General features: G+C 43.7%; 16 protein-coding genes and 1 pseudogene across 17 annotated transcripts; all 17 read right to left on the bottom strand.

The window, feature by feature from the left end:
• Positions 1–23,391: 23,391 nt before the first annotated feature.
• Positions 23,392–25,288, bottom strand: LOC311012471 (uncharacterized protein; the record flags this gene model as incomplete). The annotated part of the gene is made up of 3 exons (XM_084007932.1): positions 23,392–23,550; positions 23,854–24,014; positions 25,285–25,288. The coding sequence occupies 3 exons, from the start codon at positions 25,286–25,288 to the stop codon at positions 23,392–23,394; spliced, it is 324 nt and encodes a 107-aa protein (XP_083864058.1).
• Positions 25,289–28,179: 2,891 nt separating this feature from the next.
• Positions 28,180–29,820, bottom strand: LOC311012470 (tripartite motif-containing protein 16-like; the record flags this gene model as incomplete). The annotated part of the gene is made up of 1 exon (XM_084007931.1): positions 28,180–29,820. Exon 1 carries the CDS (start codon positions 29,740–29,742, stop codon positions 28,180–28,182), a length of 1,563 nt encoding a protein of 520 aa, XP_083864057.1. The 5' UTR covers positions 29,743–29,820.
• A 6,657-nt stretch (positions 29,821–36,477) lies between these two features.
• Positions 36,478–38,118, bottom strand: LOC311012469 (tripartite motif-containing protein 16-like; the record flags this gene model as incomplete). The annotated part of the gene is made up of 1 exon (XM_084007930.1): positions 36,478–38,118. Exon 1 carries the CDS (start codon positions 38,038–38,040, stop codon positions 36,478–36,480), a length of 1,563 nt encoding a protein of 520 aa, XP_083864056.1. The 5' UTR covers positions 38,041–38,118.
• A 1,870-nt stretch (positions 38,119–39,988) lies between these two features.
• LOC311012468 (tripartite motif-containing protein 16-like) lies at positions 39,989–41,629 on the bottom strand (the record flags this gene model as incomplete). The annotated part of the gene is made up of 1 exon (XM_084007929.1): positions 39,989–41,629. The coding sequence occupies exon 1, from the start codon at positions 41,549–41,551 to the stop codon at positions 39,989–39,991; it is 1,563 nt and encodes a 520-aa protein (XP_083864055.1). The 5' UTR covers positions 41,552–41,629.
• Positions 41,630–43,499: 1,870 nt separating this feature from the next.
• On the bottom strand, positions 43,500–45,140 carry LOC311012467 (tripartite motif-containing protein 16-like; the record flags this gene model as incomplete). The annotated part of the gene is made up of 1 exon (XM_084007928.1): positions 43,500–45,140. The coding sequence occupies exon 1, from the start codon at positions 45,060–45,062 to the stop codon at positions 43,500–43,502; it is 1,563 nt and encodes a 520-aa protein (XP_083864054.1). The 5' UTR covers positions 45,063–45,140.
• A 1,870-nt stretch (positions 45,141–47,010) lies between these two features.
• On the bottom strand, positions 47,011–52,177 carry LOC311012466 (tripartite motif-containing protein 16-like; the record flags this gene model as incomplete). Its single annotated transcript, XM_084007927.1, has 2 exons — positions 47,011–48,651; positions 51,287–52,177. The coding sequence occupies 2 exons, from the start codon at positions 52,175–52,177 to the stop codon at positions 47,011–47,013; spliced, it is 2,532 nt and encodes an 843-aa protein (XP_083864053.1).
• A 1,840-nt stretch (positions 52,178–54,017) lies between these two features.
• LOC311012465 (tripartite motif-containing protein 16-like) lies at positions 54,018–55,685 on the bottom strand (the record flags this gene model as incomplete). Its single annotated transcript, XM_084007926.1, has 1 exon — positions 54,018–55,685. One exon carries the CDS (start codon positions 55,683–55,685, stop codon positions 54,018–54,020), a length of 1,668 nt encoding a protein of 555 aa, XP_083864052.1.
• Positions 55,686–57,540: 1,855 nt separating this feature from the next.
• Positions 57,541–59,193, bottom strand: LOC311012463 (tripartite motif-containing protein 16-like; the record flags this gene model as incomplete). The annotated part of the gene is made up of 1 exon (XM_084007924.1): positions 57,541–59,193. One exon carries the CDS (start codon positions 59,191–59,193, stop codon positions 57,541–57,543), a length of 1,653 nt encoding a protein of 550 aa, XP_083864050.1.
• A 1,843-nt stretch (positions 59,194–61,036) lies between these two features.
• On the bottom strand, positions 61,037–66,185 carry LOC311012462 (E3 ubiquitin/ISG15 ligase TRIM25-like; the record flags this gene model as incomplete). Its single annotated transcript, XM_084007923.1, has 2 exons — positions 64,617–66,185; positions 61,037–62,677 (listed from the first exon to the last, which is right to left on the bottom strand). Exons 1-2 carry the CDS (start codon positions 66,105–66,107, stop codon positions 61,037–61,039), a joined length of 3,132 nt encoding a protein of 1,043 aa, XP_083864049.1. The 5' UTR covers positions 66,108–66,185.
• Positions 66,186–68,064: 1,879 nt separating this feature from the next.
• Positions 68,065–69,703, bottom strand: LOC311012461 (tripartite motif-containing protein 16-like; annotated as a pseudogene). The gene has a single exon. The product of its transcript is annotated as a tripartite motif-containing protein 16-like (transcript).
• Positions 69,704–87,030: 17,327 nt separating this feature from the next.
• Positions 87,031–88,674, bottom strand: LOC311012460 (tripartite motif-containing protein 16-like; the record flags this gene model as incomplete). The annotated part of the gene is made up of 1 exon (XM_084007922.1): positions 87,031–88,674. The coding sequence occupies exon 1, from the start codon at positions 88,591–88,593 to the stop codon at positions 87,031–87,033; it is 1,563 nt and encodes a 520-aa protein (XP_083864048.1). The 5' UTR covers positions 88,594–88,674.
• A 1,885-nt stretch (positions 88,675–90,559) lies between these two features.
• Positions 90,560–97,791, bottom strand: LOC311012459 (uncharacterized protein; the record flags this gene model as incomplete). The annotated part of the gene is made up of 3 exons (XM_084007921.1): positions 96,265–97,791; positions 92,779–94,362; positions 90,560–91,951 (listed from the first exon to the last, which is right to left on the bottom strand). Exons 1-3 carry the CDS (start codon positions 97,774–97,776, stop codon positions 90,560–90,562), a joined length of 4,488 nt encoding a protein of 1,495 aa, XP_083864047.1. The 5' UTR covers positions 97,777–97,791.
• Positions 97,792–99,708: 1,917 nt separating this feature from the next.
• Positions 99,709–101,286, bottom strand: LOC311012458 (tripartite motif-containing protein 16-like; the record flags this gene model as incomplete). The annotated part of the gene is made up of 1 exon (XM_084007920.1): positions 99,709–101,286. Exon 1 carries the CDS (start codon positions 101,269–101,271, stop codon positions 99,709–99,711), a length of 1,563 nt encoding a protein of 520 aa, XP_083864046.1. The 5' UTR covers positions 101,272–101,286.
• A 1,929-nt stretch (positions 101,287–103,215) lies between these two features.
• On the bottom strand, positions 103,216–104,856 carry LOC311012457 (tripartite motif-containing protein 16-like; the record flags this gene model as incomplete). Its single annotated transcript, XM_084007919.1, has 1 exon — positions 103,216–104,856. The coding sequence occupies exon 1, from the start codon at positions 104,776–104,778 to the stop codon at positions 103,216–103,218; it is 1,563 nt and encodes a 520-aa protein (XP_083864045.1). The 5' UTR covers positions 104,779–104,856.
• A 5,156-nt stretch (positions 104,857–110,012) lies between these two features.
• On the bottom strand, positions 110,013–111,680 carry LOC311012456 (tripartite motif-containing protein 16-like; the record flags this gene model as incomplete). Its single annotated transcript, XM_084007918.1, has 1 exon — positions 110,013–111,680. One exon carries the CDS (start codon positions 111,678–111,680, stop codon positions 110,013–110,015), a length of 1,668 nt encoding a protein of 555 aa, XP_083864044.1.
• A 13,212-nt stretch (positions 111,681–124,892) lies between these two features.
• On the bottom strand, positions 124,893–132,628 carry LOC311012455 (E3 ubiquitin/ISG15 ligase TRIM25-like; the record flags this gene model as incomplete). Its single annotated transcript, XM_084007917.1, has 3 exons — positions 124,893–126,218; positions 128,962–129,075; positions 130,985–132,628. 3 exons carry the CDS (start codon positions 132,626–132,628, stop codon positions 124,893–124,895), a joined length of 3,084 nt encoding a protein of 1,027 aa, XP_083864043.1.
• A 1,854-nt stretch (positions 132,629–134,482) lies between these two features.
• LOC311012454 (tripartite motif-containing protein 16-like) lies at positions 134,483–139,368 on the bottom strand (the record flags this gene model as incomplete). The annotated part of the gene is made up of 2 exons (XM_084007916.1): positions 134,483–135,019; positions 137,752–139,368. The coding sequence occupies 2 exons, from the start codon at positions 139,366–139,368 to the stop codon at positions 134,483–134,485; spliced, it is 2,154 nt and encodes a 717-aa protein (XP_083864042.1).
• Between the last annotated feature and the right edge of the window lie 4,177 nt (positions 139,369–143,545).

The raw sequence follows: 143,545 nt of genomic DNA, 5'->3' as shown, positions 1-143,545 counted from the left end.
GACCGTTGGTTGCCATTTCTGCTCTTCGCCTACCGGGAGGTTCCACAGGCCTCCACCGGTTTCTCTCCCTTCGAGCTACTCTATGGGTGGGATGTCCAGGGCCCACTGGATTTGCTGAGGAAAACCTGGGAGGAAAACCGGCTGGCAGGGTACCAGGAAGAAGCAGAAGTCAACCTGCGGGAGGCACAGAGGAAACAGAAGACCTGGTATGACCACCAGGCACGGCACCGTGAGTTTCTGCCCGGACAGAAAGTGCTGCTGTTACTTCCTTCCTCCAGCAGCAAACTCCTAGCGAAATGGCAAGGACCCTACCTTGTTCTTCGCAAAATGGGGCCCGTCACCTATGAGATCCATCACCCTGAAAAGAAGAAACCAAAACAGACTTACCATGTGAACTTGCTGAAGGCATGGAAGGAGCGTCCACCTGAAGTTCCTGGAAGCAGTGCACCAAAGGTCCTGTTGGTGAGACAGGTGGACCTGGAAGAGGAAATGGAGGCCGGGCCAGAGATGCTAACCGAAGCTGCTACTCCTGTGCTGACACATCTAGCACCAGAACAAGCCAGGCAGCTCCTTAAAGTCTTCCAGGGGGTTCCTTCTTTATTCGGTGCATCTCCAGGGAGAACCGACTTCATTGAGCATGTCATCCGTCTCAAAGATAGACAACCCATCCGTCAACGGCCCTATCGTATCCCACACCAGTTGGTGGGGAGGTTGCAGCAGGAGGTGGAGGAGATGTTGAGACTTGGGGTGATTGAGCCTTCCAACTCAGAATGGTGCAGTCCAGTGGTTATCGTCTTTAAGAAGGATGGCTCGTTGCGGATATGTATTGATTTCAGGAAGCTCAATTCTGTCTCAGAGTTTGACGCTTATCCCATGCCGAGGATTGACGATCTGCTGGAGAAGATTGGAGCTGCCAAGTACATCAGTACTCTGGATCTGTGTAAGGGGTACTGGCAGGTACCACTGGAGAAGTCTTCTCGCCCCTACACAGCGTTCCGGACACCGGCGGGACTTTTCCAGTTTACTGTGATGCCCTTTGGCTTGCATGGTGCCCCCGCTACCTTCCAGAGGCTAATGGACAAAGTCCTCCGGGGTTGTGAAAGCTACAGTGCAGCCTACCTGGACGACGTGGTGATATACAGCAAAACCTGGGAGGAGCACGTTCACCAGCTGTCCATGGTTCTCGGAAGGATCCAGGAGGCGGGGTTGACCCTAAACCCTGGCAAGTGTGAGTGGGCACGACAGGAGACACGGTACCTGGGATACCAGCTGGGAAGAGGAATGGTCCAGCCACAAGTGGATAAAGTGGAAGCCATCAGGAACTGCGCTCGACCCAGTACCAAGAAGGAGGTACGGTCTTTCCTGGGATTAGTTGGCTGGTATCGACGGTTTGTCCCCCAGTTTGCCACCATTGCCGCCCCTCTCACAGCTTTGACCTGCAAGGACCAGAGGAACCCGGTCACCTGGACAGATGAATGTGAGGAGGCTTTTAACACCCTGAAAGCTCGCCTGTGCTCTTCGCCTGTCCTTAGGAGCCCAGACTTCACCCAAAGGTTTCTGGTCCAGGTGGATGCCTCTGGAGTGGGCCTTGGAGCAGTGCTGGCACAAGGAAATCCTGGAGAAGAACAACCAATTCTGTACCTGAGCCGAAAACTGCAGCCCCGTGAAACCAGGTATTCGACGGTGGAGAAAGAGGGGTTAGCCATTAAGTGGGCTCTGGAGAGCCTGCGGTATTACTTGCTGGGGCGGGAGTTCGACCTCGAGACTGATCATCGAGCTCTCACATGGATTAACTCCATGAGGGATCACAACAGTCGCCTGACCAGGTGGTACCTCTTGCTCCAACCATTTAGGTTCATGATCCGACACCGGTCGGGCAAGACCAACGTGGTTGCCGATTACCTTTCCAGGCTGACACATTCTCAGCCTCTGGGAGGAGAGGGATGATGTGACGGAGCGCCGTCACGGTCCGTGCCCAGCGCATGGCGCACGGGGAGCAGCGCATGGCGCTGAGAGACGCTGATGCTCGCACACACGCACACACACACACACACGCCACACTCGTTTCTTCCCTCTGTTCATCTCAGTTCAGTAAATGATCATGTTAACGATCCTTTTTCCTTCCAGCTCTGTAAGGAGACCATGGGTGCACACTTGGTCTCTGTTGTAACTATTATGCATACACTTACCGGCATCGTAACTCACCGGGGTGATTTCCCGGTGTTATATACGTCACTGGGCGGGCTTTGTGGTCATGTGACCGGTGGTGATTGTGCCGTTATTGTTTGTTTCATTTTTCATGTTTATATAAGGCATGTGGAGTTGACATTGCATCTGGTAAATCATGGAAATATATTTGGTAAAATAATGAATAACCCTGAATGGTGAAATGGTTTCTCTGATATGAGTATGTGTGATTGATAATTGTTTTCATAAGAATACCCGGCTCAGTGGGAGGAGCCTTACCTTTAAAAGAGGGCTGCTTTGGCCCGGCCCGTTCAGTTAGTGTTGGGCTGCTGCTTTGAGCTGTTGCAGAGCTCCTTGTATGTCCTGTATGGTTTATGTTTTGCACTGGGTGAAGCAAACAAATCCACCAAAGGAAATACGTGTCGACTACGCCATCATTTATGTGTCATTTGAACCTGGTTTAAGGACCCCGTGACACTGCTACAAAGACAAACAAATCTTGTGCAGTCTCAGTAGTCTAGTTGTGTTGACAGCACGAGTGGGAGTCGCGTGTCGCGTGTGCAGACTGCAGTCTCTCATCAACAGAGTGAGATCAAAGTGACCCTCGCGCGACTGACCAAGATTTTTCACTGTACTGGCTTGAAAGCAGCTCCAGAGTGAGGACGGCAGACGGGAACTTGCGCGAGACTTGCATTGTTTTGGCTCCCGGCTACTGTTTAGCTGTAAGCAGTCGTTGCTATGTTGTAACATAGTCATACATATGGACATAAAAAGCTTCATGGATTTATTACGGACATGACGACTGCACAGCTCGGTCGTTTCTTTATGGATACAAAATCAAAACTACGTGGAAAACGTTTTCGTTTCTGCGGTGACTGGGAGGGATGACAGGCGCTCGGCTATCTACTGCTAATGTCTACGGGGGATTTGAGGTGAGTAACTCCATGCAAAAACACACATATTTATGTCGTTTTGTCACACTATTTGAGCTAAACGAGCGCCGTGGTGTCTCGTACGGACCCAACCTGTGTTGCATAGGTCTTGGAATTGTTTTCTGGGGCCCAGGAAAGCAGATAAAACGTGCCCCAATGGGTTAGCATTGGAGCGAGTCTGGAAGGCTGCCAGGCAGGTACAGATCTCGGGCTAGGCAACGTCAATTTTTGTCGGGTTTTTTGCTTCTAATAAGTCAAGGACAACGGAAATGGGGTCAAAAATGACCGGATTTCTCCTTTTTGATTTTGAGTGAAATCAAGTGACAAATGAGTCACAACTCACATGACTACGGACTCCGATGACAAAATGTCAACATTTACTTTTAGTTTTGCACAGGACACAAGCACCAGTCTCGTCAACAATAGTTCTGTTTGTTTGACCCGTCCACCTCCAGCAGACTCACCTGCCCTCAGTCTCTCACCAACTTCATCACATCTTACATTGAAGCGAGTTGAAAGCCAACTACGTCTTATACAGCCATGAAGGTAGACCTCCGTGCATTGATTTCCGATGCCAAATTTAAGGGTATAATATGGAACAGTTTTCCTAAAAAAAATGTACACACTGATTGCTGAAATTTCTCTTTTCTTCTTATTCTGCTGCGTTCAGGACACTTCTGGGCGTTCACCGCCTTGTCGGCTCCTCGGTGAACTGAGGGTAACGGACCTCACAGGCATGACACTGTTTCAACAGTAACTACCATGCTGTGAATGACTATTCATTCATCACATTACCTCTGTTTTTCCTCCTGTTGCTGCTCATTGTTCTGCTGCACGCCTGCTACTAAACCGTTTACCTGAAAGCTGATGCTGTTGGCCTCCGCCAAAGCCGTCAGCATTTCAAAAGCCCCCCAGCATCCAACTATAGCCTCCGAGTCTTGCTTCCTTCTGGGGTGGAAGTTAGAATTCTGGCTCCCGCTAAGCTGAGTTGGATGTTTCCCCATGGGGAGCCAAAACACCAAACATTAGTGCTGTACACATGATACATTTACATAATAATCTATTTCATGTGAGCTGTCTGGCTGAACGTTAAATGGAAACTTTCTCTGTGAGGGCTCAAATCATTTAAAGTAACCGGTAAAAGTTTTGACAGTGTGTGAATTTTTAATCATAACTTGCTGTGAGCTCCATAAACTAGATCCCATTCACCACTTTTTGTTTATTGTGGTTGGAGGCAAAAACCCTGGAGACAGAAACCAAGACGTTCTGCTTTGCTGGACAACATCATTGTAAGAGAGAAGATACTCTATGTATAGTTGTAATGTTGAGGAAGAATGTTAAATTGACACTTTAAAATGCTGAGCTTTCCCAACTGATTTCTAACCACAGCATTTTATATCAAAATGACATCTCTTTCCTGGATTTTAGTTTTTTCTATCCTGGATTTAAGTATCAATTTAAATAGAATGTGTTTGGGATTTATTTTGAGCCTTATGTCTGAATCATACTTTAAAGCTTGGCTTTATTTGACTCCTCTTTGCTCTCAGGCAGTGCTTTATATTAAATCAATCTAATTTGAGTTATTTATAGTGTCTGAGGGTTGTAGCAGGATGGGGGTGAACAGCAGCTCTTATGTTGAACTTATTTTTAGCTCTGTTGGATTAAATAAATCTCCCATAATTAAAGTTTCCTGATTATTCCTTGTCAGGGGTCAGTCGCAGAGTTTACTAGGACACTTCCCGGCATTCAGTTGTTTTATCCTGGATCAGTAAAGTTCAGTCAAACAAAGAAACCCACCATCTATATTTAGATCAAATGGATCCTGGATTGAACAAAGTGGACAGCATGCTGTGCTGTTTTTATTTTATGAATTGAGTTACTTGGATTTGAGTATGCAATCTCTCCAACTCTCTCCAAAAATACCCAAAAAAGATTACACCTCCATATACCAGTAAGCATATTTGTCTTGCTTCTCATGAATTAAACAAAAGAGTTTTGGGAGGGACTTGTAAAACACATATGGCCTCTGGTTCAATTGGGACTGTCAATTATCCCTTTTGTCAAGAGGCCGGTCAAGAGGTGGGAGGAGCACCCCAGGCCTGAAGTCGCTCGATGCATCAAAACAACTACAAAAGGTGACCTTTTGCTGAGGGGATGCCGTGGATCCTGAAAACGTACAGAATCATAAGCTCTGCAGTCTCTAAAGCGGAGGGAAGCTTTGGCAGGGGGACAAAGTGAACTGATTTGGAGAACCGGTCGACGATGGTGAGGATGACCGTATTTCCACTAGATGGGGGCAGTCCAGTAACAAAATCTATAGCTATATGAGACCATGGGCGACTGGGGACAGGCAGGGGAGGAAGTAGACCAGCAGGAGGGTGGTGAGATGCCTTACTGCGGACACACAGGCTGGGCCACCAGAATCACTGCCAGATAAACTGTAGGGTGCATTGTACCCTGGGATGGCAAGCCAGTTTCGAGGAGTGCCCCTACAGTACGTCTTGCGAACGGACCTCCTCAGGGATGAACAAGCAGTTTTCAGGACCCGTGCCTGGGTCGGGGTGGTTCCGTTGGGCCTCCCTTACCGCTGTCTCAACCTCTCAGGTGGCTGCACCAACTATGGAGGCAGGAGGCACGATTGACTCTGGATCACTAGAAGCTGAATCAGGGGAGTAGAGGCGGGAGATAGCGTCTGGTTTGCCAGGCTGACTGAGACCCCTGGCATGAGGCAAAAAGCCTGTTAATGGCCTCAGATCCCTGAACGGGATGATCAAAAACTCTCCGCATCTCTCTTAGGAAGGCTGAATATGTAACTAAGTGAACTGATCCCCCCTCCCACAAGGCTGTCCCCCACTGAGCTGCCTTTCCTCTTCGGAGGTTCATAACATAGGCTATCGGTAGTGTAGCTGGATGGGTGCAAGTCAAAAACATGGGAACACCGGATAATAAACCTGCCACAAGTACCTAGGTCCCCAGAGTAAAAATCCGGAGGGGGAAGAAAAGGCTCCTTGGCAGGGGGGGAGGAGGGCGGCACATGGAGAGTGGAGGGAGGGTGAGGGATAATGAGCTCCAGCTCAGGTCGGTGACTTTGTGAACACAGGGAGGAGAGGACACAAGGGTGCAGGGGGGGAAAGGTGCTGGAAGACAAGCCGGCTGAGCACAGGTCCAGGCAGTCGCTCACGCTGAAGAGAGGGGGAAACACAGGGTTAGAATTGCTGTTCCTATTCACAAAAGGACTATCAGACTTGTGTGGACCAAGTACCACGTCAGGATGACGAAATTATCTGGCAGCGCGCAGAGAGGAGATCCGGGTTTATGATCCGGTGCTGATTGCAAAACACACACACACCATAGCAAAATCCCATTGTGACACATTTCACTTAAGTGTTTACATTGTAGAAGATATATAGTTTATCATCAAGTTTCCTGCTGATATCTGGTTTGATTGTGGTTAACTTTTGTTATTCTGATAAGTATTTCACTTTGATCCTGAGAGAGAGATTTTGCCCGCCCCCCTCCCGGCCGACTCCGAGAAAATTCACACCTCAGCTATCTCACATTGATTAATCAAAGTCGTACCTTCGACTTCTCAGGAAGTCTCTCTCTTTAGGAAACAGAGGCCTTTTGAGTCAATGCAAAGCCACTCATCACACCTTTCTCTGCTGTGTTCTGTAAACTCTGTATATAATTCAGAAAGGATTCTACAGCTTTGTTGTCAACTTCTTTCTCCACTGACAGTGAATAAAAGCTCATCTGAACCAGCCACAGAATTGGACGGGAAGAGTTTTTCTTCCACAGCACTCTTTACAATCGTTTGTAGTTATTTCTCTGCTAGCTTGCTATATGTCTGTGATGCTGTAATCCTATCCCCTCTGCAGTGCCACCACCTCCATTCTGCTGGACTCAGTTAGCTATTAGGTTTTGTAAAGAAATACTGCAAGTTCAGTTTGAGATCATGCTATTTTGATTGGGTTACATAAAAATAACTTCGTTGACGCAGTTTTCTGTTGTAGTCCCTTGTGTCGGTCAGGTCGCCTCTGCTTACCACGGCTAACCATTTCCTCCTTCTGTCAGTTTCCTTTGGGAAGCCATATATCCATATCCCTTTCTCACCATGGTATGACAGTAGATTTATAAAATGTTACATGTAGCCATTTCTGTCAGACCTCAGACCATGGCTCGAATTACGGAGGGTATTGAAGGGGTCCCCCTTAATTAAGACTTGGACCCCTCCAAAGGAGGAAAAAACAACAGGTCAGGGGGGTCAAAATATATATTCCTACCTGTAATCATATAGTATTTCCCAACCTATCACATCAGAGACCGGCTGAAATAGCCAGCCAGAAAGAGAAGGAAACACTGCCCATCAAACTGATGGAAATGAATGCAAATTGAATCCAGGAAACAACTTCCTCATTCAGAACTGCATGTGTAATTTCAAAAGAAAGATTGTCATTTAGAAAGCTGCCTGATGAAGCTGCAAGAACTGAATGGAACTGTAGATGTGGGAAATGTGCACCGTTTAGACCATTCCTGTGTTGAAATTGTGGACCATATAGCAAATGACATGAAGAAAAATAGTGGTGTCAAATATAAAAGAAAATAACTTCCACATTAGCTTAACAATTAATGAGAGCATAGTGTTTGGTCTAGCTTACATGGTCATATTCATCAGATGTGATGTAACTGGATATGGTGATGTCAAACACTTTTCTAGATCGGGTTGAATTGAAAGCGGTCACTGATGCCAATTCCATTGATAATGTGCTAAGAAGAAGTTAACAGGAAGCTGCTTCGATGATTTCTTCCCTGTCACTCACAGAGTTGAAAGAAGATGGCCAGCTTTTTCTCAGGACATCACAAATGTAGTATGGTCTTCTCCAAAGGTGGTCCATTTATGTCCACAATAAGAACAGAGGACAGACTGTTTGCATGGAGCCTGGAAATCCTCTCTCACATTTGGCTCCATGCAAAGAGTCTGTCCTCTCTTCTTTTTGTGGTGGTAAGACTGATATGAATCTGAAACATTAGCCTAGCTGTCACTTATAGGAATAGACCACCAAAAAAAATAACTCTGTTAGCTGTTTTCATACCTTGAAAATAGCCTTTTTATGTAATGCAGACACAGACTCTGTATGTCTGTGTGGGTCTGACTTGCTGGCAGTTTTATTTTAAGAATATTTGTTGGTCAGCCCATGATCAATTCTTTATGTCACCATTTCCCTGTCCTGTTTCTGTCTCTTAGGTTAAAGTGCTGAAGCAGGCATACAGGATCTTTCTATCATTACATTTACATTTACATTTAGGTCATTAAATCATGTGTCCTGGGGTCCGTTTCACAAAGCAGGTTTAGTGATAACCTTGAGTTAGTTAACCCTGAGATGAGGGAAACTCTGGTTTTTCGGTTTCACAAAGCCAGTTCAGCATAAATCTGAGTCAGTTACCCGGGTAACATACTCCGTGAACCTAACCTGCTCGCTAGCAGGTTTGCTTCAACAAACCCTGAGTTTCTCCCTACATGTCTCCGCCTTTTTCCGGAATCTGAACCAACTCTGAAAAAATGTGCCGTCCTTTCATCGTCAACCTAATCGATATTGAAATAAAAGTGATTCTAGCAGCTTTGCGTTGGGAGACAATTTTGATTACCTTTCCTTCCAATCACATTAGATATTATCTAAACAATATTCTCCGACATTTTCAACATTTCATATCGCGGACATAATCGGCAACCAGATTCTTTGCGGAGGTAGTGTTTTTGCGAACGGGAGATTTATGAAATGTTTAAGTACATTTGTGTGTTGAAATACCTGCTTATATTTACTGTTTAATATTTGAAATATGATTAAAATCATATGCCTTAGTCAACGTATTTGCACAATATTCTTATGCTTAATTTTCAATTGACGCCACTTTCTTTCTGTGCCGGTGGGGATTACACCCAATGAAAATGGTAATTCATTCAGTGCGCTACTTTGTGAACTACGGGAGTTGAACCACTGTCGCCTGCGCCGTGGGCGGCGTTGCTAACCATTACACCACAGTGTCGCTGTGCCTGTCGGAAAATAAAGAGTTATTACCTTTAGATCAATAGACTGTTTCATTCAGTTATACACATTAGATCGGGCAGTAATTGTCTGCCACGCCAACTATCGCTACTTTGCTGCAGTTACGTTGCTCGGCTTTCTCAGGATGAGCTCGTTTTCTACATAAACACTCAGTAATATCTAATGACGCTCTCCCGGTTGCCATGGTGAATCGTAGTATCGGAGCTCCATTGATGATGGCTTTGTAGAGTCGACAGGCACGCGCGTAACTCAGAGTTTACATACTCAGAGTTGACTGAACTAATTCAAAACCACTGTTCTGAAACCGAAAACTCAGAGTTGCCCATCTCAGAGTTGGTCAACTCAGAGTTCAGGGTTAGGTTCAGAGTTTGTTGAACCTGCTTTGTGAAACGGGCCCCAGATGTTCCTGTTGTGATGCGATTCTACTCTCTTGGCCGAGGCACCAATGGTACGGAAAATTGTACGATGTGTCCGTATTTTTTAGGTCCCTGTGTGAGGGATGCGTTAGTGTCCATCTCTATCAAAGCTGTCGAGACTTGTTGAGAGTAAAGCGTACCTTTGTTAAGTATGGAACGGAGCGCTCACACCGGCTAAACAATCGGACATTAGGCCCAATCGTGCCGAGGCTTGATACGGTTGGTGTAGTGTGTGTGTGCCCTTATAGAGCTATACAGATGGGAAAACGTCTCACTATGGTTTGTGGTAATAACATTGGTTTTTCGGTAAGGATTTTATGTGGAACATGAATGTATTGTCCCAGTGTCGATATTGGTTGTTAATTGCCTTTTGTGTTCTCTCCCTCCATTCTGTGTTCTCTCTACTCTGCTTACCTAGGGCCCAGGATGCAATGGACCAGAAGGACGTGGAGTATGACTGGAGAGGTCACAGAAGGTCTTTTTGTGTTTTGTTTTTAGTTGACATGAAGGTACCCCCATGAGTTCTGCAATGGCATTGCAGTGTGTGGTGGTAGCGTCAGGGAGGAATTATTATTTCATTAATTTAGAAAAGGGAACTTCCCATGCCTACCTCACTGGCTCCCTATCTCATTTATTTGCCCAGACCATATCCACTGCTCCGTTCTCACCTTTCACAATAAAAGCCCTAGACAGATGAGCCAGTCCAGGTTAATATTTAGCATTTTTGTGTTGTTTATTCATCACACACCTTCTGTGCGGCCTGACAAGTTTCAATATGAGAGAAAATCTGGAGGAGTGACAGAGTGTGAGCTTACCAGACCTCTGAAGCCTGCTTCTCATATGCCTGAGGTTACATTAGCCACTGCTCCAATCTCAAACATCTAAATCTCCAGCTGAAATGTCAATGGTCAAGTTGCATTTTTTTAATGTACCAGGTTTTTACCGGGAAAAATGATGACTGATGACAGTTGTATGAAACTAAAGGTTTCTGGCATTGTGAGTGATCACGGGCCATTATAGGTATACCTGTGCAATTAAATGCAATTCAGTGCAACTTTGCCATAAATTATACCAATTATATGAGGTTTAAGATGTTCACCTTTTATTTCTTGCGAATTAGCTTGATCACAGTCTACTGCAACCATCAAGTTTGTTATTGGCTGAATAAATGTGAGTGGCAGGGCAGAGAATATAACAACACGTTTTAACCTGACCTGAATCAAATGTGGCAGTTCAGTTGACTCCTCATGCGATTTAATTGGGCAGCTCCTCAGCTTTAATGTGTGCAACCGCATGAATGTGAATCTGGTGAAGGCTAAAAAGTATCGAGTGGGCTGCGATATATACTGATAATTAAGATTAATTTTGAATGCTTGAATATGAAATCAGCTGTGGATCTCATTGCTCATGTACTCCGTGGGGTCTTTCATGCCACATTCAGGTTCATCAGCAGCCTAATGTGGGGTGAAAACAACACCTCGTCATCTTGGAGTAAAATTGGTGCACAGATTGTTTTAATCCTTCCACAATTGAAAAAAGAAAAGAAAAGCCATACACTACCTTCATGTTATTATCATAATCTTATTAATAAAATAATAATAATAATAATAATAATAATAATAATAATAATAATAATAATAATAATAGAAGATTGTATTTGTAGTGCACTTTTCATTCAGTGAGTGCTTAACTCATATAAAATAAAAAAACCTCCAATTTACATCATTGGCAGCTGGGATCTGAAACCCTGCCAGGCTCCTGTGGAACATTTTTAATTACCCTATAAAATAGTGAGCTGTTTTTCAAAGTCTTATTGGTATATTTAAAGCTGCATTAATCAAAATTTTAAAGAATGTTGGCATGTATGGCACATCTCAAAGGGACGCCGGTGTGTCATGAATAAAAATGAAATATATATATTCATGGTACCCAAAGGGTGAGTTGGTGATATGTTTTAAGCACACAGAAGGATCTCATTTATCAGCATTTACTTTTGTAATTGCTGCTGAAAGTCCTATTTTTTGGTTGTATATCCTAGTCACTTTAAAGGTACTGCAAAATATGACATGATATGATATGTATGAATGTAGCCTTTTTGCCTATAATTAGTTAGTTTTAGCCTATAATTAGAATAATAATACATAAAAAAGCATATTTCAACCATCTTTCATGTGCGTCTGTAGAAAAACAGACTTGAATGCTCTTTACGGTTTAATAGGATTCTACATGTACAGTTTGTATCTGCATTGAGATATAATTGAGATAAGACACATTTTATGTAATGGTGCATTAGATAAAAGGTGTCCAAGCTGTTCCGTTTTCCCCCACATTAATCTTTTTTCCTCCGTTATCTGGTTTGTCTGAAGGAAATGGAAGTGGTAAAACGAATGGGGAGAAAATTGAGAAAGTTGATAACTGCTTTCCAGATGAAACATGGTTTACTCTTTAATGTAGCTACATGCTAATGTCAAATGGCCTATATCAAAGTAAAATAAAGTAGGGGCGAAATGGTGAAAAGAAAGCAACTTTCTTAAGACAGTCTTCATCCCATCGAGTATTTCTGCCAGTGGTTGAATCTGTTTGACTTTTGTGGAGTTGTGGAAAACTTTCGTGGTTCACTAAACTATGAAGAAAACATTTGATGCGATCTGGATTAAACGTCACCCTGGCTCTGCAGACAGCTACTTTATTAATAGCAACAGCAAACGGCTGCTTCACTGCCACATTTGGTTTAGCCCGTCTGATACAACAAAGAGTTGACGCCTGTGGCGACAATTAACGGGAGATCTAATCCATCATCAGTAGGATTTTGGAGCGCCGCTCCGAGTGGCTGAGAGATGCGCAGTAAGTGAAGAAGAGTCGACGCCAGCTTCGTTTTAATGCAACAAAGTCCGCCAGCTTTCAGTTCAGGCAGAAGACTCCAGAGGTTCATACACCATCACTATCTATCCATCTGGAACAGAATAAGCAGAGGCCTGAGAGAGCAGGTGTCACTTTCTCCACCAGTCTTATCGACACTCCTTCAGATTGAAAGCTGAGCAGAGACGTGCTGTAGCTGCTCGGTGTTTACTAATGACAGACAGAGGATGGAGCCTATTTTTGTCTAATTATTCATACATAAACCTGCATTAACTAAAACAGCGTAAAATCAGCTGTGAACCACAGACTGTATGTGGATGTAGTATATGAACATCATGCTGTATTGAAGAAGACTTAAAAGAAGACCATAAAGTCATGTTTGCAATGTTTACTGAGATAATAAATCAAGTGAGAATTAGTAAAGTAGTTGTAAAGTCATTTTCATCTGCAAAGTAAACAACTGTTTTTGTGGTACACACTTCATAGTTTCAATTATTTCCACATATACTTTGAATGTGGATATGGTTTTGGAGTCCTTAAAAAAGCAACACAACAAAGTCCCCAGTGTCCCAAAGTCCTAGAAATGCCCCTGATCCAAGCTGAAGACCTACTTGTTCACCATTTCTTCTAATTCACTTTCTTTAAAATGGAAAGTACTTGATATTTATGCACTTTTTATTTGTCTTTTTTTCCATCTTTTATTTTATGTGTAACCTGTAAAGCTCTCTGAGTGGCCTTTGGGTATGAACTGTGTTATATAAATAAATGTGCCTTGCTTAAGGACCCGTTGCTTCTGTAGGCAAACTGTCGGAGTCCAGAAGTGGGTTGGCGATGTGAAGGTGAGACATTTCAAAGCGCTCAAATGACTTCATGAGCGTAGAGGTGAGGGTCACGGGTCTGTAGTGGGTAAGTCACGTTGGGACAAGGTTGCGATGGAGGTCATGAACCAGGCTGGTACTTCGTATGTCTCAGTGACGTGTTGAGGATGTCTGTCAACATCAGAAACAAATGAACAGCACAGTCCTTCATGCTGGATGGAGAGATGGAGTCTGGTCTCTTGAACAGCTTGTTAACGCCCCCTCCAGGATGGAGAAAGTGGTTGCTGGTGGCAGGACAGTCCCATTGTCTTTCAAAACGATGCAGAGCTCATTGAGGTCGTTGGCCACATGAAGGAAGAGTTGTTTACTGAGAGCTGCTGTTGTTTCTCAGAGTACAGTTGTCTGGTTTCTCTCACAGCCTTCCTAAAACTGGACTTTGGTCTAAGCTTAGCTGTGAACATAGGTTTGTAGGGTTAGTTCAATATGTTTATATTTAAATACCAATAAATATACATTATTGGATATGTCGGCCACAAACAAATTCTCGGATTATTGTATTTTTTTGCAGATTCTATTGTTTAATTTCACTTCTGTATTATCATCTGTGATAAATGATCTTGATTTTAAAATGATTTTTTATCATTTTAAAATCTTGCCTTGAATAAACTTATACTTATATATTCATTAATAATTCATTTTTTAATATATTAAAATATATGAATCCAAATTAAATACACTGAAACAAAACTAGAATAAAAAAATATATAACAATATTATATTTGTTATAAGTAACAGATAATGCAGTCTTTCTCAAAGTGTACATGTTTTCATGGTTTACTTATTAAAAATCACTTCAGGTGATGCCAAAATTATAGGAAAAATTAGTCACTAGTGCTCATTTCTGCACAAATCCACTCTCCTCGTGATTTATAAGGCCTATTGTGAATTGGTTTGACACATTTAAAAAGTGGTTCCCAATAAAAATAAAAAAAAGTCTGGGAAACACAACTGCGAGGTTAATGAGCTTCACTTTTAACACAATACAGAATCTCCTGCAGACTCAAGTCCTGTTCCTGTTATGACATTCTTGACGGAAAATAGGAACCTGGTGCATTTGTTTGGCTCTGCAGGGACACGAAGGGCAACCAGAAACGCTGAGCAGGCCGCTCGCTGCCCAGAAGCTCCGGAAACTCCACTCCACTGAGTAATTTGGCACAGGAGCCAAACTGCTCTCGGTGCAGGGGCACCTGAGGAATCAGAGGTTGACAACACAGGCGATGTGATCACCATGCTGCTCTAAAATAGCAAGACAAACTTTCAAGCTCCTCCAAGGAGTTCATGCGAAGAGAGGTTTCACACTTAATTTTTTATATGGATTTGAAAGGTCACCTAAAAGGTCATGTAAAACAGAAGAGTTTAACATTCAAATGAATTTAAAATGTAGCACAAGTTTATGATTGGGGCAGTCATTAACCTTGAGATTTACTAGAAATGAATAGACAGAAGAGACTGCTGACCAACCTGCTTTGGTTCAACTGAGAGGGAAAAGCAATCAAGGCATCTATATAAGAACCAGGATTACAATTGAAGGCCTCGACCTTTCAGCTTCAGTCATCACTGTGCACATCAAACCGATAGTTACACAGAAAGAAAAGTGTGTCAGATATATGAATGCCACATCAACACATTTTGCCACATTGCTGAAGTTTCAGTAGAACTCTTTCGCCTCCCAGTGGCAGTTTACAAAAGTGCTCTGGTTTCTTTTGGACTCATTTTATGCGATCAACAGAAATACCGGTAAGGTTCTTGTTACCATGTTTGGGTTTTTTAATTCCTATTTTTTTATTATTTTATTTGAAGGGGATACTTTAATATGAACAATTTTCTTCAAAACTTTCAGTCAATAATAACAATAACTGTAAGGGTATGATGAAAAATAACGTTTGAGTGTAATGTGTGTTGATTATTTGTCATAAAGACAAAATGTTGATTCAGAGGTTAACCCTGGGCTTTACGTCCTCCCTGGTTCACTTCTTACTGGGGTACCTGCTCCGGAGCAGGTTATGTGCACGCGCTTATAACTCAAAAGGGCAACCCTGATTTGACGTAATGAGTTCATAAGCAGCGTCGTGTGACCGCTTATCTCTGATTGCCTTTGTTAGGGTTACTTAAGCTGGACAACTGAAAGATACCCTGGGCATGTTGAACTCGCTTCATAGTACAGGCCTCTGGAGACAATCACACAGAAAACACAAGCAAAACACGAGCAAACACTTAACAGGTGCCTTGAGTCCTTCTGGATTGGGGTCTGCTGTTTGCTGCTGAGCAGGTAAAGTCCAGTGGTTTCTCATGACCAGCCAGTTACCTCCCTCTCCAGGATGGACAAAGTCCTCCTTGGTGTCAACACTGTCCCATTTTCTTTCAAAATGCACAATTCCTTCAGGTCGTTGTCCAGGTGCAAGTGGTGAGTGGAGTTTAGGTTTGCAGTCGCTGATCAATGTGAGCCTCTTTGAGACAAAAGCAGAGTCGTCTACTGACAACAACTCACTTTCTGGTCACCTCCTTTGAAATGTAACGATGTTTGTTCGGACAATCAAGTGATAATTATGTATGAAAAATACATGCATACAATGAGTCACAACAACAATCAATGGAAGTGAGTGTGAAAAACCCAGTAGTCCTAATCCACTGGGGAAATTCTCCCACGACCACCGAGGCAACTCCAGCCAATCAAGAGGGATCAATTGCTCAGTTTGCATTCATGTCATCAACATGCAGGCAGCAGTCTCTACTATCCATATCAGAACAAATTTGCCATTTTCAAAGACTTTTGCTTGTCACATTCACCTGTTATTCTGAAGTTTGACAGAAGTTTTGAAAATTCCTATTTTTTTCTGGTTTGTGTCAGGAGGCATGTTTGATCCTCAGTGGGAAATTATATGTAATCCATAAATCAAATAAAATGTGATGCTTTACATTCAAAGTGAATGTGAAACATGATGCAAATCCAGATTGTGTCCCATCATGGCCAAGGATTAAAATACTTGTTTTATGGCTTATCTTTGAGTTTACAAAATTGCCTTTTTTGACATAAGGATTTCAGTGTCTGTGGTTTGATTGTAGTCTTGGGAAATATTGTTTTACTTCAACCAGACTGACTAAATGAGGTTATCGCTAACTACACATTGTGTACTTAATGTGATTCATTATATCTAAATTAAACAAAAACCCCTTCATGAACAAAAATGGAAAAAAATGTGTGCGGAAATATTGAGCTTTCTGAAATGTATTGCAGTTTCAATTTCAAAATACCAATATTGTAGTTTCCAGTATCAATATAACTTTTTTATCATGAACATGATCAACTGTCATGTTTGACAGCTGATCTCAGAGCAGTGAAGAACCAACAATCTGCAGCAAACATGGAGACACAATGGGTTGAAGAGTTAAAAGACTGAATTCAACTGTTAACTGACTTCTGTCTATTTGAGTTTACAGAGCACAACAGATTCCCCGTAACAGAAATCTAAAGAAAATCCAGCATGGAGAGGCTCAGTGAACCTGGTCTGGACTCTGTGGAGGAGAGTCATGGTCTTGGAGACCCTATAGAAGGACAGTATACCTGCTCCGTGATCCAGGTACACTCCTACTTTGGAGGACGGAGGACCTGAGACGCAAGTTAGGACTTTGTTGTGAATGAGTTCATATCTCTTATTGTCACTTGCTAATGCCCAAGATTTATCACTGTATCCAAACCCAACTTCTTGCAGGTTACCTTTTCTGATGTTACTCTTGTATGCGACTGCTATAGAAATTAACCCCCCAGTGTTCTCCACCTCCCAGTAACAGCGTCCAGTCAGACTCTCTCTACTCAGGACCTGATTCCAATCTTGGAATCTGTCTCTGTGATTACAAACGGTCTGTCCTGGTACCGTCATTGTTACTTTCCTGTTCCCCTCAGATAATATCAAGTCTCTGTGTGCCGTGTTTGGATCCAGTGTGAGTGCACATGAATATTTTAAGAATTCAGCTCTGGTCCTGGGCTCTGGTTGCGGCAGTGAAACAACCACATCAGTCCCTTTAGCTAAGACCTTCATCCATTTCTCTGTCAGAACATCATGCAGGTCATCTCTGACCGCTGACACAGCCGCTGTCACGTCCTCAAAGTTGCGCAGTGGACGGGTGTTGATGCTGGATGAGTGTGTGGACTCACTGAGTGGTGACAGCAACGGGTAGTCGTGTAGAAACTGGTTGTGATCCTCTGTGTGTGAGAGCTTCTCCAGCTCAGCGTCTTTCCTCTTCAGCTCACCGATCTCCTGCTCCAGCTTCTCCTGAAGCTCTGTGACTCCACTCAATTCAGTTTCCTGCCGGGATCTGACCTGCTGCTTCACGTCAGAGCGTCTTTTCTCCATGAGACGGATCAGCTCAGTGAACATCACCTCACTGTCCTCCACTGCTTTATCAGCAGAGTGGTTGATAGCCTCCACCTCCTGTTGGAGCAGCTTCACATCTTTGTCTCTGTCCTGGATTCTCTGCTGGATGTTTAGTCGACTCACATCCAACTCTCTCTGCCTCTCACTGCATGAAAAGTTGGATTTTCGTCCCTGTAAACGCCCGGAAATCTCCCTAATTTTCGGGAGTTAACGACAATTTACAGGCTGCGAACGTCGCGTTCGTCTGTGCCGAAAATTGTCGAAAACGGACCACAGCGAAGGCTCTAATTAGCATATGAATAGCAGCAAAACCGCGCCTGGCCAGAGATGGCTTGAATATCTTCACTCAGGATTGGATGAAACCACTAATTTTAAACAAGTATAATCGCTCGTGATTGGTTGGCAGATCTGGTCATTATAAATGTAAAGCCAACCCACGTTGGCAGATCTGTCACTATTGGTCAACCTGATGAGTCATTATAAATGTAAACCCCACCCCCGTTGGCAGATGTGTTACTATTGGTCACACTGGGTCTTTTAAACAAGAATAATCACTAGTGATTGGTTAGGAGATCTATCACTATATATAGTGATATATATATATATATATATATATATATATATATATATATATATATATATATATATATATATATATATATAGTGATATATATATAGTGATATATATATATATATTAGGGCTGTCAAAAGATTGATTTTTTTAATCGCGATTAATCACATTTTGTCCATAGTTAACTCGCGATTAATCGCAAATTAATCGCATTTTTTTTAGCACATTTTTTTCTTCTTCTAAATGTACCTTAATGTATTTTTTTCATATTCTTAATACTTTTAACAACATAAGGGCAAATATACTTGATTTATGAAAATGTTTATTTAACACTTCAAATATCCCCTTACCAAAACATGGGATCAAAACAGGGTTATAAGAATATATCACAAACAATTAAAGTGAACATGTCACAGGAGATAGTGTAACAGGAGATAAGTACAGTTAGGATATAAGTGCATTGGCTTGCAACTGATATCTCAGACTGGACGTATTTCTATGGTAGCTCATTTCAGTACGCGCAGATGACTTTGGTCTTATCGACTGAACCATCCGGCAGTCTTTTGAAGGTGAATTTGCCGTTCACAAATCGCACCTTAAGGTGCGTGTGTTTCCCCGCGGTGTTTCCCCGCGTCCCATTCATTGTCTATGTGAAAAGCCATGCATTGCATTCTGGTAGCGTCGCGGCGAATGTCGAGAGACGGCGCGCGAGTTGGCCGCTCCTCATTTGCCTACAGTTGAAGTCGAATCTACTTTATGCTAATCAGAGGCGCCGGGCTCGACTCGCCGCCTCGCGAACGCTCGCAAAAATGTGTTGTTTAAAGCAGAGCGCCTGTCAATCATCCTCTAGTGGCAGCCCACCAAGCGTGCAATACTGGGAAGCGGCGCGTCCACTCGCGTTTAAAATCGCCCCTGTGGACACGTACCTATAGACAATGAATGGGACGCGGGGAAACACCGCTGCCCGTGGACACGCACCTTCCCTCTGGATCAAGACTACAGGTGCCACCGACGACCATAAATCATACATTGCGCGTTTTTTTTTTAAATACCGAGCGTTTAATCGCGCGTTAAAAAAATTAACGGCGTTAAGAGGATGTTGCGTTAATGCGTTATTAACGCGTTAACTTTGACAGCCCTAATATATATATATATATATATATATAGTGATATATATATATATATATAGTGATATATATATATATATACACACACACACACATACATATACATATATGTTTATATATAAATATATATATATGTGTATTTATACATATATATATATATATACACACACACACTTATTTTTATTTATTTATATATTTAAAAATATAAATATGAATGAATTCATTGAGGAAAGGAAAAATTGCCAGGAGGAAGTATTCAAAGAAAGAGCTTTATTGACAACACAACACACAACTGTACAAATTTGCCCACACAACAAACAAATGAACTGGCGACATTCTGTCCGAATTTGGTAAATTTTACAGCCGCCTGCGGTGCGTGGCCCTGTACTTGGGATTCTTCTCTAATCGCGACTGTAGAGTCGCACAGAGCTCGGTGAGCTCCTGGCTACGAGAGGATGGAGGTCGCACAATCCATCCAGACACCCCGCCAATGACGCCGTCCTCCTCATCAGACATCATGTCTGTGGTGGCGCGCTTCCAACGGTCCACCTCATCGCCAGCAAGCACACTCCGTCTCGCTTCCAGCAGCTGTAAAACAATCAATAAAGACAATCAGTACTGCGCGATGCACTGCGCATGGACACAACACATCTATTAATGCACCTGAAAAATAGGTATGGGTAGGTCTGGTCACATTGACCAAAAACGGATCTAATAAATCTATTAAGTCTTACCCTCTTTCTCGTGGAACGACTCCGAGCTGACCTCTTCACAGCTTCCGCCTGCGATGCAAGATCAGGCTGTGTGTGTCTGAAGCTCCTGCGTACCGTTTCATAGTATGTCTTACAGGCAGCTGGAAAACAATTAAATGAGTGGTGTGAATAAGAAAACTTAAGTCACAGTAAAATTAAAACAAGGAAGAAGAAAACAGTAAAAGTTACTCACACACAATGGCGTCACTATCAGCGTCATAGAAATCCGGACTTGCGGACAAAGCTCCGAGCAAGTAAGAGGTCACAGCTTCGTTATGAGGCGAGGTTCGTCTGTGAAAAAAAAATGAACAGTTAAGATCGGTATCTACTGTTAACGCATCTATTTCCTTATACAGCAGAATGAAAGCATATTCTTTAAATCTTACCCTTGCTCCGGTTCGTAGCGCCTACAATTCGTCTCCGAGTTGTGAAGACGGCGTACTGCTTCCTGTAAAAGACCAACAACATACACTTAACAAAGCAACTTAACGTTACACTGGTTCCTCTCTCTTGTTCTTTTACAAGGCTACTGTGCTACTTTTAGCTTGGACTATTAGCTTTTAAGCTACTTTTAGCTTGGGCTTGCTTTGCTAATTTTAGCTTAGCTAGCAGTCACCGAACATATTCTTACCGCAATCTTGGGATTGTTCACCCGTCTTCTCTTCTTCGAGTTAACGTTAGTCTCTTCCACACACTGTTTCGTTTCCAAAGCAGCCAACCTGGAGTTTAGTGCGGCGAACTGCTCATTCACATCGGCAGCAAGCACAGCGAGCTGACGAGACAGGCCACTGATAGCATTCTGCAGTTTCTGCCTCTCAGTCCTTTCTGCTGCAGCCGAGACTGTGTCGTGGCCTTTGTGTTCCTCCACAGCGCAGAGATAACAGATAGACTGCTGATCAGCACGGCAGAACATCTTCATCACCTCATCATGACGAGAGCACACGTTCTCCTGGAGCTTGTTGGAGGGCTCCACCAGCTGATGTTTCTTGAATGCTGGTGATTCATAATGAGGCTGGAGGTGTTTCTCACAGTAAGAGGCCAGACACACCAGACAGGACTTGAGGGCTTTCAGTTTCCTCCCAGTGCAGAAATCACAGGCCACATCTTCAGGTCCAGCATAGCAGAGACCAGCAGGAGCAGCTTGGAGTCCAGTCTTCTTCAGCTCCTCCACCAAAACTGCCAACATGGTGTTTTTCAGCAGGACAGGCCTCGGTGTAAAGGTCTGCCTACACTGAGGGCAGCTGTGGATCTCCTTCTTATCCCAGTAGGTTTCAATACACTTCATGCAGTAGCTGTTTCCACAGGGAATAGTCACCGGGTCCTTCAGTAGATCCAAACAGATGCAACAAGAGAAGGTTTCCTGGTCCAGTTTGAGTCTTTTGTGTTCCATTTCTCCTCTCAGTGAACAAAGAGTTTCTCTGAACAAAGTCAGCAGCAGCTCTGACCAACAGGCAGAGACGAGCTGTTTTTATAGCAGGAGATGGAGGGAGGGGTTACCAAGGTTTCTGGTATTCAGAACTTGATTGGACCGCAGCAGAGTGGGGGCGGGCCCTTTGAGGTCATTGGTCGGTCGGTTGGAGCGTCCCCATTGGCTCGTTCAAAGAGAGAAAGAGCTCCAAATCCAAATGGACATAAGTGCCTATTGTGGTGTAATTAAGTTTATGGGGAAAATGTGACAAAATTACTCCTGCTATGTATTGAAATGGCTGAATGGATTTCTTTATTAGCTGTTCTCCTTTTGATTCTCACTGATTAGAGGTTTTATTTTAGTGTGCAACATAATATCAGTCATGTTTCATAGAAGTGTTGAGGTTGGTTTTGGACTTTTTCTCATGTTTCCATCTCCTGAAGTTCAGGTTGACCACATTTGAAGATTTTATGTCAGGTGATGTTTACACATTTACATTTCAGATCAAATAATGAAGTGTGCTTTCTGTTGATTAGTTGTGAAACGAGAGGATGCTATGAATGAAATGACATCACAAGTAAAGTGTATCAATACTACAGATCGATGGATTCAGTCACCAAAAGAAGCAGATCTGGTTCCTTGAGTCCTTCTGGATTGGGGTCTGCTGTTTGCTGCTGAGCAGGTAAAGTCCAGTGGTTTCTCATGACCGGCCAGTTAACCTCCCTCTCCGGGATGGACAAAGTCCTCCTTGGTGTCAACACTGTCCCATTTTCTTTCAAAATGCACAATTCCTTCAGGTCGTTGTCCAGGTGCAAGTGGTGAGTGGAGTTTAGGTTTGCCGTCGCTGATCAATGTGAGCCTCTTTGAGACAAAAGCAGAGTCGTCTACTGACAACAACTCACTTTCTGGTCACCTCCTTTGAAATGTAACGATGTTTGTTCGGACAATCAAGTGATAATTATGTATGGAAAATACATGCATACAATGAGTCACAACAACAATCAATGGAAGTGAGTGTGTAAAGCCCAGTAGGCCTAATCCACTGGGAAAATTCTCCCACGACCACCGAGGCAACTCCAGCCAATCAAGAGGGATCAATTGCTCAGTTTGCATTCATGTCATCAACATGCAGGCAGCAGTCTCTACTATCCATATCAGAACAAATTTGCCATTTTCAAAGACAATATTCTGTATTCTGAAGTTTGACAGAAGTTTTGAAAATTCCTATTTTTTTCTGGTGTGTGTCAGGAGGCATGTTTGATCCTCAGTGGGAAATTATATGTAATCCATAAATCAAATAAAATGTGATGCCTTACATTCAAAGTGAATGTGAAACATGATGCAAATCCAGATTGTGTCCCATCATGGCCAAGGATTAAAATACATGTTTTATGGCTTTCTTTGAGTTTACAAATTGCCTTTTTTGACATAAGGATTTCAGTGTCTGTGGTTTGATTGTAGTCTTGGGAAATATTGTTTCACTTCAACCAGTCTGACTAAATGAGGTTATCGCTAACTACACATTGTGTACTTAATGTGATTCATTATATCTAAATTAAACAAAAACCCCTTCATGAACAAAAATGGGAAAAAATGTGTGCGGAAATATTGAGCTTTCAGAAATTTATTGCAGTTTCAATTTCAAAATACCAATATTGTAGTTTACAGTACCAATATAACTTTTTTTTTATCATGAACATGATCAACTGTCATGTTTGACAGCTGATCTCAGAGCAGTGAAGAACCAACAATCTGCAGCAAACATGGAGACACAATGGCTTGAAGTGTTAAAAGACTGAATTCAACTGTTAACTGACTTCTGTCTATTTGAGTTTACAGAGCACAACAGATTCCCCGTAACAGAAATCTAAAGAAAATCCAGCATGGAGAGGCTCAGTGAACCTGGTCTGGACTCTGTGGAGGAGAGTCATGGTCTTGGAGACCCTATAGAAGGACAGTATACCTGCTCCGTGATCCAGGTACACTCCTACTTTGGAGGACGGAGGACCTGAGACGCGAGTTAGGACTTTGTTGTGAATGAGTTCATATCTCTTATTGTCACTTGCTAATGCCCAAGATTTATCACTGTATCCAAACCCAACTTCTTGCAGGTTACCTTTTCTGATGTTACTCTTGTATGCGACTGCTATAGAAATTAACCCCCCAGTGTTCTCCACCTCCCAGTAACAGCGTCCAGTCAGACTCTCTCTACTCAGGACCTGATTCCAATCTTGGAATCTGTCTCTGTGATTACGAACGGTCTGTCCTGGTACCGTCATTGTTACTTTCCTGTTCCCCTCAGATAATATCAAGTCTCTGTGTGCCGTGTTTGGATCCAGTGTGAGTGCACATGAATATTTTAAGAATTCAGCTCTGGTCCTGGGCTCTGGTTGCGGCAGTGAAACAACCACATCAGTCCCTTTAGCTAAAACCTTCCTCCATTTCTCTGTCAGAACATCATGCAGGTCATCTCTGACCGCTGACACAGCTGGTATTCAGAACTTGATTGGACCGCAGCAGAGTGGGGGCGGGCCCTTTGAGGTCATTGGTCGGTCGGTTGGAGCGTCCCCATTGGCTCGTTCAAAGAGAGAAAGAGCTCCAAATCCAAATGGACATAAGTGCCTATTGTGGTGTAATTAAGTTTATGGGGAAAATGTGACAAAAATGACTCCTGCTATGTATTGAAATGGCTGAATGGATTTCTTTGTTAGCTGTTCTCCTTTTGATTCTCACTGATTAGAGGTTTTATTTTAGTGTGCAACATAATATCAGTCATGTTTCATAGAAGTGTTGAGGTTGGTTTTGGACTTTTTCTCATGTTTCCATCTCCTGAAGTTCAGGTTGACCACATTTGAAGATTTTATGTCAGGTGATGTTTACACATTTACATTTCAGATAAAATAATGAAGTGTGCTTTCTGTTGATTAGTTTATTGTTTATTGTTTATTATGGATCCCCATTAGTTGTCGCAGAAGCGGCAGACTAGTCTTCCTGGGGTCCACTTAAAATCTGAACATACAAACAATTAGTCATCACTCAAATACAGTAAAAGTAGTGACCAAATTACAAATACATAGCAACAGTCAAACAAACAAAAAAATGGGCATCTGGGCGCCTCAGAGCGCAAACACCTTCATCAAAACATAATTCATTGAGCGCCAAGTCAGAGTCCTGAGTTCATATTTAACATAAATAAAAGTAGGATTTAATTTGCCTCTTGAATTCCCTCTTCACAGGTATAACACGAATGTGCGAAGGGAGTATATTCCACAAAGAAATGGACCTATAGAAGGATGTCCTCCTCATTGCATTACTCCTACAGTGTGGGAGCACAACTAGCCCTGCTGTTGCAGATCTAGTACCGTATGAATGAGCATCAGAGCAAAAACCAATTTCATTAAAAAGAGCTCTAGGAACATGAGTGGAAATTACATTCTTAATAAATATCAAGGACCTAATGGATAACCTATCAAGAGCTTTAGGCCACTTGAGATCAGAATGCATCAGATCTACATTTGATCTGTAAGATCTATCAAGAGCAAGTCTAGCAGCCCGGTTTTGTACAGTTTGTAGTTTGCTTAAGTCAGTCTTAGAGGCAGAGGCCCAAATAACAGAACAATAGTCGAGATGGCATAATACTAATGTTTGAACAACCTGTCTCCGTAAAGTAGCTGGTAAGTAGGTGGCACATTTCCGGACCGTAGCAATGCTCCTACTCATCTTGGCAACTATCTGCCTAACATGATCAGTCCAGGATAGAGTGTTACAAATAGAAAGTCCCAGAAGCTTTAACTTGCTCACCTGCTTGACTGGCTGACTAGAAATCTGCAGATCAAGCATAGGCTGACTGGCTACATTATGCCGAGATCCAAAGACAATGCTGACAGTTTTTGATAGATTTAAAACAAGTCTATTTGCAGTAACCCAATTGACCACTTCTTTCAGATCTTGTGACAGAACGGACTTAAGTTTACAGCATGTAGATGCAGAATAGTACAGTGTAGAATCGTCAGCGTATAAAACCATAGTGGATTCTTGAATAACAAGCGGGAGATCATTCGTAAAAATTGAAAATAAGAGCGGACCCAAACAACTTCCTTGCGGCACACCACAGTCTATGTTAATGCTGTTGGACAGAGTACCATTCAAGAAAACCTGTTGAGTTCTGAAAGATGAATAATTTTCAAACCAAGAGATTGCCATAGGTCCAAAACCATAATGCGTGAGTTTTTCAATCAACAACTTATGGTCAATTAGGTCAAATGCAGCGCTGAAGTCCAACATGACAGCACCAGATAACAATGAATTGTCAATCCCCCTCAACCAATCGTCAGTCATTTCTACCAAGGCTGTGCAGGTGGAATGACCCTCTGTAGGCATGTTGTGCATTACTTATCAAATCATTCTTAGACATATAATCATGGATTTGGTTATATACAATCCTTTCTAAAATTTTACTCAAAACAGGTAGGATTGTTATAGGTCTACAGTTAGGACCACTGAATGTGGATTTGGTATCTTTTGGTATGGGAATAATTTTTCCTTCTTTCCAGATTTTAGGACAGGTTCCATTCGATAGACAGGAATTAAATATGTGACACACAGGAAGAGCTATATAATCAACAGCTATTCTGAGTAATTTACCATCAATACAATCTGTACCAGCAGAGTTGTCTTTAGAAATGGATCGTAACAATTTTTCAACCTCCTTGATTTCAACCGAATTGAACTCAAAAGTACACTGTTTGCCTCTCATTATGAGATCATCAATGAGCAGACACGATTTGTTCTTTTCATTTGTACAAAAGCCCCCCCTCAAATTTTCAACTTTTTCCACAAAATACTTATTTAGGTAATTTGACATATCCTTAGGCTTAGAAATAAATACACCATTATCAGTTTCAATGAAGGATGCAGAAGCATTAGTACTCCGACCCATAATATCATTCATCACTTTCCATAATTTCTTACTGTCATGTTGGGCTCTATCAATCCTTTGCCGATACAGTTCTCTCTTTTTTTCCTCTGTTTACCTTCATAAATAGATTCCGTATTTTACAATATGCACTTTTATCATTGACTGAACCAGAGGCAATAAAGCATCTTTTTAGCTCATTTCTTTGTTTCATTAAGTTCTTTAACTCCTCATCAATCCAGGGAGCTCCATAAGGCTTAACAGTGAATTTCCTAAGTGGCGCATGTTTGTTTACAATGGGTACGAACAAATCCATAAAATTATTTAACGATTTTTCAGCATCAGGTTCAACACAGACTTTAGACCATTGAGCATACTTGACATCTTCTAAAAAAGCATTTTCACAGTTGTGAAACGAGAGGATGCTATGAATGAAATGACATCACAAGTAAAGTGTATCAATACTACAGATCGATGGATTCAGTCACCAAAAGAAGCAGATCTGGTTCCTTGAGTCCTTCTGGATTGGGGTCTGCTGTTTGCTGCTGAGCAGGTAAAGTCCAGTGGTTTCTCATGACCGGCCAGTTACCTCCCTCTCCAGGATGGACAAAGTCCTCCTTGGTGTCAACACTGTCCCATTTTCTTTCAAAATGCACAATTCCTTCAGGTCGTTGTCCAGGTGCAAGTGGTGAGTGGAGTTTAGGTTTGCAGTCGCTGATCAATGTGAGCCTCTTTGAGACAAAAGCAGAGTCGTCTACTGACAACAACTCACTTTCTGGTCACCTCCTTTGAAATGTAACGATGTTTGTTCGGACAATCAAGTGATAATTATGTATGAAAAATACATGCATACAATGAGTCACAACAACAATCAATGGAAGTGAGTGTGAAAAACCCAGTAGGCCTAATCCACTGGGAAAATTCTCCCACGACCACCGAGGCGACTCCAGCCAATCAAGAGGGATCAATTGCTCAGTTTGCATTCATGTCATCAACATGCAGGCAGCAGTCTCTACTGTCCATATCAGAACAAATTTGCCATTTTCAAAGACAATATTCTGTATTCTGATGTTTGACAGAAGTTTTGAAAATTCCTATTTGTTTCTGGTTTGTGTCAGGAGGCATGTTTGATCCTCAGTGGGAAATTATATGTAATCCATAAATCAAATAAAATGTGATGCTTTACATTCAAAGTGAATGTGAAACATGATGCAAATCCAGATTGTGTCCCATCATGGCCAAGGATTAAAATACTTGTTTTATGGCTTTCTTTGAGTTTACAAAATTGCCTTTTTTGACATAAGGATTTCAGTGTCTGTGGTTTGATTGTAGTCTTGGGAAATATTGTTTTACTTCAACCAGTCTGACTAAATGAGGTTATCGCTAACTACACATTGTGTACTTAATGTGATTCATATTATCTAAATTAAACAAAAACCCCTTCATGAACAAAAATGGGAAAAAATGTGTGCGAAAATACTGAGCTTTCAGAAATTTATTGCAGTTTCAATTTCAAAATACCAATATTGTAGTTTACAGTACCAATATAACTTTTTTTTTTAATCATGAACATGATCAACTGTCATGTTTGACTACTGATCTCAGAGCAGTGAAGAACCAACAATCCGCAGCAAACATGGAGACACAATGGGTTGAAGAGTTAAAAGACTGAATTCAACTGTTAACTGACTTCTGTCTATTTGAGTTTACAGAGCACAACAGATTCCCCGTAACAGAAATCTAAAGAAAATCCAGCATGGAGAGGCTCAGTGAACCTGGTCTGGACTCTGTGGAGGAGAGTCATGGTCTTGGAGACCCTATAGAAGGACAGTATACCTGCTCCGTGATCCAGGTACACTCCTACTTTGGAGGACGGAGGACCTGAGACGCGAGTTAGGACTTTGTTGTGAATGAGTTCATATCTCTTATTGTCACTTGCTAATGCCCAAGATTTATCACTGTATCCAAACCCAACTTCTTGCAGGTTACCTTTTCTGATGTTACTCTTGTATGCGACTGCTATAGAAATTAACCCCCCAGTGTTCTCCACCTCCCAGTAACAGCGTCCAGTCAGACTCTCTCTACTCAGGACCTGATTCCAATCTTGGAATCTGTCTCTGTGATTACGAACGGTCTGTCCTGGTACCGTCATTGTTACTTTCCTGTTCCCCTCAGATAATATCAAGTCTCTGTGTGCCGTGTTTGGATCCAGTGTGAGTGCACATGAATATTTTAAGAATTCAGCTCTGGTCCTGGGCTCTGGTTGCGGCAGTGAAACAACCACATCAGTCCCTTTAGCCAAGACCTTCATCCATTTCTCTGTCAGAACATCATGCAGGTCATCTCTGACCGCTGACACAGCCGCTGTCACGTCCTCAAAGTTGCGCAGAGGACGGGTGTTGATGCTGGATGAGTGTGTGGACTCACCGAGTGGTGACAGCGACGGGTAGTCGTGTAGAAACTGGTTGTGATCCTCTGTGTGTGAGAGCTTCTCCAGCTCAGCGTCTTTCCTCTTCAGCTCACTGATCTCCTGCTCCAGCTTCTCCTGAAGCTCTGTGACTCGACTCAATTCAGTTTCCTGCCGGGATCTGACCTGCTGCTTCACGTCAGAGCGTCTTTTCTCCATGAGGCGGATCAGCTCAGTGAACATCACCTCACTGTCCTCCACTGATTTATCAGCAGAGTGGTTGATAGCCTCCACCTCCTGTTGGAGCAGCTTCACATCTTTGTCTCTGTCCTGGATTCTCTGCTGGATGTTTAGTCGACTCACATCCAACTCTCTCTGCCTCTCAGTCCTTTCTGCTGCAGCTGAGACTGTGTCGTGGCCTTTGTGTTCCTCCACAGCGCAGAGATAACAGATAGACTGCTGATCAGTACGGCAGAACATCTTCATCACCTCATCATGACGAGAGCACACGTTCTCCTGGAGCTTGTTGGAGGGCTCCACCAGCTGATGTTTCTTGAATGCTGGTGATTCATAATGAGGCTGGAGGTGTTTCTCACAGTAAGAGGCCAGACACACCAGACAGGACTTGAGGGCTTTCAGTTTCCTCCCAGTGCAGAAATCACAGGCCACATCTTCAGGTCCAGCATAGCAGAGACCAGCAGGAGCAGCTTGGAGTCGAGTCTTCTTCAGCTCCTCCACCAAAACTGCCAACATGGTGTTTTTCAGCAGGACAGGCCTCGGTGTAAAGGTCTGACTACACTGAGGGCAGCTGTGGATCTCCTTCTTATCCCAGTAGGTTTCAATACACTTCATGCAGTAGCTGTGTCCACAGGGAATAGTCACCGGGTCCTTCAGTAGATCCAAACAGATGCAACAAGAGAAGGTTTCCTGGTCCAGGTTGAGTCTTTTGTGTTCCATTTCTCCTCTCAGTGAACAAAGAGTTTCTCTGAACAAAGTCAGCAGCAGCTCTGACCAACAGGCAGAGACGAGCTGTTTTTATAGCAGGAGATGGAGGGAGGGGTTACCAAGGTTTCTGGTATTCAGAACTTGATTGGACCGCAGCAGAGTGGGGGCGGGCCCTTTGAGGTCATTGGTCGGTCGGTTGGAGCGTCCCCATTGGCTCGTTCAAAGAGAGAAAGAGCTCCAAATCCAAATGGACATAAGTGCCTATTGTGGTGTAATTAAGTTTATGGGGAAAATGTGACAAAATTACTCCTGCTATGTATTGAAATGGCTGAATGGATTTCTTTATTAGCTGTTCTCCTTTTGATTCTCACTGATTAGAGGTTTTATTTTAGTGTGCAACATAATATCAGTCATGTTTCATAGAAGTGTTGAGGTTGGTTTTGGACTGTTTCCCATGTTTCCATCTCCTGAAGTTCAGGTTGACCACATTTGAAGATTTTATGTCAGGTGATGTTTACACATTTACATTTCAGATCAAATAATGAAGTGTGCTTTCTGTTGATTAGTTGTGAAACGAGAGGATGCTATGAATGAAATGACATCACAAGTAAAGTGTATCAATACTACAGATCGATGGATTCAGTCACCAAAAGAAGCAGATCTGGTTCCTTGAGTCCTTCTGGATTGGGGTCTGCTGTTTGCTGCTGAGCAGGTAAAGTCCAGTGGTTTCTCATGACCGGCCAGTTAACCTCCCTCTCCGGGATGGACAAAGTCCTCCTTGGTGTCAACACTGTCCCATTTTCTTTCAAAATGCACAATTCCTTCAGGTCGTTGTCCAGGTGCAAGTGGTGAGTGGAGTTTAGGTTTGCCGTCGCTGATCAATGTGAGCCTCTTTGAGACAAAAGCAGAGTCGTCTACTGACAACAACTCACTTTCTGGTCACCTCCTTTGAAATGTAACGATGTTTGTTCGGACAATCAAGTGATAATTATGTATGGAAAATACATGCATACAATGAGTCACAACAACAATCAATGGAAGTGAGTGTGTAAAGCCCAGTAGGCCTAATCCACTGGGAAAATTCTCCCACGACCACCGAGGCAACTCCAGCCAATCAAGAGGGATCAATTGCTCAGTTTGCATTCATGTCATCAACATGCAGGCAGCAGTCTCTACTATCCATATCAGAACAAATTTGCCATTTTCAAAGACAATATTCTGTATTCTGAAGTTTGACAGAAGTTTTGAAAATTCCTATTTTTTTCTGGTGTGTGTCAGGAGGCATGTTTGATCCTCAGTGGGAAATTATATGTAATCCATAAATCAAATAAAATGTGATGCCTTACATTCAAAGTGAATGTGAAACATGATGCAAATCCAGATTGTGTCCCATCATGGCCAAGGATTAAAATACATGTTTTATGGCTTTCTTTGAGTTTACAAATTGCCTTTTTTGACATAAGGATTTCAGTGTCTGTGGTTTGATTGTAGTCTTGGGAAATATTGTTTCACTTCAACCAGTCTGACTAAATGAGGTTATCGCTAACTACACATTGTGTACTTAATGTGATTCATTATATCTAAATTAAACAAAAACCCCTTCATGAACAAAAATGGGAAAAAATGTGTGCGGAAATATTGAGCTTTCAGAAATTTATTGCAGTTTCAATTTCAAAATACCAATATTGTAGTTTACAGTACCAATATAACTTTTTTTTTATCATGAACATGATCAACTGTCATGTTTGACAGCTGATCTCAGAGCAGTGAAGAACCAACAATCTGCAGCAAACATGGAGACACAATGGCTTGAAGTGTTAAAAGACTGAATTCAACTGTTAACTGACTTCTGTCTATTTGAGTTTACAGAGCACAACAGATTCCCCGTAACAGAAATCTAAAGAAAATCCAGCATGGAGAGGCTCAGTGAACCTGGTCTGGACTCTGTGGAGGAGAGTCATGGTCTTGGAGACCCTATAGAAGGACAGTATACCTGCTCCGTGATCCAGGTACACTCCTACTTTGGAGGACGGAGGACCTGAGACGCGAGTTAGGACTTTGTTGTGAATGAGTTCATATCTCTTATTGTCACTTGCTAATGCCCAAGATTTATCACTGTATCCAAACCCAACTTCTTGCAGGTTACCTTTTCTGATGTTACTCTTGTATGCGACTGCTATAGAAATTAACCCCCCAGTGTTCTCCACCTCCCAGTAACAGCGTCCAGTCAGACTCTCTCTACTCAGGACCTGATTCCAATCTTGGAATCTGTCTCTGTGATTACGAACGGTCTGTCCTGGTACCGTCATTGTTACTTTCCTGTTCCCCTCAGATAATATCAAGTCTCTGTGTGCCGTGTTTGGATCCAGTGTGAGTGCACATGAATATTTTAAGAATTCAGCTCTGGTCCTGGGCTCTGGTTGCGGCAGTGAAACAACCACATCAGTCCCTTTAGCTAAAACCTTCCTCCATTTCTCTGTCAGAACATCATGCAGGTCATCTCTGACCGCTGACACAGCTGGTATTCAGAACTTGATTGGACCGCAGCAGAGTGGGGGCGGGCCCTTTGAGGTCATTGGTCGGTCGGTTGGAGCGTCCCCATTGGCTCGTTCAAAGAGAGAAAGATCTCCAAATCCAAATGGACATAAGTGCCTATTGTGGTGTAATTAAGTTTATGGGGAAAATGTGACAAAAATGACTCCTGCTATGTATTGAAATGGCTGAATGGATTTCTTTGTTAGCTGTTCTCCTTTTGATTCTCACTGATTAGAGGTTTTATTTTAGTGTGCAACATAATATCAGTCATGTTTCATAGAAGTGTTGAGGTTGGTTTTGGACTTTTTCTCATGTTTCCATCTCCTGAAGTTCAGGTTGACCACATTTGAAGATTTTATGTCAGGTGATGTTTACACATTTACATTTCAGATAAAATAATGAAGTGTGCTTTCTGTTGATTAGTTTATTGTTTATTGTTTATTATGGATCCCCATTAGTTGTCGCAGAAGCGGCAGACTAGTCTTCCTGGGGTCCACTTAAAATCTGAACATACAAACAATTAGTCATCACTCAAATACAGTAAAAGTAGTGACCAAATTACAAATACATAGCAACAGTCAAACAAACAAAAAAATGGGCATCTGGGCGCCTCAGAGCGCAAACACCTTCATCAAAACATAATTCATTGAGCGCCAAGTCAGAGTCCTGAGTTCATATTTAACATAAATAAAAGTAGGATTTAATTTGCCTCTTGAATTCCCTCTTCACAGGTATAACACGAATGTGCGAAGGGAGTATATTCCACAAAGAAATGGACCTATAGAAGGATGTCCTCCTCATTGCATTACTCCTACAGTGTGGGAGCACAACTAGCCCTGCTGTTGCAGATCTAGTACCGTATGAATGAGCATCAGAGCAAAAACCAATTTCATTAAAAAGAGCTCTAGGAACATGAGTGGAAATTACATTCTTAATAAATATCAAGGACCTAATGGATAACCTATCAAGAGCTTTAGGCCACTTGAGATCAGAATGCATCAGATCTACATTTGATCTGTAAGATCTATCAAGAGCAAGTCTAGCAGCCCGGTTTTGTACAGTTTGTAGTTTGCTTAAGTCAGTCTTAGAGGCAGAGGCCCAAATAACAGAACAATAGTCGAGATGGCATAATACTAATGTTTGAACAACCTGTCTCCGTAAAGTAGCTGGTAAGTAGGTGGCACATTTCCGGACCGTAGCAATGCTCCTACTCATCTTGGCAACTATCTGCCTAACATGATCAGTCCAGGATAGAGTGTTACAAATAGAAAGTCCCAGAAGCTTTAACTTGCTCACCTGCTTGACTGGCTGACTAGAAATCTGCAGATCAAGCATAGGCTGACTGGCTACATTATGCCGAGATCCAAAGACAATGCTGACAGTTTTTGATAGATTTAAAACAAGTCTATTTGCAGTAACCCAATTGACCACTTCTTTCAGATCTTGTGACAGAACGGACTTAAGTTTACAGCATGTAGATGCAGAATAGTACAGTGTAGAATCGTCAGCGTATAAAACCATAGTGGATTCTTGAATAACAAGCGGGAGATCATTCGTAAAAATTGAAAATAAGAGCGGACCCAAACAACTTCCTTGCGGCACACCACAGTCTATGTTAATGCTGTTGGACAGAGTACCATTCAAGAAAACCTGTTGAGTTCTGAAAGATGAATAATTTTCAAACCAAGAGATTGCCATAGGTCCAAAACCATAATGCGTGAGTTTTTCAATCAACAACTTATGGTCAATTAGGTCAAATGCAGCGCTGAAGTCCAACATGACAGCACCAGATAACAATGAATTGTCAATCCCCCTCAACCAATCGTCAGTCATTTCTACCAAGGCTGTGCAGGTGGAATGACCCTCTGTAGGCATGTTGTGCATTACTTATCAAATCATTCTTAGACATATAATCATGGATTTGGTTATATACAATCCTTTCTAAAATTTTACTCAAAACAGGTAGGATTGTTATAGGTCTACAGTTAGGACCACTGAATGTGGATTTGGTATCTTTTGGTATGGGAATAATTTTTCCTTCTTTCCAGATTTTAGGACAGGTTCCATTCGATAGACAGGAATTAAATATGTGACACACAGGAAGAGCTATATAATCAACAGCTATTCTGAGTAATTTACCATCAATACAATCTGTACCAGCAGAGTTGTCTTTAGAAATGGATCGTAACAATTTTTCAACCTCCTTGATTTCAACCGAATTGAACTCAAAAGTACACTGTTTGCCTCTCATTATGAGATCATCAATGAGCAGACACGATTTGTTCTTTTCATTTGTACAAAAGCCCCCCCTCAAATTTTCAACTTTTTCCACAAAATACTTATTTAGGTAATTTGACATATCCTTAGGCTTAGAAATAAATACACCATTATCAGTTTCAATGAAGGATGCAGAAGCATTAGTACTCCGACCCATAATATCATTCATCACTTTCCATAATTTCTTACTGTCATGTTGGGCTCTATCAATCCTTTGCCGATACAGTTCTCTCTTTTTTTCCTCTGTTTACCTTCGTAACTAGATTCCGTATTTTACAATATGCACTTTTATCATTGACTGAACCAGAGGCAATAAAGCATCTTTTTAGCTCATTTCTTTGTTTCATTAAGTTCTTTAACTCCTCATCAATCCAGGGAGCTCCATAAGGCTTAACAGTGAATTTCCTAAGTGGCGCATGTTTGTTTACAATGGGTACGAACAAATCCATAAAATTATTTAACGATTTTTCAGCATCAGGTTCAACACAGACTTTAGACCATTGAGCATACTTGACATCTTCTAAAAAAGCATTTTCACAGTTGTGAAACGAGAGGATGCTATGAATGAAATGACATCACAAGTAAAGTGTATCAATACTACAGATCGATGGATTCAGTCACCAAAAGAAGCAGATCTGGTTCCTTGAGTCCTTCTGGATTGGGGTCTGCTGTTTGCTGCTGAGCAGGTAAAGTCCAGTGGTTTCTCATGACCGGCCAGTTACCTCCCTCTCCAGGATGGACAAAGTCCTCCTTGGTGTCAACACTGTCCCATTTTCTTTCAAAATGCACAATTCCTTCAGGTCGTTGTCCAGGTGCAAGTGGTGAGTGGAGTTTAGGTTTGCAGTCGCTGATCAATGTGAGCCTCTTTGAGACAAAAGCAGAGTCGTCTACTGACAACAACTCACTTTCTGGTCACCTCCTTTGAAATGTAACGATGTTTGTTCGGACAATCAAGTGATAATTATGTATGAAAAATACATGCATACAATGAGTCACAACAACAATCAATGGAAGTGAGTGTGAAAAACCCAGTAGGCCTAATCCACTGGGAAAATTCTCCCACGACCACCGAGGCGACTCCAGCCAATCAAGAGGGATCAATTGCTCAGTTTGCATTCATGTCATCAACATGCAGGCAGCAGTCTCTACTATCCATATCAGAACAAATTTGCCATTTTCAAAGACAATATTCTGTATTCTGATGTTTGACAGAAGTTTTGAAAATTCCTATTTGTTTCTGGTTTGTGTCAGGAGGCATGTTTGATCCTCAGTGGGAAATTATATGTAATCCATAAATCAAATAAAATGTGATGCTTTACATTCAAAGTGAATGTGAAACATGATGCAAATCCAGATTGTGTCCCATCATGGCCAAGGATTAAAATACTTGTTTTAATGGCTTTCTTTGAGTTTACAAAATTGCCTTTTTTGACATAAGGATTTCAGTGTCTGTGGTTTGATTGTAGTCTTGGGAAATATTGTTTTACTTCAACCAGTCTGACTAAATGAGGTTATCGCTAACTACACATTGTGTACTTAATGTGATTCATATTATCTAAATTAAACAAAAACCCCTTCATGAACAAAAATGGGAAAAAATGTGTGCGAAAATACTGAGCTTTCAGAAATTTATTGCAGTTTCAATTTCAAAATACCAATATTGTAGTTTACAGTACCAATATAACTTTTTTTTTTAATCATGAACATGATCAACTGTCATGTTTGACTACTGATCTCAGAGCAGTGAAGAACCAACAATCCGCAGCAAACATGGAGACACAATGGGTTGAAGAGTTAAAAGACTGAATTCAACTGTTAACTGACTTCTGTCTATTTGAGTTTACAGAGCACAACAGATTCCCCGTAACAGAAATCTAAAGAAAATCCAGCATGGAGAGGCTCAGTGAACCTGGTCTGGACTCTGTGGAGGAGAGTCATGGTCTTGGAGACCCTATAGAAGGACAGTATACCTGCTCCGTGATCCAGGTACACTCCTACTTTGGAGGACGGAGGACCTGAGACGCGAGTTAGGACTTTGTTGTGAATGAGTTCATATCTCTTATTGTCACTTGCTAATGCCCAAGATTTATCACTGTATCCAAACCCAACTTCTTGCAGGTTACCTTTTCTGATGTTACTCTTGTATGCGACTGCTATAGAAATTAACCCCCCAGTGGTCTCCACCTCCCAGTAACAGCGTCCAGTCAGACTCTCTCTACTCAGGACCTGATTCCAATCTTGGAATCTGTCTCTGTGATTACGAACGGTCTGTCCTGGTACCGTCATTGTTACTTTCCTGTTCCCCTCAGATAATATCAAGTCTCTGTGTGCCGTGTTTGGATCCAGTGTGAGTGCACATGAATATTTTAAGAATTCAGCTCTGGTCCTGGGCTCTGGTTGCGGCAGTGAAACAACCACATCAGTCCCTTTAGCCAAGACCTTCATCCATTTCTCTGTCAGAACATCATGCAGGTCATCTCTGACCGCTGACACAGCCGCTGTCACGTCCTCAAAGTTGCGCAGAGGACGGGTGTTGATGCTGGATGAGTGTGTGGACTCACCGAGTGGTGACAGCGACGGGTAGTCGTGTAGAAACTGGTTGTGATCCTCTGTGTGTGAGAGCTTCTCCAGCTCAGCGTCTTTCCTCTTCAGCTCACTGATCTCCTGCTCCAGCTTCTCCTGAAGCTCTGTGACTCGACTCAATTCAGTTTCCTGCCGGGATCTGACCTGCTGCTTCACGTCAGAGCGTCTTTTCTCCATGAGGCGGATCAGCTCAGTGAACATCACCTCACTGTCCTCCACTGATTTATCAGCAGAGTGGTTGATAGCCTCCACCTCCTGTTGGAGCAGCTTCACATCTTTGTCTCTGTCCTGGATTCTCTGCTGGATGTTTAGTCGACTCCCATCCAACTCTCTCTGCCTCTCAGTCCTTTCTGCTGCAGCTGAGACTGTGTCGTGGCCTTTGTGTTCCTCCACAGCGCAGAGATAACAGATAGACTGCTGATCAGTACGGCAGAACATCTTCATCACCTCATCATGACGAGAGCACACGTTCTCCTGGAGCTTGTTGGAGGGCTCCACCAGCTGATGTTTCTTGAATGCTGGTGATTCATAATGAGGCTGGAGGTGTTTCTCACAGTAAGAGGCCAGACACACCAGACAGGACTTGAGGGCTTTCAGTTTCCTCCCAGTGCAGAAATCACAGGCCACATCTTCAGGTCCAGCATAGCAGAGACCAGCAGGAGCAGCTTGGAGTCGAGTCTTCTTCAGCTCCTCCACCAAAACTGCCAACATGGTGTTTTTCAGCAGGACAGGCCTCGGTGTAAAGGTCTGACTACACTGAGGGCAGCTGTGGATCTCCTTCTTATCCCAGTAGGTTTCAATACACTTCATGCAGTAGCTGTGTCCACAGGGAATAGTCACCGGGTCCTTCAGTAGATCCAAACAGATGCAACAAGAGAAGGTTTCCTGGTCCAGGTTGAGTCTTTTGTGTTCCATTTCTCCTCTCAGTGAACAAAGAGTTTCTCTGAACAAAGTCAGCAGCAGCTCTGACCAACAGGCAGAGACGAGCTGTTTTTATAGCAGGAGATGGAGGGAGGGGTTACCAAGGTTTCTGGTATTCAGAACTTGATTGGACCGCAGCAGAGTGGGGGCGGGCCCTTTGAGGTCATTGGTCGGTCGGTTGGAGCGTCCCAATTGGCTCGTTCAAAGAGAGAAAGAGCTCCAAATCTAAAAGGACATAAGTGCCTATTATGGTGAAATTAAGTTTATGGGGAAAATGTGACAAAATGACTCCTGCTTTGTATTGAAATGGCTGAATGGATTTCTTTATTAGCTGTTCCCCTTTTGATTCTCACTGATTAGAGGTTTTATTTTAGTGTGCAACATAATATCAGCCATGTTTCATAGAAGTGTTGAGGTTGGTTTTGGACTTTTTCTCATGTTTCCATCTCCTGAAGTCCAGGTTGACCACATTTGAAGATTTTATGTCAGGTGATGTTTACACATTTACATTTCAGATCAAATAATGAAGTGTGCTTTCTGTTGATTAGTTGTGAAACGAGAGGATGCTATGAATGAAATGACATCACAAGTAAAGTGTATCAATACTACAGATCGATGGATTCAGTCACCAAAAGAAGCAGATCTGGTTCCTTGAGTCCTTCTGGATTGGGGTCTGCTGTTTGCTGCTGAGCAGGTAAAGTCCAGTGGTTTCTCATGACCGGCCAGTTACCTCCCTCTCCAGGATGGACAAAGTCCTCCTTGGTGTCAACACTGTCCCATTTTCTTTCAAAATGCACAATTCCTTCAGGTCGTTGTCCAGGTGCAAGTGGTGAGTGGAGTTTAGGTTTGCAGTCGCTGATCAATGTGAGCCTCTTTGAGACAAAAGCAGAGTCGTCTACTGACAACAACTCACTTTCTGGTCACCTCCTTTGAAATGTAACGATGTTTGTTCGGACAATCAAGTGATAATTATGTATGAAAAATACATGCATACAATGAGTCACAACAACAATCAATGGAAGTGAGTGTGAAAAACCCAGTAGGCCTAATCCACTGGGAAAATTCTCCCACGACCACCGAGGCAACTCCAGCCAATCAAGAGGGATCAATTGCTCAGTTTGCATTCATGTCATCAACATGCAGGCAGCAGTCTCTACTATCCATATCAGAACAAATTTGCCATTTTCAAAGACAATATTCTGTATTCTGATGTTTGACAGAAGTTTTGAAAATTCCTATTTGTTTCTGGTTTGTGTCAGGAGGCATGTTTGATCCTCAGTGGGAAATTATATGTAATCCATAAATCAAATAAAATGTGATGCTTTACATTCAAAGTGAATGTGAAACATGATGCAAATCCAGATTGTGTCCCATCATGGCCAAGGATTAAAATACTTGTTTTATGGCTTTCTTTGAGTTTACAAAATTGCCTTTTTTGACATAAGGATTTCAGTGTCTGTGGTTTGATTGTAGTCTTGGGAAATATTGTTTTACTTCAACCAGTCTGACTAAATGAGGTTATCGCTAACTACACATTGTGTACTTAATGTGATTCATATTATCTAAATTAAACAAAAACCCCTTCATGAACAAAAATGGGAAAAAATGTGTGCGAAAATACTGAGCTTTCAGAAATTTATTGCAGTTTCAATTTCAAAATACCAATATTGTAGTTTACAGTACCAATATAACTTTTTTTTTTAATCATGAACATGATCAACTGTCATGTTTGACTACTGATCTCAGAGCAGTGAAGAACCAACAATCCGCAGCAAACATGGAGACACAATGGGTTGAAGAGTTAAAAGACTGAATTCAACTGTTAACTGACTTCTGTCTATTTGAGTTTACAGAGCACAACAGATTCCCCGTAACAGAAATCTAAAGAAAATCCAGCATGGAGAGGCTCAGTGAACCTGGTCTGGACTCTGTGGAGGAGAGTCATGGTCTTGGAGACCCTATAGAAGGACAGTATACCTGCTCCGTGATCCAGGTACACTCCTACTTTGGAGGACGGAGGACCTGAGACGCGAGTTAGGACTTTGTTGTGAATGAGTTCATATCTCTTATTGTCACTTGCTAATGCCCAAGATTTATCACTGTATCCAAACCCAACTTCTTGCAGGTTACCTTTTCTGATGTTACTCTTGTATGCGACTGCTATAGAAATTAACCCCCCAGTGTTCTCCACCTCCCAGTAACAGCGTCCAGTCAGACTCTCTCTACTCAGGACCTGATTCCAATCTTGGAATCTGTCTCTGTGATTACGAACGGTCTGTCCTGGTACCGTCATTGTTACTTTCCTGTTCCCCTCAGATAATATCAAGTCTCTGTGTGCCGTGTTTGGATCCAGTGTGAGTGCACATGAATATTTTAAGAATTCAGCTCTGGTCCTGGGCTCTGGTTGCGGCAGTGAAACAACCACATCAGTCTCTTTAGCCAAGACCTTCATCCATTTCTCTGTCAGAACATCATGCAGGTCATCTCTGACCGCTGACACAGCCGCTGTCACGTCCTCAAAGTTGCGCAGAGGACGGGTGTTGATGCTGGATGAGTGTGTGGACTCACCGAGTGGTGACAGCGACGGGTAGTCGTGTAGAAACTGGTTGTGATCCTCTGTGTGTGAGAGCTTCTCCAGCTCAGCGTCTTTCCTCTTCAGCTCACTGATCTCCTGCTCCAGCTTCTCCTGAAGCTCTGTGACTCGACTCAATTCAGTTTCCTGCCGGGATCTGACCTGCTGCTTCACGTCAGAGCGTCTTTTCTCCATGAGACGGATCAGCTCAGTGAACATCACCTCACTGTCCTCCACTGCTTTATCAGCAGAGTGGTTGATAGCCTCCACCTCCTGTTGGAGCAGCTTCACATCTTTGTCTCTGTCCTGGATTCTCTGCTGGATGTTTAGTCGACTCACATCCAACTCTCTCTGCCTCTCAGTCCTTTCTGCTGCAGCTGAGACTGTGTCGTGGCCTTTGTGTTCCTCCACAGCGCAGAGATAACAGATAGACTGCTGATCAGTACGGCAGAACATCTTCATCACCTCATCATGACGAGAGCACACGTTCTCCTGGAGCTTGTTGGAGGGCTCCACCAGCTGATGTTTCTTGAATGCTGGTGATTCATAATGAGGCTGGAGGTGTTTCTCACAGTAAGAGGCCAGACACACCAGACAGGACTTGAGGGCTTTCAGTTTCCTCCCAGTGCAGAAATCACAGGCCACATCTTCAGGTCCAGCATAGCAGAGACCAGCAGGAGCAGCTTGGAGTCGAGTCTTCTTCAGCTCCTCCACCAAAACTGCCAACATGGTGTTTTTCAGCAGGACAGGCCTCGGTGTAAAGGTCTGACTACACTGAGGGCAGCTGTGGATCTCCTTCTTATCCCAGTAGGTTTCAATACACTTCATGCAGTAGCTGTGTCCACAGGGAATAGTCACCGGGTCCTTCAGTAGATCCAAACAGATGCAACAAGAGAAGGTTTCCTGGTCCAGGTTGAGTCTTTTGTGTTCCATTTCTCCTCTCAGTGAACAAAGAGTTTCTCTGAACAAAGTCAGCAGCAGCTCTGACCAACAGGCAGAGACGAGCTGTTTTTATAGCAGGAGATGGAGGGAGGGGTTACCAAGGTTTCTGGTATTCAGAACTTGATTGGACCGCAGCAGAGTGGGGGCGGGCCCTTTGAGGTCATTGGTCGGTCGGTTGGAGCGTCCCCATTGGCTCGTTCAAAGAGAGAAAGAGCTCCAAATCCAAATGGACATAAGTGCCTATTGTGGTGAAATTAAGTTTATGGGGAAAATGTGACAAAATGACTCCTGCTATGTATTGAAATGGCTGAATGGATTTCTTTATTAGCTGTTCCCCTTTTGATTCTCACTGATTAGAGGTTTTATTTTAGTGTGCAACATAATATCAGCCATGTTTCATAGAAGTGTTGAGGTTGGTTTTGGACTTTTTCTCATGTTTCCATCTCCTGAAGTCCAGGTTGACCACATTTGAAGATTTTATGTCAGGTGATGTTTACACATTTACATTTCAGATCAAATAATGAAGTGTGCTTTCTGTTGATTAGTTGTGAAACGAGAGGATGCTATGAATGAAATGACATCACAAGTAAAGTGTATCAATACTACAGATCGATGGATTCAGTCACCAAAAGAAGCAGATCTGGTTCCTTGAGTCCTTCTGGATTGGGGTCTGCTGTTTGCTGCTGAGCAGGTAAAGTCCAGTGGTTTCTCATGACCGGCCAGTTACCTCCCTCTCCAGGATGGACAAAGTCCTCCTTGGTGTCAACACTGTCCCATTTTCTTTCAAAATGCACAATTCCTTCAGGTCGTTGTCCAGGTGCAAGTGGTGAGTGGAGTTTAGGTTTGCAGTCGCTGATCAATGTGAGCCTCTTTGAGACAAAAGCAGAGTCGTCTACTGACAACAACTCACTTTCTGGTCACCTCCTTTGAAATGTAACGATGTTTGTTCGGACAATCAAGTGATAATTATGTATGAAAAATACATGCATACAATGAGTCACAACAACAATCAATGGAAGTGAGTGTGAAAAGCCCAGTAGGCCTAATCCACTGGGAAAATTCTCCCACGACCACCGAGGCAACTCCAGCCAATCAAGAGGGATCAATTGCTCAGTTTGCATTCATGTCATCAACATGCAGGCAGCAGTCTCTACTATCCATATCAGAACAAATTTGCCATTTTCAAAGACAATATTCTGTATTCTGATGTTTGACAGAAGTTTTGAAAATTCCTATTTGTTTCTGGTTTGTGTCAGGAGGCATGTTTGATCCTCAGTGGGAAATTATATGTAATCCATAAATCAAATAAAATGTGATGCTTTACATTCAAAGTGAATGTGAAACATGATGCAAATCCAGATTGTGTCCCATCATGGCCAAGGATTAAAATACTTGTTTTATGGCTTTCTTTGAGTTTACAAAATTGCCTTTTTTGACATAAGGATTTCAGTGTCTGTGGTTTGATTGTAGTCTTGGGAAATATTGTTTTACTTCAACCAGTCTGACTAAATGAGGTTATCGCTAACTACACATTGTGTACTTAATGTGATTCATATTATCTAAATTAAACAAAAACCCCTTCATGAACAAAAATGGGAAAAAATGTGTGCGAAAATACTGAGCTTTCAGAAATTTATTGCAGTTTCAATTTCAAAATACCAATATTGTAGTTTACAGTACCAATATAACTTTTTTTTTTAATCATGAACATGATCAACTGTCATGTTTGACTACTGATCTCAGAGCAGTGAAGAACCAACAATCCGCAGCAAACATGGAGACACAATGGGTTGAAGAGTTAAAAGACTGAATTCAACTGTTAACTGACTTCTGTCTATTTGAGTTTACAGAGCACGACAGATTCCCCGTAACAGAAATCTAAAGAAAATCCAGCATGGAGAGGCTCAGTGAACCTGGTCTGGACTCTGTGGAGGAGAGTCATGGTCTTGGAGACCCTATAGAAGGACAGTATACCTGCTCCGTGATCCAGGTACACTCCTACTTTGGAGGACGGAGGACCTGAGACGCGAGTTAGGACTTTGTTGTGAATGAGTTCATATCTCTTATTGTCACTTGCTAATGCCCAAGATTTATCACTGTATCCAAACCCAACTTCTTGCAGGTTACCTTTTCTGATGTTACTCTTGTATGCGACTGCTATAGAAATTAACCCCCCAGTGTTCTCCACCTCCCAGTAACAGCGTCCAGTCAGACTCTCTCTACTCAGGACCTGATTCCAATCTTGGAATCTGTCTCTGTGATTACGAACGGTCTGTCCTGGTACCGTCATTGTTACTTTCCTGTTCCCCTCAGATAATATCAAGTCTCTGTGTGCCGTGTTTGGATCCAGTGTGAGTGCACATGAATATTTTAAGAATTCAGCTCTGGTCCTGGGCTCTGGTTGCGGCAGTGAAACAACCACATCAGTCTCTTTAGCCAAGACCTTCATCCATTTCTCTGTCAGAACATCATGCAGGTCATCTCTGACCGCTGACACAGCCGCTGTCACGTCCTCAAAGTTGCGCAGAGGACGGGTGTTGATGCTGGATGAGTGTGTGGACTCACCGAGTGGTGACAGCGACGGGTAGTCGTGTAGAAACTGGTTGTGATCCTCTGTGTGTGAGAGCTTCTCCAGCTCAGCGTCTTTCCTCTTCAGCTCACTGATCTCCTGCTCCAGCTTCTCCTGAAGCTCTGTGACTCGACTCAATTCAGTTTCCTGCCGGGATCTGACCTGCTGCTTCACGTCAGAGCGTCTTTTCTCCATGAGACGGATCAGCTCAGTGAACATCACCTCACTGTCCTCCACTGCTTTATCAGCAGAGTGGTTGATAGCCTCCACCTCCTGTTGGAGCAGCTTCACATCTTTGTCTCTGTCCTGGATTCTCTGCTGGATGTTTAGTCGACTCACATCCAACTCTCTCTGCCTCTCAGTCCTTTCTGCTGCAGCTGAGACTGTGTCGTGGCCTTTGTGTTCCTCCACAGCGCAGAGATAACAGATAGACTGCTGATCAGTACGGCAGAACATCTTCATCACCTCATCATGACGAGAGCACACGTTCTCCTGGAGCTTGTTGGAGGGCTCCACCAGCTGATGTTTCTTGAATGCTGGTGATTCATAATGAGGCTGGAGGTGTTTCTCACAGTAAGAGGCCAGACACACCAGACAGGACTTGAGGGCTTTCAGTTTCCTCCCAGTGCAGAAATCACAGGCCACATCTTCAGGTCCAGCATAGCAGAGACCAGCAGGAGCAGCTTGGAGTCGAGTCTTCTTCAGCTCCTCCACCAAAACTGCCAACATGGTGTTTTTCAGCAGGACAGGCCTCGGTGTAAAGGTCTGACTACACTGAGGGCAGCTGTGGATCTCCTTCTTATCCCAGTAGGTTTCAATACACTTCATGCAGTAGCTGTGTCCACAGGGAATAGTCACCGGGTCCTTCAGTAGATCCAAACAGATGCAACAAGAGAAGGTTTCCTGGTCCAGGTTGAGTCTTTTGTGTTCCATTTCTCCTCTCAGTGAACAAAGAGTTTCTCTGAACAAAGTCAGCAGCAGCTCTGACCAACAGGCAGAGACGAGCTGTTTTTATAGCAGGAGATGGAGGGAGGGGTTACCAAGGTTTCTGGTATTCAGAACTTGATTGGACCGCAGCAGAGTGGGGGCGGGCCCTTTGAGGTCATTGGTCGGTCGGTTGGAGCGTCCCCATTGGCTCGTTCAAAGAGAGAAAGAGCTCCAAATCCAAATGGACATAAGTGCCTATTGTGGTGAAATTAAGTTTATGGGGAAAATGTGACAAAATGACTCCTGCTATGTATTGAAATGGCTGAATGGATTTCTTTATTAGCTGTTCCCCTTTTGATTCTCACTGATTAGAGGTTTTATTTTAGTGTGCAACATAATATCAGCCATGTTTCATAGAAGTGTTGAGGTTGGTTTTGGACTTTTTCTCATGTTTCCATCTCCTGAAGTCCAGGTTGACCACATTTGAAGATTTTATGTCAGGTGATGTTTACACATTTACATTTCAGATCAAATAATGAAGTGTGCTTTCTGTTGATTAGTTGTGAAACGAGAGGATGCTATGAATGAAATGACATCACAAGTAAAGTGTATCAATACTACAGATCGATGGATTCAGTCACCAAAAGAAGCAGATCTGGTTCCTTGAGTCCTTCTGGATTGGGGTCTGCTGTTTGCTGCTGAGCAGGTAAAGTCCAGTGGTTTCTCATGACCGGCCAGTTACCTCCCTCTCCAGGATGGACAAAGTCCTCCTTGGTGTCAACACTGTCCCATTTTCTTTCAAAATGCACAATTCCTTCAGGTCGTTGTCCAGGTGCAAGTGGTGAGTGGAGTTTAGGTTTGCAGTCGCTGATCAATGTGAGCCTCTTTGAGACAAAAGCAGAGTCGTCTACTGACAACAACTCACTTTCTGGTCACCTCCTTTGAAATGTAACGATGTTTGTTCGGACAATCAAGTGATAATTATGTATGAAAAATACATGCATACAATGAGTCACAACAACAATCAATGGAAGTGAGTGTGAAAAGCCCAGTAGGCCTAATCCACTGGGAAAATTCTCCCACGACCACCGAGGCAACTCCAGCCAATCAAGAGGGATCAATTGCTCAGTTTGCATTCATGTCATCAACATGCAGGCAGCAGTCTCTACTATCCATATCAGAACAAATTTGCCATTTTCAAAGACAATATTCTGTATTCTGATGTTTGACAGAAGTTTTGAAAATTCCTATTTGTTTCTGGTTTGTGTCAGGAGGCATGTTTGATCCTCAGTGGGAAATTATATGTAATCCATAAATCAAATAAAATGTGATGCTTTACATTCAAAGTGAATGTGAAACATGATGCAAATCCAGATTGTGTCCCATCATGGCCAAGGATTAAAATACTTGTTTTATGGCTTTCTTTGAGTTTACAAAATTGCCTTTTTTGACATAAGGATTTCAGTGTCTGTGGTTTGATTGTAGTCTTGGGAAATATTGTTTTACTTCAACCAGTCTGACTAAATGAGGTTATCGCTAACTACACATTGTGTACTTAATGTGATTCATATTATCTAAATTAAACAAAAACCCCTTCATGAACAAAAATGGGAAAAAATGTGTGCGAAAATACTGAGCTTTCAGAAATTTATTGCAGTTTCAATTTCAAAATACCAATATTGTAGTTTACAGTACCAATATAACTTTTTTTTTTAATCATGAACATGATCAACTGTCATGTTTGACTACTGATCTCAGAGCAGTGAAGAACCAACAATCCGCAGCAAACATGGAGACACAATGGGTTGAAGAGTTAAAAGACTGAATTCAACTGTTAACTGACTTCTGTCTATTTGAGTTTACAGAGCACGACAGATTCCCCGTAACAGAAATCTAAAGAAAATCCAGCATGGAGAGGCTCAGTGAACCTGGTCTGGACTCTGTGGAGGAGAGTCATGGTCTTGGAGACCCTATAGAAGGACAGTATACCTGCTCCGTGATCCAGGTACACTCCTACTTTGGAGGACGGAGGACCTGAGACGCGAGTTAGGACTTTGTTGTGAATGAGTTCATATCTCTTATTGTCACTTGCTAATGCCCAAGATTTATCACTGTATCCAAACCCAACTTCTTGCAGGTTACCTTTTCTGATGTTACTCTTGTATGCGACTGCTATAGAAATTAACCCCCCAGTGTTCTCCACCTCCCAGTAACAGCGTCCAGTCAGACTCTCTCTACTCAGGACCTGATTCCAATCTTGGAATCTGTCTCTGTGATTACGAACGGTCTGTCCTGGTACCGTCATTGTTACTTTCCTGTTCCCCTCAGATAATATCAAGTCTCTGTGTGCCGTGTTTGGATCCAGTGTGAGTGCACATGAATATTTTAAGAATTCAGCTCTGGTCCTGGGCTCTGGTTGCGGCAGTGAAACAACCACATCAGTCTCTTTAGCCAAGACCTTCATCCATTTCTCTGTCAGAACATCATGCAGGTCATCTCTGACCGCTGACACAGCCGCTGTCACGTCCTCAAAGTTGTGCAGAGGACGGGTGTTGATGCTGGATGAGTGTGTGGACTCACCGAGTGGTGACAGCGACGGGTAGTCGTGTAGAAACTGGTTGTGATCCTCTGTGTGTGAGAGCTTCTCCAGCTCAGCGTCTTTCCTCTTCAGCTCACTGATCTCCTGCTCCAGCTTCTCCTGAAGCTCTGTGACTCGACTCAATTCAGTTTCCTGCCGGGATCTGACCTGCTGCTTCACGTCAGAGCGTCTTTTCTCCATGAGACGGATCAGCTCAGTGAACATCACCTCACTGTCCTCCACTGCTTTATCAGCAGAGTGGTTGATAGCCTCCACCTCCTGTTGGAGCAGCTTCACATCTTTGTCTCTGTCCTGGATTCTCTGCTGGATGTTTAGTCGACTCACATCCAACTCTCTCTGCCTCTCAGTCCTTTCTGCTGCAGCTGAGACTGTGTCGTGGCCTTTGTGTTCCTCCACAGCGCAGAGATAACAGATAGACTGCTGATCAGTACGGCAGAACATCTTCATCACCTCATCATGACGAGAGCACACGTTCTCCTGGAGCTTGTTGGAGGGCTCCACCAGCTGATGTTTCTTGAATGCTGGTGATTCATAATGAGGCTGGAGGTGTTTCTCACAGTAAGAGGCCAGACACACCAGACAGGACTTGAGGGCTTTCAGTTTCCTCCCAGTGCAGAAATCACAGGCCACATCTTCAGGTCCAGCATAGCAGAGACCAGCAGGAGCAGCTTGGAGTCCAGTCTTCTTCAGCTCCTCCACCAAAACTGCCAACATGGTGTTTTTCAGCAGGACGGGCCTCGGTGTAAAGGTCTGCCTACACTGAGGGCAGCTGTGGATCTCCTTCTTATCCCAGTAGGTTTCAATACACTTCATGCAGTAGCTGTGTCCACAGGGAATAGTCACCGGGTCCTTCAGTAGATCCAAACAGATGCAACAAGAGAAGGTTTCCTGGTCCAGGTTGAGTCTTTTGTGTTCCATTTCTCCTCTCAGTGAACAAAGAGTTTCTCTGAACAAAGTCAGCAGCAGCTCTGACCAACAGGCAGAGACGAGCTGTTTTTATAGCAGGAGATGGAGGGAGGGGTTACCAAGGTTTCTGGTATTCAGAACTTGATTGGACCGCAGCAGAGTGGGGGCGGGCCCTTTGAGGTCATTGGTCGGTCGGTTGGAGCGTCCCCATTGGCTCGTTCAAAGAGAGAAAGAGCTCCAAATCCAAATGGACATAAGTGCCTATTGTGGTGAAATTAAGTTTATGGGGAAAATGTGACAAAATGACTCCTGCTATGTATTGAAATGGCTGAATGGATTTCTTTATTAGCTGTTCCCCTTTTGATTCTCACTGATTAGAGGTTTTATTTTAGTGTGCAACATAATATCAGCCATGTTTCATAGAAGTGTTGAGGTTGGTTTTGGACTTTTTCTCATGTTTCCATCTCCTGAAGTCCAGGTTGACCACATTTGAAGATTTTATGTCAGGTGATGTTTACACATTTACATTTCAGATCAAATAATGAAGTGTGCTTTCTGTTGATTAGTTGTGAAACGAGAGGATGCTATGAATGAAATGACATCACAAGTAAAGTGTATCAATACTACAGATCGATGGATTCAGTCACCAAAAGAAGCAGATCTGGTTCCTTGAGTCCTTCTGGATTGGGGTCTGCTGTTTGCTGCTGAGCAGGTAAAGTCCAGTGGTTTCTCATGACCAGCCAGTTACCTCCCTCTCCAGGATGGACAAAGTCCTCCTTGGTGTCAACACTGTCCCATTTTCTTTCAAAATGCACAATTCCTTCAGGTCGTTGTCCAGGTGCAAGTGGTGAGTGGAGTTTAGGTTTGCAGTCGCTGATCAATGTGAGCCTCTTTGAGACAAAAGCAGAGTCGTCTACTGACAACAACTCACTTTCTGGTCACCTCCTTTGAAATGTAACAATGTTTGTTCGGACAATCAAGTGATAATTATGTATGAAAAATACATGCATACAATGAGTCACAACAACAATCAATGGAAGTGAGTGTGAAAAACCCAGTAGGCCTAATCCACTGGGAAAATTCTCCCACGACCACCGAGGCAACTCCAGCCAATCAAGAGGGATCAATTGCTCAGTTTGCATTCATGTCATCAACATGCAGGCAGCAGTCTCTACTATCCATATCAGAACAAATTTGCCATTTTCAAAGACAATATTCTGTATTCTGATGTTTGACAGAAGTTTTGAAAATTCCTATTTTTTTCTGGTTTGTGTCAGGAGGCATGTTTGATCCTCAGTGGGAAATTATATGTAATCCATAAATCAAATAAAATGTGATGCCTTACATTCAAAGTGAATGTGAAACATGATGCAAATCCAGATTGTGTCCCATCATGGCCAAGGAATAAAAATACTTGTTTTATGGCTTATCTTTGAGTTTACAAAATTGCCTTTTTTGACATAAGGATTTCAGTGTCTGTGGTTTGATTGTAGTCTTGGGAAATATTGTTTCACTTCAACCAGTCTGACTAAATGAGGTTATCGCTAACTACACATTGTGTACTTAATGTGATTCATTATATCTAAATTAAACAAAAACCCCTTCATGAACAAAAATGGGAAAAAATGTGTGCGAAAATATTGAGCTTTCAGAAATTTATTGCAGTTTCAATTTCAAAATACCAATATTGTAGTTTACAGTACCAATATAACTTTTTTTTTTATCGTGAACATGATCAACTGTCATGTTTGACTACTGATCTCAGAGCAGTGAAGAACCAACAATCTGCAGCAAACATGGAGACACAATGGGTTGAAGAGTTAAAAGACTGAATTCAACTGTTAACTGACTTCTGTCTATTTGAGTTTACAGAGCACAACAGATTCCCCGTAACAGAAATCTAAAGAAAATCCAGCGAGGCTCAGTGAACCTGGTCTGGACTCTGTGGAGGAGAGTCATGGTCTTGGAGACCCTATAGAAGGACAGTATACCTGCTCAGGTGCACTCCTACTTTGGAGGACGGAGGACCTGAGACGCGAGTTAGGACTTTGTTGTGAATGAGTTCATATCTCTTATTGTCACTTGCTAATGCCCAAGATTTATCACTGTATCCAAACCCAACTTCTTGCAGGTTACCTTTTCTGATGTTACTCTTGTATGCGACTGCTATAGAAATTAACCCCCCAGTGTTCTCCACCTCCCAGTAACAGCGTCCAGTCAGACTCTCTCTACTCAGGACCTGATTCCAATCTTGGAATCTGTCTCTGTGATTACGAACGGTCTGTCCTGGTACCGTCATTGTTACTTTCCTGTTCCCCTCAGATAATATCAAGTCTCTGTGTGCCGTGTTTGGATCCAGTGTGAGTGCACATGAATATTTTAAGAATTCAGCTCTGGTCCTGGGCTCTGGTTGCGGCAGTGAAACAACCACATCAGTCCCTTTAGCCAAGACCTTCATCCATTTCTCTGTCAGAACATCATGCAGGTCATCTCTGACCGCTGACACAGCCGCTGTCACGTCCTCAAAGTTGCGCAGAGGACGGGTGTTGATGCTGGATGAGTGTGTGGACTCACCGAGTGGTGACAGCGACGGGTAGTCGTGTAGAAACTGGTTGTGATCCTCTGTGTGTGAGAGCTTCTCCAGCTCAGCGTCTTTCCTCTTCAGCTCACTGATCTCCTGCTCCAGCTTCTCCTGAAGCTCTGTGACTCGACTCAATTCAGTTTCCTGCCGGGATCTGACCTGCTGCTTCACGTCAGAGCGTCTTTTCTCCATGAGGCGGATCAGCTCAGTGAACATCACCTCACTGTCCTCCACTGATTTATCAGCAGAGTGGTTGATAGCCTCCACCTCCTGTTGGAGCAGCTTCACATCTTTGTCTCTGTCCTGGATTCTCTGCTGGATGTTTAGTCGACTCACATCCAACTCTCTCTGCCTCTCAGTCCTTTCTGCTGCAGCTGAGACTGTGTCGTGGCCTTTGTGTTCCTCCACAGCGCAGAGATAACAGATAGACTGCTGATCAGTACGGCAGAACATCTTCATCACCTCATCATGACGAGAGCACACGTTCTCCTGGAGCTTGTTGGAGGGCTCCACCAGCTGATGTTTCTTGAATGCTGGTGATTCATAATGAGGCTGGAGGTGTTTCTCACAGTAAGAGGCCAGACACACCAGACAGGACTTGAGGGCTTTCAGTTTCCTCCCAGTGCAGAAATCACAGGCCACATCTTCAGGTCCAGCATAGCAGAGACCAGCAGGAGCAGCTTGGAGTCGAGTCTTCTTCAGCTCCTCCACCAAAACTGCCAACATGGTGTTTTTCAGCAGGACAGGCCTCGGTGTAAAGGTCTGACTACACTGAGGGCAGCTGTGGATCTCCTTCTTATCCCAGTAGGTTTCAATACACTTCATGCAGTAGCTGTGTCCACAGGGAATAGTCACCGGGTCCTTCAGTAGATCCAAACAGATGCAACAAGAGAAGGTTTCCTGGTCCAGGTTGAGTCTTTTGTGTTCCATTTCTCCTCTCAGTGAACAAAGAGTTTCTCTGAACAAAGTCAGCAGCAGCTCTGACCAACAGGCAGAGACGAGCTGTTTTTATAGCAGGAGATGGAGGGAGGGGTTACCAAGGTTTCTGGTATTCAGAACTTGATTGGACCGCAGCAGAGTGGGGGCGGGCCCTTTGAGGTCATTGGTCGGTCGGTTGGAGCGTCCCCATTGGCTTGTTCAAAGAGAGAAAGAGCTCCAAATCTAAAAGGACATAAGTGCCTATTATGGTGAAATTAAGTTTATGGGGAAAATGTGACAAAATGACTCCTGCTTTGTATTGAAATGGCTGAATGGATTTCTTTATTAGCTGTTCCCCTTTTGATTCTCACTGATTAGAGGTTTTATTTTAGTGTGCAACATAATATCAGCCATGTTTCATAGAAGTGTTGAGGTTGGTTTTGGACTTTTTCTCATGTTTCCATCTCCTGAAGTCCAGGTTGACCACATTTGAAGATTTTATGTCAGGTGATGTTTACACATTTACATTTCAGATCAAATAATGAAGTGTGCTTTCTGTTGATTAGTTGTGAAACGAGAGGATGCTATGAATGAAATGACATCACAAGTAAAGTGTATCAATACTACAGATCGATGGATTCAGTCACCAAAAGAAGCAGATCTGGTTCCTTGAGTCCTTCTGGATTGGGGTCTGCTGTTTGCTGCTGAGCAGGTAAAGTCCAGTGGTTTCTCATGACCGGCCAGTTACCTCCCTCTCCAGGATGGACAAAGTCCTCCTTGGTGTCAACACTGTCCCATTTTCTTTCAAAATGCACAATTCCTTCAGGTCGTTGTCCAGGTGCAAGTGGTGAGTGGAGTTTAGGTTTGCAGTCGCTGATCAATGTGAGCCTCTTTGAGACAAAAGCAGAGTCGTCTACTGACAACAACTCACTTTCTGGTCACCTCCTTTGAAATGTAACGATGTTTGTTCGGACAATCAAGTGATAATTATGTATGAAAAATACATGCATACAATGAGTCACAACAACAATCAATGGAAGTGAGTGTGAAAAACCCAGTAGGCCTAATCCACTGGGAAAATTCTCCCACGACCACCGAGGCAACTCCAGCCAATCAAGAGGGATCAATTGCTCAGTTTGCATTCATGTCATCAACATGCAGGCAGCAGTCTCTACTATCCATATCAGAACAAATTTGCCATTTTCAAAGACAATATTCTGTATTCTGATGTTTGACAGAAGTTTTGAAAATTCCTATTTGTTTCTGGTTTGTGTCAGGAGGCATGTTTGATCCTCAGTGGGAAATTATATGTAATCCATAAATCAAATAAAATGTGATGCTTTACATTCAAAGTGAATGTGAAACATGATGCAAATCCAGATTGTGTCCCATCATGGCCAAGGATTAAAATACTTGTTTTATGGCTTTCTTTGAGTTTACAAAATTGCCTTTTTTGACATAAGGATTTCAGTGTCTGTGGTTTGATTGTAGTCTTGGGAAATATTGTTTTACTTCAACCAGTCTGACTAAATGAGGTTATCGCTAACTACACATTGTGTACTTAATGTGATTCATATTATCTAAATTAAACAAAAATCCCTTCATGAACAAAAATGGAAAAAAATGTGTGCGAAAATACTGAGCTTTCAGAAATTTATTGCAGTTTCAATTTCAAAATACCAATATTGTAGTTTACAGTACCAATATAACTTTTTTTTATCATGAACATTATCAACTGTCATGTTTGACTACTGATCTCAGAGCAGTGAAGAACCAACAATCCGCAGCAAACATGGAGACACAATGGGTTGAAGAGTTAAAAGACTGAATTCAACTGTTAACTGACTTCTGTCTATTTGAGTTTACAGAGCACAACAGATTCCCCGTAACAGAAATCTAAAGAAAATCCAGCATGGAGAGGCTCAGTGAACCTGGTCTGGACTCTGTGGAGGAGAGTCATGGTCTTGGAGACCCTATAGAAGGACAGTATACCTGCTCCGTGATCCAGGTACACTCCTACTTTGGAGGACGGAGGACCTGAGACGCGAGTTAGGACTTTGTTGTGAATGAGTTCATATCTCTTATTGTCACTTGCTAATGCCCAAGATTTATCACTGTATCCAAACCCAACTTCTTGCAGGTTACCTTTTCTGATGTTACTCTTGTATGCGACTGCTATAGAAATTAACCCCCCAGTGTTCTCCACCTCCCAGTAACAGCGTCCAGTCAGACTCTCTCTACTCAGGACCTGATTCCAATCTTGGAATCTGTCTCTGTGATTACGAACGGTCTGTCCTGGTACCGTCATTGTTACTTTCCTGTTCCCCTCAGATAATATCAAGTCTCTGTGTGCCGTGTTTGGATCCAGTGTGAGTGCACATGAATATTTTAAGAATTCAGCTCTGGTCCTGGGCTCTGGTTGCGGCAGTGAAACAACCACATCAGTCTCTTTAGCCAAGACCTTCATCCATTTCTCTGTCAGAACATCATGCAGGTCATCTCTGACCGCTGACACAGCCGCTGTCACGTCCTCAAAGTTGTGCAGAGGACGGGTGTTGATGCTGGATGAGTGTGTGGACTCACCGAGTGGTGACAGCGACGGGTAGTCGTGTAGAAACTGGTTGTGATCCTCTGTGTGTGAGAGCTTCTCCAGCTCAGCGTCTTTCCTCTTCAGCTCACTGATCTCCTGCTCCAGCTTCTCCTGAAGCTCTGTGACTCGACTCAATTCAGTTTCCTGCCGGGATCTGACCTGCTGCTTCACGTCAGAGCGTCTTTTCTCCATGAGACGGATCAGCTCAGTGAACATCACCTCACTGTCCTCCACTGCTTTATCAGCAGAGTGGTTGATAGCCTCCACCTCCTGTTGGAGCAGCTTCACATCTTTGTCTCTGTCCTGGATTCTCTGCTGGATGTTTAGTCGACTCACATCCAACTCTCTCTGCCTCTCAGTCCTTTCTGCTGCAGCTGAGACTGTGTCGTGGCCTTTGTGTTCCTCCACAGCGCAGAGATAACAGATAGACTGCTGATCAGTACGGCAGAACATCTTCATCACCTCATCATGACGAGAGCACACGTTCTCCTGGAGCTTGTTGGAGGGCTCCACCAGCTGATGTTTCTTGAATGCTGGTGATTCATAATGAGGCTGGAGGTGTTTCTCACAGTAAGAGGCCAGACACACCAGACAGGACTTGAGGGCTTTCAGTTTCCTCCCAGTGCAGAAATCACAGGCCACATCTTCAGGTCCAGCATAGCAGAGACCAGCAGGAGCAGCTTGGAGTCCAGTCTTCTTCAGCTCCTCCACCAAAACTGCCAACATGGTGTTTTTCAGCAGGACGGGCCTCGGTGTAAAGGTCTGCCTACACTGAGGGCAGCTGTGGATCTCCTTCTTATCCCAGTAGGTTTCAATACACTTCATGCAGTAGCTGTGTCCACAGGGAATAGTCACCGGGTCCTTCAGTAGATCCAAACAGATGCAACAAGAGAAGGTTTCCTGGTCCAGGTTGAGTCTTTTGTGTTCCATTTCTCCTCTCAGTGAACAAAGAGTTTCTCTGAACAAAGTCAGCAGCAGCTCTGACCAACAGGCAGAGACGAGCTGTATTTATAGCAGGAGATGGAGGGAGGGGTTACCAAGGTTTCTGGTATTCAGAACTTGATTGGACCGCAGCAGAGTGGGGGCGGGCCCTTTGAGGTCATTGGTCGGTCGGTTGGAGCGTCCCCATTGGCTCGTTCAAAGAGAGAAAGAGCTCCAAATCCAAATGGACATAAGTGCCTATTGTGGTGAAATTAAGTTTATGGGGAAAATGTGACAAAATGACTCCTGCTATGTATTGAAATGGCTGAATGGATTTCTTTATTAGCTGTTCCCCTTTTGATTCTCACTGATTAGAGGTTTTATTTTAGTGTGCAACATAATATCAGCCATGTTTCATAGAAGTGTTGAGGTTGGTTTTGGACTTTTTCTCATGTTTCCATCTCCTGAAGTCCAGGTTGACCACATTTGAAGATTTTATGTCAGGTGATGTTTACACATTTACATTTCAGATCAAATAATGAAGTGTGCTTTCTGTTGATTAGTTGTGAAACGAGAGGATGCTATGAATGAAATGACATCACAAGTAAAGTGTATCAATACTACAGATCGATGGATTCAGTCACCAAAAGAAGCAGATCTGGTTCCTTGAGTCCTTCTGGATTGGGGTCTGCTGTTTGCTGCTGAGCAGGTAAAGTCCAGTGGTTTCTCATGACCAGCCAGTTAACCTCCCTCTCCAGGATGGACAAAGTCCTCCTTGGTGTCAACACTGTCCCATTTTCTTTCAAAATGCACAATTCCTTCAGGTCGTTGTCCAGGTGCAAGTGGTGAGTGGAGTTTAGGTTTGCAGTCGCTGATCAATGTGAGCCTCTTTGAGACAAAAGCAGAGTCGTCTACTGACAACAACTCACTTTCTGGTCACCTCCTTTGAAATGTAACAATGTTTGTTCGGACAATCAAGTGATAATTATGTATGAAAAATACATGCATACAATGAGTCACAACAACAATCAATGGAAGTGAGTGTGAAAAACCCAGTAGGCCTAATCCACTGGGAAAATTCTCCCACGACCACCGAGGCAACTCCAGCCAATCAAGAGGGATCAATTGCTCAGTTTGCATTCATGTCATCAACATGCAGGCAGCAGTCTCTACTATCCATATCAGAACAAATTTGCCATTTTCAAAGACAATATTCTGTATTCTGATGTTTGACAGAAGTTTTGAAAATTCCTATTTTTTTCTGGTTTGTGTCAGGAGGCATGTTTGATCCTCAGTGGGAAATTATATGTAATCCATAAATCAAATAAAATGTGATGCCTTACATTCAAAGTGAATGTGAAACATGATGCAAATCCAGATTGTGTCCCATCATGGCCAAGGAATAAAAATACTTGTTTTATGGCTTATCTTTGAGTTTACAAAATTGCCTTTTTTGACATAAGGATTTCAGTGTCTGTGGTTTGATTGTAGTCTTGGGAAATATTGTTTCACTTCAACCAGTCTGACTAAATGAGGTTATCGCTAACTACACATTGTGTACTTAATGTGATTCATTATATCTAAATTAAACAAAAACCCCTTCATGAACAAAAATGGGAAAAAATGTGTGCGAAAATATTGAGCTTTCAGAAATTTATTGCAGTTTCAATTTCAAAATACCAATATTGTAGTTTACAGTACCAATATAACTTTTTTTTTTATCGTGAACATGATCAACTGTCATGTTTGACTACTGATCTCAGAGCAGTGAAGAACCAACAATCTGCAGCAAACATGGAGACACAATGGGTTGAAGAGTTAAAAGACTGAATTCAACTGTTAACTGACTTCTGTCTATTTGAGTTTACAGAGCACAACAGATTCCCCGTAACAGAAATCTAAAGAAAATCCAGCGAGGCTCAGTGAACCTGGTCTGGACTCTGTGGAGGAGAGTCATGGTCTTGGAGACCCTATAGAAGGACAGTATACCTGCTCCGTGATCCAGGTACACTCCTACTTTGGAGGACGGAGGACCTGAGACGCGAGTTAGGACTTTGTTGTGAATGAGTTCATATCTCTTATTGTCACTTGCTAATGCCCAAGATGTATCACTGTATCCAAACCCAACTTCTTGCAGGTTACCTTTTCTGATGTTACTCTTGTATGCGACTGCTATAGAAATTAACCCCCCAGTGTTCTCCACCTCCCAGTAACAGCGTCCAGTCAGACTCTCTCTACTCAGGACCTGATTCCAATCTTGGAATCTGTCTCTGTGATTACGAACGGTCTGTCCTGGTACCGTCATTGTTACTTTCCTGTTCCCCTCAGATAATATCAAGTCTCTGTGTGCCGTGTTTGGATCCAGTGTGAGTGCACATGAATATTTTAAGAATTCAGCTCTGGTCCTGGGCTCTGGTTGCGGCAGTGAAACAACCACATCAGTCCCTTTAGCCAAGACCTTCATCCATTTCTCTGTCAGAACATCATGCAGGTCATCTCTGACCGCTGACACAGCCGCTGTCACGTCCTCAAAGTTGCGCAGAGGACGGGTGTTGATGCTGGATGAGTGTGTGGACTCACCGAGTGGTGACAGCGACGGGTAGTCGTGTAGAAACTGGTTGTGATCCTCTGTGTGTGAGAGCTTCTCCAGCTCAGCGTCTTTCCTCTTCAGCTCACTGATCTCCTGCTCCAGCTTCTCCTGAAGCTCTGTGACTCGACTCAATTCAGTTTCCTGCCGGGATCTGACCTGCTGCTTCACGTCAGAGCGTCTTTTCTCCATGAGACGGATCAGCTCAGTGAACATCACCTCACTGTCCTCCACTGCTTTATCAGCAGAGTGGTTGATAGCCTCCACCTCCTGTTGGAGCAGCTTCACATCTTTGTCTCTGTCCTGGATTCTCTGCTGGATGTTTAGTCGACTCACATCCAACTCTCTCTGCCTCTCAGTCCTTTCTGCTGCAGCTGAGACTGTGTCGTGGCCTTTGTGTTCCTCCACAGCGCAGAGATAACAGATAGACTGCTGATCAGTACGGCAGAACATCTTCATCACCTCATCATGACGAGAGCACACGTTCTCCTGGAGCTTGTTGGAGGGCTCCACCAGCTGATGTTTCTTGAATGCTGGTGATTCATAATGAGGCTGGAGGTGTTTCTCACAGTAAGAGGCCAGACACACCAGACAGGACTTGAGGGCTTTCAGTTTCCTCCCAGTGCAGAAATCACAGGCCACATCTTCAGGTCCAGCATAGCAGAGACCAGCAGGAGCAGCTTGGAGTCGAGTCTTCTTCAGCTCCTCCACCAAAACTGCCAACATGGTGTTTTTCAGCAGGACAGGCCTCGGTGTAAAGGTCTGACTACACTGAGGGCAGCTGTGGATCTCCTTCTTATCCCAGTAGGTTTCAATACACTTCATGCAGTAGCTGTGTCCACAGGGAATAGTCACCGGGTCCTTCAGTAGATCCAAACAGATGCAACAAGAGAAGGTTTCCTGGTCCAGGTTGAGTCTTTTGTGTTCCATTTCTCCTCTCAGTGAACAAAGAGTTTCTCTGAACAAAGTCAGCAGCAGCTCTGACCAACAGGCAGAGACGAGCTGTTTTTATAGCAGGAGATGGAGGGAGGGGTTACCAAGGTTTCTGGTATTCAGAACTTGATTGGACCGCAGCAGAGTGGGGGCGGGCCCTTTGAGGTCATTGGTCGGTCGGTTGGAGCGTCCCCATTGGCTCGTTCAAAGAGAGAAAGAGCTCCAAATCCAAATGGACATAAGTGCCTATTGTGGTGAAATTAAGTTTATGGGGAAAATGTGACAAAATGACTCCTGCTATGTATTGAAATGGCTGAATGGATTTCTTTATTAGCTGTTCCCCTTTTGATTCTCACTGATTAGAGGTTTTATTTTAGTGTGCAACATAATATCAGCCATGTTTCATAGAAGTGTTGAGGTTGGTTTTGGACTTTTTCTCATGTTTCCATCTCCTGAAGTCCAGGTTGACCACATTTGAAGATTTTATGTCAGGTGATGTTTACACATTTACATTTCAGATCAAATAATGAAGTGTGCTTTCTGTTGATTAGTTGTGAAACGAGAGGATGCTATGAATGAAATGACATCACAAGTAAAGTGTATCAATACTACAGATCGATGGATTCAGTCACCAAAAGAAGCAGATCTGGTTCCTTGAGTCCTTCTGGATTGGGGTCTGCTGTTTGCTGCTGAGCAGGTAAAGTCCAGTGGTTTCTCATGACCGGCCAGTTACCTCCCTCTCCAGGATGGACAAAGTCCTCCTTGGTGTCAACACTGTCCCATTTTCTTTCAAAATGCACAATTCCTTCAGGTCGTTGTCCAGGTGCAAGTGGTGAGTGGAGTTTAGGTTTGCAGTCGCTGATCAATGTGAGCCTCTTTGAGACAAAAGCAGAGTCGTCTACTGACAACAACTCACTTTCTGGTCACCTCCTTTGAAATGTAACGATGTTTGTTCGGACAATCAAGTGATAATTATGTATGAAAAATACATGCATACAATGAGTCACAACAACAATCAATGGAAGTGAGTGTGAAAAGCCCAGTAGGCCTAATCCACTGGGAAAATTCTCCCACGACCACCGAGGCAACTCCAGCCAATCAAGAGGGATCAATTGCTCAGTTTGCATTCATGTCATCAACATGCAGGCAGCAGTCTCTACTATCCATATCAGAACAAATTTGCCATTTTCAAAGACAATATTCTGTATTCTGATGTTTGACAGAAGTTTTGAAAATTCCTATTTGTTTCTGGTTTGTGTCAGGAGGCATGTTTGATCCTCAGTGGGAAATTATATGTAATCCATAAATCAAATAAAATGTGATGCTTTACATTCAAAGTGAATGTGAAACATGATGCAAATCCAGATTGTGTCCCATCATGGCCAAGGATTAAAATACTTGTTTTATGGCTTTCTTTGAGTTTACAAAATTGCCTTTTTTGACATAAGGATTTCAGTGTCTGTGGTTTGATTGTAGTCTTGGGAAATATTGTTTTACTTCAACCAGTCTGACTAAATGAGGTTATCGCTAACTACACATTGTGTACTTAATGTGATTCATATTATCTAAATTAAACAAAAACCCCTTCATGAACAAAAATGGGAAAAAATGTGTGCGAAAATACTGAGCTTTCAGAAATTTATTGCAGTTTCAATTTCAAAATACCAATATTGTAGTTTACAGTACCAATATAACTTTTTTTTTTAATCATGAACATGATCAACTGTCATGTTTGACTACTGATCTCAGAGCAGTGAAGAACCAACAATCCGCAGCAAACATGGAGACACAATGGGTTGAAGAGTTAAAAGACTGAATTCAACTGTTAACTGACTTCTGTCTATTTGAGTTTACAGAGCACGACAGATTCCCCGTAACAGAAATCTAAAGAAAATCCAGCATGGAGAGGCTCAGTGAACCTGGTCTGGACTCTGTGGAGGAGAGTCATGGTCTTGGAGACCCTATAGAAGGACAGTATACCTGCTCCGTGATCCAGGTACACTCCTACTTTGGAGGACGGAGGACCTGAGACGCGAGTTAGGACTTTGTTGTGAATGAGTTCATATCTCTTATTGTCACTTGCTAATGCCCAAGATTTATCACTGTATCCAAACCCAACTTCTTGCAGGTTACCTTTTCTGATGTTACTCTTGTATGCGACTGCTATAGAAATTAACCCCCCAGTGTTCTCCACCTCCCAGTAACAGCGTCCAGTCAGACTCTCTCTACTCAGGACCTGATTCCAATCTTGGAATCTGTCTCTGTGATTACGAACGGTCTGTCCTGGTACCGTCATTGTTACTTTCCTGTTCCCCTCAGATAATATCAAGTCTCTGTGTGCCGTGTTTGGATCCAGTGTGAGTGCACATGAATATTTTAAGAATTCAGCTCTGGTCCTGGGCTCTGGTTGCGGCAGTGAAACAACCACATCAGTCTCTTTAGCCAAGACCTTCATCCATTTCTCTGTCAGAACATCATGCAGGTCATCTCTGACCGCTGACACAGCCGCTGTCACGTCCTCAAAGTTGTGCAGAGGACGGGTGTTGATGCTGGATGAGTGTGTGGACTCACCGAGTGGTGACAGCGACGGGTAGTCGTGTAGAAACTGGTTGTGATCCTCTGTGTGTGAGAGCTTCTCCAGCTCAGCGTCTTTCCTCTTCAGCTCACTGATCTCCTGCTCCAGCTTCTCCTGAAGCTCTGTGACTCGACTCAATTCAGTTTCCTGCCGGGATCTGACCTGCTGCTTCACGTCAGAGCGTCTTTTCTCCATGAGACGGATCAGCTCAGTGAACATCACCTCACTGTCCTCCACTGCTTTATCAGCAGAGTGGTTGATAGCCTCCACCTCCTGTTGGAGCAGCTTCACATCTTTGTCTCTGTCCTGGATTCTCTGCTGGATGTTTAGTCGACTCACATCCAACTCTCTCTGCCTCTCAGTCCTTTCTGCTGCAGCTGAGACTGTGTCGTGGCCTTTGTGTTCCTCCACAGCGCAGAGATAACAGATAGACTGCTGATCAGTACGGCAGAACATCTTCATCACCTCATCATGACGAGAGCACACGTTCTCCTGGAGCTTGTTGGAGGGCTCCACCAGCTGATGTTTCTTGAATGCTGGTGATTCATAATGAGGCTGGAGGTGTTTCTCACAGTAAGAGGCCAGACACACCAGACAGGACTTGAGGGCTTTCAGTTTCCTCCCAGTGCAGAAATCACAGGCCACATCTTCAGGTCCAGCATAGCAGAGACCAGCAGGAGCAGCTTGGAGTCCAGTCTTCTTCAGCTCCTCCACCAAAACTGCCAACATGGTGTTTTTCAGCAGGACGGGCCTCGGTGTAAAGGTCTGCCTACACTGAGGGCAGCTGTGGATCTCCTTCTTATCCCAGTAGGTTTCAATACACTTCATGCAGTAGCTGTGTCCACAGGGAATAGTCACCGGGTCCTTCAGTAGATCCAAACAGATGCAACAAGAGAAGGTTTCCTGGTCCAGGTTGAGTCTTTTGTGTTCCATTTCTCCTCTCAGTGAACAAAGAGTTTCTCTGAACAAAGTCAGCAGCAGCTCTGACCAACAGGCAGAGACGAGCTGTATTTATAGCAGGAGATGGAGGGAGGGGTTACCAAGGTTTCTGGTATTCAGAACTTGATTGGACCGCAGCAGAGTGGGGGCGGGCCCTTTGAGGTCATTGGTCGGTCGGTTGGAGCGTCCCCATTGGCTCGTTCAAAGAGAGAAAGAGCTCCAAATCCAAATGGACATAAGTGCCTATTGTGGTGAAATTAAGTTTATGGGGAAAATGTGACAAAATGACTCCTGCTATGTATTGAAATGGCTGAATGGATTTCTTTATTAGCTGTTCCCCTTTTGATTCTCACTGATTAGAGGTTTTATTTTAGTGTGCAACATAATATCAGCCATGTTTCATAGAAGTGTTGAGGTTGGTTTTGGACTTTTTCTCATGTTTCCATCTCCTGAAGTCCAGGTTGACCACATTTGAAGATTTTATGTCAGGTGATGTTTACACATTTACATTTCAGATCAAATAATGAAGTGTGCTTTCTGTTGATTAGTTGTGAAACGAGAGGATGCTATGAATGAAATGACATCACAAGTAAAGTGTATCAATACTACAGATCGATGGATTCAGTCACCAAAAGAAGCAGATCTGGTTCCTTGAGTCCTTCTGGATTGGGGTCTGCTGTTTGCTGCTGAGCAGGTAAAGTCCAGTGGTTTCTCATGACCAGCCAGTTAACCTCCCTCTCCAGGATGGACAAAGTCCTCCTTGGTGTCAACACTGTCCCATTTTCTTTCAAAATGCACAATTCCTTCAGGTCGTTGTCCAGGTGCAAGTGGTGAGTGGAGTTTAGGTTTGCAGTCGCTGATCAATGTGAGCCTCTTTGAGACAAAAGCAGAGTCGTCTACTGACAACAACTCACTTTCTGGTCACCTCCTTTGAAATGTAACAATGTTTGTTCGGACAATCAAGTGATAATTATGTATGAAAAATACATGCATACAATGAGTCACAACAACAATCAATGGAAGTGAGTGTGAAAAACCCAGTAGGCCTAATCCACTGGGAAAATTCTCCCACGACCACCGAGGCAACTCCAGCCAATCAAGAGGGATCAATTGCTCAGTTTGCATTCATGTCATCAACATGCAGGCAGCAGTCTCTACTATCCATATCAGAACAAATTTGCCATTTTCAAAGACAATATTCTGTATTCTGATGTTTGACAGAAGTTTTGAAAATTCCTATTTTTTTCTGGTTTGTGTCAGGAGGCATGTTTGATCCTCAGTGGGAAATTATATGTAATCCATAAATCAAATAAAATGTGATGCCTTACATTCAAAGTGAATGTGAAACATGATGCAAATCCAGATTGTGTCCCATCATGGCCAAGGAATAAAAATACTTGTTTTATGGCTTATCTTTGAGTTTACAAAATTGCCTTTTTTGACATAAGGATTTCAGTGTCTGTGGTTTGATTGTAGTCTTGGGAAATATTGTTTCACTTCAACCAGTCTGACTAAATGAGGTTATCGCTAACTACACATTGTGTACTTAATGTGATTCATTATATCTAAATTAAACAAAAACCCCTTCATGAACAAAAATGGGAAAAAATGTGTGCGAAAATATTGAGCTTTCAGAAATTTATTGCAGTTTCAATTTCAAAATACCAATATTGTAGTTTACAGTACCAATATAACTTTTTTTTTTATCGTGAACATGATCAACTGTCATGTTTGACTACTGATCTCAGAGCAGTGAAGAACCAACAATCTGCAGCAAACATGGAGACACAATGGGTTGAAGAGTTAAAAGACTGAATTCAACTGTTAACTGACTTCTGTCTATTTGAGTTTACAGAGCACAACAGATTCCCCGTAACAGAAATCTAAAGAAAATCCAGCGAGGCTCAGTGAACCTGGTCTGGACTCTGTGGAGGAGAGTCATGGTCTTGGAGACCCTATAGAAGGACAGTATACCTGCTCCGTGATCCAGGTACACTCCTACTTTGGAGGACGGAGGACCTGAGACGCGAGTTAGGACTTTGTTGTGAATGAGTTCATATCTCTTATTGTCACTTGCTAATGCCCAAGATGTATCACTGTATCCAAACCCAACTTCTTGCAGGTTACCTTTTCTGATGTTACTCTTGTATGCGACTGCTATAGAAATTAACCCCCCAGTGTTCTCCACCTCCCAGTAACAGCGTCCAGTCAGACTCTCTCTACTCAGGACCTGATTCCAATCTTGGAATCTGTCTCTGTGATTACGAACGGTCTGTCCTGGTACCGTCATTGTTACTTTCCTGTTCCCCTCAGATAATATCAAGTCTCTGTGTGCCGTGTTTGGATCCAGTGTGAGTGCACATGAATATTTTAAGAATTCAGCTCTGGTCCTGGGCTCTGGTTGCGGCAGTGAAACAACCACATCAGTCCCTTTAGCTAAGACCTTCATCCATTTCTCTGTCAGAACATCATGCAGGTCATCTCTGACCGCTGACACAGCCGCTGTCACGTCCTCAAAGTTGCGCAGTGGACGGGTGTTGATGCTGGATGAGTGTGTGGACTCACTGAGTGGTGACAGCAACGGGTAGTCGTGTAGAAACTGGTTGTGATCCTCTGTGTGTGAGAGCTTCTCCAGCTCAGCGTCTTTCCTCTTCAGCTCACCGATCTCCTGCTCCAGCTTCTCCTGAAGCTCTGTGACTCGACTCAATTCAGTTTCCTGCCGGGATCTGACCTGCTGCTTCACGTCAGAGCGTCTTTTCTCCATGAGACGGATCAGCTCAGTGAACATCACCTCACTGTCCTCCACTGCTTTATCAGCAGAGTGGTTGATAGCCTCCACCTCCTGTTGGAGCAGCTTCACATCTTTGTCTCTGTCCTGGATTCTCTGCTGGATGTTTAGTCGACTCACATCCAACTCTCTCTGCCTCTCAGTCCTTTCTGCTGCAGCTGAGACTGTGTCGTGGCCTTTGTGTTCCTCCACAGCGCAGAGATAACAGATAGACTGCTGATCAGTACGGCAGAACATCTTCATCACCTCATCATGACGAGAGCACACGTTCTCCTGGAGCTTGTTGGAGGGCTCCACCAGCTGATGTTTCTTGAATGCTGGTGATTCATAATGAGGCTGGAGGTGTTTCTCACAGTAAGAGGCCAGACACACCAGACAGGACTTGAGGGCTTTCAGTTTCCTCCCAGTGCAGAAATCACAGGCCACATCTTCAGGTCCAGCATAGCAGAGACCAGCAGGAGCAGCTTGGAGTCCAGTCTTCTTCAGCTCCTCCACCAAAACTGCCAACATGGTGTTTTTCAGCAGGACGGGCCTCGGTGTAAAGGTCTGCCTACACTGAGGGCAGCTGTGGATCTCCTTCTTATCCCAGTAGGTTTCAATACACTTCATGCAGTAGCTGTGTCCACAGGGAATAGTCACCGGGTCCTTCAGTAGATCCAAACAGATGCAACAAGAGAAGGTTTCCTGGTCCAGGTTGAGTCTTTTGTGTTCCATTTCTCCTCTCAGTGAACAAAGAGTTTCTCTGAACAAAGTCAGCAGCAGCTCTGACCAACAGGCAGAGACGAGCTGTTTTTATAGCAGGAGATGGAGGGAGGGGTTACCAAGGTTTCTGGTATTCAGAACTTGATTGGACCGCAGCAGAGTGGGGGCGGGCCCTTTGAGGTCATTGGTCGGTCGGTTGGAGCGTCCCCATTGGCTCGTTCAAAGAGAGAAAGAGCTCCAAATCCAAATGGACATAAGTGCCTATTGTGGTGAAATTAAGTTTATGGGGAAAATGTGACAAAATGACTCCTGCTATGTATTGAAATGGCTGAATGGATTTCTTTATTAGCTGTTCCCCTTTTGATTCTCACTGATCAGAGGTTTTATTTTAGTGTGCAACATAATATCAGCCATGTTTCATAGAAGTGTTGAGGTTGGTTTTGGACTTTTTCTCATGTTTCCATCTCCTGAAGTCCAGGTTGACCACATTTGAAGATTTTATGTCAGGTGATGTTTACACATTTACATTTCAGATCAAATAATGAAGTGTGCTTTCTGTTGATTAGTTGTGAAACGAGAGGATGCTATGAATGAAATGACATCACAAGTAAAGTGTATCAATACTACAGATCGATGGATTCAGTCACCAAAAGAAGCAGATCTGGTTCCTTGAGTCCTTCTGGATTGGGGTCTGCTGTTTGCTGCTGAGCAGGTAAAGTCCAGTGGTTTCTCATGACCAGCCAGTTACCTCCCTCTCCAGGATGGACAAAGTCCTCCTTGGTGTCAACTGTCCCATTTTCTTTCAAAATGCACAATTCCTTCAGGTCGTTGTCCAGGTGCAAGTGGTGAGTGGAGTTTAGGTTTGCAGTCGCTGATCAATGTGAGCCTCTTTGAGACAAAAGCAGAGTCGTCTACTGACAACAACTCACTTTCTGGTCACCTCCTTTGAAATGTAACAATGTTTGTTCGGACAATCAAGTGATAATTATGTATGAAAAATACATGCATACAATGAGTCACAACAACAATCAATGGAAGTGAGTGTGAAAAACCCAGTAGGCCTAATCCACTGGGAAAATTCTCCCACGACCACCGAGGCAACTCCAGCCAATCAAGAGGGATCAATTGCTCAGTTTGCATTCATGTCATCAACATGCAGGCAGCAGTCTCTACTATCCATATCAGAACAAATTTGCCATTTTCAAAGACAATATTCTGTATTCTGATGTTTGACAGAAGTTTTGAAAATTCCTATTTTTTTCTGGTTTGTGTCAGGAGGCATGTTTGATCCTCAGTGGGAAATTATATGTAATCCATAAATCAAATAAAATGTGATGCCTTACATTCAAAGTGAATGTGAAACATGATGCAAATCCAGATTGTGTCCCATCATGGCCAAGGAATAAAAATACTTGTTTTATGGCTTATCTTTGAGTTTACAAAATTGCCTTTTTTGACATAAGGATTTCAGTGTCTGTGGTTTGATTGTAGTCTTGGGAAATATTGTTTCACTTCAACCAGTCTGACTAAATGAGGTTATCGCTAACTACACATTGTGTACTTAATGTGATTCATTATATCTAAATTAAACAAAAACCCCTTCATGAACAAAAATGGGAAAAAATGTGTGCGAAAATATTGAGCTTTCAGAAATTTATTGCAGTTTCAATTTCAAAATACCAATATTGTAGTTTACAGTACCAATATAACTTTTTTTTTTATCGTGAACATGATCAACTGTCATGTTTGACTACTGATCTCAGAGCAGTGAAGAACCAACAATCTGCAGCAAACATGGAGACACAATGGGTTGAAGAGTTAAAAGACTGAATTCAACTGTTAACTGACTTCTGTCTATTTGAGTTTACAGAGCACAACAGATTCCCCGTAACAGAAATCTAAAGAAAATCCAGCGAGGCTCAGTGAACCTGGTCTGGACTCTGTGGAGGAGAGTCATGGTCTTGGAGACCCTATAGAAGGACAGTATACCTGCTCAGGTGCACTCCTACTTTGGAGGACGGAGGACCTGAGACGCGAGTTAGGACTTTGTTGTGAATGAGTTCATATCTCTTATTGTCACTTGCTAATGCCCAAGATTTATCACTGTATCCAAACCCAACTTCTTGCAGGTTACCTTTTCTGATGTTACTCTTGTATGCGACTGCTATAGAAATTAACCCCCCAGTGTTCTCCACCTCCCAGTAACAGCGTCCAGTCAGACTCTCTCTACTCAGGACCTGATTCCAATCTTGGAATCTGTCTCTGTGATTACGAACGGTCTGTCCTGGTACCGTCATTGTTACTTTCCTGTTCCCCTCAGATAATATCAAGTCTCTGTGTGCCGTGTTTGGATCCAGTGTGAGTGCACATGAATATTTTAAGAATTCAGCTCTGGTCCTGGGCTCTGGTTGCGGCAGTGAAACAACCACATCAGTCCCTTTAGCTAAGACCTTCATCCATTTCTCTGTCAGAACATCATGCAGGTCATCTCTGACCGCTGACACAGCCGCTGTCACGTCCTCAAAGTTGCGCAGAGGACGGGTGTTGATGCTGGATGAGTGTGTGGACTCACCGAGTGGTGACAGCGACGGGTAGTCGTGTAGAAACTGGTTGTGATCCTCTGTGTGTGAGAGCATCTCCAGCTCAGCGTCTTTCCTCTTCAGCTCACTGATCTCCTGCTCCAGCTTCTCCTGAAGCTCTGTGACTCGACTCAATTCAGTTTCCTGCCGGGATCTGACCTGTTGCTTCACGTCAGAGCGTCTTTTCTCCATGAGACGGATCAGCTCTGTGAACATCACCTCACTGTCCTCCACTGCTTTATCAGCAGAGTGGTTGATAGCCTCCACCTCCTGTTGGAGCAGCTTCACATCTTTGTCTCTGTCCTGGATTCTCTGCTGGATGTTTAGTCGACTCACATCCAACTCTCTCTGCCTCTCAGTCCTTTCTGCTGCAACTGAGACTGTGTCGTGGCCTTTGTGTTCCTCCACAGCGCAGAGATAACAGATAGACTGCTGATCAGTACGGCAGAACATCTTCATCACCTCGTCATGACGAGAGCACACGTTCTCCTGGAGCTTGTTGGAGGGCTCCACCAGCTGATGTTTCTTGAATGCTGGTGATTCATAATGAGGCTGGAGGTGTTTCTCACAGTAAGAGGCCAGACACACCAGACAGGACTTGAGGGCTTTCAGTTTCCTCCCAGTGCAGAAATCACAGGCCACATCTTCAGGTCCAGCATAGCAGAGACCAGCAGGAGCAGCTTGGAGTCCAGTCTTCTTCAGCTCCTAAACTGCCAACATGGTGTTTTTCAGCAGGACGGGCCTCGGTGTAAAGGTCTGCCTACACTGAGGGCAGCTGTGGATCTCCTTCTTATCCCAGTAGGTTTCAATACACTTCATGCAGTAGCTGTGTCCACAGGGAATAGTCACCGGGTCCTTCAGTAGATCCAAACAGATGCAACAAGAGAAGGTTTCCTGGTCCAGTTTGAGTCTTTTGTTTTCCATTTCTCCTCTCAGTGAACAAAGAGTTTCTCTGAACAAAGTCAGCAGCAGCTCTGACCAACAGGCAGAGACGAGCTGTTTTTATAGCAGGAGATGGAGGGAGGGGTTACCAAGGTTTCTGGTATTCAGAACTTGATTGGACTGCAGCAGAGTGGGGGCGGGCCCTTTGAGGTCATTGGTCGGTCGGTTGGAGCGTCCCCATTGGCTTGTTCAAAGAGAGAAAGAGCTCCAAATCCAAATGGACATAAGTGCCTATTGTGGTGAAATTAAGTTTATGGGGAAAATGTGACAAAATGACTCCTGCTATGTATTGAAATGGCTGAATGGATTTCTTTTTTAGCTGTTGTCCTTTTGATTCTCACTGATTAGAGGTTTTATTTTAGTGTGCAACATAATATCAGTCATGTTACATAGAAGTGTTGAGGTTGGTTTTGGACTTTTTCTCATGTTTCCATCTCCTGAAGTTCAGGTTGACCACATTTGAAGATTTTATGTCAGGTGATGTTTACACATTTACATTTCAGATAAAATAATGAAGTGTGTTTTTTGTTGATTAGTTGTGAAACGAGAGGATGCTATGAATGAAATGACATCACAAGTAAAGTGTATCAATACTACAGATCGATGGATTCAGTCACCAAAAGAAGCAGATCTGGTTCCTTGAGTCCTTCTGGATTGGGGTCTGCTGTTTGCTGCTGAGCAGGTAAAGTCCAGTGGTTTCTCATGACCAGCCAGTTAACCTCCCTCTCCAGGATGGACAAAGTCCTCCTTGGTGTCAACACTGTCCCATTTTCTTTCAAAATGCACAATTCCTTCAGGTCGTTGTCCAGGTGCAAGTGGTGAGTGGAGTTTAGGTTTGCAGTCGCTGATCAATGTGAGCCTCTTTGAGACAAAAGCAGAGTCGTCTACTGACAACAACTCACTTTCTGGTCACCTCCTTTGAAATGTAACGATGTTTGTTCGGACAATCAAGTGATAATTATGTATGAAAAATACATGCATACAATGAGTCACAACAACAATCAATGGAAGTGAGTGTGAAAAACCCAGTAGGCCTAATCCACTGGGGAAATTCTCCCACGACCACCGAGGCAACTCCAGCCAATCAAGAGGGATCAATTGCTCAGTTTGCATTCATGTCATCAACATGCAGGTGTCATGGTCATGATTTGGGGAACACAAGGCAACGCCCCTTTGTTGTCAATGTTGTATGCCCAACTGATTGGAGTGTAACAGGTGTGGACAATTGCGATGCCAATTGATACTCACAGGCTGCTTAAAAAAGAAGGAACTGAAACAGTGCCGGTTGGTTGTTCCCGTGGACTCTGTCTGTCGCGCCTGTTAGTTGTTGCTTTCACTTAACTGTCTGTGGTGTGCGCGATTGTGTGGATTTGCTGTGCTGTCTTGCGGAAGTCTGCTAGTGTGCCCGTTCTCGTATCAAGCTCGGTGGCCGCCGTGATTTTCCGCCTGCTGTCCGGCTGTGATCCGTCTTCTCACCGGCTGATTATCCGCCTGCCCTCCTGCTGTGATCCGTCTTCTCACCGGCTGATTCTCCGCCTGCCCTCCTGCTGTGATCCGTCTTCTCACCGGCTGATTCTCCGCCTGCCCTCCTGCTGTGATCCGTCTTCTCACCGGCTGATTCTCCGCCTGCCCTCCTGCTGTGATCCGTCTTCTCACCGGCTGATTCTCCGCCTGCCCTCCTGCTGTGATCCGTTTTCCCATCCGTTGACTCTCCGTCCTCTCGCCTGCTGGAATCGTTGCCGCCGCCGGTGTGGTGACTGGAGCCTTGCCGTGTTCGTCCTGCGCCTGTGGCTGTGTGGAAGTGCTGTGCAACCGGACTGGGAGTTGGATAAGTCGGCTCCCAGTTTGATGGTGAGTGACGCTGTTGGTCCGGCTATGCGGCCTCGCTTCCTCTAAGATTTACGTCTACATAATCGAGCTCCAGACTGTCTATTAACTATATTTATATATGTATGAGTTGCAGTGATTTTGGACTGTCATGATGCTCTTTTAGCGTTGCATGCCCGTGTGTTTTGTTTGCTGTGCTCATTGCTGTGTGTTCTGTTTTTTTTATTATTATTGTGGAGATACTGGTGGCTCTCTCTCTCTGTTGTGTGAGTGATTGCGTTGGTGTGTGCGGGTGATTGGCAGGTCGCCGGCTGCGTTGAAGTCACTGCTGGGCGCGAGACGGACTTGTGTTAGGGGGACCCCTTGTGGACTGGGGACTATCGCAACCGCAGGGGCCAGCTTTTAAGTTGTATGTGTGGAATGGTGTACACCTTGTTTTTATTCAACTGCACATTGTAATAAATATATATATTTTATATACTCAAGCTGTCTTTTGGGTAAATCTGTTGTGTTGCTCCCACCAAACCAAAGGACTTGCAAACAAAAGGAAAGTTGTTCCAATATTCTAAGAGTCCCAGCTCTCTAATTGGGTGGCGTTGTCAGGCTATATACGCGCCGTTTCACATTTGGCGTTGTCGGCAGGATTTGGTGTTGCACTACATCAGTATGCCCAAAGTCTTCCTCATGGAGGGCAAACACCCTGACCCACCACTCTAGGAGCGCTTTAAAGTCTTGCTTCTGTTGTTCAGTCAAATCCTCTCTGCTTTGCAAATCTTTCATTACTGCAACAGGTGGCTCCAATTGTTCTCCCTCCCCAGCTTCCACAATATCCACCGTAACAGTTCCATCATCTTGTACGGTGAGGCTTAGATCCGTTGTGCCATGAACGTCAGCACGGTCGACACAGAACACCTTGGCCAACTTCTGGTAACGGCCTACAAAGACAGGACAAGAGGTCACATTCTGTATACGAATCGGCATTCGCCCACGCTCAACAAATGCAACTGTTTTTGCCACAGAGAAAGACCCTGAATGAGGCAATGCTTCGATTAGACCACAATAACCTTGTCCCCTCTGGCCCATCCTCACCCGCCCCCAGACCACCATTTCACTTCTGGCTGGGATGGTCAGGCCCCTACGGCTTGCTGGACGCACAAACCCCATGTATCCATCATCCCCCTCCATTACAGCTGTCCGTTGGCATACAGCGAATGCACCAGTCCAGGCCTTTCTCGTCCCTTGATCCTGAAAAACAGTCTTTGGTCCATCCGGGTGATTAAATAAGTCATGCCAGCAGGTGGTGATAACATTCATGCCAATCAGTAGTGGGGCAGTTAGACATTGGTCGGCTACAATAACAACCCCCCGCCCTGAGATACTGGCACCCCCTACTTCAAAATCCATTACTGCATAGCCTTGATAGGGAATGGATAACCCATTAGCTGCTCGAAGTGTCAATCTGTCGGGGGCTGTACCATGTGATAGAGTGTCTGCTGGATAATGCTGATCGAATACACTCTGTTGCATCAATGTCACTTGTGAACCAGTGTCTATTAGTCCTATCAGGGGCACATTGTTCACTTTAACCTCAACTTTGGGGCAATTTCCCACAAATATGGTCCCTCGTCCGGCTTCCCCCAAATTCCCTGCTACTTGGACCTCAGTAGCAGGACATACTAGTTTAAATTAGCATTAGACTCGGATGGGGACCTACAGAACCTGGCAATATGCCCTGTGTGCCCACACCGGCGGCATATAGGCTTACCATCTGCAGCCCAAGTATTGGGTATGTAGGTCTGGAGCCTCCTCCGGTGTGGCGGCTGATTAGGGTGCTGGGGATATGGCGTAGGCTGGCCTTCCATTGGTTGTAACTGCCAGGTCATTTCCTGCCTTAATGCATTCATCTGGCCCCTCACTTCCTGGAGGAGCTCTTTTCGGAAGGTCTCAGCCCAGGCATCTTTCCCTGTTGCTGGTTGGGAAACAGAGGACTCATCCACACCAGCAACGCACCCCCAGTAAGGGAGAAATACCGCCCCCTACCGCCTATGATGTATAAGGAAATGCGGACCTTGCTAGCGGATATGTTGGAGAAGAAGGTAATTCAGCCAAGCTCGAGTCCTTGGGCTGCACCTATTGTGATGGTGCGCAAGAAAGATGGTAGTTGGCGCTTTTGTGTCGACTACCGTAAACTGAACTCCCTGACACATAAAGATGCCTTCCCGCTCCGTCGGATAGAGGAGACCCTGACCTCCCTGACTCAAGCTTCCTGGTTTACAACGCTTGACCTAGCTAGTGGTTACTGGCAGGTTGAAGTTGACCCCCAAGACCGACCAAAGACTGCCTTTACCACCCCACTAGGTCTATACGAGTTTCAGAGGATGCCATTTGGTCTCTGCAACGCGCCGGCCACTTTCCAACGGCTTATGCAGCAATGTTTGCATGGCCAATTAGCTGACTCTGTACTGGTTTATTTGGATGACATTATTGTCTATTCCCCAGACTTTTCTTCCCACCTGCGTCATCTGGAAACTGTCTTCGAGCGGCTGCAACATCATGGGCTCAAGCTGAGGGTAGATAAGTGCCAGCTGCTTCAGAGGGAGGTAAGGTTCCTCGGCCATGTGGTCACTGGGGAAGGAGTGAAACCAGATCCTACCAAGATCACTGCTGTGACTGGATGGCCGGCTCCGACCACAATAAGAGAGGTACGTGCTTTTCTGGGCTTAGCAGGTTATTATCGCCGCTTTGTTGCCAATTTTGCGAAGATAGCACGTCCACTGAATGCCCTCTTAGTTGGAGCCCCTGCAGATAAGAAGACAGGATCTCGGCTGATCGCTTGGTCTGATGACTGTCAACAAGCCTTTGACCACCTAAAAGCTGCTTTGGCCCCTCTCTTAGCCTATGCCAACTACGCTGAACCCTTTGTGTTGTACACTGACGCAAGTAATGCTGGCCTGGGAGCTGTCTTGGCCCAGCTACAGGATGGACGTGAGCGAGTTGTGGCCTACGCAAGCAGGAGCCTGCATCCTAGTGAGAAGAACGATGCCAACTATAGCTCCTTTAAATTGGAATTGCTAGCTTTAAAGTGGGCCATAGCTGAAAAATTTAAAGATTACTTGATGGGGGCCAAAGTGATTGTTTACACGGACAACAATCCTGTAGCTCACCTGCAGACTGCCCGCTTGGGAGCTACTGAACAAAGGTGGGTAGCCCAGCTAGCTGCATTTGACTACCATGTGAAGTTCCGTTCTGGCAGAGAAAATGCTAACGCGGATGCCCTGTCCAGATTTCCTGTTGAAGCTCCTCTAGGTGCGGTTGTGACTCATGCGTCGGCCGTGGCAGATGGACAACCCATAGAAGGCCAGACGATGGAAGATTGGCGGGCCAAACAGCATGAGGATAAGGACCTGGACCTAGTGCGGAGATGCGTGGAAAGTGGGAAGCTCCCCATTGGGGAAGACTGGCGAGCTGCTCCGCCCGGGGTGATACAACTGCTACAGCAGAGGGCCAGACTGGTAATGTGGGAGGGGGTTTTGTGTCATCGAGTTATTGACTACAACACCCATGAAGCCCGCCTGCAGGTTGTGTGCCCTACTCAACAACGCAAAGAGGTATGGGAGAAACATCACGATGCTGTCGGACACTTGGGGGTGGAGAGAACTTTAAGTTGTCTACGACGACACTTCTTCTGGCCAGGCATGCAGACCCAGGTCCAACAATACCACTCCCTGTGTCCTCGTTGCCAGGTACAAAAAGTTGACTCTGCCCCTAAAGCACCCCTGAAGCCTTTTACTGTGTCTTACCCCCTTGAGGTTATTGAGCTGGACTTCCTAACCCTAGGAAGGCCCAATGACTCCTACCAAAACATCCTCGTGATGACTGATCTGTTCACCCGCTACGCCTGGGCTATCCCCACCAGAGATCAAACGGCGAAGACTACTGCTAGGGTGCTATGGCACTCTGTTATCCAGACCTTTGGGTGCCCAACGAGATTCCATTCGGATCAAGGCCCAAATTTCGAATCCCACCTGGTGGCTGAACTATGTAGCCTTTACGGCATCTCTAAGAGTAGGACAACCCCGTACCACCCCCAAGGCAATGGCATGTGCGAACGGCTAAACCAGACCCTCCTGGGTATGCTGCGAACCTTGGAGGATGAAAAGCAAAGTCGATGGCCCGAACATCTCCCTGCCCTTGTCCAAGCTTACAATGCTACCTTACACAGCTCCACTGGGTATTTGAAGAGACACAGGAAGGGGGAGGGGGCATATATCCAGTCCTACCAGAGAAGTTAACAACTGGGCCTCCAGAAACGACACCTCCCCCAACAGCCCCACCTCCCTACACCCACCAAAGCTCATTAATGCCTGCACAGACCACAGACACAGCAGTACAAGCACCAGTACTAACATTGGCCGGCATGGAAGTCCACGTACAAGACCAAGACAGAGAGGAAATGAAGAGAGAAGTGGAAAGACTGCAACAGCGAATAACGGCACTGGAGCCCCCTGGAGGATCAAGGAGTCAAGGCGGCTCAGAAAAGACCTGGTCAGAAAGTGAACCAGAAGGACCCCTCGCAAACAATCCCTCGAAGCCACCTAGTGGCAGAAACCATACCGACCCAAGGAAGGAGGGGTCAACCAGAGCAAAGTCACCTGCCAGCAGTATTGGCGGCCAGGAAGAGGAAGAGGAACAGGGAGCGGCTGGAGGATACAATCCTAGATCAACGGCATGTGGATACGATCGGGACTTCATGAGAGACAACAAGGACCCCACAGATACAGTATCAATTCAACCTTTTGAAGTCACGCATATTCGCCCTGCACCCATACAAAATGCCGCTGGATCACGTACACTGCACCATGGATGTGGAGTCAGATCCGGATAGCCCCTATACCGAAGACTGGGACGAAAACATGGCTCATCTACACCCTCCCATTGTATGCAGCCATATCTACTGCGGGAGAGAGGGAGTCGCGGCCAGGGTGCTTCTGGATTCTTGGCTATTGCCTTGGTATCGCCTGGGCCCCTTAGCTGCTCCACATGTAACCCTGGCCGTAGGATTCGGACAGGAATCGCGGAGCCTGGGACCCATGGTCAGGAGGGCAACCACCCTCACATGGGAACAAACAGCACAACCCGATCTGCTGAAGGCTAAAGAAGAAGATATGTGGTGCTTCATGGGCCCCCATACCACGGATGTCTCCCTCCCAGAACACATACCACTGCCAAGACAACATGGACTCCCATGTACGGACCACCCAGGAGCCGCAGCAGTTTTGAATGCGGTGAACTCACGATTTTGGACTATAACCCCCCATGACGTAGGAGCCCTGGAAACACAACCAGTAATTGTCACCCTGAAAGACCCAGATGCACCTCCTATTTATCGACGGCAGTATCCTCTAACCCAAGATCAAATGAAGGGAATTGCCCCCACGATACAGGGCCTTCTGGACGTCAGGGTAATATACGAGTGCCACTCCCCATGGAATACTCCCATATTACCGGTACAGAAAGCAGGGGGAAAGGGCTGGAGAATGGTACAAGACTTCCGCCCTATAAATGATGTAACGACTCCAGATGTTCATCCAGTACCAGACCCACACGTAGCACTCACGAGTTTAAGCCCAGCATTTCGATACTTCACTGTCATAGATTTGGCAAACGCTTTCTTCAGTGTTCCACTGGCACAAACATCACAAGCCATGTTTGCTTTCACGTTTGGGGGCAAACAGTACACCTACAATCGGTTGCCACAGGGGTTCAGGGACTCGCCAGGTCTCTTTAATCAGGTACTAAAAGCACACCTACTAGAACTCCGATGGCCACCAGGGGTTGTGCTCATCCAATATGTAGATGATCTTCTCTTGGCAGCAGAGACATCTACCCTCTGCCTGGAGGCCACTGCCCTACTGTTCTCAGTCCTGCACAAAAAGGGCTACAAAGTCAAGAGAGAAAAAGTGCAGCTATGCAGAGAAGAAGTCCTATTCCTAGGCCGACAAATCTCGGCGTCAGGATTGGGAGTATCTACGGCCCACAGGGAATCAATCCTACACCATCCAAAGCCCACCACAGTGGCAGACATGCTGTCATTTTTGGGACTAACGGGCTACAGCCGATCCCACATACCTGATTACTCCAATCGGACACAACCTTTGCGGACAATGATCAACGAGGTAGGGGCTCGAAACCTCACAGAACGACTACCCTGGACTTCTGAAGCTGAACAAGCATTCACTGACATGAAACAAGTACTCTCCCAAGCTGCTGCACTCACCTCACCGGACTACACAGAAGTGTTCCATTTGGATGTTTCTGAACAAAATGCATTTTTAAATGCTGTTTTGTATCAGAAAAAAGGGGGAGAGAGGAATGTGTTGATATACTACTCTTCAAAACTCGACGCAGTGGAAACCGGACAGTCAACGTGCGCCAGATATGTTGCAGCGGTAGCAAAAGCTCTCCAAAAAACAGCACATGTAGTGATGTGTCACCCATTACAGGTCCACACTGAACATGGAGTTGCAGCGTTTTTGGCAAGTAAGGAGTTTACTTTCAGCATGTCCAGAAAAACCAAGATTCAAAGAGAATGCACCAGGCCACATATAACCTTTGTCGCAGCCGAAAGGAACATGGCTGGAAACTTTGGGAAAGGAACTCCACATTCATGTGAAGAACTTGCGGTCAAGGAAAGTAAGCTCAGACAAGACCTGAAAAATGACATAGATCCCAGAGCAGAACTCTGGTTCTACACTAACGGATGCTGCTATCGAGGAGAAAACGGACTGAACCAGGCATCATATGCAGTGGTTCAGCAACACCCCAATGGAAGACATGAGACGCTCAAAGCAGAAGTAATACCACAACCTGCTTCAGCGCAAATGGCAGAAGTCAAGGCGCTCACCGAAGCCTTGAAACTGGCCAAAGGAAAGACGGTGAACATCTTTACAGATTCTGCTTACGCACATGGGGCGGCACAAGTAGATGCACCCATGTGGCAACGGAGGGGATTCGTAACATCCAGCAACGCCCCAATCAAACACCAAAGAGAAATACAAGAGCTGGTGGAAGCAATCACCCTACCAAGAGGAGTATCCATAATGAAGTGCAAAGGTCATGAGAAAACAGGCACCAGGATCAGTCAAGGAAACGAGGCTGCAGATCAGGCGGCCAAAAAGGCAGGAGGATATCAGCCAAAGCAAATGGTACTCAGGCTGACGCCCCCCCAACTTAAGCTCACCGAAGAAGACCTAAAAAAGATACAAGAACAAGCAGGCCCGTACGAATGGTCGACATGGACACAAAAGGGGGCCACAAAGAAAGAAGGTCTCTGGAGATCACATGATGGAAGGATAGTGGCACCAGCAAAACTAGTAGCGACCCTACTAAAAGAAGCCCATGGACCAACCCATGAGGGACAAAGACAAACACTGTTGAACATTTCAGCACTCTGGTGGCACCCACACCTAGACAGCATGGCAAAACTATACTGCGAAGAATGCGTCGTCTGTGGAAACCACAACCCAAGAAAACCATTCAAAACGCCCATGGGATCCTACCCCGTACCTCTCGCACCATTCCAAGATATTAGTATAGATTATACAGATATGGGACAGGAGAACATAGTACAGGGAAAGAGGTACATGTTGGTAATGGTAGACAGATTTTCAAGATGGGTAGAAGCAATCCCCACAAATAGAGAAGACGGGAAGACAGTAATAAAGTGGTTGCAAACAGAGCTAATACCCAGATACGGGGTACCGAAACGTATCAGATCAGACAACGGGACACATTTTAACAATCAGATGCTGAGTGAAGTGGAGGCATTCCTGGGGATTGCACACAGTTTTGGTTCGGTCTACCATCCACAGTCCCAGGGACTGGTGGAACGCGCGAATCAAACGTTGAAGGCTAAAATAACCAAGGTATGTGCGGGCAGTAAGATGACATGGTTGGAGGCCCTCCCTTAGGCTCTCATGGCCATGAGAACCTCAAAAGGGGGAGGCACGCACCTGTCGCCCCATGAGTTGTTGACGGGAAGGCCAATGCCTGGCCCGCCACGTGATGGAGGACATATAACTCCTTTAGATGTGTGTCAGAGAGAAATCCGACTACATGAGAGAACTAATATCTCTTGTCTCAGCCCTCTCAATACAGGTGCAGAAGGCACAGGAGAAGGATCCCGAAGAGCAGGGGACGATAGTCAAAGTAGGAGACTGGGTCAGGGTCAAGGTTCACAAAAGAAAGTGGACAGACCCCAGGTGGACTGGTCCGTACGAAGTGAAGGAGGTTACTTCACACTCGGTCCAGGTCAAGGGAAAAGCAGGAGCTCCCTGGCACCACCTGACACATTGTGCCCCAGCATCACCACCTACTCGCTCACTCCAGGAAGTGAGAACAGATTTGGCCCAAAATGACGACTCCGAGGAGTTTTAGGAGACTCTCCGGAGATCCGTCTGTTGCACCGGAGGAAAGACGGAGGTGGAGATATGCAGACTATCTCCCAAGGGGGAAAACGATGTGCACCGTGATCATGGGTGTAACCGGGGTGGCGGTAATACTCCTTCTACTAGGACTCGAACTAATAAACAAAGAGCGAGACAATTCCACCAACATTTACCTAACCCGTCCCAAAAGGGAACAAACGAAAACTTTCCAGATCCCCGAAGTCACGTGCGGTGCTAAAATAGTCTTAAATTATACTGCCGGGGATACCACAATGTTCACATTCGACCTGTGCTCCGTGATAGACTGCGGGAAATCCCAAGCAAGTTGGCGGGGCTACGATGTCTATCTGTGTCATAGCCCACGAATAGTGGAGAGCTGCGAGGCCACTGGGAATGCTTACCAACATGGGTTTGGGTTCTCGGTGGATTCACAGCCATTTTGTGCCGAGTGGTCTATAATAACAAAGTTCACTAGGGACCTGGTCCAGTTTTACCCGATTCACACACAGCGCGTTTTGGGACCGCATTTCGTTCCAAAGAGATTTCAGTCCAACCAGCAATCCGCTCACCCTCTCTATCAATAACATTAAGGCAAGCTCCACGGGAAAAAATCGCATATGGATCGCATTAGGAGTAGACGTCACCGGAAAAGACCCGATACGAAGAATACAAGTAAACATATACCCGCCCAAATACGCCTACACGAGTAAAGGTAGTGCGACGAATACGACCACAGCTAATTCCACTGCTCTAAAGCCTCCCACTACCAATCCGATAGTGATGGCCCAGGATTACACAGAATTAACTCCTTTAGACGTCGTAAAAATGGCTACAGGCTTCGGAGAAAATAACATTTGGTTAAGGTGGATTACGGATAATGCTAAGCGCCAGAACATGACGGGATGTGTAGCATGCGCGGCTGCGCGTCCTGCCATGTTCACCGAACCTGCCCCCTTATATCCAGACAAAGACAAAGTAGGGTATGAATGTATAATGAACTTGACCAGAAAAGCCACACCGTCAGGATGTCAATCCCTGGCATCAGTCTTCCCACCCATTGATAATAAAACTAAGGCCGGCTATTTTACCGCCATAAAAGGAAAAGATCCCAGGTATCAGTGTTTCAACTTCACCAGCAGCAAACCAAAAGTTAATGTGGGAAACATACCCTCAGATTGGTGTAATAGGACAACATCTGGGGATGCGATAGGACCATGGGCCCGAGCGGGACTGTTTTACTATTGTGGAGGGTTGCGTCTCTATTCTCGAGTAGAGGCCGACACCACCACAGGCACCTGCGCCATGGTCAGACTAGGGATGCCCCTTACGTTAATAGGCAGTCGAGTGATAAAAAACCCCTCGGGACCTAACGCCCTCGTCCGGCGAAGAAGAAAACATATACTGGTTAAGAGGGACACAACCTTACAAGACCCATTTGGAGGGACCACATACGTGGACGCCATAGGCATCCCTCGGGGCGTGCCAGACGAGTATAAATTGGCCAATCAAGTAGGGGCAGGGTTCGAATCAATCTTTCTCTGGATAGTCCCCAATAAAAACGTAGACCGCATTAACTATATCCACTATAATCTTTTGCGCCTCGCTAATGCCACTAGGGATGCAGTGGAAGGGCTGGCGGAGCAGCTCGCACCCACATCGATCATCGCTATGCAAAATAGAATGGCGCTAGACATGCTCCTAGCTGAAAAGGGGGGTGTCTGTGCCATGTTCGGAAAACTTTGCTGTACCATAATCCCCAATAACACGGCCCCAGATGGCTCAGTCACTCGAGCATTAGAAAACCTAAGAGCACTCTCCAAAGAAATGCACGAAGCATCAGGGGTCGATGACCCGTTCACCAAATGGATGGAAGTAGTGTTTGGAAAATGGAAAGCGGTAATAATATCTTTAGCAGCCTCAATAGCCATCTTCCTGGCCATACTAGTCACCTGTGGGTGCTGCTGCATTCCATGTCTGAGAACCATGGTTTCCAGGTTAGTGCAAACTGCACTGACTAAAGAAAAAGACCCACCAAAATATATGATGCCCCTACTAGCTAATGAGGAACTTGAGGATGGGAGCCTGGACATGGAAGACGAGGAAGGAAAAGAGTACCTTTAAACAAAATGTTCACACCTAGTTGGTGTGAAAAGGGGGATTTGTGGAGAAAAATGTAAATACATAAGCTAATCACACATGTTTTAAATTACTACACACACATACACACACACAGGCACAGGCGAGAGAGCAGCAAGGGTGGGGGCCAAACAGGCACAGGCGAGAGAGCAGCAAGGGTGGGGGCCAAACAACATACAGAGGACACATTCCTTAGCGGAAGCCGCACAGGGGAGGAGTATATGATATATGTGCATCTCGACAACATACACACACATACATAGATGACAGCACCCAGAGGGATGGATCGTATGAGCCAGTGTGGGTGGAGATACCCAGCGCTCCAACCAGGCCGCGGCATGCTAAAATTACGCTCCGCCTGCATCTATTGAATGAGCCAATCAGACTCATGTGGAGTCTCAATGAAATAAGCTGCGCGCTCTGTTGTAAGCGCCTTTTTTAGTGAGCTTAACCCTATGTTGGGCTGACTATTAGGTCCGTGCACGTATAACTGCCGGAATATGCTTTCCTGATATTTGTGCTAATAAAGCGCTGTTATTGATATAACCCATAGACTCTCCTTGTATATTCAAGCTTACTGTTTTTTTTCACAACAAGTCCTTCTGGATTGGGGTCTGCTGTTTGCTGCTGAGCAGGTAAAGTCCAGTGGTTTCTCATGACCAGCCAGTTAACCTCCCTCTCCAGGATGGACAAAGTCCTCCTTGGTGTCAACACTGTCCCATTTTCTTTCAAAATGCACAATTCCTTCAGGTCGTTGTCCAGGTGCAAGTGGTGAGTGGAGTTTAGGTTTGCAGTCGCTGATCAATGTGAGCCTCTTTGAGACAAAAGCAGAGTCGTCTACTGACAACAACTCACTTTCTGGTCACCTCCTTTGAAATGTAACGATGTTTGTTCGGACAATCAAGTGATAATTATGTATGAAAAATACATGCATACAATGAGTCACAACAACAATCAATGGAAGTGAGTGTGAAAAACCCAGTAGGCCTAATCCACTGGGGAAATTCTCCCACGACCACCGAGGCAACTCCAGCCAATCAAGAGGGATCAATTGCTCAGTTTGCATTCATGTCATCAACATGCAGGCAGCAGTCTCTACTATCCATATCAGAACAAATTTGCCATTTTCAAAGACTTTTGCTTGTCACAGTGACCTGTTATTCTGAAGTTTGACAGAAGTTTTGAAAATTCCTATTTTTTTCTGGTTTGTGTCAGGAGGCATGTTTGATCCTCAGTGGGAAATTATATGTAATCCATAAATCAAATAAAATGTGATGCCTTACATTCAAAGTGAATGTGAAACATGATGCAAATCCAGATTGTGTCCCATCATGGCCAAGGAATAAAAATACTTGTTTTATGGCTTATCTTTGAGTTTACAAAATTGTGTCTGTGGTTTGATTGTAGTCTTGGGAAATATTGTTTCACTTCAACCAGTCTGACTAAATGAGGTTATCGCTAACATTGTGTACTTAATGTGATTCATTATATCTAAATTAAACAAAAACCCCTTCATGAACAAAAATGGGAAAAAATGTGTGCGAAAATATTGAGCTTTCAGAAATTTATTGGACTTTGTTGTGAATGAGTTCATATCTCTCATTGTCACTTGCTAATGCCCAAGATTTATCACTGTATCCAAACCCAACTTCTTGCAGGTTACCTTTTCTGATGGTACTCTTGTATGCGACTGCTATAGAAATTAACCCCCCAGTGTTCTCCACCTCCCAGTAACAGCGTCCAGTCAGACTCTCTCTACTCCGGACCTGATTCCAATCTTGGAATCTGTCTCTGTGATTACGAACGGTCTGTCCTGGTACCGTCATTGTTACTTTCCTGTTCCCCTCAGATAATATCAAGTCTCTGTGTGCCGTGTTTGGATCCAGTGTGAGTGCACATGAATATTTTAAGAATTCAGCTCTGGTCCTGGGCTCTGGTTGCGGCAGTGAAACAACCACATCAGTCCCCTTAGCTAAGACCTTCATCCACTTCTCTGTCAGAACATCATGCAGGTCATCTCTGACCGCTGACACAGCCGCTGTCACGTCCTCAAAGTTGCGCAGAGGACGGGTGTTGATGCTGGATGAGTGTGTGGACTCACTGAGTGGTGACAACGACGGGTAGTCGTGTAGAAACTGGTTGTGATCCTCTGTGTGTGAGAGCTTCTCCAGCTCAGCGTCTTTCCTCTTCAGCTCACTGATCTCCTGCTCCAGCTTCTCCTGAAGCTCTGTGACTCGACTCAATTCAGTTTCCTGCCGGGATCTGACCTGCTGCTTCACGTCAGAGCGTCTTTTCTCCATGAGACGGATCAGCTCAGTGAACATCACCTCACTGTCCTCCACTGCTTTATCAGCAGAGTGGTTGATAGCCTCCACCTCCTGTTGGAGCAGCTTCACATCTTTGTCTCTGTCCTGGATTCTCTGCTGGATGTTTAGTCGACTCACATCCAACTCTCTCTGCCTCTCAGTCCTTTCTGCTGCAGCTGAGACTGTGTCGTGGCCTTTGTGTTCCTCCACAGCGCAGAGATAACAGATAGACTGCTGATCAGTACGGCAGAACATCTTCATCACCTCATCATGACGAGAGCACACGTTCTCCTGGAGCTTGTTGGAGGGCTCCACCAGCTGATGTTTCTTGAATGCTGGTGATTCATAATGAGGCTGGAGGTGTTTCTCACAGTAAGAGGCCAGACACACCAGACAGGACTTGAGGGCTTTCAGTTTCCTCCCAGTGCAGAAATCACAGGCCACATCTTCAGGTCCAGCATAGCAGAGACCAGCAGGAGCAGCTTGGAGTCCAGTCTTCTTCAGCTCCTCCACCAAAACTGCCAACATGGTGTTTTTCAGCAGGACAGGCCTCGGTGTAAAGGCCTGACTACACTGAGGGCAGCTGTGGATCTCCTTCTTATCCCAGTAGGTTTCAATACACTTCATGCAGTAGCTGTGTCCACAGGGAATAGTCACCGGGTCCTTCAGTAGATCCAAACAGATGCAACAAGAGAAGGTTTCCTGGTCCAGTTTGAGTCTTTTGTGTTCCATTTCTCCTCTCAGTGAACAAAGAGTTTCTCTGAACAAAGTCAGCAGCAGCTCTGACCAACAGGCAGAGACGAGCTGTTTTTATAGCAGGAGATGGAGGGAGGGGTTACCAAGGTTTCTGGTATTCAGAACTTGATTGGACCGCAGCAGAGTGGGGGCGGGCCCTTTGAGGTCATTGGTCGGTCGGTTGGAGCGTCCCCATTGGCTCGTTCAAAGAGAGAAAGAGCTCCAAATCCAAATGGACATAAGTGCCTTATTGTGGTGTAATTAAGTTTATGGGGAAAATGTGACAAAATGACTCCTGCTATGTATTGAAATGGCTGAATGGATTTCTTTATTAGCTGTTGTCCTTTTGATTCTCACTGATTAGAGGTTTTATTTTAGTGTGCAACATAATATCAGCCATGTTTCATAGAAGTGTTGAGGTTGGTTTTGGACTTTTTCTCATGTTTCCATCTCCTGAAGTTCAGGTTGACCACATTTGAAGATTTTATGTCAGGTGATGTTTACACATTTACATTTCAGATCAAATAATGAAGTGTGCTTTCTGTTGATTAGTTGTGAAACGAGAGGATGCTATGAATGAAATGACATCACAAGTAAAGTGTATCAATACTACAGATCGATGGATTCAGTCACCAAAAGAAGCAGATCTGGTTCCTTGAGTCCTTCTGGATTGGGGTCTGCTGTTTGCTGCTGAGCAGGTAAAGTCCAGTGGTTTCTCATGACCAGCCAGTTACCTCCCTCTCCAGGATGGACAAAGTCCTCCTTGGTGTCAACACTGTCCCATTTTCTTTCAAAATGCACAATTCCTTCAGGTCGTTGTCCAGGTGCAAGTGGTGAGTGGAGTTTAGGTTTGCAGTCGCTGATCAATGTGAGCCTCTTTGAGACAAAAGCAGAGTCGTCTACTGACAACAACTCACTTTCTGGTCACCTCCTTTGAAATGTAACGATGTTTGTTCGGACAATCAAGTGATAATTATGTATGAAAAATACATGCATGCAATGAGTCACAACAACAATCAATGGAAGTGAGTGTGAAAAACCCAGTAGGCCTAATCCACTGGGAAAATTCTCCCACGACCACCGAGGCAACTCCAGCCAATCAAGAGGGATCAATTGCTCAGTTTGCATTCATGTCATCAACATGCAGGCAGCAGTCTCTACTATCCATATCAGAACAAATTTGCCATTTTCAAAGACTTTTGCTTGTCACAGTGACCTGTTATTCTGAAGTTTGACAGAAGTTTTGAAAATTCCTATTTTTTTCTGGTTTGTGTCAGGAGGCATGTTTGATCCTCAGTGGGAAATTATATGTAATCCATAAATCAAATATAATGTGATGCCTTACATTCAAAGTGAATGTGAAACATGATGCAAATCCAGATTGTGTCCCATCATGGCCAAGGAATCGAAATACTTGTTTTATGGCTTATCTTTGAGTTTACAAAATTACCTTTTTTGACATAAGGATTTCAGTGTCTGTGGTTTGATTGTAGTCTTGGGAAATATTGTTTTACTTCAACCAGTCTGACTAAATGAGGTTATCGCTAACTACACATTGTGTACTTAATGTGATTCATATTATCTAAATTAAACAAAAACCCCTTCATGAACAAAAATGGGAAAAAATGTGTGCGAAAATATTGAGCTTTCAGAAAATTTATTGCAGTTTCAATTTCAAAATACCAATATTGTAGTTTACAGTACCAATATAACTTTTTTTTTTAATCATGAACATGATCAACTGTCATGTTTGACTACTGATCTCAGAGCAGTGAAGAACCAACAATCCGCAGCAAACATGGAGACACAATGGGTTGAAGAGTTAAAAGACTGAATTCAACTGTTAACTGACTTCTGTCTATTTGAGTTTACAGAGCACAACAGATTCCCCATAACAGAAATCTAAAGAAAATCCAGCATGGAGAGGCTCAGTGAACCTGGTCTGGACTCTGTGGAGGAGAGTCATGGTCTTGGAGACCCTATAGAAGGACAGTATACCTGCTCCGTGATCCAGGTACACTCCTACTTTGGAGGACGGAGGACCTGAGACGCGAGTTAGGACTTTGTTGTGAATGAGTTCATATCTCTTATTGTCACTTGCTAATGCCCAAGATTTATCACTGTATCCAAACCCAACTTCTTGCAGGTTACCTTTTCTGATGTTACTCTTGTATGCGACTGCTATAGAAATTAACCCCCCAGTGTTCTCCACCTCCCAGTAACAGCGTCCAGTCAGACTCTCTCTACTCAGGACCTGATTCCAATCTTGGAATCTGTCTCTGTGATTACGAACGGTCTGTCCTGGTACCGTCATTGTTACTTTCCTGTTCCCCTCAGATAATATCAAGTCTCTGTGTGCCGTGTTTGGATCCAGTGTGAGTGCACATGAATATTTTAAGAATTCAGCTCTGGTCCTGGGCTCTGGTTGCGGCAGTGAAACAACCACATCAGTCCCCTTAGCTAAGACCTTCATCCACTTCTCTGTCAGAACATCATGCAGGTCATCTCTGACCGCTGACACAGCCGCTGTCACGTCCTCAAAGTTGCGCAGAGGACGGGTGTTGATGCTGGATGAGTGTGTGGACTCACTGAGTGGTGACAACGACGGGTAGTCGTGTAGAAACTGGTTGTGATCCTCTGTGTGTGAGAGCTTCTCCAGCTCAGCGTCTTTCCTCTTCAGCTCACTGATCTCCTGCTCCAGCTTCTCCTGAAGCTCTGTGACTCGACTCAATTCAGTTTCCTGCCGGGATCTGACCTGCTGCTTCACGTCAGAGCGTCTTTTCTCCATGAGACGGATCAGCTCAGTGAACATCACCTCACTGTCCTCCACTGCTTTATCAGCAGAGTGGTTGATAGCCTCCACCTCCTGTTGGAGCAGCTTCACATCTTTGTCTCTGTCCTGGATTCTCTGCTGGATGTTTAGTCGACTCACATCCAACTCTCTCTGCCTCTCAGTCCTTTCTGCTGCAGCTGAGACTGTGTCGTGGCCTTTGTGTTCCTCCACAGCGCAGAGATAACAGATAGACTGCTGATCAGTACGGCAGAACATCTTCATCACCTCATCATGACGAGAGCACACGTTCTCCTGGAGCTTGTTGGAGGGCTCCACCAGCTGATGTTTCTTGAATGCTGGTGATTCATAATGAGGCTGGAGGTGTTTCTCACAGTAAGAGGCCAGACACACCAGACAGGACTTGAGGGCTTTCAGTTTCCTCCCAGTGCAGAAATCACAGGCCACATCTTCAGGTCCAGCATAGCAGAGACCAGCAGGAGCAGCTTGGAGTCCAGTCTTCTTCAGCTCCTCCACCAAAACTGCCAACATGGTGTTTTTCAGCAGGACAGGCCTCGGTGTAAAGGCCTGACTACACTGAGGGCAGCTGTGGATCTCCTTCTTATCCCAGTAGGTTTCAATACACTTCATGCAGTAGCTGTGTCCACAGGGAATAGTCACCGGGTCCTTCAGTAGATCCAAACAGATGCAACAAGAGAAGGTTTCCTGGTCCAGTTTGAGTCTTTTGTGTTCCATTTCTCCTCTCAGTGAACAAAGAGTTTCTCTGAACAAAGTCAGCAGCAGCTCTGACCAACAGGCAGAGACGAGCTGTTTTTATAGCAGGAGATGGAGGGAGGGGTTACCAAGGTTTCTGGTATTCAGAACTTGATTGGACCGCAGCAGAGTGGGGGCGGGCCCTTTGAGGTCATTGGTCGGTCGGTTGGAGCGTCCCCATTGGCTCGTTCAAAGAGAGAAAGAGCTCCAAATCCAAATGGACATAAGTGCCTTATTGTGGTGTAATTAAGTTTATGGGGAAAATGTGACAAAATGACTCCTGCTATGTATTGAAATGGCTGAATGGATTTCTTTATTAGCTGTTGTCCTTTTGATTCTCACTGATTAGAGGTTTTATTTTAGTGTGCAACATAATATCAGCCATGTTTCATAGAAGTGTTGAGGTTGGTTTTGGACTTTTTCTCATGTTTCCATCTCCTGAAGTTCAGGTTGACCACATTTGAAGATTTTATGTCAGGTGATGTTTACACATTTACATTTCAGATCAAATAATGAAGTGTGCTTTCTGTTGATTAGTTGTGAAACGAGAGGATGCTATGAATGAAATGACATCACAAGTAAAGTGTATCAATACTACAGATCGATGGATTCAGTCACCAAAAGAAGCAGATCTGGTTCCTTGAGTCCTTCTGGATTGGGGTCTGCTGTTTGCTGCTGAGCAGGTAAAGTCCAGTGGTTTCTCATGACCAGCCAGTTACCTCCCTCTCCAGGATGGACAAAGTCCTCCTTGGTGTCAACACTGTCCCATTTTCTTTCAAAATGCACAATTCCTTCAGGTCGTTGTCCAGGTGCAAGTGGTGAGTGGAGTTTAGGTTTGCAGTCGCTGATCAATGTGAGCCTCTTTGAGACAAAAGCAGAGTCGTCTACTGACAACAACTCACTTTCTGGTCACCTCCTTTGAAATGTAACGATGTTTGTTCGGACAATCAAGTGATAATTATGTATGAAAAATACATGCATGCAATGAGTCACAACAACAATCAATGGAAGTGAGTGTGAAAAACCCAGTAGGCCTAATCCACTGGGAAAATTCTCCCACGACCACCGAGGCAACTCCAGCCAATCAAGAGGGATCAATTGCTCAGTTTGCATTCATGTCATCAACATGCAGGCAGCAGTCTCTACTATCCATATCAGAACAAATTTGCCATTTTCAAAGACTTTTGCTTGTCACAGTGACCTGTTATTCTGAAGTTTGACAGAAGTTTTGAAAATTCCTATTTTTTTCTGGTTTGTGTCAGGAGGCATGTTTGATCCTCAGTGGGAAATTATATGTAATCCATAAATCAAATATAATGTGATGCCTTACATTCAAAGTGAATGTGAAACATGATGCAAATCCAGATTGTGTCCCATCATGGCCAAGGAATCGAAATACTTGTTTTATGGCTTATCTTTGAGTTTACAAAATTACCTTTTTTGACATAAGGATTTCAGTGTCTGTGGTTTGATTGTAGTCTTGGGAAATATTGTTTTACTTCAACCAGACTGACTAAATGAGGTTATCGCTAACTACACATTGTGTACTTAATGTGATTCATTATATCTAAATTAAACAAAAACCCCTTCATGAACAAAAATGGGAAAAAATGTGTGCGAAAATATTGAGCTTTCAGAAAATTTATTGCAGTTTCAATTTCAAAATACCAATATTGTAGTTTACAGTACCAATATAACTTTTTTTTTTAATCATGAACATGATCAACTGTCATGTTTGACTACTGATCTCAGAGCAGTGAAGAACCAACAATCCGCAGCAAACATGGAGACACAATGGGTTGAAGAGTTAAAAGACTGAATTCAACTGTTAACTGACTTCTGTCTATTTGAGTTTACAGAGCACAACAGATTCCCCATAACAGAAATCTAAAGAAAATCCAGCATGGAGAGGCTCAGTGAACCTGGTCTGGACTCTGTGGAGGAGAGTCATGGTCTTGGAGACCCTATAGAAGGACAGTATACCTGCTCCGTGATCCAGGTACACTCCTACTTTGGAGGACGGAGGACCTGAGACGCGAGTTAGGACTTTGTTGTGAATGAGTTCATATCTCTTATTGTCACTTGCTAATGCCCAAGATTTATCACTGTATCCAAACCCAACTTCTTGCAGGTTACCTTTTCTGATGTTACTCTTGTATGCGACTGCTATAGAAATTAACCCCCCAGTGTTCTCCACCTCCCAGTAACAGCGTCCAGTCAGACTCTCTCTACTCAGGACCTGATTCCAATCTTGGAATCTGTCTCTGTGATTACGAACGGTCTGTCCTGGTACCGTCATTGTTACTTTCCTGTTCCCCTCAGATAATATCAAGTCTCTGTGTGCCGTGTTTGGATCCAGTGTGAGTGCACATGAATATTTTAAGAATTCAGCTCTGGTCCTGGGCTCTGGTTGCGGCAGTGAAACAACCACATCAGTCCCCTTAGCTAAGACCTTCATCCATTTCTCTGTCAGAACATCATGCAGGTAATCTCTGACCGCTGACACAGCCGCTGTCACGTCCTCAAAGTTGCGCAGAGGACGGGTGTTGATGCTGGATGAGTGTGTGGACTCACCGAGTGGTGACAGCGACGGGTAGTCGTGTAGAAACTGGTTGTGATCCTCTGTGTGTGAGAGCTTCTCCAGCTCAGCGTCTTTCCTCAGCTCACTGATCTCCTGCTCCAGCTTCTCCTGAAGCTCTGTGACTCGACTCACTTCAGTTTCCTGCCGGGATCTGACCTGCTGCTTCACGTCAGAGCGTCTTTTCTCCATGAGACGGATCAGCTCTGTGAACATCACCTCACTGTCCTCCACTGCTTTATCAGCAGAGTGGTTGATAGCCTCCACCTCCTGTTGGAGCAGCTTCACATCTTTGTCTCTGTCCTGGATTCTCTGCTGGATGTTTAGTCGACTCACATCCAACTCTCTCTGCCTCTCAGTCCTTTCTGCTGCAGCTGAGACTGTGTCGTGGCCTTTGTGTTCCTCCACAGCGCAGAGATAACAGATAGACTGCTGATCAGTACGGCAGAACATCTTCATCACCTCATCATGACGAGAGCACACGTTCTCCTGGAGCTTGTTGGAGGGCTCCACCAGCTGATGTTTCTTGAATGCTGGTGATTTATAATGAGGCTGGAGGTGTTTCTCACAGTAAGAGGCCAGACACACCAGACAGGACTTGAGGGCTTTCAGTTTCCTCCCAGTGCAGAAATCACAGGCCACATCTTCAGGTCCAGCATAGCAGAGACCAGCAGGAGCAGCTTGGAGTCCAGTCTTCTTCAGCTCCTCCACCAAAGGCAGCAGTCTCTACTATCCATATCAGAACAAATTTGCCATTTTCAAAGACTTTTGCTTGTCACAGTGACCTGTTATTCTGAAGTTTGACAGAAGTTTTGAAAATTCCTATTTTTTTCTGGTTTGTGTCAGGAGGCATGTTTGATCCTCAGTGGGAAATTATATGTAATCCATAAATCCAATAAAATGTGATGCCTTACATTCAAAGTGAATGTGAAACATGATGCAAATCCAGATTGTGTCCCATCATGGCCAAGGATTAAAATACTTGTTTTATGGCTTATCTTTGAGTTTACAAAATTGCCTTTTTTGACATAAGGATTTCTGTGTCTGTGGTTTGATTGTAGTCTTGGGAAATATTGTTTCACTTCAACCAGTCTGACTAAATGAGGTTATCGCTAACTACACATTGTGTACTTAATGTGATTCATTATATCTAAATTAAACCAAAACCCCTTCATGAACAAAAATGGAAAAAAATGTGTGCGAAAATATTGAGCTTTCAGAAATTTATTGCAGTTTCAATTTCAAAATACCAATATTGTAGTTTACAGTACCAATATAACTTTTTTTTTTATCATGAACATGATCAACGGTCATGTTTGACAGCTGATCTCAGAGCAGTGAAGAACCAACAATCCGCAGCAAACATGGAGACACAATGGGTTGAAGAGTTAAAAGACTGAATTCAACTGTTAACTGACTTCTGTCTATTTGAGTTTACAGAGCACAACAGATTCCCCGTAACAGAAATCTAAAGAAAATCCAGCATGGAGAGGCTCAGTGAACCTGGTCTGGACTCTGTGGAGGAGAGTCATGGTCTTGGAGACCCTATAGAAGGACAGTATACCTGCTCCGTGATCCAGGTACACTCCTACTTTGGAGGACGGAGGACCTGAGACGCGAGTTAGGACTTTGTTGTGAATGAGTTCATATCTCTTATTGTCACTTGCTAATGCCCAAGATTTATCACTGTATCCAAACCCAACTTCTTGCAGGTTACCTTTTCTGATGTTACTCTTGTATGCGACTGCTATAGAAATTAACCCCCCAGTGTTCTCCACCTCCCAGTAACAGCGTCCAGTCAGACTCTCTCTACTCAGGACCTGATTCCAATCTTGGAATCTGTCTCTGTTATTACGAACGGTCTGTCCTGGTACCGTCATTGTTACTTTCCTGTTCCCCTCAGATAATATCAAGTCTCTGTGTGCCGTGTTTGGATCCAGTGTGAGTGCACATGAATATTTTAAGAATTCAGCTCTGGTCCTGGGCTCTGGTTGCGGCAGTGAAACAACCACATCAGTCCCCTTAGCCAAGACCTTCATCCATTTCTCTGTCAGAACACCATGCAGGTCATCTCTGACCGCTGACACAGCCGCTGTCACGTCCTCAAAGTTGCGCAGAGGACGGGTGTTGATGCTGGATGAGTGTGTGGACTCACCGAGTGGTGACAGCGACGGGTAGTCGTGTAGAAACTGGTTGTGATCCTCTGTGTGTGAGAGCTTCTCCAGCTCAGCGTCTTTCCTCTTCAGCTCACTGATCTCCTGCTCCAGCTTCTCCTGAAGCTCTGTGACTCGACTCACTTCAGTTTCCTGCCGGGATCTGACCTGCTGCTTCACGTCAGAGCGTCTTTTCTCCATGAGACGGATCAGCTCAGTGAACACCACCTCACTGTCCTCCACTGCTTTATCAGCAGAGTGGTTGATAGCCTCCACCTCCTGTTGGAGCAGCTTCACATCTTTGTCTCTGTCCTGGATTCTCTGCTGGATGTTTAGTCGACTCACATCCAACTCTCTCTGCCTCTCAGTCCTTTCTGCTGCAGCTGAGACTGTGTCGTGGCCTTTGTGTTCCTCCACAGCGCAGAGATAACAGATAGACTGCTGATCAGTACGGCAGAACATCTTCATCACCTCATCATGACGAGAGCACACGTTCTCCTGGAGCTTGTTGGAGGGCTCCACCAGCTGATGTTTCTTGAATGCTGGTGATTCATAATGAGGCTGGAGGTGTTTCTCACAGTAAGAGGCCAGACACACCAGACAGGACTTGAGGGCTTTCAGTTTCCTCCCAGTGCAGAAATCACAGGCCACATCTTCAGGTCCAGCATAGCAGAGACCAGCAGGAGCAGCTTGGAGTCCAGTCTTCTTCAGCTCCTCCACCAAAACTGCCAACATGGTGTTTTTCAGCAGGACAGGCCTCGGTGTAAAGGCCTGACTACACTGAGGGCAGCTGTGGATCTCCTTCTTATCCCAGTAGGTTTCAATACACTTCATGCAGTAGCTGTGTCCACAGGGAATAGTCACCGGGCCCTTCAGTAGATCCAAACAGATGCAACAAGAGAAGGTTTCCTGGTCCAGTTTGAGTCTTTTGTGTTCCATTTCTCCTCTCAGTGAACAAAGAGTTTCTCTGAACAAAGTCAGCAGCAGCTCTGACCAACAGGCAGAGACGAGCTGTTTTTATAGCAGGAGATGGAGGGAGGGGTTACCAAGGTTTCTGGTATTCAGAACTTGATTGGACCGCAGCAGAGTGGGGGCGGACCCTTTGAGGTCATTGGTCGGTCGGTTGGAGCGTCCCCATTGGCTCGTTCAAAGAGAGAAAGAGCTCCAAATCCAAATGGACATAAGTGCCTATTGTGGTGTAATTAAGTTTATGGGGAAAATGTGACAAAATGACTCCTGCTATGTATTGAAATGGCTGAATGGATTTCTTTATTAGCTGTTCCCCTTTTGATTCTCACTGATTAGAGGTTTTATTTTAGTGTGCAACATAATATCAGCCATGTTTCATAGAAGTGTTGAGGTTGGTTTTGGACTTTTTCTCATGTTTCCATCTCCTGAAGTCCAGGTTGACCACATTTGAAGATTTTATGTCAGGTGATGTTTACACATTTACATTTCAGATCAAATAATGAAGTGTGCTTTCTGTTGATTAGTTGTGAAACGAGAGGATGCTATGAATGAAATGACATCACAAGTAAAGTGTATCAATACTACAGATCGATGGATTCAGTCACCAAAAGAAGCAGATCTGGTTCCTTGAGTCCTTCTGGATTGGGGTCTGCTGTTTGCTGCTGAGCAGGTAAAGTCCAGTGGTTTCTCATGACCGGCCAGTTACCCTCCGTCTCCAGGATGGACAAAGTCCTCCTTGGTGTCAACACTGTCCCATTTTCTTTCAAAATGCACAATTATTCGTTGTCCAGGTGCAAGTGGTGAGTGGAGTTTAGGTTTGCAGTCGCTGATCAATGTGAGCCTCTTTGAGACAAAAGCAGAGTCGTCTACTGACAACAACTCACTTTCTGGTCACCTCCTTTGAAATGTAACGATGTTTGTTCGGACAATCAAGTGATAATTATGTATGGAAAATACATGCATACAATGAGTCACAACAACAATCAATGGAAGTGAGTGTGAAAAGCCCAGTAGGCCTAATCCACTGGGAAAATTCTCCCACGACCACCGAGGCAACTCCAGCCAATCAAGAGGGATCAATTGCTCAGTTTGCATTCATGTCATCAACATGCAGGCAGCAGTCTCTACTATCCATATCAGAACAAATTTGCCATTTTCAAAGACAATATTCTGTATTCTGATGTTTGACAGAAGTTTTGAAAATTCCTATTTTTTTCTGGTTTGTGTCAGGAGGCATGTTTGATCCTCAGTGGGAAATTATATGTAATCCATAAATCAAATAAAATGTGATGCTTTACATTCAAAGTGAATGTGAAACATGATGCAAATCCAGATTGTGTCCCATCATGGCCAAGGATTAAAATACTTGTTTTATGGCTTTCTTTGAGTTTACAAAATTGCCTTTTTTGACATAAGGATTTCAGTGTCTGTGGTTTGATTGTAGTCTTGGGAAATATTGTTTCACTTCAACCAGTCTGACTAAATGAGGTTATCGCTAACTACACATTGTGTACTTAATGTGATTCATTATATCTAAATTAAACAAAAACCCCTTCATGAACAAAAATGGGAAAAAATGTGTGCGAAAATATTGAGCTTTCAGAAATTTATTGCAGTTTCAATTTCAAAATACCAATATTGTAGTTTACAGTACCAATATAACTTTTTTTATCATGAACATGATCAACTGTCATGTTTGACAGCTGATCTCAGAGCAGTGAAGAACCAACAATCTGCAGCAAACATGGAGACACAATGGGTTGAAGAGTTAAAAGACTGAATTCAACTGACTTCTGTCTATTTGAGTTTACAGAGCACAACAGATTCCCCGTAACAGAAATCTAAAGAAAATCCAGCATGGAGAGGCTCAGTGAACCTGGTCTGGACTCTGTGGAGGAGAGTCATGGTCTTGGAGACCCTATAGAAGGACAGTATACCTGCTCCGTGATCCAGGTACACTCCTACTTTGGAGGACGGAGGACCTGAGACGCGAGTTAGGACTTTGTTGTGAATGAGTTCATATCTCTTATTGTCACTTGCTAATGCCCAAGATTTATCACTGTATCCAAACCCAACTTCTTGCAGGTTACCTTTTCTGATGTTACTCTTGTATGCGACTGCTATAGAAATTAACCCCCCAGTGTTCTCCACCTCCCAGTAACAGCGTCCAGTCAGACTCTCTCTACTCAGGACCTGATTCCAATCTTGGAATCTGTCTCTGTGATTACGAACGGTCTGTCCTGGTACCGTCATTGTTACTTTCCTGTTCCCCTCAGATAATATCAAGTCTCTGTGTGCCGTGTTTGGATCCAGTGTGAGTGCACATGAATATTTTAAGAATTCAGCTCTGGTCCTGGGCTCTGGTTGCGGCAGTGAAACAACCACATCAGTCCCCTTAGCTAAGACCTTCATCCATTTCTCTGTCAGAACACCATGCAGGTCATCTCTGACCGCTGACACAGCCGCTGTCACGTCCTCAAAGTTGCGCAGAGGACGGGTGTTGATGCTGGATGAGTGTGTGGACTCACCGAGTGGTGACAGCGACGGGTAGTCGTGTAGAAACTGGTTGTGATCCTCTGTGTGTGAGAGCTTCTCCAGCTCAGCGTCTTTCCTCTTCAGCTCACTGATCTCCTGCTCCAGCTTCTCCTGAAGCTCTGTGACTCGACTCACTTCAGTTTCCTGCCGGGATCTGACCTGCTGCTTCACGTCAGAGCGTCTTTTCTCCATGAGACGGATCAGCTCAGTGAACACCACCTCACTGTCCTCCACTGCTTTATCAGCAGAGTGGTTGATAGCCTCCACCTCCTGTTGGAGCAGCTTCACATCTTTGTCTCTGTCCTGGATTCTCTGCTGGATGTTTAGTCGACTCACATCCAACTCTCTCTGCCTCTCAGTCCTTTCTGCTGCAGCTGAGACTGTGTCGTGGCCTTTGTGTTCCTCCACAGCGCAGAGATAACAGATAGACTGCTGATCAGTACGGCAGAACATCTTCATCACCTCATCATGACGAGAGCACATGTTCTCCTGGAGCTTGTTGGAGGGCTCCACCAGCTGATGTTTCTTGAATGCTGGTGATTCATAATGAGGCTGGAGGTGTTTCTCACAGTAAGAGGCCAGACACACCAGACAGGACTTGAGGGCTTTCAGTTTCCTCCCAGTGCAGAAATCACAGGCCACATCTTCAGGTCCAGCATAGCAGAGACCAGCAGGAGCAGCTTGGAGTCCAGTCTTCTTCAGCTCCTCCACCAAAACTGCCAACATGGTGTTTTTCAGCAGGACAGGCCTCGGTGTAAAGGCCTGACTACACTGAGGGCAGCTGTGGATCTCCTTCTTATCCCAGTAGGTTTCAATACACTTCATGCAGTAGCTGTGTCCACAGGGAATAGTCACCGGGTCCTTCAGTAGATCCAAACAGATGCAACAAGAGAAGGTTTCCTGGTCCAGTTTGAGTCTTTTGTGTTCCATTTCTCCTCTCAGTGAACAAAGAGTTTCTCTGAACAAAGTCAGCAGCAGCTCTGACCAACAGGCAGAGACGAGCTGTTTTTATAGCAGGAGATGGAGGGAGGGGTTACCAAGGTTTCTGGTATTCAGAACTTGATTGGACCGCAGCAGAGTGGGGGCGGACCCTTTGAGGTCATTGGTCGGTCGGTTGGAGCGTCCCCATTGGCTCGTTCAAAGAGAGAAAGAGCTCCAAATCCAAATGGACATAAGTGCCTATTGTGGTGTAATTAAGTTTATGGGGAAAATGTGACAAAATGACTCCTGCTATGTATTGAAATGGCTGAATGGATTTCTTTATTAGCTGTTCCCCTTTTGATTCTCACTGATTAGAGGTTTTATTTTAGTGTGCAACATAATATCAGCCATGTTTCATAGAAGTGTTGAGGTTGGTTTTGGACTTTTTCTCATGTTTCCATCTCCTGAAGTCCAGGTTGACCACATTTGAAGATTTTATGTCAGGTGATGTTTACACATTTACATTTCAGATCAAATAATGAAGTGTGCTTTCTGTTGATTAGTTGTGAAACGAGAGGATGCTATGAATGAAATGACATCACAAGTAAAGTGTATCAATACTACAGATCGATGGATTCAGTCACCAAAAGAAGCAGATCTGGTTCCTTGAGTCCTTCTGGATTGGGGTCTGCTGTTTGCTGCTGAGCAGGTAAAGTCCAGTGGTTTCTCATGACCGGCCAGTTACCCTCCGTCTCCAGGATGGACAAAGTCCTCCTTGGTGTCAACACTGTCCCATTTTCTTTCAAAATGCACAATTATTCGTTGTCCAGGTGCAAGTGGTGAGTGGAGTTTAGGTTTGCAGTCGCTGATCAATGTGAGCCTCTTTGAGACAAAAGCAGAGTCGTCTACTGACAACAACTCACTTTCTGGTCACCTCCTTTGAAATGTAACGATGTTTGTTCGGACAATCAAGTGATAATTATGTATGGAAAATACATGCATACAATGAGTCACAACAACAATCAATGGAAGTGAGTGTGAAAAGCCCAGTAGGCCTAATCCACTGGGAAAATTCTCCCACGACCACCGAGGCAACTCCAGCCAATCAAGAGGGATCAATTGCTCAGTTTGCATTCATGTCATCAACATGCAGGCAGCAGTCTCTACTATCCATATCAGAACAAATTTGCCATTTTCAAAGACAATATTCTGTATTCTGATGTTTGACAGAAGTTTTGAAAATTCCTATTTTTTTCTGGTTTGTGTCAGGAGGCATGTTTGATCCTCAGTGGGAAATTATATGTAATCCATAAATCAAATAAAATGTGATGCTTTACATTCAAAGTGAATGTGAAACATGATGCAAATCCAGATAGTGTCCCATCATGGCCAAGGATTAAAATACTTGTTTTATGGCTTTCTTTGAGTTTACAAAATTGCCTTTTTTGACATAAGGATTTCAGTGTCTGTGGTTTGATTGTAGTCTTGGGAAATATTGTTTCACTTCAACCAGTCTGACTAAATGAGGTTATCGCTAACTACACATTGTGTACTTAATGTGATTCATTATATCTAAATTAAACAAAAACCCCTTCATGAACAAAAATGGGAAAAAATGTGTGCGAAAATATTGAGCTTTCAGAAATTTATTGCAGTTTCAATTTCAAAATACCAATATTGTAGTTTACAGTACCAATATAACTTTTTTTATCATGAACATGATCAACTGTCATGTTTGACAGCTGATCTCAGAGCAGTGAAGAACCAACAATCTGCAGCAAACATGGAGACACAATGGGTTGAAGAGTTAAAAGACTGAATTCAACTGACTTCTGTCTATTTGAGTTTACAGAGCACAACAGATTCCCCGTAACAGAAATCTAAAGAAAATCCAGCATGGAGAGGCTCAGTGAACCTGGTCTGGACTCTGTGGAGGAGAGTCATGGTCTTGGAGACCCTATAGAAGGACAGTATACCTGCTCCGTGATCCAGGTACACTCCTACTTTGGAGGACGGAGGACCTGAGACGCGAGTTAGGACTTTGTTGTGAATGAGTTCATATCTCTTATTGTCACTTGCTAATGCCCAAGATTTATCACTGTATCCAAACCCAACTTCTTGCAGGTTACCTTTTCTGATGTTACTCTTGTATGCGACTGCTATAGAAATTAACCCCCCAGTGTTCTCCACCTCCCAGTAACAGCGTCCAGTCAGACTCTCTCTACTCAGGACCTGATTCCAATCTTGGAATCTGTCTCTGTGATTACGAACGGTCTGTCCTGGTACCGTCATTGTTACTTTCCTGTTCCCCTCAGATAATATCAAGTCTCTGTGTGCCGTGTTTGGATCCAGTGTGAGTGCACATGAATATTTTAAGAATTCAGCTCTGGTCCTGGGCTCTGGTTGCGGCAGTGAAACAACCACATCAGTCCCTTTAGCTAAGACCTTCATCCATTTCTCTGTCAGAACATCATGCAGGTCATCTCTGACCGCTGACACAGCCGCTGTCACGTCCTCAAAGTTGCGCAGAGGACGGGTGTTGATGCTGGACGAGTGTGTGGACTCACCGAGTGGTGACAGCGACGGGTAGTCGTGTAGAAACTGGTTGTGATCCTCTGTGTGTGAGAGCTTCTCCAGCTCAGCGTCTTTCCTCTTCAGCTCACTGATCTCCTGCTCCAGCTTCTCCTGAAGCTCTGTGACTCGACTCAATTCAGTTTCCTGCCGGGATCTGACCTGCTGCTTCACGTCAGAGCGTCTTTTCTCCATGAGGCGGATCAGCTCAGTGAACATCACCTCACTGTCCTCCACTGATTTATCAGCAGAGTGGTTGATAGCCTCCACCTCCTGTTGGAGCAGCTTCACATCTTTGTCTCTGTCCTGGATTCTCTGCTGGATGTTTAGTCGACTCACATCCAACTCTCTCTGCCTCTCAGTCCTTTCTGCTGCAGCTGAGACTGTGTCGTGGCCTTTGTGTTCCTCCACAGCGCAGAGATAACAGATAGACTGCTGATCAGTACGGCAGAACATCTTCATCACCTCATCATGACGAGAGCACATGTTCTCCTGGAGCTTGTTGGAGGGCTCCACCAGCTGATGTTTCTTGAATGCTGGTGATTCATAATGAGGCTGGAGGTGTTTCTCACAGTAAGAGGCCAGACACACCAGACAGGACTTGAGGGCTTTCAGTTTCCTCCCAGTGCAGAAATCACAGGCCACATCTTCAGGTCCAGCATAGCAGAGACCAGCAGGAGCAGCTTGGAGTCCAGTCTTCTTCAGCTCCTCCACCAAAACTGCCAACATGGTGTTTTTCAGCAGGACAGGCCTCGGTGTAAAGGCCTGACTACACTGAGGGCAGCTGTGGATCTCCTTCTTATCCCAGTAGGTTTCAATACACTTCATGCAGTAGCTGTGTCCACAGGGAATAGTCACCGGGTCCTTCAGTAGATCCAAACAGATGCAACAAGAGAAGGTTTCCTGGTCCAGGTTGAGTCTTTTGTGTTCCATTTCTCCTCTCAGTGAACAAAGAGTTTCTCTGAACAAAGTCAGCAGCAGCTCTGACCAACAGGCAGAGACGAGCTGTTTTTATAGCAGGAGATGGAGGGAGGCGTTACCAAGGTTTCTGGTATTCAGAACTTGATTGGACCGCAGCAGAGTGGGGGCGGGCCCTTTGAGGTCATTGGTCGGTCGGTTGGAGCGTCCCCATTGGCTCGTTCAAAGAGAGAAAGAGCTCCAAATCCAAATGGACATAAGTGCCTATTGTGGTGAAATTAAGTTTATGGGGAAAATGTGACAAAATGACTCCTGCTATGTATTGAAATGGCTGAATGGATTTCTTTATTAGCTGTTGTCCTTTTGATTCTCACTGATTAGAGGTTTTATTTTAGTGTGCAACATAATATCAGCCATGTTTCATAGAAGTGTTGAGGTTGGTTTTGGACTTTTTCTCATGTTTCCATCTCCTGAAGTCCAGGTTGACCACATTTGAAGATTTTATGTCAGGTGATGTTTACACATTTACATTTCAGATCAAATAATGAAGTGTGCTTTCTGTTGATTAGTTGTGAAACGAGAGGATGCTATGAATGAAATGACATCACAAGTAAAGTGTATCAATACTACAGATCGATGGATTCAGTCACCAAAAGAAGCAGATCTGGTTCCTTGAGTCCTTCTGGATTGGGGTCTGCTGTTTGCTGCTGAGCAGGTAAAGTCCAGTGGTTTCTCATGACCAGCCAGTTAACCTCCCTCTCCAGGATGGACAAAATCCTTGGTGTCAACACTGTCCCATTTTCTTTCAAAATGCACAATTCCTTCAGGTCGTTGTCCAGGTGCAAGTGGTGAGTGGAGTTTAGGTTTGCAGTCGCTGATCAATGTGAGCCTCTTTGAGACAAAAGCAGAGTCGTCTACTGACAACAACTCACTTTCTGGTCACCTCCTTTGAAATGTAACAATGTTTGTTCGGACAATCAAGTGATAATTATGTATGAAAAATACATGCATACAATGAGTCACAACAACAATCAATGGAAGTGAGTGTGAAAAACCCAGTAGGCCTAATCCACTGGGAAAATTCTCCCACGACCACCGAGGCAACTCCAGCCAATCAAGAGGGATCAATTGCTCAGTTTGCATTCATGTCATCAACATGCAGGCAGCAGTCTCTACTATCCATATCAGAACAAATTTGCCATTTTCAAAGACAATATTCTGTATTCTGATGTTTGACAGAAGTTTTGAAAATTCCTATTTTTTTCTGGTTTGTGTCAGGAGGCATGTTTGATCCTCAGTGGGAAATTATATGTAATCCATAAATCAAATAAAATGTGATGCTTTACATTCAAAGTGAATGTGAAACATGATGCAAATCCAGATTGTGTCCCATCATGGCCAAGGATTAAAATACTTGTTTTATGGCTTTCTTTGAGTTTACAAAATTGCCTTTTTTGACATAAGGATTTCAGTGTCTGTGGTTTGATTGTAGTCTTGGGAAATATTGTTTCACTTCAACCAGTCTGACTAAATGAGGTTATCGCTAACTACACACTGTGTACTTAATGTGATTCATTATATCTAAATTAAACAAAAACCCCTTCATGAACAAAAATGGGAAAAAATGTGTGCGAAAATATTGAGCTTTCAGAAATTTATTGCAGTTTCAATTTCAAAATACCAATATTGTAGTTTACAGTACCAATATAACTTTTTTTTTATCATGAACATGATCAACTGTCATGTTTGACAGCTGATCTCAGAGCAGTGAAGAACCAACAATCTGCAGCAAACATGGAGACACAATGGGTTGAAGAGTTAAAAGACTGAATTCAACTGTTAACTGACTTCTGTCTATTTGAGTTTACAGAGCACAACAGATTCCCCGTAACAGAAATCTAAAGAAAATCCAGCATGGAGAGGCTCAGTGAACCTGGTCTGGACTCTGTGGAGGAGAGTCATGGTCTTGGAGACCCTATAGAAGGACAGTATACCTGCTCCGTGATCCAGGTACACTCCTACTTTGGAGGACGGAGGACCTGAGACGCGAGTTAGGACTTTGTTGTGAATGAGTTCATATCTCTTATTGTCACTTGCTAATGCCCAAGATTTATCACTGTATCCAAACCCAACTTCTTGCAGGTTACCTTTTCTGATGTTACTCTTGTATGCGACTGCTATAGAAATTAACCCCCCAGTGTTCTCCACCTCCCAGTAACAGCGTCCAGTCAGACTCTCTCTACTCAGGACCTGATTCCAATCTTGGAATCTGTCTCTGTGATTACGAACGGTCTGTCCTGGTACCGTCATTGTTACTTTCCTGTTCCCCTCAGATAATATCAAGTCTCTGTGTGCCGTGTTTGGATCCAGTGTGAGTGCACATGAATATTTTAAGAATTCAGCTCTGGTCCTGGGCTCTGGTTGCGGCAGTGAAACAACCACATCAGTCCCTTTAGCCAAGACCTTCATCCATTTCTCTGTCAGAACATCATGCAGGTCATCTCTGACCGCTGACACAGCCGCTGTCACGTCCTCAAAGTTGCGCAGAGGACGGGTGTTGATGCTGGATGAGTGTGTGGACTCACCGAGTGGTGACAGCGACGGGTAGTCGTGTAGAAACTGGTTGTGATCCTCTGTGTGTGAGAGCTTCTCCAGCTCAGCGTCTTTCCTCTTCAGCTCACTGATCTCCTGCTCCAGCTTCTCCTGAAGCTCTGTGACTCGACTCAATTCAGTTTCCTGCCGGGATCTGACCTGCTGCTTCACGTCAGAGCGTCTTTTCTCCATGAGACGGATCAGCTCAGTGAACATCACCTCACTGTCCTCCACTGCTTTATCAGCAGAGTGGTTGATAGCCTCCACCTCCTGTTGGAGCAGCTTCACATCTTTGTCTCTGTCCTGGATTCTCTGCTGGATGTTTAGTCGACTCACATCCAACTCTCTCTGCCTCTCAGTCCTTTCTGCTGCAGCTGAGACTGTGTCGTGGCCTTTGTGTTCCTCCACAGCGCAGAGATAACAGATAGACTGCTGATCAGTACGGCAGAACATCTTCATCACCTCATCATGACGAGAGCACACGTTCTCCTGGAGCTTGTTGGAGGGCTCCACCAGCTGATGTTTCTTGAATGCTGGTGATTCATAATGAGGCTGGAGGTGTTTCTCACAGTAAGAGGCCAGACACACCAGACAGGACTTGAGGGCTTTCAGTTTCCTCCCAGTGCAGAAATCACAGGCCACATCTTCAGGTCCAGCATAGCAGAGACCAGCAGGAGCAGCTTGGAGTCCAGTCTTCTTCAGCTCCTCCACCAAAACTGCCAACATGGTGTTTTTCAGCAGGACAGGCCTCGGTGTAAAGGCCTGACTACACTGAGGGCAGCTGTGGATCTCCTTCTTATCCCAGTAGGTTTCAATACACTTCATGCAGTAGCTGTGTCCACAGGGAATAGTCACCGGGTCCTTCAGTAGATCCAAACAGATGCAACAAGAGAAGGTTTCCTGGTCCAGGTTGAGTCTTTTCTGTTCCATTTCTCCTCTCAGTGAACAAAGAGTTTCTCTGAACAAAGTCAGCAGCAGCTCTGACCAACAGGCAGAGACGAGCTGTTTTTATAGCAGGAGATGGAGGGAGGGGTTACCAAGGTTTCTGGTATTCAGAACTTGATTGGACCGCAGCAGAGTGGGGGCGGGCCCTTAGAGGTCATTGGTCGGTCGGTTGGAGCGTCCCCATTGACTCGTTCAAAGAGAGAAAGAGCTCCAAATCCAAATGGACATGCCTATTGTGGTGTAATTAAGTTTATGGGGAAAATGTGACAAAATGACTCCTGCTATGTATTGAAATGGCTGAATGGATTTCTTTATTAGCTGTTCTCCTTTTGATTCTCACTGATTAGAGGTTTTATTTTAGTGTGCAACATAATATCAGTCATGTTTCATAGAAGTGTTGAGGTTGGTTTTGGACTTTTTCTCATGTTTCCATCTCCTGAAGTTCAGGTTGACCACATTTGAAGATTTTATGTCAGGTGATGTTTACACATTTACATTTCAGATCAAATAATGAAGTGTGCTTTCTGTTGATTAGTTGTGAAACGAGAGGATGCTATGAATGAAATGACATCACAAGTAAAGTGTATCAATACTACAGATCGATGGATTCAGTCACCAAAAGAAGCAGATCTGGTTCCTTGAGTCCTTCTGGATTGGGGTCTGCTGTTTGCTGCTGAGCAGGTAAAGTCCAGTGGTTTCCCATGACCAGCCAGTTAACCTCCCTCTCCAGGATGGACAAAGTCCTCCTTGGTGTCAACACTGTCCCATTTTCTTTCAAAATGCACAATTCCTTCAGGTCGTTGTCCAGGTGCAAGTGGTGAGTGGAGTTTAGGTTTGCAGTCGCTGATCAATGTGAGCCTCTTTGAGACAAAAGCAGAGTCGTCTACTGACAACAACTCACTTTCTGGTCACCTCCTTTGAAATGTAACGATGTTTGTTCGGACAATCAAGTGATAATTATGTATGAAAAATACATGCATACTATGAGTCACAACAACAATCAATGGAAGTGAGTGTGAAAAACCCAGTAGGCCTAATCCACTGGGAAAATTCTCCCACGACCACCGAGGCAACTCCAGCCAATCAAGAGGGATCAATTGCTCAGTTTGCATTCATGTCATCAACATGCAGGCAGCAGTCTCTACTATCCATATCAGAACAAATTTGCCATTTTCAAAGACTTTTGCTTGTCACAGTGACCTGTTATTCTGAAGTTTGACAGAAGTTTTGAAAATTCCTATTTTTTTCTGGTTTGTGTCAGGAGGCATGTTTGATCCTCAGTGGGAAATTATATGTAATCCTGTTGAAGCCAATTATGTAATAACAGCCGATAACGTAATAACAGCCGATAACGTAATAAATTTGCCCTTTTTGAAATGTAATAGGCCAATAACGTAATAACTGGCCAATAACGTAATAAAAGTCCTGAAACGATAACGTAATAACTTTTGGCCAATAACGTAATCATTTATTACGTTATTGACTGCTTATTACGTTATTGGCCTGATAAAAGAAAAAACTTTGCAAATGTAATAAGTGAGCCAATAAAGTAATAATATATATCTGTGATAAAATCTGTCACTTGCGCTTGTTTGCAAACATAGACAATGGCAAGATATGAGATATGTATGACATGTAACTCACTCTTGAAGACAGTAAAACAAATTTCACTCTTAAGGATTTTTGATTTCCCATAATTGACCACTAGATGACAATGGTGTGATTAACTTTCTTCAGTTGTCCACATTTCCTTGCTTCCTATCCAGCCCACATGGTGAGAGGTAAGCAGTGATGAATTTTCTTTGATGAACAGTTGATTTTGTTAAAATTCTTGAATGTACCACACAAACTATCTTACATAGTTAGTGCAAGAGGATATAACATTATTGAGAGTGTATTCAAAGTTAACTGACTACAGCTAGCCAACTGTTGGCTAGCTATTAGCATAATTAACTCTTACAGTTTGCTAATATCAGAGCCTATCAACCTTTTAGAACTCTGTTGGTACGCTGGCGCTCCCATGTACGGAAGCCCTAAACGGCCATGCATACATACATTTTATTTCATCCGTTTTCTCGTGATAACGAGATAATTTCCCTCCGTTTTCCCGTGATAACGAGATAACAAATGAAACGTGATAGGCGAGATTTCAAATTCGGTAAAGTTGGAAAGATATTCACAGATTCGAACTGACCATAAAGAGACCCTTGATGTGTGTAGTGATTTTGGAGTCTCTGTAGGTCTACTGTATAACAGTGGAGTTATTGATTGTCATGCAATTTGCAGACGGTCCCTGCGCACTGGCCCGGCTGCCGGTTGCGCATGGAGATCAATGTTCTCCGTTCAGCTCGCAGGACGGCTTATTTATGTAAAAAATCAGGGTTTTGGTGCTTGTAGCTCGTAGTCTATGATATTACGGTGAGACAGAGGCATCATTTGTGTTTGAAAAACGTTTCACTTTCACTGATTTATTGATCCCGGAAGTTCGACTCTGTGAATATCTTTCCAACTTTACCGAACTTCAAAATGATCTCGTTATCACGGGAAAACGGAGGAAAATGATCTCGTTATCACGGGAAAACGGAGGAAATAAAATATATGTATGCATGGCCGTTTAGGGCTTCCGTACCCCATGCAACAGCGTCTGTACTTTGTAGAATATCTCTGGAACCACACAACACACTTAATGGGGAAAATTGCTATCACTACTGCTATTAGTTTCGTTGTGTGGATCCTGAGATATTCTACAAAGTACCGACGATGTCGTGTGGGAGCGCCGGCGCACCAGTGGAGTTCTAATTAAATGAAAAGTGTGTGAATAACTTTGTATTGCCCTTAACTTTGTATTGCCCTTGAACTGAATCTTTGGAGCTCTTGCCATATACGTTACACATATACGTACATATACGTTACACCATTTAATATTCAGAATTTACAGTTTAAAGAAAAGTATGACACACCTTAATCTTTAACACAATTGTATGTATTTCACAGATCTGCAAAGATGAAAATACTGCAAACAATCTTTGTCCTCTCCTGTATCATCTGGGGATGTGCAGGACATGGACAGAGACAAATGTCAGATGACACTTATGATGTGATACTCAGTGCACTCAAGGGGGAATTCAATATTCCTGTAGCAGAGAGAACAAGGATCCAGCGTGCTGCACTTATTCTACTGTGGCGGAATAGGCAACATTATGCCCTCGGTGAGGATGGCCAGACAATTACATACAACGGCAAACTGGTAGCTAGGAAGTCAACTATCGCTGCAGTTGTGAACAAGGCTCTCGATGAAACCAAAGGTTCTGGTGCAAGAAAACTGAACATACAACTTCGGGAAGAATACTCTGGCATCAGTCGAGCTAGTATTCAAGACTCATTGGACAGATCAAGACGCTACCAACTGCATAAGGCTACCTTTGAAAACAAACCCATTCCAAAATCCATTAAAGCCAAAGCAGTTCAAGTTCGTCACCAGATAGACCTGCTTGACATGGGTAAATGGAGAGTCAAGCATGCTAGAGCTACGTATCGGTACATCCTGACGATAATAGATGTATTTAGCAGATACACCTGGCTAAGACCACTGAAGAGTAAACACAGCACTGAGATTGCCAGACATCTTGAGGACATTTACACTGAGCATGGTCCGCCGAAGGTTATACAGCATGATCAAGGAAAGGAATTCAAAGGAGCAGTAAAAAAATTCATGGAATCCCTTCAGGTGAAAATAATTCAGAGCGCGCCATATCATCCCCAGAGCCAGGGTAAAGTGGAGAGAAGCCACCGTGTACTCAGGAAAAAGATGATGTACGACTTAGTCAACTATCAACAAGGAGGAATCAACTGGGTCCAACATTTACCAACATATGCCAGGATAATGAATGAAGATCCAAAGGAGGTTTTGAGCTGGATGTCTCGTCTGCTGGGTCTGCTGTTTGCTGCTGAGCAGGTAAAGTCCAGTGGTTTCTCATGACCAGCCAGTTAACCTCCCTCTCCAGGATGGACAAAGTCCTCCTTGGTGTCAACACTGTCCCATTTTCTTTCAAAATGCACAATTCCTTCAGGTCGTTGTCCAGGTGCAAGTGGTGAGTGGAGTTTAGGTTTGCAGTCGCTGATCAATGTGAGCCTCTTTGAGACAAAAGCAGAGTCGTCTACTGACAACAACTCACTTTCTGGTCACCTCCTTTGAAATGTAACGATGTTTGTTCGGACAATCAAGTGATAATTATGTATGAAAAATACATGCATACAATGAGTCACAACAACAATCAATGGAAGTGAGTGTGAAAAACCCAGTAGGCCTAATCCACTGGGGAAATTCTCCCACGACCACCGAGGCAACTCCAGCCAATCAAGAGGGATCAATTGCTCAGTTTGCATTCATGTCATCAACATGCAGGCAGCAGTCTCTACTATCCATATCAGAACAAATTTGCCATTTTCAAAGACTTTTGCTTGTCACAGTGACCTGTTATTCTGAAGTTTGACAGAAGTTTTGAAAATTCCTATTTTTTTCTGGTTTGTGTCAGGAGGCATGTTTGATCCTCAGTGGGAAATTATATGTAATCCATAAATCAAATATAATGTGATGCCTTACATTCAAAGTGAACGTGAAACATGATGCAAATCCAGATTGTGTCCCATCATGGCCAAGGAATAAAAATACTTGTTTTATGGCTTATCTTTGAGTTTACAAAATTGCCTTTTTTGACATAAGGATTTCAGTGTCTGTGGTTTGATTGTAGTCTTGGGAAATATTGTTTTACTTCAACCAGTCTGACTAAATGAGGTTATCGCTAACTACACATTGTGTACTTAATGTGATTCATTATATCTAAATTAAACAAAAACCCCTTCATGAACAAAAATGGGAAAAAATGTGTGCGAAAATATTGAGCTTTCAGAAATTTATTGCAGTTTCAATTTCAAAATACCAATATTGTAGTTTACAGTAACAATATAACTTTTTTTTAAATCATGAACATGATCAACTGTCATGTTTGACTACTGATCTCAGAGCAGTGAAGAACCAACAATCTGCAGCAAACATGGAGACACAATGGGTTGAAGAGTTAAAAGACTGAATTCAACAGTTAACTGACTTCTGTCTATTTGAGTTTACAGAGCACAACAGATTCCCCGTAACAGAAATCTAAAGAAAATCCAGCATGGAGAGGCTCAGTGAACCTGGTCTGGACTCTGTGGAGGAGAGTCATGGTCTTGGAGACCCTATAGAAGGACAGTATACCTGCTCCGTGATCCAGGTACACTCCTACTTTGGAGGACGGAGGACCTGAGACGCGAGTTAGGACTTTGTTGTGAATGAGTTCATATCTCTTATTGTCACTTGCTAATGCCCAAGATTTATCACTGTATCCAAACCCAACTTCTTGCAGGTTACCTTTTCTGATGTTACTCTTGTATGCGACTGCTATAGAAATTAACCCCCCAGTGTTCTCCACCTCCCAGTAACATCGTCCAGTCAGACTCTCTCTACTCAGGACCTGATTCCAATCTTGGAATCTGTCTCTGTGATTACGAACGGTCTGTCCTGGTACCGTCATTGTTACTTTCCTGTTCCCCTCAGATAATATCAAGTCTCTGTGTGCCGTGTTTGGATCCAGTGTGAGTGCACATGAATATTTTAGGAATTCAGGTCTGGTCCTGGGCTCTGGTTGCGGCAGTGAAACAACCACATCAGTCCCTTTAGCTAAGACCTTCCTCCATTTCTCTGTCAGAACATCATGCAGGTCATCTCTGACCGCTGACACAGCCGCTGTCACGTCCTCAAAGTTGCGCAGAGGACGGGTGTTGATGCTGGATGAGTGTGTGGACTCACCGAGTGGTGACAGCGACGGGTAGTCGTGTAGAAACTGGTTGTGATCCTCTGTGTGTGAGAGCTTCTCCAGCTCAGCGTCTTTCCTCTTCAGCTCACTGATCTCCTGCTCCAGCTTCTCCTGAAGCTCTGTGACTCGACTCACTTCAGTTTCCTGCCGGGATCTGACCTGCTGCTTCACGTCAGAGCGTCTTTTCTCCATGAGACGGATCAGCTCAGTGAACATCACCTCACTGTCCTCCACTGCTTTATCAGCAGAGTGGTTGATAGCCTCCACCTCCTGTTGGAGCAGCTTCACATCTTTGTCTCTGTCCTGGATTCTCTGCTGGATGTTTAGTCGACTCACATCCAACTCTCTCTGCCTCTCAGTCCTTTCTGCTGCAGCTGAGACTGTGTCGTGGCCTTTGTGTTCCTCCACAGCGCAGAGATAACAGATAGACTGCTGATCAGTACGGCAGAACATCTTCATCACCTCATCATGACGAGAGCACACGTTCTCCTGGAGCTTGTTGGAGGGCTCCACCAGCTGATGTTTCTTGAATGCTGGTGATTCATAATGAGGCTGGAGGTGTTTCTCACAGTAAGAGGCCAGACACACCAGACAGGACTTGAGGGCTTTCAGTTTCCTCCCAGTGCAGAAATCACAGGCCACATCTTCAGGTCCAGCATAGCAGAGACCAGCAGGAGCAGCTTGGAGTCCAGTCTTCTTCAGCTCCTCCACCAAAACTGCCAACATGGTGTTTTTCAGCAGGACAGGCCTCGGTGTAAAGGTCTGCCTACACTGAGGGCAGCTGTGGATCTCCTTCTTATCCCAGTAGGTTTCAATACACTTCATGCAGTAGCTGTGTCCACAGGGAATAGTCACCGGGTCCTTCAGTAGATCCAAACAGATGCAACAAGAGAAGGTTTCCTGGTCCAGGTTGAGTCTTTTCTGTTCCATTTCTCCTCTCAGTGAACAAAGAGTTTCTCTGAACAAAGTCAGCAGCAGCTCTGACCAACAGGCAGAGACGAGCTGTTTTTATAGCAGGAGATGGAGGGAGGGGTTACCAAGGTTTCTGGTATTCAGAACTTGATTGGACCGCAGCAGAGTGGGGGCGGGCCCTTAGAGGTCATTGGTCGGTCGGTTGGAGCGTCCCCATTGACTCGTTCAAAGAGAGAAAGAGCTCCAAATCCAAATGGACATGCCTATTGTGGTGTAATTAAGTTTATGGGGAAAATGTGACAAAATGACTCCTGCTATGTATTGAAATGGCTGAATGGATTTCTTTATTAGCTGTTCTCCTTTTGATTCTCACTGATTAGAGGTTTTATTTTAGTGTGCAACATAATATCAGTCATGTTTCATAGAAGTGTTGAGGTTGGTTTTGGACTTTTTCTCATGTTTCCATCTCCTGAAGTTCAGGTTGACCACATTTGAAGATTTTATGTCAGGTGATGTTTACACATTTACATTTCAGATCAAATAATGAAGTGTGCTTTCTGTTGATTAGTTGTGAAACGAGAGGATGCTATGAATGAAATGACATCACAAGTAAAGTGTATCAATACTACAGATCGATGGATTCAGTCACCAAAAGAAGCAGATCTGGTTCCTTGAGTCCTTCTGGATTGGGGTCTGCTGTTTGCTGCTGAGCAGGTAAAGTCCAGTGGTTTCCCATGACCAGCCAGTTGAAGTTCAACTTGATTGGACCGCAGCAGAGTGGGGGCGGGCCCTTTGAGGTCATTGGTCGGTCGGTTGGAGCGTCCCCATTGGCTTGTTCAAAGAGAGAAAGAGCTCCAAATCCAAATGGACATAAGTGCCTATTGTGGTGTAATTAAGTTTATGGGGAAAATGTGACAAAATGACTCCTGCTATGTATTGAAATGGCTGAATGGGTAGACTTCCTGTGACGTCATGGCTGGAGTAGCAGCCTGATTCTTGAGCTCCCCGAGGAGAACTCTTAAAAACTAGCCAAACCTCAATTAAACATTTTATTTTCTGCACAAATTGCTCACATTAATCTACCGCAATGGCCAGCAGTCGAAAAGAGACAGAGAAGAAGGGCAAACTACCGAAAAAAGACGAACAACCGAATTCAAAGGAGGCGGAAGAAGAGAATATGGCGACAGTGTTAGCTGAGCTGCGCACGCTAAGAAAGGAACACGCCGAAGCCTCTAAAGAAACTAAAAACTCCTTAGCAAGAGTAGAATCCGCACTTGCTGAAGTGGATGAAAGGACGACGAAATTGGAACGAGTGACCGAATACGAACAGTGGTTGAGCGACGCAGAAGATAGAACGCAAAGAAACGAACGAGCCCTCCATTACATGTTGCAAAGAGATGCTAGCCTGTCAGCAAAATGTGACGATCTAGAGTCAAGAGCCAGACGGAATAATGTTCGAATATATGGGGTGAAAGAAGATGAAGACACTCATGGAGACATGCTGAGTTTCATAACTGATGTCATTCGAACCTCACTGTCACTACCAGAGGAGCCCAATTTGAATATAGTGAGGGCACACCGCTCACTGACTATGAGACCGAAAGACCCAGCCAGCCCCCCGAGGTCCATCATCGTTAGATTTCTGGACTATAGAATCAAAGAAATGGTAATCCAGGAAGCATGGAAACACCGCGGAGGAGTGTTATACAAGGGACAAAATATTTTCTTTGACCAGGACTACACATCAGACGTCCAGAAGAAACGAAAGCAAGTAAGAGACGTGATGAAACTGCTTAAAGAAAAGAACATCAGAGCTCAGTCGCCTTTCCCCGCTAAGCTGAAAATTCACCTGGAAAATGGAACGAAGACCTTCGCGACTCTGGCAGATGCGGCCACAACACTCGGAGAGTTGGGCATCCAAGTTCAACTGGACGAACGGGAGACGCTCCGGGCAGAACTTTTGGAGAATAATTGGTCTGAGGCTTCAACATCCAACAGGAAGAACTTAATGACTAACGCAGATTTGAAGAGCATTGTTTATGGAGGCCGTTGATCAGACGAAACTGAACTGTGAGTAACGATTACAAAAAAAAAAAAAAAAAAAAAAAAAAAAAAAACGGTATATTGTCATTGTGTTTGGCTAGTATCACCATTTAAATTCACTCAATAAGGAATGAGGGGTTCCCCTCAATTGAGCTCCCCCCCCCCCCCTTTTTCTTCCTTTCCTTTTCCCTCCGCGTTGGCAGTAGGCCATCTCATAGGCGACATTTCAGCGTAGGCTGTAGTTGCAAATGCACTGTGTGCGCATCCCCGGAAAGACTGGTCACAACTCTCCGTCCTTGTTGGGACTGTTCTTATGTTTGTTAGAACAGTCGGGCTTTTGGAAGTTTGTTCTTTTCTTGTTCTGTTTGTGTGTTCTTATTTTCCACAATGGTGGATGTTATATTCAGTTTTTACAAATAAGCAGTCACAGAAGGTGCTTTGTAAACATGGGTATGGACCTACAATTGGAAATGTCATGTTAACTCAGAAGGACAATATTATGGGATATTGTTATCCATATGGATAATCTGACTATAGTGAGTTATAACGTCCATGGATTAAACCATCCTATCAAAAGGAAGAAAATATTCTGTCAGCTAAAAAAAATGCAATGCTCAATTGCATTATTACAAGAAACCCATTTACCAGAGAGTGAGCACTTAAAATTAAGAAGGGAATGGGTCAGTTTAGTGTATAGTGCATCAAATGGGAGAAATAGAGGAGTGGCTATTTTAATTAACAGAAATCTGGCCTTTTGTACAGAGAATGTGATACAGGATAAAGCGGGTCGGTATGTCATGGTTGTTGGGACTGTTGGAGGGACAGAGGTATCTATATTGAATGTATATGCCCCAAACGAATATGACCCAATGTTCTTTAGAGACATCGCTAACATCATTGCAGACAACTCAAAAGGGATATTAATAATAGGAGGGGACTTCAATGCAGTGCAGGACGGGAAAATGGATAAGACACCCATGGAAAAGGGATCTCGGTGCCCCAAAACAAAAACCTTAAAAAACTTTATGTCTGAACTGGGTCTTACGGACCCATGGAGATCTAAAAACCCAAAAGAAAAATATTTTAGTTTTTTCTCAAATGTGCACAATAGCTATTCAAGGATTGACTTCTTCTGTCTCCCCCAACAATACATATACAAAGTGACAGATTGTCTCATTGCACCTATAACTCTGAGCGATCATGCACCCATTGTGCTGAAAATAAACCTAGGTAAGCACTTTTTTTTCAGATACTGGAGGTTAAACGTATCACTGCTGAACAACTCTGAGACAGTAGAAGAGATAAGTAAGACTCTAAAAGAATATTTTGAGATTAATGACAATGGTGATGTTGATCCTTCAATTCTGTGGGAGGGAGCAAAAGCGGTTTTAAGAGGAAAAATCATACAGATATCATCAAAAATAAAGAGACAGCGACTCAAAGAACAATTAGATCTGGAAGAGAAAATAAAGCTTTTAGAGACACAACACAAAATCACGAGAACTAATAACATAGCCTTGGAACTTAAGGAGGCCAGAAAAGCTTTGGACAAACTCTTGTCATATAAAGCAGAAGGGGCTTTAAGATTTTCCAGGCAGAAATATTACGAGATGGGGAACAGGGCCAGCCGCCTTCTGGCCTTCCAACTCCGTAAAGCTCAAGCCAATCGTACTGTCTCCAAGGTTTATCATCCTACACAGAGTAAAACAGTATCTCAACCTAAAGACATAGCAGATGCCTTTGCATCATTTTACCAAAACTTATACAAAGAACCCAGATTACAAACATTAGGAGAGGATACTGAAACCTTCCTCACTGGTTTAAATCTCCCCAAATTATCAGAGGAAGCCTAAAAACAGATGATAACACCAATTACAGAAACCGAAATAAGAGATGCTATAAACAAGTTAAAAAGTAACAAATCTCCAGGAGTCGATGGATTTCCTGGAGAATTCTATAAATGCTTCATAAATGACTTAGCGCCTGTACTAACTAAGGTATTTAGATACTCCCTATCCAAGAACAACCCTCCGGAGACATGGTCACAGGCCATTATTTCAGTCATTCATAAAGAAGGGAAGGACCCAACACTCTGTGAGGGATACAGACCTATTAGTTTGATATGCAATGATCAAAAATTACTGACTAGTATTTTAGCACATAGAATTCAGAGACATATTACTACTTTGATCAATCCAGATCAAACAGGGTTCATTCCTGGCAGGCAAGGTGCTAACAATATAAGGAGAACTCTGAACATCATTACTTGTGCTAAAAGAAACAAGAAAACGTCAATGTTAATAAGCTTTGACGCACAAAAAGCTTTTGACACTGTGAAGTGGGACTTTCTGTACAGAACGCTACTGGTCATGGGATTCCACCCAAAATTTGTAAATTGGGTCAGGGTTATCTACAGAAATCCTAAATCACGTGTCAGAGTAAATGGATGCTGCTCTGAATTCTTCAACCTACAGAGGGGGGTGAGGCAGGGCGATTGTCTCAGTCCCCTGCTTTTTGCTATAAATATTGAACCCCTGGCAGCTTCTATAAGACAAAATGAGGAAATAAAAGGCATTAATGACATGGGTAATAAGGAACACAAGATATCTCTTTATGCAGACGATATCCTGACTTATATAAGTGATCCAATCCTTTCTGTTCCTGCACTGATAGATGCCCTGAAGACATATGGAGAACTTTCTGGTTACCAAATCAACCAATCAAAATCAGAGGCAATGATGTTAGCTGGACATTGGTCAGTTCAATTGTCAGGAAGGCTTGACTTCCGCTGGTCGCAAGAGTTTAGATATCTGGGTATTATTTTAACAGCAGATCTATCAAAATTATTTAAAGCCAACTATGGGAAATTGATGGGCCACATAAAAGCAGACCTTACAAGATGGGAAATCCTACCTCTATCCCTGATAGGCAGAATAGAAACTATTAGAATGAACATTTTACCTAGGCTGCTATTTCTCTTTCAATCACTACCTATCTATGTTCCTGCTTCCACCTTTACTATATTGGATAAATGGCTGTCTAAGTTTATTTGGCAAAGCAAGCGACCCAGACTTAAATTTAAAAGACTACTTTGTCCAAAAGAAAATGGAGGCCTGGACTTGACTAACCTGATGAAATATTACTGGGCAGCCCAACTCAGATCAATGGTGGCTTGGATATCCCAAGACACTGACACTATTTGGGTTGGAATGGAACAGAATGAATGTCCAAATCTGTCATTAAGTTCAATTCCATTCTTAAACCAAAATATATGGGGGAAAAATAAGATTGTTAATGTATGGAGTAAGAATACCTTAAAAATATGGTCAATTGTGAGGAAAAAACTACAACTTCCCATGACCACTTCCAGAGCTATCATGATAGCAAACAACTGCGAGTTCTCCCCAGCTAGACTGGACAAGGGATTTCTGAAATGGAAGGAGAGGGGTTTGGTGGTTTTGGATCAGTTGTTTGACGGTCCAGTCCTAAAATCATTTGAACAGCTTAAAGAGGAATATGATTTACCAAATCAGGACTTTTTCAGGTATTTACAAATTAGGCACTATTTGCAAAAGCATCAAGAATGGGATAAGCTCTGCTCCTTGCCAACAAAAATAGAACACTTCTTTATATCAGTAACTAAAGGAACAGTGAAGACAAAGCTCATATCACATATTTATAAGATACTGCAAGAAGAACTTAAAGAAAATAACTTAGATATTAAACAAAAATGGGAACTAGAAATGAACACAATAATCCCAGATGAGCAGTGGGAGACGTCATGTAGTCAAGGACATAGGGCAACCAGCAGCCCAAACTGGAAGGAATTTGGATGGAAAATTAAAATGAGATACTTTAGAACTCCATCTTTAACATCAAAATGGAGCAACACCTCAGATTGTTGCTGGAGAGGTTGTGGCTTGGTGGGAGATCACACGCATATATTTTGGGACTGCCCAAAGGTACTAGACTACTGGCATAATGTACAAGAAGAAATAAGAAAATGTCTCTGTATAGATCTACCTCTTGAACCATCATACTTTATACTGGGGGTACTGCCTGTCGATCTTGAAGAGCATAGCCAAGTATATTTGCTGAGAGTCCTTCTTTTAATAGCAAATAAGGTAATCACAGCATCTTGGCTGAAGCCACACCCTCCAACAGTTGTTCAATGGAGAGACAGAATCCAAGACGTTTATAAAATGGAACATATAACAGCATTGTTACAACTGAAAGAAGATGTATTCTTAAACAAATGGTCACCCATTGCCTTACATTTTCACTTTATATGAATGATATGCAGAATATTATTATTTACTTATTTTTCCCTATGTGGGTTTCTGCAATGTTGTGGGTGCTCTTGCCTTTTTTTTTTTTTTTTGTGTTTTTTAATCATTATTATTTTATTTTAATTTAATTCATTTTTTTTTTTTTGTAGACAATGGTCATTTGCACTGTAAATCCAGTTGTAATATATGTAGATATGTGATATCACTGAGATAAACATCTCTTCTCACATCATGATTAGGAGGAAGGATATCTGTGGACAAATCACCATTCTGTAGACCTACCTGTGGCATTTTACTGTATCATCTGTGACATACTGTATGACTGCACTTGATAAATGGAATAAAAAACAAGTTAAAAAAAAAAAGAAGAAATGGCTGAATGGATTTCTTTATTAGCTGTTCTCCTTTTGATTCTCACTGATTAGAGGTTTTATTTTAGTGTGCAACATAATATCAGCCATGTTTCATAGAAGTGTTGAGGTTGGTTTTGGACTTTTTCTCATGTTTCCATCTCCTGAAGTTCAGGTTGACCACATTTGAAGATTTTATGTCAGGTGATGTTTACACATTTACATTTCAGATCAAATAATGAAGTGTGCTTTCTGTTGATTAGTTGTGAAACGAGAGGATGCTATGAATGAAATGACATCACAAGTAAAGTGTATCAATACTACAGATCGATGGATTCAGTCACCAAAAGAAGCAGATCTGGTTCCTTGAGTCCTTCTTGATTGGGGTCTGCTGTTTGCTGCTGAGCAGGTAAAGTCCAGTGGTTTCTCATGACCAGCCAGTTAACCTCCCTCTCCAGGATGGACAAAGTCCTCCTTGGTGTCAACACTGTCCCATTTTCTTTCAAAATGCACAATTCCTTCAGGTCGTTGTCCAGGTGCAAGTGATGAGTGGAGTTTAGGTTTGCAGTCGCTGATCAATGTGAGCCTCTTTGAGACAAAAGCAGAGTCGTCTACTGACAACAACTCACTTTCTGGTCACCTCCTTTGAAATGTAACGATGTTTGTTCGGACAATCAAGTGATAATTATGTATGAAAAATACATGCATACAATGAGTCACAACAACAATCAATGGAAGTGAGTGTGAAAAGCCCAGTAGGCCTAATCCACTGGGAAAATTCTCCCACGACCACCGAGGCAACTCCAGCCAATCAAGAGGGATCAATTGCTCAGTTTGCATTCATGTCATCAACATGCAGGCAGCAGTCTCTACTATCCATATCAGAACAAATTTGCCATTTTCAAAGACTTTTGCTTGTCACAGTGACCTGTTATTCTGAAGTTTGACAGAAGTTTTGAAAATTCCTATTTTTTTCTGGTTTGTGTCAGGAGGCATGTTTGATCCTCAGTGGGAAATTATATGTAATCCATAAATCAAATAAAATGTGATGCCTTACATTCAAAGTGAATGTGAAACATGATGCAAATCCAGATTGTGTCCCATCATGGCCAAGGAATAAAAATACTTGTTTTATGGCTTATCTTTGAGTTTACAAAATTGCCTTTTTTGACATAAGGATTTCAGTGTCTGTGGTTTGATTGTAGTCTTGGGAAATATTGTTTTACTTCAACCAGTCTGACTAAATGAGGTTATCGCTAACTACACATTGTGTACTTAATGTGATTCATTATATCTAAATTAAACAAAAACCCCTTCATGAACAAAAATGGGAAAAAATGTGTGCGAAAATATTGAGCTTTCAGAAATTTATTGCAGTTTCAATTTCAAAATACCAATATTGTAGTTTACAGTACCAATATAACTTTTTTTTTTAATCATGAACATGATCAACTGTCATGTTTGACTACTGATCTCAGAGCAGTGAAGAACCAACAATCCGCAGCAAACATGGAGACACAATGGGTTGAAGAGTTAAAAGAATGAATTCAACTGTTAACTGACTTCTGTCTATTTGAGTTTACAGAGCACAACAGATTCCCCGTAACAGAAATCTAAAGAAAATCCAGCATGGAGAGGCTCAGTGAACCTGGTCTGGACTCTGTGGAGGAGAGTCATGGTCTTGGAGACCCTATAGAAGGACAGTATACCTGCTCCGTGATCCAGGTACACTCCTACTTTGGAGGACGGAGGACCTGAGACGCGAGTTAGGACTTTGTTGTGAATGAGTTCATATCTCTTATTGTCACTTGCTAATGCCCAAGATTTATCACTGTATCCAAACCCAACTTCTTGCAGGTTACCTTTTCTGATGTTACTCTTGTATGCGACTGCTATAGAAATTAACCCCCCAGTGTTCTCCACCTCCCAGTAACAGCGTCCAGTCAGACTCTCTCTACTCAGGACCTGATTCCAATCTTGGAATCTGTCTCTGTGATGACGAACGGTCTGTCCTGGTACCGTCATTGTTACTTTCCTGTTCCCCTCAGATAATATCAAGTCTCTGTGTGCCGTGTTTGGATCCAGTGTGAGTGCACATGAATATTTTAAGAATTCAGCTCTGGTCCTGGGCTCTGGTTGCGGCAGTGAAACAACCACATCAGTCCCTTTAGCTAAGACCTTCATCCATTTCTCTGTCAGAACATCATGCAGGTCATCTCTGACCGCTGACACAGCCGCTGTCACGTCCTCAAAGTTGCGCAGAGGACGGGTGTTGATGCTGGATGAGTGTGTGGACTCACCGAGTGGTGACAGTGACGGGTAGTCGTGTAGAAAATGGTTGTGATCCTCTGTGTGTGAGAGCTTCTCCAGCTCAGCGTCTTTCCTCTTCAGCTCACTGATCTCCTGCTCCAGCTTCTCCTGAAGCTCTGTGACTCGACTCACTTCAGTTTCCTGCCGGGATCTGACCTGCTGCTTCACGTCAGAGCGTCTTTTCTCCATGAGACGGATCAGCTCAGTGAACATCACCTCACTGTCCTCCACTGCTTTATCAGCAGAGTGGTTGATAGCCTCCACCTCCTGTTGGAGCAGCTTCACATCTTTGTCTCTGTCCTGGATTCTCTGCTGGATGTTTAGTCGACTCACATCCAACTCTCTCTGCCTCTCACTGCATGAAAAGTCGGATTTTCTTCCCTGTAAACGCCCGGAAATCTAATTTTCGTGAGTTAACGACAATTTACAGGCTGCGAATGCCGCGTTCGTCTGTGCCGAAAAAAAACGGACCACAGCGAAGGCTCTAATTAGCATATGAATAGTGGGAAATTATATGTAATCCATAAATCAAATAAAATGTGATGCCTTACATTCAAAGTGAATGTGAAACATGATGCAAATCCAGATTGTGTCCCATCATGGCCAAGGAATAAAAATACTTGTTTTATGGCTTATCTTTGAGTTTACAAAATTGCCTTTTTTGACATAAGGATTTCAGTGTCTGTGGTTTGATTGTAGTCTTGGGAAATATTGTTTTACTTCAACCAGTCTGACTAAATGAGGTTATCGCTAACTACACATTGTGTACTTAATGTGATTCATTATATCTAAATTAAACAAAAACCCCTTCATGAACAAAAATGGGAAAAAATGTGTGCGAAAATATTGAGCTTTCAGAAATTTATTGCAGTTTCAATTTCAAAATACCAATATTGTAGTTTCCAGTACCAATATAACTTTTTTTTTTAATCATGAACATGATCAACTGTCATGTTTGACTACTGATCTCAGAGCAGTGAAGAACCAACAATCCGCAGCAAAAATGGAGACACAATGGGTTGAAGAGTTAAAAGACTGAATTCAACTGTTAACTGACTTCTGTCTATTTGAGTTTACAGAGCACAACAGATTCCCCGTAACAGAAATCTAAAGAAAATCCAGCATGGAGAGGCTCAGTGAACCTGGTCTGGACTCTGTGGAGGAGAGTCATGGTCTTGGAGACCCTATAGAAGGACAGTATACCTGCTCCGTGATCCAGGTACACTCCTACTTTGGAGGACGGAGGACCTGAGACGCGAGTATGAATAGCAGCGAAACCGCGCCTGGCCAGAGATGGCTTGAATATCTTCACTCAGGATTGGATGAAACCACTAGTTTTAAACAAGCATAATCGCTCGTGATTGGTTGGCAGATCTGGTCATTATGAATGTAAAGCCAACCCACGTTGGCAGATCTGTCACTATTGGTCAACCTGATGAGTCATTATAAATGTAAACCCCACCCCCGTTGGCAGATGTGTTACTATTGGTCACACTGGGTCTTTTAAACAAGAATAATCACTAGTGATTGGTTAGCAGATCTATCACTATATATATATATAGTGTATTTATACATATATGTGTGTGTGTGTGTGTATATATATATATATGTATTTATACATATATATACACACACACACACTTATTTATATATTTATAAATATAAATGAATTTATTGAGGAAAGGAAAAATTGCCAGGAGGAAGTATTCAAAGAAAGAGCTTTATTGACAACACAACACACAACTGTACAAATTTGCCCACACAACAAACAAATGAACTGGCGACGTTCCGTCCGAATTTGGTCAATTTTACAGCCGCCTGCGGTGCGTGGCCCTGTACTTGGGATTCTTCTCTAATCGCGACTGTAGAGTCGCACAGAGCTCAGTGAGCTCCTGGCTACGAGAGGATGGAGGTCGCACAATCCATCCAGACTTCCCGCCAACGACGCCGTCCTCCTCATCAGACATCATGTCTGTGGTGGCGCACTTCCAACGGTCCACCTCATCGCCAGCAAGCACACTCCGTCTCGCTTCCAGCAGCTGTAAAACAATCAATAAAGACAATCAGTACTGCGCGATGCACTGCGCATGGACACAACACATCTATTAATGCACCTGAAAAATAGGTTTAGGTAGGTTTGGTCACATTGACCAAAAACGGATCTAATAAATCTATTAAGTCTTACCCTCTTTCTCCTGGAACGACTCCGACCTGACCTCTTCACAGCTTCCGCCTGCGATGCGAGATCAGGCTGTGTGTGTCTGAAGCTCCTGCGTACCGTTTCATAGTATGTCTTACAGGCAGCTGGAAAACAATTAAATGAGTGGTGTGAATAAGAAAACTTAAGTCACAGTAAAATTAAAACAAGGAAGAAGAAAACAGTAAAAGTTACTTACACACAATGGCGTCACTATCAGCATCATAGAAATCCGGACTTGCGGACAAAGCTCCGAGCAAGTAAGAGGTCACAGCTTCGTTATGAGGCGAGGTTCGTCTGTGAAAAAAAAATGAACAGTTAAGATCGGTATCTACTGTTAACGCATCTATTTCCTTATACAGCAGAATGAAAGCATATTCTTTAAATCGTACCCTTGCTCCGGTTCGTAGCGCCTACAATTCGTCTCGGAGTTGTGAAGATGGCGTACTGCTTCCTGTAAAAGACCAACAACATACACTTAACAAAGCAACTAAACGTTACACTGGTTCCTCTCTCTTGTTCTTTTACAAGGCTACTATGCTACTTTTAGCTTGGACTATTAGCTTTTAAGCTACTTTTAGCTTGGGCTTGCTTTGCTAATTTTAGCTTAGCTAGCAGTCACCGAACATATTCTTACCGCAATCTTGGGATTGTTCACCCGTCTTCTCTTCTTCGAGTTAACGTTAGTCTCTTCCACACACTGTTTCGTCTCTAAAGCAGCCAACCTGGAGTTTAGTGTGGCGAACTGCTCATTCACATCGGCAGCAAGCACAGCGAGCTGACGAGACAGGCCACTGATAGCATTCAGCAGTTTCTGCCTCTCAGTCCTTTCTGCTGCAGCCGAGACTGTGTTGTGGCCTTTGTGTTCCTCCACAGCGCAGAGATAACAGATAGACTGCTGATCAGTACGGGAGAACATCTTCATCACCTCGTCATGACGAGAGCACACGTTCTCCTGGAGCTTGTTGGAGGGCTCCACCAGCTGATGTTTCTTGAATGCTGGTGATTCATAATGAGGCTGGAGGTGTTTCTCACAGTAAGAGGCCAGACACACCAGACAGGACTTGAGGGCTTTCAGTTTCCTCCCAGTGCAGAAATCACAGGCCACCAGCCAGTTAATGAAATGTAACAATGTTTGTTCAGACAATCAAGTGATAATTATGTATGAAAAATACATGCATACAATGAGTCACAACAACACTCAATGGAAGTGAGTGTGAAAAACCCAGTAGGCCTAATCCACTGGGAAAATTCTCCCACGACCACCGAGGCAACTCCAGCCAATCAAGAGGGATCAAATGCTCGGTTTGCATTCATGTCATCAACATGCAGGCAGCAGTCTCTACTATCCATATCAAAACAAATGTGCCATTTTCAAAGACTTTTGCTTGTCACAGTGACCTGTTATTCTGAAGTTTGACAGAAGTTTTGAAAATTCCTATTTTTTTCTGGTTTGTGTCAGGAGGCATGTTTGATCCTCAGTGGGAAATGATATGTAATCCATAAATCAAATATAATGTGATGCCTTACATTCAAAGTGAATGTGAAACATGATGCAAATCCAGATTGTGTCCCATCATGGCCAAGGAATAAAAATACTTGTTTTATGGCTTATCTTTGAGTTTACAAAATTGCCTTTTTTGACATAAGGATTTCAGTGTCTGTGGTTTGATTGTAGTCTTGGGAAATATTGTTTTACTTCAACCAGTCTGACTAAATGAGGTTATCGCTAACTACACATTGTGTACTTAATGTGATTCATTATATCTTAATTAAACAAAAACCCCTTCATGAACAAAAATGGGAAAAAATGTGTGCGAAAATATTGAGCTTTCAGAAATGTATTGCAGTTTCAATTTCAAAATACCAATATTGTAGTTTACAGTACCAATATAACTTTTTTTTTTATCGTGAACATGATCAACTGTCATGTTTGACTACTGATCTCAGAGCAGTGAAGAACCAACAATCCGCAGCAAACATGGAGACACAATGGGTTGAAGAGTTAAAAGACTGAATTCAACTGTTAACTGACTTCTGTCTATTTGAGTTTACAGAGCACAACAGATTCCCCGTAACAGAAATCTAAAGAAAATCCAGCATGGAGAGGCTCAGTGAACCTGGTCTGGACTCTGTGGAGGAGAGTCATGGTCTTGGAGACCCTATAGAAGGACAGTATACCTGCTCCGTGATCCAGGTACACTCCTACTTTGGAGGACGGAGGACCTGAGACGCGAGTTAGGACTTTGTTGTGAATGAGTTCATATCTCTTATTGTCACTTGCTAATGCCCAAGATTTATCACTGTATCCAAACCCAACTTCTTGCAGGTTACCTTTTCTGATGTTACTCTTGTATGCGACTGCTATAGAAATTAACCCCCCAGTGTTCTCCACCTCCCAGTAACAGCGTCCAGTCAGACTCTCTCTACTCAGGACCTGATTCCAATCTTGGAATCTGTCTCTGTGATTACGAACGGTCTGTCCTGGTACCGTCATTGTTACTTTCCTGTTCCCCTCAGATAATATCAAGTCTCTGTGTGCCGTGTTTGGATCCAGTGTGAGTGCACATGAATATTTTAAGAATTCAGCTCTGGTCCTGGGCTCTGGTTGCGGCAGTGAAACAACCACATCAGTCCCTTTAGCTAAGACCTTCATCCATTTCTCTGTCAGAACATCATGCAGGTCATCTCTGACCGCTGACACAGCCGCTGTCACGTCCTCAAAGTTGCGCAGAGGACGGGTGTTGATGCTGGATGAGTGTGTGGACTCACCGAGTGGTGACAGCGACGGGTAGTCGTGTAGAAACTGGTTGTGATCCTCTGTGTGTGAGAGCTTCTCCAGCTCAGCGTCTTTCCTCTTCAGCTCACTGATCTCCTGCTCCAGCTTCTCCTGAAGCTCTGTGACTCGACTCACTTCAGTTTCCTGCCGGGATCTGACCTGCTGCTTCACGTCAGAGCGTCTTTTCTCCATGAGACGGATCAGCTCAGTGAACATCACCTCACTGTCCTCCACTGCTTTATCAGCAGAGTGGTTGATAGCCTCCACCTCCTGTTGGAGCAGCTTCACATCTTTGTCTCTGTCCTGGATTCTCTGCTGGATGTTTAGTCGACTCACATCCAACTCTCTCTGCCTCTCAGTCCTTTCTGCTGCAGCTGAGACTGTGTCGTGGCCTTTGTGTTCCTCCACAGCGCAGAGATAACAGATAGACTGCTGATCAGTACGGCAGAACATCTTCATCACCTCATCATGACGAGAGCACACGTTCTCCTGGAGCTTGTTGGAGGGCTCCACCAGCTGATGTTTCTTGAATGCTGGTGATTCATAATGAGGCTGGAGGTGTTTCTCACAGTAAGAGGCCAGACACACCAGACAGGCCTCGGTGTAAAGGCCTGACTACACTGAGGGCAGCTGTGGATCTCCTTCTTATCCCAGTAGGTTTCAATACACTTCATGCAGTAGCTGTGTCCACAGGGAATAGTCACCGGGTACTTCAGTAGATCCAAACAGATGCAACAAGAGAAGGTTTCCTGGTCCAGGTTGAGTCTTTTGTGTTCCATTTCTCCTCTCAGTGAACAAAGAGTTTCTCTGAACAAAGTCAGCAGCAGCTCTGACCAACAGGCAGAGACGAGCTGTTTTTATAGCAGGAGATGGAGGGAGGGGTTACCAAGGTTTCTGGTATTCAGAACTTGATTGGACCGCAGCAGAGTGGGGGCGGGCCCTTTGAGGTCATTGGTCGGTCGGTTGGAGCGTCCCCATTGGCTCGTTCAAAGAGAGAAAGAGTTCCAAATCCAAATGGACATAAGTGCCTATTGTGGTGAAATTAAGTTTATGGGGAAAATGTGACAAAATGACTCCTGCTATGTATTGAAATGGCTGAATGGATTTCTTTATTAGCTGTTGTCCTTTTGATTCTCACTGATTAGAGGTTTTATTTTAGTGTGCAACATAATATCAGCCATGTTTCATAGAAGTGTTGAGGTTGGTTTTGGACTTTTTCTCATGTTTCCATCTCCTGAAGTTCAGGTTGACCACATTTGAAGATTTTATGTCAGGTGATGTTTACACATTTACATTTCAGATCAAATAATGAAGTGTGCTTTCTGTTGATTAGTTGTGAAACGAGAGGATGCTATGAATGAAATGACATCACAAGTAAAGTGTATCAATACTACAGATCGATGGATTCAGTCAACAAAAGAAGCAGATCTGGTTCCTTGAGTCCTTCTGGATTGGGGTCTGCTGTTTGCTGCTGAGCAGGTAAAGTCCAGTGGTTTCTCATGACCAGCCAGTTAACCTCCCTCTCCAGGATGGACAAAGTCCTCCTTGGTGTCAACACTGTCCCATTTTCTTTCAAAATGCACAATTCCTTCAGGTCGTTGTCCAGGTGCAAGTGGTGAGTGGAGTTTAGGTTTGCAGTCGCTGATCAATGTGAGCCTCTTTGAGACAAAAGCAGAGTCGTCTACTGACAACAACTCACTTTCTGGTCACCTCCTTTGAAATGTAACGATGTTTGTTCGGACAATCAAGTGATAATTATGTATGAAAAATACATGCATACAATGAGTCACAACAACAATCAATGGAAGTGAGTGTGAAAAACCCAGTAGGCCTAATCCACTGGGAAAATTCTCCCACGACCACCGAGGCAACTCCAGCCAATCAAGAGGGATCAATTGCTCAGTTTGCATTCATGTCATCAACATGCAGGCAGCAGTCTCTACTATCCATATCAGAACAAATTTGCCATTTTCAAAGACTTTTGCTTGTCACAGTGACCTGTTATTCTGAAGTTTGACAGAAGTTTTGAAAATTCCTATTTTTTTCTGGTTTGTGTCAGGAGGCATGTTTGATCCTCAGTGGGAAATTATATGTAATCCATAAATCAAATAAAATGTGATGCCTTACATTCAAAGTGAATGTGAAACATGATGCAAATCCAGATTGTGTCCCATCATGGCCAAGGAATAAAAATACTTGTTTTATGGCTTATCTTTGAGTTTACAAAATTGCCTTTTTTGACATAAGGATTTCAGTGTCTGTGGTTTGATTGTAGTCTTGGGAAATATTGTTTCACTTCAACCAGTCTGACTAAATGAGGTTATCGCTAACTACACATTGTGTACTTAATGTGATTCATTATATCTAAATTAAACAAAAACCCCTTCATGAACAAAAATGGGAAAAAATGTGTGAGAAAATATTGAGCTTTCAGAAATTTATTGCAGTTTCAATTTCAAAATACCAATATTGTAGTTTCCAGTACCAATATAACTTTTTTTTATCATGAACATGATCAACTGTCATGTTTGACTACTGATCTCAGAGCAGTGAAGAACCAACAATCCGCAGCAAACATGGAGACACAATGGGTTGAAGAGTTAAAAGACTGAATTCAACTGTTAACTGACTTCTGTCTATTTGAGTTTACAGAGCACAACAGATTCCCCGTAACAGAAATCTAAAGAAAATCCAGCATGGAGAGGCTCAGTGAACCTGGTCTGGACTCTGTGGAGGAGAGTCATGGTCTTGGAGACCCTATAGAAGGACAGTATACCTGCTCCGTGATCCAGGTACACTCCTACTTTGGAGGACGGAGGACCTGAGACGCGAGTTAGGACTTTGTTGTGAATGAGTTCATATCTCTTATTGTCACTTGCTAATGCCCAAGATTTATCACTGTATCCAAACCCAACTTCTTGCAGGTTACCTTTTCTGATGTTACTCTTGTATGCGACTGCTATAGAAATTAACCCCCCAGTGTTCTCCACCTCCCAGTAACAGCGTCCAGTCAGACTCTCTCTACTCAGGACCTGATTCCAATCTTGGAATCTGTCTCTGTGATTACGAACGGTCTGTCCTGGTACCGTCATTGTTACTTTCCTGTTCCCCTCAGATAATATCAAGTCTCTGTGTGCCGTGTTTGGATCCAGTGTGAGTGCACATGAATATTTTAAGAATTCAGCTCTGGTCCTGGGCTCTGGTTGCGGCAGTGAAACAACCACATCAGTCCCTTTAGCCAAGACCTTCATCCATTTCTCTGTCAGAACATCATGCAGGTCATCTCTGACCGCTGACACAGGTGTTTCTCACAGTAAGAGGCCAGACACACCAGACAGGACTTGAGGGCTTTCAGTTTCCTCCCAGTGCAGAAATCACAGGCCACATCTTCAGGTCCAGCATAGCAGAGACCAGCAGGAGCAGCTTGGAGTCCAGTCTTCTTCAGCTCCAAGAGAAGGTTTCCTGGTCCGGGTTGAGTCTTTTGTGTTCCATTTCTCCTCTCAGTGAACAAAGAGTTTCTCTGAACAAAGTCAGCAGCAGCTCTGACCAACAGGCAGAGACGAGCTGTTTTTATAGCAGGAGATGGAGGGAGGGGTTACCAAGGTTTCTGGTATTCAGAACTTGATTGGACCGCAGCAGAGTGGGGGCGGGCCCTTTGAGGTCATTGGTCGGTCGGTTGGAGCGTCCCCATTGGCTCGTTCAAAGAGAGAAAGAGCTCCAAATCCAAATGGACATAAGTGCCTATTGTGGTGTAATTAAGTTTATGGGGAAAATGTGACAAAATGACTCCTGCTATGTATTGAAATGGCTGAATGGATTTCTTTATTAGCTGTTCCCCTTTTGATTCTCACTGATTAGAGGTTTTATTTTAGTGTGCAACATAATATCAGTCATGTTTCATAGAAGTGTTGAGGTTGGTTTTGGACTTTTTCTCATGTTTCCATCTCCTGAAGTTCAGGTTGACCACATTTGAAGATTTTATGTCAGGTGATGTTTACACATTTACATTTCAGATCAAATAATGAAGTGTGCTTTCTGTTGATTAGTTGTGAAACGAGAGGATGCTATGAATGAAATGACATCACAAGTAAAGTGTATCAATACTACGGATCGATGGATTCAGTCACCAAAAGAAGCAGATCTGGTTCCTTGAGTCCTTCTGGATTGGGGTCTGCTGTTTGCTGCTGAGCAGGTAAAGTCCAGTGGTTTCTTATGACCGGCCAGTTACCTCCCTCTCCAGGATGGACAAAGTCCTCCTTGGTGTCAACACTGTCCCATTTTCTTTCAAAATGCACAATTCCTTCAGGTCGTTGTCCAGGTGCAAGTGGTGAGTGGAGTTTAGGTTTGCAGTCGCTGATCAATGTGAGCCTCTTTGAGACAAAAGCAGAGTCGTCTACTGACAACAACTCACTTTCTGGTCACCTCCTTTGAAATGTAACGATGTTTGTTCAGACAATCAAGTGATAATTATGTATGAAAAATACATGCATACAATGAGTCACAACAACAATCAATGGAAGTGAGTGTGAAAAACCCAGTAATCCACTGGGAAAATTCTCCCACGACCACCGAGGCAACTCCAGCCAATCAAGAGGGATCAATTGCTCAGTTTGCATTCATGTCATCAACATGCAGGCAGCAGTCTCTACTATCCATATCAGAACAAATTTGCCATTTTCAAAGACAATATTCTGTATTCTGATGTTTGACAGAAGTTTTGAAAATTCCTATTTTTTTCTGGTTTGTGTCAGGAGGCATGTTTGATCCTCAGTGGGAAATTATATGTAATCCATAAATCAAATAAAATGTGATGCTTTACATTCAAAGTGAATGTGAAACATGATGCAAATCCAGATTGTGTCCCATCATGGCCAAGGATTAAAATACTTGTTTTATGGCTTTCTTTGAGTTTACAAAATTGCCTTTTTTGACATAAGGATTTCAGTGTCTGTGGTTTGATTGTAGTCTTGGGAAATATTGTTTTACTTCAACCAGTCTGACTAAATGAGGTTATCGCTAACTACACATTGTGTACTTAATGTGATTCATTATATCTAAATTAAACAAAAACCCCTTCATGAACAAAAATGGGAAAAAATGTGCGCGAAAATACTGAGCTTTCAGAAATTTATTGCAGTTTCAATTTCAAAATACCAATATTGTAGTTTACAGTACCAATATAACTTTTTTTTTTAAATCATGAACATGATCAACTGTCATGTTTGACTACTGATCTCAGAGCAGTGAAGAACCAACAATCCGCAGCAAACATGGAGACACAATGGGTTGAAGAGTTAAAAGACTGAATTCAACTGTTAACTGACTTCTGTCTATTTGAGTTTACAGAGCACAACAGATTCCCCGTAACAGAAATCTAAAGAAAATCCAGCATGGAGAGGCTCAGTGAACCTGGTCTGGACTCTGTGGAGGAGAGTCATGGTCTTGGAGACCCTATAGAAGGACAGTATACCTGCTCCGTGATCCAGGTACACTCCTACTTTGGAGGACGGAGGACCTGAGACGCGAGTTAGGACTTTGTTGTGAATGAGTTCATATCTCTTATTGTCACTTGCTAATGCCCAAGATTTATCACTGTATCCAAACCCAACTTCTTGCAGGTTACCTTTTCTGATGTTACTCTTGTATGCGACTGCTATAGAAATTAACCCCCCAGTGTTCTCCACCTCCCAGTAACAGCGTCCAGTCAGACTCTCTCTACTCAGGACCTGATTCCAATCTTGGAATCTGTCTCTGTGATTACGAACGGTCTGTCCTGGTACCGTCATTGTTACTTTCCTGTTCCCCTCAGATAATATCAAGTCTCTGTGTGCCGTGTTTGGATCCAGTGTGAGTGCACATGAATATTTTAAGAATTCAGCTCTGGTCCTGGGCTCTGGTTGCGGCAGTGAAACAACCACATCAGTCCCTTTAGCCAAGACCTTCATCCATTTCTCTGTCAGAACATCATGCAGGTCATCTCTGACCGCTGACACAGCCGCTGTCACGTCCTCAAAGTTGCGCAGAGGACGGGTGTTGATGCTGGATGAGTGTGTGGACTCACCGAGTGGTGACAGCGACGGGTAGTCGTGTAGAAACTGGTTGTGATCCTCTGTGTGTGAGAGCTTCTCCAGCTCAGCGTCTTTCCTCTTCAGCTCACTGATCTCCTGATCCAGCTTCTCCTGAAGCTCTGTGACTCGACTCAATTCAGTTTCCTGCCGGGATCTGACCTGTTGCTTCACGTCAGAGCGTCTTTTCTCCATGAGGCGGATCAGCTCAGTGAACATCACCTCACTGTCCTCCACTGATTTATCAGCAGAGTGGTTGATAGCCTCCACCTCCTGTTGGAGCAGCTTCACATCTTTGTCTCTGTCCTGGATTCTCTGCTGGATGTTTAGTCGACTCACATCCAACTCTCTCTGCCTCTCAGTCCTTTCTGCTGCAGCTGAGACTGTGTCGTGGCCTTTGTGTTCCTCCACAGCGCAGAGATAACAGATAGACTGCTGATCAGTACGGCAGAACATCTTCATCACCTCATCATGACGAGAGCACACGTTCTCCTGGAGCTTGTTGGAGGGCTCCACCAGCTGATGTTTCTTGAATGCTGGTGATTCATAATGAGGCTGGAGGTGTTTCTCACAGTAAGAGGCCAGACACACCAGACAGGACTTGAGGGCTTTCAGTTTCCTCCCAGTGCAGAAATCACAGGCCACATCTTCAGGTCCAGCATAGCAGAGACCAGCAGGAGCAGCTTGGAGTCCAGTCTTCTTCAGCTCCTCCACCAAAACTGCCAACATGGTGTTTTTCAGCAGGACAGGCCTCGGTGTAAAGGCCTGACTACACTGAGGGCAGCTGTGGATCTCCTTCTCATCCCAGTAGGTTTCAATACACTTCATGCAGTAGCTGTGTCCACAGGGAATAGTCACCGGGTCCTTCAGTAGATCCAAACAGATGCAACAAGAGAAGGTTTCCTGGTCCGGGTTGAGTCTTTTGTGTTCCATTTCTCCTCTCAGTGAACAAAGAGTTTCTCTGAACAAAGTCAGCAGCAGCTCTGACCAACAGGCAGAGACGAGCTGTTTTTATAGCAGGAGATGGAGGGAGGGGTTACCAAGGTTTCTGGTATTCAGAACTTGATTGGACCGCAGCAGTGTGGGGGCGGGCCCTTTGAGGTCATTGGTCGGTCGGTTGGAGCGTCCCCATTGGCTCGTTCAAAGAGAGAAAGAGCTCCAAATCCAAATGGACATAAGTGCCTATTGTGGTGAAATTAAGTTTATGGGGAAAATGTGACAAAATGACTCCTGCTATGTATTGAAATGGCTGAATGGATTTCTTTATTAGCTGTTGTCCTTTTGATTCTCACTGATTAGAGGTTTTATTTTAGTGTGCAACATAATATCAGTCATGTTTCATAGAAGTGTTGAGGTTGGTTTTGGACTTTTTCTCATGTTTCCATCCCCTGAAGTCCAGGTTGACCACATTTGAAGATTTTATGTCAGGTGATGTTTACACATTTACATTTCAGATCAAATAATGAAGTGTGCTTTCTGTTGATTAGTTGTGAAACGAGAGGATGCTATGAATGAAATGACATCACAAGTAAAGTGTATCAATACTACAGATCGATGGATTCAGTCACCAAAAGAAGCAGATCTGGTTCCTTGAGTCCTTCTGGATTGGGGTCTGCTGTTTGCTGCTGAGCAGGTAAAGTCCAGTGGTTTCTCATGACCGGCCAGTTACCTCCCTCTCCAGGATGGACAAAGTCCTCCTTGGTGTCAACACTGTCCCATTTTCTTTCAAAATGCACAATTCCTTCAGGTCATTGTCCAGGTGCAAGTGGTGAGTGGAGTTTAGGTTTGCAGTCGCTGATCAATGTGAGCCTCTTTGAGACAAAAGCAGAGTCGTCTACTGACAACAACTCACTTTCTGGTCACCTCCTTTGAAATGTAACGATGTTTGTTCGGACAATCAAGTGATAATTATGTATGAAAAATACATGCATACAATGAGTCACAACAACAATCAATGGAAGTGAGTGTGAAAAACCCAGTAGGCCTAATCCACTGGGAAAATTCTCCCACGACCACCGAGGCAACTCCAGCCAATCAAGAGGGATCAATTGCTCAGTTTGCATTCATGTCATCAACATGCAGGCAGCAGTCTCTACTATCCATATCAGAACAAATTTGCCATTTTCAAAGACTTTTGCTTGTCACAGTGACCTGTTATTCTGAAGTTTGACAGAAGTTTTGAAAATTCCTATTTTTTTCTGGTTTGTGTCAGGAGGCATGTTTGATCCTCAGTGGGAAATTATATGTAATCCATAAATCAAATAAAATGTGATGCCTTACATTCAAAGTGAATGTGAAACATGATGCAAATCCAGATTGTGTCCCATCATGGCCAAGGATTAAAATACTTGTTTTATGGCTTTCTTTGAGTTTACAAAATTGCCTTTTTTGACATAAGGATTTCAGTGTCTGTTGTTTGATTGTAGTCTTGGGAAATATTGTTTTACTTCAACCAGTCTGACTAAATGAGGTTATCGCTAACTACACATTGTGTACTTAATGTGATTCATTACATCTAAATTAAACAAAAACCCCTTCATGAACAAAAATGGAAAAAAATGTGTGCGAAAATATTGAGCTTTCAGAAATTTATTGCAGTTTCAATTTCAAAATACCAATATTGTAGTTTACAGTACCAATATAACTTTTTTTTATCATGAACATTATCAACTGTCATGTTTGACTACTGATCTCAGAGCAGTGAAGAACCAACAATCCGCAGCAAACATGGAGACACAATGGGTTGAAGAGTTAAAAGACTGAATTCAACTGTTAACTGACTTCTGTCTATTTGAGTTTACAGAGCACAACAGATTCCCCGTAACAGAAATCTAAAGAAAATCCAGCATGGAGAGGCTCAGTGAACCTGGTCTGGACTCTGTGGAGGAGAGTCATGGTCTTGGAGACCCTATAGAAGGACAGTATACCTGCTCCGTGATCCAGGTACACTCCTACTTTGGAGGACGGAGGACCTGAGACGCGAGTTAGGACTTTGTTGTGAATGAGTTCATATCTCTTATTGTCACTTGCTAATGCCCAAGATTTATCACTGTATCCAAACCCAACTTCTTGCAGGTTACCTTTTCTGATGTTACTCTTGTATGCGACTGCTATAGAAATTAACCCCCCAGTGTTCTCCACCTCCCAGTAACAGCGTCCAGTCAGACTCTCTCTACTCAGGACCTGATTCCAATCTTGGAATCTGTCTCTGTGATTACGAACGGTCTGTCCTGGTACCGTCATTGTTACTTTCCTGTTCCCCTCAGATAATATCAAGTCTCTGTGTGCCGTGTTTGGATCCAGTGTGAGTGCACATGAATATTTTAAGAATTCAGCTCTGGTCCTGGGCTCTGGTTGCGGCAGTGAAACAACCACATCAGTCCCTTTAGCCAAGACCTTCATCCATTTCTCTGTCAGAACATCATGCAGGTCATCTCTGACCGCTGACACAGGTGTTTCTCACAGTAAGAGGCCAGACACACCAGACAGGACTTGAGGGCTTTCAGTTTCCTCCCAGTGCAGAAATCACAGGCCACATCTTCAGGTCCAGCATAGCAGAGACCAGCAGGAGCAGCTTGGAGTCCAGTCTTCTTCAGCTCCAAGAGAAGGTTTCCTGGTCCAGGTTGAGTCTTTTGTGTTCCATTTCTCCTCTCAGTGAACAAAGAGTTTCTCTGAACAAAGTCAGCAGCAGCTCTGACCAACAGGCAGAGACGAGCTGTTTTTATAGCAGGAGATGGAGGGAGGGGTTACCAAGGTTTCTGGTATTCAGAACTTGATTGGACCGCAGCAGAGTGGGGGCGGGCCCTTTGAGGTCATTGGTCGGTCGGTTGGAGCGTCCCCATTGGCTCGTTCAAAGAGAGAAAGAGCTCCAAATCCAAATGGACATAAGTGCCTATTGTGGTGAAATTAAGTTTATGGGGAAAATGTGACAAAATGACTCCTGCTATGTATTGAAATGGCTGAATGGATTTCTTTATTAGCTGTTCTCCTTTTGATTCTCACTGATTAGAGGTTTTATTTTAGTGTGCAACATAATATCAGCCATGTTTCATAGAAGTGTTGAGGTTGGTTTTGGACTTTTTCTCATGTTTCCATCTCCTGAAGTTCAGGTTGACCACATTTGAAGATTTTATGTCAGGTGATGTTTACACATTTACATTTCAGATCAAATAATGAAGTGTGCTTTCTGTTGATTAGTTGTGAAACGAGAGGATGCTATGAATGAAATGACATCACTATAGCACGCATCCAATTCAAGACGATGACACTGGCCTTCAGGGCCATCAATGGAACGGCACCTGCCTACCTTCAAACACTGGTCAAACCTCATGCCCCGAAGCGAGCACTCCGCTCCTCTACTTCAGCTGGCCGGCTGGTACCACCATCGCTGAAATCAAACAAATGTCGCTCAGCAAAGTCCAGACTCTTCTCTGTTCTGGCGCCTCAGTGGTGGAACGAACTCCCGACCAATATCAGGACAGCAGAGTCATTTGCCATCTTCCGAAAAAGGCTCAAGACTCACCTGTTCAGACTTCACCTCGACTCTACATAGCATGACCCACTAACACCCTCCCTCGACCCCCCCCCCGCAAAAAAAAATAAAAATAAAAATAAAAAAAAAACTCGGATCGTAGCACTGTTACTCTTGAAGCACTACTTTACTCAGATGAGGACCTAACACTTGTTCTATTTTTAGCTCTTACTGCATCGGCAATGATCGTCGTGGTTTCTTTGTTTCCTTCTTTTGACAAATGTACTTATTGTAAGTCGCTTTGGACAAAAGCGTCTGCTAAATGACCTAAATGTAAATGTAAACATCACAAGTAAAGTGTATCAATACTACGGATCGATGGATTCAGTCACCAAAAGAAGCAGATCTGGTTCCTTGAGTCCTTCTGGATTGGGGTCTGCTGTTTGCTGCTGAGCAGGTAAAGTCCAGTGGTTTCTTATGACCGGCCAGTTACCTCCCTCTCCAGGATGGACAAAGTCCTCCTTGGTGTCAACACTGTCCCATTTTCTTTCAAAATGCACAATTCCTTCAGGTCGTTGTCCAGGTGCAAGTGGTGAGTGGAGTTTAGGTTTGCAGTCGCTGATCAATGTGAGCCTCTTTGAGACAAAAGCAGAGTCGTCTACTGACAACAACTCACTTTCTGGTCACCTCCTTTGAAATGTAACGATGTTTGTTCGGACAATCAAGTGATAATTATGTATGAAAAATACATGCATACAATGAGTCACAACAACAATCAATGGAAGTGAGTGTGAAAAACCCAGTAATCCACTGGGAAAATTCTCCCACGACCACCGAGGCAACTCCAGCCAATCAAGAGGGATCAATTGCTCAGTTTGCATTCATGTCATCAACATGCAGGCAGCAGTCTCTACTATCCATATCAGAACAAATTTGCCATTTTCAAAGACAATATTCTGTATTCTGATGTTTGACAGAAGTTTTGAAAATTCCTATTTTTTTCTGGTTTGTGTCAGGAGGCATGTTTGATCCTCAGTGGGAAATTATATGTAATCCATAAATCAAATAAAATGTGATGCCTTACATTCAAAGTGAATGTTTTATGGCTTTCTTTGAGTTTACAAAATTGCCTTTTTTGACATAAGGATTTCAGTGTCTGTTGTTTGATTGTAGTCTTGGGAAATATTGTTTTACTTCAACCAGTCTGACTAAATGAGGTTATCGCTAACTACACATTGTGTACTTAATGTGATTCATTACATCTAAATTAAACAAAAACCCCTTCATGAACAAAAATGGAAAAAAATGTGTGCGAAAATATTGAGCTTTCAGAAATTTATTGCAGTTTCAATTTCAAAATACCAATATTGTAGTTTACAGTACCAATATAACTTTTTTTTATCATGAACATTATCAACTGTCATGTTTGACTACTGATCTCAGAGCAGTGAAGAACCAACAATCCGCAGCAAACATGGAGACACAATGGGTTGAAGAGTTAAAAGACTGAATTCAACTGTTAACTGACTTCTGTCTATTTGAGTTTACAGAGCACAACAGATTCCCCGTAACAGAAATCTAAAGAAAATCCAGCATGGAGAGGCTCAGTGAACCTGGTCTGGACTCTGTGGAGGAGAGTCATGGTCTTGGAGACCCTATAGAAGGACAGTATACCTGCTCCGTGATCCAGGTACACTCCTACTTTGGAGGACGGAGGACCTGAGACGCGAGTTAGGACTTTGTTGTGAATGAGTTCATATCTCTTATTGTCACTTGCTAATGCCCAAGATTTATCACTGTATCCAAACCCAACTTCTTGCAGGTTACCTTTTCTGATGTTACTCTTGTATGCGACTGCTATAGAAATTAACCCCCCAGTGTTCTCCACCTCCCAGTAACAGCGTCCAGTCAGACTCTCTCTACTCAGGACCTGATTCCAATCTTGGAATCTGTCTCTGTGATTACGAACGGTCTGTCCTGGTACCGTCATTGTTACTTTCCTGTTCCCCTCAGATAATATCAAGTCTATGTGTGCCGTGTTTGGATCCAGTGTGAGTGCACATGAATATTTTAAGAATTCAGCTCTGGTCCTGGGCTCTGGTTGCGGCAGTGAAACAACCACATCAGTCCCCTTAGCTAAGACCTTCATCCATTTCTCTGTCAGAACATCATGCAGGTCATCTCTGACCGCTGACACAGCCGCTGTCACGTCCTCAAAGTTGCGCAGAGGACGGGTGTTGATGCTGGATGAGTGTGTGGACTCACCGAGTGGTGACAGCGACGGGTAGTCGTGTAGAAACTGGTTGTGATCCTCTGTGTGTGAGAGCTTCTCCAGCTCAGCGTCTTTCCTCTTCAGCTCACTGATCTCCTGCTCCAGCTTCTCCTGAAGCTCTGTGACTCGACTCAATTCAGTTTCCTGCCGGGATCTGACCTGCTGCTTCACGTCAGAGCGTCTTTTCTCCATGAGGCGGATCAGCTCAGTGAACATCACCTCACTGTCCTCCACTGCTTTATCAGCAGAGTGGTTGATAGCCTCCACCTCCTGTTGGAGCAGCTTCACATCTTTGTCTCTGTCCTGGATTCTCTGCTGGATGTTTAGTCGACTCACATCCAACTCTCTCTGCCTCTCAGTCCTTTCTGCTGCAGCTGAGACTGTGTCGTGGCCTTTGTGTTCCTCCACAGCGCAGAGATAACAGATAGACTGCTGATCAGTACGGCAGAACATCTTCATCACCTCATCATGACGAGAGCACACGTTCTCCTGGAGCTTGTTGGAGGGCTCCACCAGCTGATGTTTCTTGAATGCTGGTGATTCATAATGAGGCTGGAGGTGTTTCTCACAGTAAGAGGCCAGACACACCAGACAGGACTTGAGGGCTTTCAGTTTCCTCCCAGTGCAGAAATCACAGGGCACATCTTCAGGTCCAGCATAGCAGAGACCAGCAGGAGCAGCTTGGAGTCCAGTCTTCTTCAGCTCCTCCACCAAAACTGCCAACATGGTGTTTTTCAGCAGGACAGGCCTCGGTGTAAAGGCCTGACTACACTGAGGGCAGCTGTGGATCTCCTTCTTATCCCAGTAGGTTTCAATACACTTCATGCAGTAGCTGTGTCCACAGGGAATAGTCACCGGGTCCTTCAGTAGATCCAAACAGATGCAACAAGAGAAGGTTTCCTGGTCCAGGTTGAGTCTTTTGTGTTCCATTTCTCCTCTCAGTGAACAAAGAGTTTCTCTGAACAAAGTCAGCAGCAGCTCTGACCAACAGGCAGAGACGAGCTGTTTTTATAGCAGGAGATGGAGGGAGGGGTTACCAAGGTTTCTGGTATTCAGAACTTGATTGGACCGCAGCAGAGTGGGGGCGGGCCCTTTGAGGTCATTGGTCGGTCGGTTGGAGCGTCCCCATTGGCTTGTTCAAAGAGAGAAAGAGCTCCAAATCCAAATGGACATAAGTGCCTATTGTGGTGAAATTAAGTTTATGGGGAAAATGTGACAAAATGACTCCTGCTATGTATTGAAATGGCTGAATGGATTTCTTTATTAGCTGTTGTCCTTTTGATTCTCACTGATTAGAGGTTTTATTTTAGTGTGCAACATAATATCAGTCATGTTTCATAGAAGTGTTGAGGTTGGTTTTGGACTTTTTCTCATGTTTCCATCTCCTGAAGTTCAGGTTGACCACATTTGAAGATTTTATGTCAGGTGATTGATATGGAAATGTTGTACTTCTTGATGAGAGGCATCTGAACTGAAGACTTACACATGAGAAGGTTTGGTGAATGTAAATGTGTCCTGTGACCTGTGACGTGTGGCCTGTGGCCATTTGTGTGTGTTTTGCAACCCATGGGTGTTTTGCGACATGGGTGTTTTGCGACATGGGTGTGGTTTATGACCCAGGTGGGGTTTGCGACCCATGCAAGGTTTAGATAAACATCGGAGTTTATGACTTCCATCCCTGTGAACTGAGTGAAAACACACCCACAAGAAGATGGATAAATATCATGTTCGTCTCACAACATTTTGAGTCTACACTTTGCAACAGACCAGCATGTTGTTCTGTGAATTCTCCTCTTGATCAAGATTAAATCCATGTTTGGACCTTGAGCTGACTCCGATCTCCTTCCTCCAGTTCTATACCAACGGGTAATTATTTTAACACTTTGGCGCCCAACGTGGGGCCCCAATATCTTTCCCTCTCTTCGTACAAGAGGACCTGAAGACCTTAAGGCAGAGGAAATAGAAACCCTCTGAAAGACCTCCACCGCGGGGCTCATATAGCCTCGTTTGGGACAGGAGGCCAGGTCCTCTGAAGAGGGGGCGGTGACGGGGCCAACCACAGAGGGGAGACGGACCAGCCAGGCAAACAGAGTCAGGGACTCATCGAAAGGGTAAGAAATTTCTAATAAGTAAAGCAAGTCGGGAACTTGGGGGATCGATCTCTTAGAATAGGTCAAAGGACCTAATAGGAAAAAGGAAATAAATAGAATCAAGCCCAGGCTTGGGGGAGCAGGACTCTCTTAGATTTAGGGCAGGACCCTAAATCCAGGTAAACTGTCTTTGGAAGGACAAGGATTAAACTAATCCCGAAGGCCTGCGAAAACAAAAAGACGTCAGGGAAAGGGTTAGAGACCCATAGGTAAGAGTACTCAAAAGGAAAGAAATAAAAAGACCGGTAAAATAGAAAAAAACGTTTAAATAAAATACGTATTGAAAATAATTAAATAGATAAATAAATAAATAAATAAACAAATAACTAACAAATTCAAGCTGGGAAATTGTAATAGTTGTTTTAGATTGTTGTTGTTTTTTTTTAAATATTGTTGTGAACCTGACGAGGTTCAATATAAATGAGATGCAAAATGAATGAGCCAGAAAGCTCTAGATAATGTAAAATATATAAAGAAGTGGGAAAAAGGTTTAAAGGAAAGTTGCAGGTGGAAGAATGCAGAGAATTGGTAGAAAAAAAATAGAGGAAAGGTTAAAGGGAAGTGAGAAAAGGCAGAACAAAGAGGGATACACTCAGGTGAAAGCATGGTTAAAGGAGGCAGAAACAAGGAAGAGAGGAATGCAGAAGCAGAAAGAAAAGAAAGTGAGACAATGTAAAGAAGAAACTGAGAAAAGAGAGGAAAAGATAGGAAGAAAAGGAGAAAAAGGAAAAGAAAAAGATTCAGTATGTAATAAACTTTATCCTGTTTTGTACTCCAACCGAGATAAACAGGATGACAAGTATGTGCCTCTGGGTCTCCACCCTCCCCCGTACAACATCCCTCAGCCACCACCGCCTCATGCCCAAGCCTCAGCTCAAGTCCTTCGCCCTCCTTCTCTCTCTGCATCTACTCTCACCGCTCCTGCACCGACAGAAACAGCTACAGGAAGTCCAAAAACAACGAGGTCTGGTAAGTTCTATGACTCTTATAACCTTCCTACCATGCCTATACTCTCCCCACCAAGGGAGTCACTGAGTTTGAACATACAAGAAGAAATGTATCCGATGATAGAAATGCCTAACCCGAGAGCCGGGGATGGGCAAGGCGCAACAATAAGAGTGTATAGAGCGTGGACAGAGGGAGACGTGAAAGACGCAGCATGCGGGGTCCCACACCCTAGGGAAAACACAGGAGAGTTTAGAGAACAGTTTCAAAGATTGTGTAACAGTTTCCAGCTTAACACTTTAGAGGCAGAAAGAATACTAAGGTGCATTGTAAAACAAGATTGGTGTTTGATTAAGGGAACATGGGACCCATTTCACAACAATGTTGCCATACCATATACCAACGCTCAATGGACTGTCCGAATTGATGCTTTAATTCAAAGAATAATAACTCATTTTCAGGGAAGAGCAGACTATAGCAAAATAGCACGGTGTGTACAGAATGCAGATGAAGGTGTGTTGATTTACCTAGAGAGACTGAAAATAGTGTTTGCCGCAAACAGCGGCTTACAACAGGATAATGCAGACAACGGTCCCTATAATATGCAGCTAAAAAACGCATTCCTGAATGGAATGAAGCCAGAGATCTCACAGTTTATAAGGAAGCACCTAATTGGTGTTGGAACTGCTGGGATACAAGCTACGACTGACCATGCAGTACACGCAGAGAACGTACTGAAAGAAAAGAAAAACAAGAAAGGTGGAACAAAAAAGGCAAGTGAAATATTTGTCATGGATGATGATGATGATGAAAATTATGCTAATTCATTCATTGATGTGTATTTCCGAGGCAATGTCAATCGTGGAGGCTGGAGAGGGAGAGGAAGAGGAGAAGGACGGGGAAGACGGAGATTTGGAGGAGATGAGAACTGCTACAATTGTGGTAAATTTGGACATTGGGCTCAAGACTGTAAAGCTCCAAAGGGCAGAGGTCAAGGAGGCTGGCGGGGGAGAGGAGGAGCAGGGAGACCCAGACGAGTTGATGATTCATCGGCGTGACTAGCCAATAAATCAGGTCATGCACAGTCACACACACACACACACACACACCAAGACACAGAAGATGAGGAGGAAGAAGTATGTTCACTAGAAAGCGCTGAAATATTTTTAAGCATGAATCAAAAACCGATAGTCACTCTGTTGGTTAATAATCATAAAACTCGTTTTCTATGCGATACGGGAGCATGTAGAACAATAATCAGAAAAGATGAAGGCGGTGATAGACTGCCACTCCAACATGGTAAAGGCATGAAGGTTAAATCTGCGACAGGACACATAGTCAACCGGTGTCAATTACCGATCTAAAGACAAATACAACAGTCTTAGCAGTGGTTGCAATCTCAAACCTGTGTCCAGTGAATCTGTTAGGGAGAGATTTAATGGAAAAATTAGGAATAGGAGTAATTCCAACCCCGTTGGGCATGGAAGCCTGCAGGATGACAAAAATACAAATGTCTCAAATGACAGAATGATACTTACTGACTGATAAAGAAGAAGAGGAACTGAAAGTTGTTCCTGAAAAACTATGGTCTAAAGGGACAGCAGATGTAGGGCTAATACGGGGTATATGACCAGTAGAAATAACCCCGAAGGGTTCATTTAGGCCCTACCAAAGACAATATCCATTGAAACAAGAAGCAATAACAGGAATACGGCCAATAATCAAGGATTTATTGGCTGGAGGGATAATCAGAGAGTGTCCAGATTCACCATGTAATACACCATTATTCCCTGTAAAGAAGGCGGCACCGTCACAAGGATGGCGCATGGTTCAGGATCTGCAAGCAGTAAATCGAGCAATAATACCAAGAGCTCCTTTAGTTCCTGATCCACATACTTTATTAAACGATCTGGACCCGAAAGTAAAATACTTCTCAGTAATAGATCTGGCAAACGCATTCTTCTCAGTTCCAGTACATAGAGATTCACAATTCTGGTTTGCATTCCAGTTTG

Source organism: Eutrigla gurnardus (genome assembly GCF_963514095.1).
Source record: "Eutrigla gurnardus genome assembly, chromosome: 4".
NCBI lineage: Eukaryota > Metazoa > Chordata > Actinopteri > Perciformes > Triglidae > Eutrigla > Eutrigla gurnardus.
This window is presented reverse-complemented; position numbering and strand designations above follow the sequence as displayed.